Here is a 143464-nt window from a genome sequence, read left to right as displayed (position 1 = left end):
CTAAAAACATGAGCTCCCCCTTCTGATCAAATGAGGTTCTGAACATGTTTGGTGACATTTCCTGAACAGTCAGACACACTGTAGTAAGGAATAGAATGAGTCCTGTCTCCTTTACCATCATTACTCTCCTTGGGACCAATGGGGAATATAAACATAAGATTTATTGTCCTGTATGTCTCAGAATATTATCAACAGTTTTGGCTCTCTTCTCCCATTTTCTTTCATACAGAATCATTTTATTATTTTAAGCAGCTTAGACACCTGGATCTGGGAAAGGTGTTTGTGTATATAGGTTCCCATATAGGGCAACCAGCAATGTGCTCTTTTCTCTCTGGGCCCTGGGAGGAGAGTGAGGCCCTCACCTCAGCCATATGCTATATGTGGGGTGGGGTGGGTAGGACTGAAAATATGATAATCAAGATAACATTTTATGCAATATTTTTTTAAAAATTGAAATTAATTAAAAATATCCATAATAAAATATCAACACTTTAAGGAAAGGCAATATCGGTAGACTGATTTTTCTTTTTGCTTCAGTTTCCAATTGGCTCAACATGGCACTGCTTTCTCTTTGCCCCAGATGAGTTTTGTTACAGAAGCATGATCTTGGAGTGGTTAAGGGCCCAGCCTCAGTAGCTGAAATGCCTGGGTTTCAAACCAGATGATCCTATTTACTAGGAGCCTGACACTGGACAAAGTTCAGCACATGAGACCTTGAAAGTGGAAGAATTTACTGGCGGGGTCAGAGGAGTTGGAAGAAGAAATAGAGATTCAAAGGGGGAGAGGATCTGACCCAACCTTGGGCAGAGACAGACACTGGGATCTAAGGAATGGGAACGGCCCCCATATGATACCCAGCAAAGAAACAGTGACCTTGGTCCTATAACTACAAGAATTGAATTTGCCTACATTCCAAATGAGCAGGGCCTCAGCAATCAGACAACAAAAATAAATAAAGGGCACCCAAATTGACAAGGAAGAAATCAAACTTTCACTACTTGCAGACAACATGATACTCTGTGTAGAAACCTGAAAGACTCCACCCAAGAATCGCTAGAACTGGTACATGAATTTGTCGCAGACTTTGAGTCTGGAGTTCTCTCTTACCCAGCAAGAGAGTGGACACAGAATTGAATATGAGAGAGGCTAATGTCCGGGAGGAGACAAGTGTCCCAAGAAAGGGTCCTTGCTCTGTATTTATTAGGATCAGAAGGCTTATAAACGTGATGGATATGCAGAAAGAGACAACAAAACAGTGATCATTAACTCATGTGTGTGAGAGAAAGGGGGTTTTGAAGGTATGCAGTGTTAGGGGTTAGGGTCAAGACAAATCTAAGTCACGGCACCAAGCAGACGGCTGTTTACTGCAGGCACCAGGTACCGTGTCTGTTTACCCTAACTTTTCTAGTGGCTAAGACAGATAGAGCATGCTACTTCAGGGTTAACGAGGCATTTTTCTTGCAGAATAGCTCTGGATGCTTTCGCCCTGCTGCAGGGGCTTTCTGTTTCTACCTGTTCTCCCACGCTTTCCTCCTGTGGAAGTGGATTTCCGCTCTGTGCTTTGTTCTGTGCTGGGAGCGCTTTCGCCCCGTGGCGGCTTTCTGCCCTAAGCCTTGTTAACCCACTGGTGCAAGCTGAGGGAATTCTTAAACTTATTCCCCACACGAATTCAGTAAAGTCACAGCATACAAAATCAACATACAGAAATCTGTTGAATTTCTCTACACCAATAATGAAGCAGCAGAAAGAGAAATCAAGGAGTTGATCCCATTTACAACTACACCCCAAACCATAAGATACTTGGGAATAAACCTAACCAGAGAGGTAAAAGATCTGTACTCTGAAAACTGTAGAAGACTTATGAAAGAAATTGAAGACAGTACCAAAAAATGGAAAAACATTCCACGTTCATGGATTGGAAAGAATAAATATTGTTAAAATGTCTGTAAAAAGCAATCTACACATTTAATGCAATCCCTAGCAAATGATCAGGGAAACACATTGCCCCTTAGAGTCTATAGACAAGATTGCAGCGTGGCTGACACCTTCGTTTTAACCTGGTGAGACCCATGTTGGGCTAATAATGTACACAGAGCCGTGTACTATCTAAGATAATAGTACTGCGTATTATCTAAGGTAATAGATTCGTGTTATTTTAAGCCACTAAACTTGTGGTGATTTGTTACGACAGCCATAGAAAACAAATGTGGTTACCACATGGCAGAAACTAGGGCAGTGCTCAGAAACTGTCACCTGTGGTTTGCCAACATCTGCAGGTGCTGGCAGTTAATACCAGGTAATGGCACTAATTGGGTGGGAGTGAGGGGATATGGGTGGGCACCACTATCGTCTGCCAGTGTTGTCGATGAAAATGAGTACACACACTCACAAATGCACATACAAAACCAGGAGGGACATGTCAGCAGCAATCAGACACCATCTTGATTTTGGAATCCAAGTAGGTTTGATTTCAAAACTCACTAGAGAGTAACAGTAAATGGACTTACTGTCCAGACTCCAGGACGTGTCATGAGGGCTGTTTCAGTAGCAGATGGAAAATGGGTCGTCGTCTCATAGACAGAGTCTTACATTTTGAATCAAATTTCCAATAGTCACTGATAAAGGACATGTGTAGTGATGCTAAATAATTTCATCCTGATTTCTTCCTTTCTGTCTGGAGTCGGGGAGTTGTAAAGAGTTAAATGTAACTGATAACATAGAAATGAGAGCAAAACTTCCAGCAGACGTGAGACAGGTGGTGCCAGACTGTCGACTTGGAACCACGGGCAGCCCAAGCAGGTGTTTCTTGAATCCAGAAAGGTGCTTTGAGTAGATAAGTATCTCGTTCTCTTTCTTTGCAGGACCTCCTCCTCCTTTTCTTTTTGATTGTTTTTCTCTTTTCATTCTACCATTTCCCTTGGTAGCCTCAGCTACTCCCATGAATTTAATATTTATTTGCCATTTTCAAATCTTTACCCAATCTACATATTATTCTCTTTTAAATGTTTGTTTATTGAGAGAGAGAGAGAGAGAGAGAGAGAGAGAGAGAGAGAGGATGAGTGAGCATGAGCGAGGAAAGGACAGAGAGAGAGAGACAGAGAGAATCCCAAGCAGGCTCTGTTCTGTCAGCACAGAGCCCTACAAGGGGCTCCATCTCATGAATTGTGAGATCATGACCCAAGCTGAAACCAAGAGTTGGACTCTTAACCGACTGAGCCACCCAGGTGCCCCTATATATTGTTCGTTATTCAATATCTCATGGTTATCTCAAAACCTGAACATCCAAAATAGCACTCATTATCCCCCTCTCAGAAATCCTGTTAGACTTAGCTCTCATTCTCTCTGTCTCTCTCGGACAATCTCTGTCTCTTTTCTTTCTGTCCTGTGATGAAGGACTTCAGTTTATAAAAATACATGACTATATCAAAGGTCAAAAATAAACACTTGAATGTGGTCTGGCCAAAGGAGAAATATTAAAAGCCAGTAGGTGAGATTGGCCCGGAAACAAATGTTAATTGGTCCTTTAAAATGGTAAGTGGGTCTCAGATTTAGTTCTAAGCTTCCTAGTGGCCAAAGAGAACCTGGAACCACATTCAGCCGTAAGATCCATTGGATGCAACAAACTCCGTTTCCAACACGGTTTCCTGCTGCAACCTGAGTGAAATTTTACCCCACCGAGGGAAGCCTTCTAATAATGTGGCTAATGCTGTTCTTGACTTTCATTCACTAAACCACTCGGTTTCCTAGACCCTTTTGCATCCAGAGTGACCGTCTGACAGTGGTTAATGTGTTATAGGCAGATATAGGTTAACGAGATACAGGCAGAAGGCCTGTTGAAGGCGTCGCTTTACAAGTAAGACCATGTTTTTTAAGGAGAAGGCACCGGCTGCATTCCCCCTGCTCGGGGTCATGTGGTGCCTCATGGTCAAGATGGCAGAGCAGGCAGATAGAAGCATCCTAGGTCCACAAAGGCACCTAGAAACGCTGTGACTGTCCCTGATTGTTGACTTTAAACCTCCTTATTACACGTGAGAATAACCTTGTTTAAGCCACACTAAAAATTTTTTGTTTTACTGTTTATTATGTTTTGAGAGAGAGAGAGAGAGACAGAGCATGAGCAGGGGAGGGGCAGAGAGAGAGGGAGGCACAGAATCCAAAGCAGGCTCCAGGCTCCGAGCTGTCAGCACAGAGCCCGACGCGGGGCTCGAACCCACGGACCGCGAGATCATGGCCTGAGGTGAAGTCAGACGCCCGCCCAGGCGCCCCTTAAGCCACATTTCTAAGCGTTTCTGGTACTTGAAGCTGAATACAGTTTTAATTTATAAAATATCCCTGCCATAAATATCGTATAGTTTCAGGGCTACCATAACAAACTGCCACAAACTCGGTGGCTTTAAACAGCAGATAATTGCTCTCTCGCCGCGCTGGAGGCACAAAGTCCGAGGCCGAGGTGCTGGCACAGCCATGCTTCCTCTAGGGGAGAATCCTTCCTCGCCCCGTCCAGCTTCTGGTCGTTCCCTGGCTCCTAGCTCCTTAACTCTGCTCCCTGCGTTCATGTTCACGTGGCTGTTTCTCTGTGTGTCACCGAGTCCTCTCCCCTTCTTACAAGGACACCAGTCATATTTCATTCAGGACCCGCCGTAATCCAGTATGACCTCATCTTAACTTAATCAATTATACGTGCAGAAACCTAATTTCCGACTAAGATCACATGCTGAGGCTCTGGGAGGACATGAATTTTTGGAGGACATTTTGGAGGATACCGCATCAAACTTTGTGTGGTTCTCACACTTTTTAAAAAAAAAAAATTAATGTTTGTTTTTAACAGAGAGAGAGCAGAGCATGAGTGGGGGAGGGGCAGAGAGAGAGAGGGAGACACAGAATCCGAAGCAGGCTCCAGGCTCTGAGCCGTCAGCACAGAGCCTGATGCGGGGCTCGAACTCACACTGTGAGATAATGAGCCGAGGTCGGACACTCAACCGACTGAGCCACCCAGGACCCCGGCTCTCACAGTTTTTTATCGTTGCCCTCATGAGCAGGAGAAAAGACTGTTGATTCTGCATACTGCTCGATTGCCAATATTCAGTCCAAAAATAACTAGGGGAGGAAATTGGCGAAGTGTGGTTGCCTCAGTGACATCCACTGCCCCCTCGCCATGACTTAGTAACCATGCTGTTTGAATTCATACAGACCCAAACCCAGTTGTGAGCACTAATCACACAGGGACTTGGTTCAGGAAGCAATAGAATCTCCTCCCAGACCATTCAGTGCCTGCCTCACCTGAGCCACAGGGATTCAGGGGAGTGAGTGATCGGAACGGGGCTGTGGGAATGAAGCTTTGGTGGCCGGGGAAAGAGATGCTCTTTATCCCTCTGTATGTCAATGAGGAGTCAGGTGTCCGTGGTACTGTTGACAGACGTCTTTCAGGCTGGAGAAGATCAGACGTGGGAGCGGATGTGGGATCCCCTTTGGGAGGCCAAGGGGAGAGACTGGAAAACACTGGGTCACTGTCGAAGTTGGACTCTTGGATTCCACCCCACCTACAGCCTGATCTACCCCTGGCTCTTCTGTTGTATGAGCCAAGAATTTCCCTTTATTAAGCCAGTTTGATTGGGACTTTAAGTTACTCACCATAAAAGAATCCTGGCAGACATATGGCCCAAACACATTTGGGGGGTCCTTTAAGGTCCCAAAGCTGGGACCCTGTGGTCCATGACAGACTAGATTTCCCACTTTGAGGACCAGTGACCTCCCTAAACTAAATTTAATCATGCATTTCCTCTGCTAACAAGTCATCGATTTCCCAGAAGACAAAATGTAACCCTTACCCTGGTGGCTAAGGACATTCACCGAGTGTCTTCAGTGCATGCCCTGTCCTGCTGGGCTTTACCCCTCCTTTCTAGAATCTGCCTCATGGAATGTCTCCCTGCCCTCAGAGCCTCTGGGGACTGTCAAGCGGGATGGCTGTGTCCCTGGAACAGAGCTTTCATTCTAGCTGCACGGGACTCTGTCTCTGCCTGTTCTGTTCCGAATCCGCTACCATGTGGATCCCTGCCTTACTGGACTGGGAGGTATTTCTCGGAAAAACAATATTCTTGAGAACGGTCTCCCTCTTTTTCTCTTATTTCCCATTCTTTGTATGTGCGTGTGTGTGTGTGTGTGTGTGTGTGTGTGTGTGTGTGTGTGTGTCTGCTCTCTGTGTCTCTGTGTCTGGTTTGGGTCCCACTTTAGTCTGACTTGGGGGAAGGGTCACGGCCTTCACTCCATTTTGTCCCCTAGAAAATAGCTTCCAGGTCACACACCAGCCAACAATCCCTCACTACTGGGCAGGAGCTTCCCAGCTGAGACAGATATCTCTTCCCCTGCAGGAAAGGCAGATACTCCCAAGAGCCACGAAAAGGTCTCCTTAAGGAATTATTCCTTTATATTTGGAAGAACATTATTATTTCTTCTTATTTTCTTAAATCTAAAAATACTTGATTTTAGATTGGAGGCTTTCAACTGTGGGAGGAGGCAGAGAGTGTAGATCGTCTACCCAGAGATTCTCAGTCATCAGATGGCAAAAGAGAGGACAGTCGTGTCTCCTCTTGACAAATTCCTTGTTTGGTATTAAGGGGGTGCGCTGGGTGGTCAGTGGTGCTGAAGGGCCAGGACTTGGAGGAAGTAGCTACTTCTGGGTAGGGTCAAGAGGAGACGCTGGCACAATGAACAGCCTCACCTTTTGGAGAGAAATCAAAGCTAAGGCGACCATTGAAGCTCTGCTGGGACAGCAAAAGGCCGGCGAGTACCCCTGATGGGACCAGCATACGCACACATTGAACTCTGCAGACAGAGGCCTCTCGTGCAGCTGGTGAGTCGCAGGAAAGAGCCTCCTGTACTCACGTGCGACCATCACCAGGAGCAGTCAAGAGAAACGAGTAAGGGCAAAACGGTGGGCGCGCTGAAGACAGAAAGAATACAAGTGTGCTTGCATTTGTAGAGAAGGCTTCGCGGAAGATAGAAAACGCGGGATGGGGGTTGGGGGTGGAGAGCTGAAGCCGTTCCCGATAGCGAGTGTCCTGTGACCTTGAGCTTTTGTGCCATCTGCCTTGCTCTGTTCCCACCCCCATCCCCAAGCCCAGTTTGGGGGTCCTTGCCCACCACCTTCATATAACCTTTTACATTCTACCAAGGCAGCAGGAGATCCAAAGTTGCTGAAAATTTAAAAGCTTTTTAAACGCCATTCTCTGCTTTCTTCATTTTTATTGCATACACATTGGCATAAAATGCCGTGCCCGATGCGGATATGTAATATTCACTTAATGAACAGCTGTTGCTTTTTCTTTTGCCATCCCATGTGTTAAGTTTTTTTTTTCTTTTTGTGAAGAGCTAAAGAAAATAAAGCCTTCAGTTGATTTCATTTGCCTGTTAAAAGCTAAATTAAGAGTTGTTTGCACACTTAAGAAATCTGTGACGGTCTCAGCTTGCTCACTTCCAGGGCCCCCAGGGCCCCGTGTTTCAGCCCCAGGCCGCCCCCAGTCCACAAAGCATGTTCATGAGAGTTAGGAAAAAAGACCATTCTCCAATTAAAAAGGTGTAATTTGGAATACTACATTTTCTCAACAGGAACGATTAAAAACATGAAATCATTCCACACTAGTGATATAAATCAAATTGTTGAACCTAATTAAAAGTTTAAAAAAATAATCAAAATAATTAGGAACTCAAAGTCACCAGGATATAATAATTAACCTGATGCATTTTCATCTGGTTTTTCTTTTCCAACATTTCATACAATTTGTACATTACAGCGGATGAGGAAGTAGCCGATGGTAAATTCTACCTCATGCCTGCTGGGATAACATGATGTGCGCTTTCCCCAACATTTCATTTGTTATCTCCAAATGCTTATTCAATAGCATTGCTTCATTTTCTTCTCTAATGGCTTTCAGTTTTCCATTTTCTGATCCTGAGTTCTGTTTCCTGACACCTGACAAGTATTTTATCTTAGTACTCGCGACAGTGTAAAAGTATGCAACACGCTTCTAAATCTTAACAGCACTTAATTATCACTTTGATGAAGTTTCCATAACAATAAATAGTTTCCATATTTAGTGTATCATTATCATAATATAGCTAACTTGTATGTGATCCTCGCGTGTAGGTAATCATGGCAAACAGGGCTGCTATTGCAGAGGAACATGGGTCACAAGGAAAGTGATAGAAGACTTCATTTTGCATCTCAGTGATGCCATTCTGAGAAATACTCATGGGAAGTGCAATGTGCAACGTGACATCTATCCATCCATCTCATACCAATAGGACGTGCTTTTTAATCTTAAAATGTTCACCAGTGTATCAGCTAGAATGCAGTTCTTGTTTAGCAGTAGAATTTTTTGATGATCAGATGTAGTTCTCTTTTGTAAATTGAAGCAAACATATATATATATATATTATAATATTATTATATATATGATATATAATATAGTGTTAGGATATATAACACTTTGTATAGCATATTATATATAATATAATATATTATATATATATAGTATTAGAATAATATACTTTATTTCCAGCCTCAGAGAGCTGCCATAATGCATTAATTTTTGTTAGAACAAGACAGTTTGCTGCTATCTGCCAGAAAATAGTTAGAAACATAAGACATATCCAATTCGGATTGACAAAATTATACTAAAGATGTAAGAAATTTCAGATAATGAAGAGGTCCAGGATGGGAGTGGCTGATGGCCCCTGGTGTGGCGGGTTGCAGAGTGCATGGCGGGACTCCTGTGCCCTGCAGCCCCGGCAGCCGCCCTGGGCTGTTCGCACCAAGTTCTCCTCCTCTGGGACCTTTGCACAGGCTGCACCTGTACCTCCCATCTCCAGTGCTGTCTTCCCACTCACCCTGCATAGCCCCATTATTCTTTTGTCCTCGGCTTACCTAACAGTGCCCTTAAGGCTGATACTTCCCTGCCCTGACGGAAGCAATTTTTATAGTCCGGTGATGGCCACTTTCTGGAATGTCTTCCCCATCGGAATGTGCAGTTTCCTCCTGGACAGACATGGATTCCTTCTCATGTCTCTGTTGCCTGGGGTCTGCCTAAAATGCGGCACGAAGTCGGTACTCAATGTGGAATAAATGAAAGGGGGAGATTTTAGTCTGCCTCTTCACTAGGAAAGTCTTCACTTCCTTATCGATAATGGCTCTTATTATCAGTTATTTTCACCGTTTGTTTTGGACATTGGGGTTTAGCCTCTTAGGCGTCTCGGATTTTTGAGGTGTTTTCCATAGTTTTGATCGTTCCAATAGAAGCTGTAGTTTTTTTAAAAAGTCACATGAGCAAGATGAATTGAACAATGAGGTATTTTTACTATCCACTCTGTGGATATACTTTTTTTTTTTTTTTAATTTAAAGCCATACGCAGTGCATGAGACAGAGCACGGGATGTGGGGAGCCAGTACCTGGGGTGCCAGCTGAGACCTGGAGCCTCCCCTGTAAAATGGAGACATTGCTAACACCGTGTCGTGGGGTCACCGTGGTGACAACGACACTCTAAATTACTGTGGAAACGCTAGTTTTTAGTCCCTTTGTCGCTTCTCCCACTACCATGGTGATAAGTTTAATAACATGGAAGGATTGCTTACTAATTGTTGCCACGTTACAAATCTGGTGATCTTGGAAGTAGAAGTGTGTGTTTCCCTCAGTTTCGTGTGATTTATGATTCACTCTTCGTGGTAGTGTTTGTTTCAGATCTTAGAGATTTGCGTGAGTGTGTGTGTGTGTGTGTGTGTGTGTGTGTGTGTGTGTGTGAGAGAGAGAGAGAGAGAGAGAGAGAGAGAGAGAGAGAGAGAGAGGAAATTCTCGCAAGCGTGTGTGCTAAAATTCTTGCTGGAGTGACTAGAACATTCCTACCAGGAGGGATCAAGCAGGGAAGGCACTTTTTAAAACAAAGACTTGAAAATTGGAGAATGGCCTCTATTTTTATTTATTTATTTATTTATTTATTTATTTATTTAATTTATCTATTTTGAAAGAGAGAGAGCAAGCAGTGGAGGGACAGAGGAAGAGAGAGAGAGAGAGAGAGCAAGAGAATCCCCAGCAGACAGCTGTCAGCACAGAGACTGATGCGGGGCTCGAACTCACAGAGTGGGAGACCATGACCTGAACCAACTGAGCCACCCAGCAACCCGAGAGTGACTTTTATTTTTAAAATGCAGAGAAGGTGGTCAGCGTGCTGGAGTTGTGGTACGGTGCGTGAGAAGACGGCATTCTGTGAAGGGAGAGAGACAGGCGTGGATGTAGCAGTTTGAGTGTGGCTGACTTGGGGACAGTGGACATTCTGAAAGTGGACATTCAGTGGGAAGAAGTTAGAGACTCTTACAAGCATGAGCTAAATGTTTGATATTGGACTTTGAGGGGCAGTTTGGAACGATAGCGTATTTCTGAGCAGAGTAATGACAGACTCAGAAGGAAAATAAGCACATTTTTATATATTTTGGAAACTACTGGAAAATGCTTAAACAATTTCCTAGATTCAAGTCTAACCATACGGAAAATCTTCAACTCCTTAGGCTCAATAAAAAAATGACTGTGGCTTAGTCGGTTAAACATTGATTTCGGCTCAGGTCATGATCTCATGGTTTGTGAGTTTGAGTCCTGCATCGGGCTTTGTGCTGACAGCCAGGCACCTGCCTGGGATTCTCTCTCTCTTCCTCTCTCTGCTCCTCCCCCCACTGGTACTCATTCTCTCTCGAAATAAATAATTAAACTTAAAAAAAAAATGACTGTTTGAACCCAAGAATATATTTTTCAAGGAAATCTCTATGTACAGGAAAGACTCTGTTTTGTCAGATAGACATGAACTCAGGAGGGGGTCTAACCCTGGGAAATCATATATTACAGAGAAGTTACAGGACCCACCGGTGAATGTTTGACTTGCCAGCGGCTGAACTGGGAATGAGGGCTGTGCCAACTTAATTTTTACTCAATAAAAACCCATTAGGGACTCCTCATAAAGATAAGGGCACAAAGTGTAAATTTGGAAGAAGACCCTTGGGCAGATAGCTGGAGTGGCAGTTAGGACATGTGGGTGTTACCCCGAGTCATCACCCAAGGGTTCTGTCCAAGGATTTAAAATTCTCACCAGCGGGGCATACAGACTGTGACAGCTTTAGTTTCTTCTGTCTTATTCCCGGATTTTAAGTGGGGTGGGTGGCAATGACCCGATTTGCACTTTAAAATTTCCCTTCTCGGGGCACCTGGGTGGCTCAGTGGGTTAAGCGTCCGACTTCAGCTCAGGTCACGATCTCGCAGTCTGTGAGTTCGAGCCCCACGTCGAGCTCTGTGCTGACAGCTCAGACCTGGAACCTGCCTCAGATTCTGTGTCTCCCTCTCTCTCTGCCCCTCCCCCCACTCATGCTCTGTGTCTCTGTCTCTCAAAAAATGAATAAATGTTACAAAGAAAACTTTTAAAGAATAACAAGAAAATAAAGGCTCCCTTCTCCGTGTTGGGTAGAGACCAGATGCAGGGTGTGGATCAGAGAGGATGCACGGGAGGTGGGGGGAAGGAAAGTTACATGGGGTATTTGGAAGGGACACCGGGTAACATTTATTGAAAAGTTAGGTGGAGGTACAAGCAAGGGAGGTCGTGATGCTCTTACCAAGATGGAGAAGGCTGGAGAAGATGTTTTGAGCCGTGGCAGTTCGGTGCTTTTTTTGGACGTGTTCAGTTCAAGATGCCAATTAGCTATCCGGGGGAAGATGTCACAGAATCGGTTGCCAGTTGCATCCCCAGTGCAGAAGACAAACAAGATTTGTGTACCAATGCTATTTTGTTTTATTTTATTTTTTGAGAGAGCAAGAGTGAGCATGCACAAGTGGGAAGGGGCGGGTGGGGGGTGGGGCGGGAAAGGGAGGCGGAGAATCTCAAGCAGGCTCCATGCCATCACCCTGGGATCACGACCCGAAATCAAAAGTTGGACGCTTGAACAACTGAGCCACCCAAGCGCCCCAATGTATGTCAGTATTATTAAAAGCCGCGGGACCAGAGGCAAACAACTGAGGAGAGAGTGTGCAGAAGAGACGAGGTGGGGGCTGTGGAGCAAAGCATGGGCTTTTTCACCCTTAAGGTCGAAGAGAAGAGAATAAACCAGTAGGAGGGATGCAGAGCGATAGCAGAGGGGTTGAAGGGAAGCCCACGAGAACAGCGCTGTGGAGGACAAGAGAAATTGTCCCTGGCCACCGTCACTGCAGGCAGATCACATATAATGAAGGCAGATGGGGAATGACTGGATTAGCCACAGGGAGGGTGTTGGTGACCTTAACAAGAGCAGTTTGGGGACTGAGGAGGAAAGAAAACTGAATGGAGTAGCTCAAGGGGAGAAGGAGCTGAGGAATCATTTTATTTCTTGTGCCAGATGATGGGCACACAACTGTCTTTATAACATTCTCTCGTGGGCCTGAAGAATTTCATAATGAAATCGTTTGAAGGCAATGTGTTGCTTTTTCAAAAGCTTTTTTTCCCCCTTAATTTGCACACCATTCTAAGAGTTAAAAGTAATTTAAAAGTTACAGCAATGTGTACTGTAAGCTTTGCCAGTGGGATGTCAAGGCGATTTGCAAAGGGCAAGAGGCGGGAGGGGTAGGTGGGCAGGGGGAGCACAGAGCAGGTGAAGATCCTCCAAGGTCATCATGAGAAATTAAATGGTGATGTTCCCTAATAGCCTTACTACAATAACAGCAGTTATTGTCAACTCTGGGGGCAGAAAAATAAGTCTGGGGTCTAGCCTTGAACCTATACATTACTTTTTTGGAACATCAATGTGCAGAGGTAGAACAGCTGGACTGAGGACCGCTATCTTATTAAGGATTTTGACATGTATAACCAGGTTTTCTTTCTCGAAGCTGTGTCAGTTGTGATTCTCACCTGCAGAGATTCTTAAAAAAAAAAAAAAATCAAAATAATCCCAGAGAAGCGGAAAAGGAGAAGCATGGGGATGGAAGGCAGACACGACAAAGAAGGTCGGCGTGGTCGTATTAGTATGATAAAGTAAATGTCAAAGCAAAATGTACTCCTAGGGATAAGGAAGGGCGCCGCACAAGGGCAAAAGGGTCAACTCAGCAGGAAGACATTCCACTCATAAACGTGCACATTCTCAATAACAGAGCTTCAAAATCCGTGAGGGGAAAGACAGTGGACGGGGTTTAAAGGAGGGGACGGTCCCTTAATATAATCTGAGGCGTCACCACTTCTCTGTCAGGCAGTTGTTGGAACAGCTAGACAGCAGTCCGGCGAAGATGTGTGTAGAAAACCTGAGCAACGCTGCCGTGGACTTGTTATTTATTTCACTGTTAGAGCTACAAGGACGCGTCCCAGTCTCCGTGCCTCCGCCTTTGGAGATCCCGGGCACAAACCTATAGTTGCCGTCCCTGTGACTTCCTGCAGGTACTTTATGGCTCTGTGCCTCAGTTTCTTTTGTGCAAAGTGAGGATGGCACCCGCATCCCTTGTGTTTTAGGTATTCTATGAGATCATGAATAAAAGGCAAGTTAGCGTCATGCCTGGCGTGCGGGAAGTGTTCGTTGTATGCCAGTGATTGACTGTCAGCTCACGCCGTGTGGCTGCCTGACAGAATCGTAGGGGATTTGTCTTGTTCTGTTCTGTTTCATTACCATTATCTGGAAATCTGCCTGCGGCAGGAGCTGTCCTGGTTGAGGCGTCACCAGAGTCGTTCCGAAACTGTTCCTGTGCCCTCCTCTCAGCTCCCCTTCCCGAGCCCTGGTGAGCCTGCCGGCATTTAAATATTTCAAAGAGTTGGGGACACCTGGGCGGCTCAGTCGCTTAAGTGTCCGACTCTTGGTCTCGGCTCAGGTCACGATCTCACGGTTCATGGGTTCAAGCCCTGCGTTGGACTCTGGGCTGAGAGCTTGGAACCTGCTTGGGATTCTCTCTCTCTCTCTCTCTCTCTCTCCCCCTCTCTCTTTCTCTCTCTCTCTGGCCCTGCCCCACTCTCTCTCTCTCTCAAAATAAATAAATATTAAAAAAAATATTACAAAGAATCCCTAGATGCCCCATGCAAACCTCGAAACTTCCAAATTGCCTCCATTTAACGTGCCACATAGGAAGGCACTCATTTTCATTTTTCCCACGTCACCCTGTTCTCATGGGCCTGAAACTCACCCTAAGCAACCATGAAAGACCCTTCTAGAATGTTCTGATGCATGTGGTAGGAGGTGGAGCACCAGCCCCACGTGGGATGACATCGGCTAGCGGAAGGGTCACACCTGCATTCTCCCCCTTTTTGTGCTATTAGGCCTTTAATGTTGCACTCCTGCCTGGTTATTAATCACATCCGTGGTATAGAAACCATCTCTAAATTTAGTCCAGAGTCTTGGTTTTTAAAAGGAACTAAGCTGAAATGTTTGGTAAACAGAGGAGTCCTTCTGTGTTGCACACCATCCTTCTCTAATTGGCAATTTGTATTTCTTCAGAGAAGAACAGGCAATCAAGGAAGTAAATAAAATAAAGCAAATTGTCCCTTTCAAGTCTGCCAGCTGTCACACCTCGAGAAGAGCGTTTTCCTCTTGTTCTTCTAAGAATCAAGGCTCATTTATTTATAGGTATGTGTTAAAGAGTAATGAGGCAAGCTGAAAAAGATCTTCCAAAATACTCTTAGTGAAATAGAAGGCGTTATCGTTACCGAGGACTTGTAAAAATTTAAAGCCATTTCCATCTTCATTAAAACATATGAGCAGTGACACCCCCTAAACTGACTTTGCGGAAACCAAAGGGAAGAGCGTGGTTCTGCTGCGTTTCGGTGAGACAGAAAATACCCTGTGGAGTGGCCTCATGGAGTTGGGGTGGCCCAAGGCGTTCTCAAAATGGCAGCTTTAGAGGGATCGTCCTTGAGCCTTCTGGGGTAGAGGGACTTAGGAAACTGGGAAGGGCCATTTCTCCCACCAAAAGCTCCCTCCACGCTGGCTTCTGCTGTAGGTTCTAGTTTGTCTCCTGTACTTGGTTTTAGATGTTAGTTCCACAAACGCAAGAGCAACGGGCTTCTTGAATGAACTGTCAATATACTACACTTGATCTTAGCCAAAAGGCCGAGAAACGATGAAATGAACTGTCGATAATAGTATGCTAAATGGCGTTAAGGAGCAGCACAGAGCTCTGGAAAGGGAAGGAGGTTTACATAGCTCCGGAGAGAGGTTTTGAAATGAAAATGGATAGGGTTTAGAAGAAATAAAGTAGATGGGGCGCCTGGGTGGCGCAGTCGGTTAAGCGTCCGACTTCAGCCAGGTCACGATCTCGCGGTCCGTGAGTTCGAGCCCCGCGTCAGGCTCTGGGCTGATGGCTCAGAGCCTGGAGCCTGTTTCCGATTCTGTGTCTTCCTCTCTCTCTGCCCCTCCCCCGTTCATGCTCTGTCTCTCTCTGTCCCAAAAAAAATAAATAAACGTTGAAAAAAAAAATTAAAAAAAAAAAAAGAAGAAATAAAGTAGAAACAGAAATTTCTTTAAGTGTGAAATATTTAATTAAGTTATTTAAACTCCCTTAACTTTGGGCACCTGGGTGGCTCAGTCGGTTAAACATCCGACTTCGGCTCAGGTCACGATCTCACCGTGCATGAGTTCGAGCCTGTCATCGGGCTCTGTGCTGACAGCTCAGAGCCTGGAGCCTGCTTCGGATTCTGTGTCTCCCTCTCTCTCTCTGCCCCTCCCTGGCTCATGCTCTGTCTCTCTCTCTCTCAAAAATAAATAAACATAAAAAAATTAAATTATAAAGATGACAATATTGTTATTGGGCCAGAGGGACCTGAAGAAAGTAAGGGGGTAGGTTTTAGTGTGAGGGCTGCTGGCAATCTCTAGAAGAACAAAGGTGAGTGACGTAGGTGGTGATATTTTAGATGGACCCCTCTTCATTTATGTCCTGTCTTGTGGAGGCGAGAGATTCTTGATGGCTTGACAGAGCGTTCCTGCTCGGTGGCCCTGCGGAATGATAACATTAGGGTGCAGTCAGGCATTGCCGTGTGTGATAACACATCTTCCGGGCACACGGGGGAGATTTATGTAAAATTAAGAGGACTAACTGGTGGAATCGGACGGACTGAAACAGCAAGGCTAGTTCAAGTTCTTTATCTCAAGAACATAGAGACACTTGCTCCCCACGGGGACCGGTCTCTCTCTGCTGGGCTTCGTGCTCCAATTCCTGCCTTCTAATGTTTCCGTCTTTATTGCCCTCCACCATCTGTTCCCAGAAGCCAAAGAGCATTTGTGTACAGATGAGAATGTTCCTCAAGTGAGGAGAGCAGACAGCAGGCTGTAAATATTTTATACTTTCCAGGATCATTTTCTTTCAGACTCTCAAGAATTCACGCCAACGTTCGATGATGGGTTACCTGAAGAATGTTCTGCTTTAGTCAAACATTTGTCTCGATAACGGATAGGAAGAAAGCCTGAATAAACGCAGAGCTGAGAGTTCAAGATGCTGTGACATCCCTACCCAGTAACGGAACTTTAAATGCCCCCCGTGAGTGACTGTTTTTAATACTGTTTTGAAACAGTCTCCAACTTACAGGGAAGTTGCAAGTAAGTGCCGCACAAAGAAGGCTTTTTTTTTTTTTTTTTTTTTTTACATTCTCTGAGAAAAAACTGCTGTCCAGATGTCACCTTATTTCCAGATTCTTCAGTGTCTATTTCCTACTACCAAGGACATTCTCCTACCTTTATGGGCTGAGTTGTGTCCTCTCACAATTCATGTATTGAAGTCCCAACCCCCAGAACCTCACAAGGTGACTTTCTTTGAAGACAGCGTCCTCGGAGAGGTAATTTAGTTAAAACGAGGTCATGTGCGTGGGCCTTGATCCAACGTGACCGGTGTCCCTAAAAGAAAAGGAGAACAGGTCGCAGACACACACGGAAGGCCGCACACGTGAAGGCAGAGGGGACGAGGGCCATCAGTGTGTTAGGAGGGAGGCCTCAGAAGGAACCATCCCCACTGACACCTTGATCTTGGACTTCCAGCCTCAAGGACCGTGACAAAAATCAACGTCTGTTGTGTAAGCCACTCAGGGGTACTCGGTTCTGGCAGCCCTGGCCGCGGCTCGCACCCGCAAGCCCAGTGGGGCCGCCAGGAGCAGAGGGCCAGCGCGGATTCCCAGCCACCGTGTGGCTCTCTGTTGTGATGGGGGCACCAGTTTGGGTGTGCAGGCTGCACGCGGCCCTCTCCTCTCTTCTGGGTCTTTCTGGTGGGAACAGTTTCCCAGAGTTTGGGTTTCCCTGGCTCTCATGACCTTGATCCTCTTGAACATCACAGGCCGGGTAAGTAGTGGGATGTCCCTCAGTCTGGGCGTGTCTGATGCCTTGCATCGGTGGCAGGAGCATCACAGGAGAGGCGCTATGTTCTCACGCCTCTTCCTGGGGCCTCGGGATTTGCTGTCCCCTGCGGCTGTGAAGGTGGCATCGGCCTGGCTTCTCCCCCCCGGAAGTTACTCCTTCCTCTGCACAGTTAATAATACTGAATTGTGTGTGTGTGTGTGGGGGGGGGGGGTGCTTTGGATCATGTAAATGTTCCATTTCTCAGGAAACTGTCAAGTTCTTCATTTAGTTGTTTGTTATCAGTGTGGACCCAGAGCGCCCTGTTTACTCCGTGGATCAGACTCCACTGCTGTTCACTTCGATGCGCAATTCTTCCCGGATTTGGCCAGGGGGACGCCCTTCAAGTTGCTCCTGTGTTCTTTTGACTTGTCCCCATCAGCCTGTGAGCGCTTTCTCATGTTTTGGCATAAGACGTTTTAGCTTTGGGGCGCCCGGGTAGCTCAGTCGGTTAAGTGTCCAACACTTGATTTCAGCCCGGATCACGATCTCACAGTTTGTGAGACTGAGCCCCGAGTTGGGCTCTGAGTTGACAATGCGGAGCCTGCCTGGGATTTTCTCTCCCCCTCTCTCTGCCCTCCCCAACTCGTGTGAGCTCTCTCTCTCTCTCAAAATAAATAAACATTTATATATATATATAAAAGATGTTTTAGGTTTATTGCAGGCCTCACCTGGCCCAGTGCTGGAATCACCCATTTCTCCAGAGAATATTGTAGTGGGATTTGGGCACCTGCGGTATGAGTTAGGTAATACATGTCTGTGCTTATATTTGTATTTATTTCTATATCCGCCCATGTGAATTAGCAGCCATGGTTTGTGACCAGTCGCCCGCAGCCTCCTCCAGCAACCCCTCCGGACCCACCTGAGCCCCGACACCTCTCCCGACAGGCCGGTCCACGTGGTGGCCTCCTGCCTCCCTGTCCGGGCTCTGACACCCACAGACGCTCTTCTCACTGTGCTCGGGGCCTGGCCGCCCGCACCAGGCCACAGCCCCACTTGCAGGCATCGTGTTTGCCCGTCACCCTGCCCTGGGCCCCCCATTGCCGTCCCTCACCCCCACTTAGGGGGACGCCTCCTGTGTTTGCTCGCAAGCAATGGCAGTTCTTCTCTACCTTAACCTCTCTTTCCTGGCCCCACGACACTTCTGTGTTCCGTTCGTTGGTGTTCCTCCTTTTCGTTGCCTTACGTGTCGGGCCTGTGGTCGTCCATCAGTGCATTTGAGCTTCCTGCCCACTGTCCCCTTTCATTGCTCCCTCTGCTCTTTCAAGTGCTTCCTTGAAGGTCTCCAGTAACGTTCCCCTGCGTTCTTCTCTTCTTGACCCCCTGAAGCTTCTGCCACTGCTCCCCATTCACTTCCTGAAGAGCAGGCTGCCCCCCGTTTGGCTTCCAGCTTAATTTCCTGGGGCTGCCAGCAAATGACCACAAAGCGGGGGGCTGAGCACATCGAGAGTATTCTCTCAACAGAAGTCCAAATCCAAGATGTTGGCAAGGCCGCACTCCCCCCAGACGTCCGGGGGATGGTCCTTCCTTGCCCCTTGCAGTTTCTGGTGGCCCCAGGCATGCCTTGGTTTGCCTTTTCATCCCTCCAGTCTCTGCCTTTGTCCTCACATGGCCTTCCTTCTTCCGTGTGCCGCGTTCTGTCTCTTATAAGGACGCTCTCCTTGGATCAGGGCCCACCCACCCTAATCCAGTATGAGAGCATCTCAATCCTTACCTTAATTATATCTGCACAGACCCTATTTCCAACGAAAGTCACATTCTGATGCTCCATTCCTGCGAACAGGAATTTTGGAGGACACTCTCTAACTCACTACGGGGTCGGTATCGAGGCTTGTCTGTGCTTCCCAATATCCATCCCGATCACGGTGTCTATCAGACCATTGTCCTCCACCGCAGTCCCACCCTCAGGAGGATGGCTGTGTTCATTCTACTCTCGTGGCTCGTCAGATACTTGGAGTGTGCATATGGCTGGCCTACAGTTCTAGTCTCCAGTCCTGAGTGGTGCAAAAGACCGGCAGGTTCGGCTGCCTGACCTAGATCCCAGCACGACTGACTCTTAAGTGCAGCATGTCTGGTGTGAACTCATTCTTACTCTGTCCCTCTGCCCACCCCTGCCATGTATGTGCACTTTCCAGTGTGTCAGAGGCATCTCACTCTTGTATTGTCCGGGCTAAAATTCTTAGGGTCGTCTGTGGTATAGCAACTCTGAGAATTTATGGCAATGAAAGGGAAGCCACATGCCTATTATAGGCTGATTGAGGACAGAAATTACGGGGGAGAGTTTCCTTTGAAGGTATATTCCTTTTGGGTAAATTATGAAGTTAGCTCAGAGTAGGTAAATAGATTATTGTCAATTATTATATTGTACAAGGCTTCAGTTAGACAAGATTATAATTTTTCTACTTTCCAGGTCTTTAAAACCCAGGACTAATGGCTACCACTAACAGGGGGAAGGTCGTCTATAGAGGGTAAATCATAAGAAAACAAGATAGCTTTCAAAATTTTAATTTAATCTAATTTTATTATTTTATTTTTTATTTTAGAGAGAGAGAGTGAGAGAGAGAGCACATGAGCTGGGGAGAGGGGCAGAGGGAGAAAGAGAAAGAATCCCGAGTAGATGCCACACTCAGCATGGGCCCCATGCGGGACTTGATCCCATGACCCTGGGATCATGACCTGAGCCGAAATCAAAAGTTGGGTGCATAACCAACTGAGCCACCCGGGCGCCCCAAGGTAGCTTTTTAAAAAAATGCTATTTGATCAAGTAGGAGGGGGGTGAGGGGCCCACTTTTTCTTTAAGAACAGTCACACAGCGTTGTGGCAGTGTTGAGATTGTTCCCATTTTCTCATTTCCACCGTATTCTTTTTATTCTTTTGCATTTTCACATTGCATACGTGGGTTACATGCATTACACTGTCCTTGGAAAACAAAGTGGAATTCCTATTCTCACACATCTCCACTGTATCGAAAAATGTGACGTTGGTTTTAAAACATCTAGTCGTCGTCAGTGTGAATCGTTATTTTTGAGGAAAGGCAAGCCCCTGGCTGTGGAAACTGCAGGTCGCGTTTGAGTTATGAGCTTCCCGTATTCCAGACCCCATGCTCAGCTGCACACATGTGTGCGCCTCTGACCCTCTGTGTCCCTCATGCTTCTTGATCTCCGGGCCACCTGGAGGTACGCTGAGACTCAGAGAGATTAAGTGACATTACCCGTGGCGCTCAGCCAAGTGAGGGGCAGAGCAACGGTTTCATCGCTGGGTCTGGCTCGCTGTAATGCCATACCCCTCACGACTGGACCATGATTCACCGAATGATGTCCGAATCATAGTTTCATTCTATCTTGATTTTTCCAGTACTGTCAAGATTTCTCTGAAGACTGCTTTCCCTGAAGAGGGGGAGTGGAGGTTGATTGGTAATTGATTGCTACCGTGTCCCTGCAGCTATTTGTAGAAGGAAAGCCACACGTGGGAGCTTCTTTCTCCTATCGGCTGGATGGCCCCGTGCTCCTGGCCTCGTCTTGCACCGAGTGGGGCGTGAGATCCGGACGCTGTGACCCCGGCTCCTTGTGCTCCTGGGTGGAGCTCTTGTCTTCTCACACGTGCAGACAATCACAGGGCAGGAAAACCAGGTTTGCCAGGACTTCGATCATAATCACGCACAAGAGTCGTGGGAGAAGAGAATAATGGCGAGAGAAAATGTTATATTCAGAGTGCGGTGGGTGAGGAAAGATTCATAGCAGAAAGGAACCATTCCTCTGTTTCAGGCCGTAAGTTTTGGAACGTGGTTGAACCCTATGACAAGGCTTTAAAACAGACATACAAAACAGCTTTAGTACTTCTCCAAAGTTCTGCTCAATATAATCTCAAACAAGGGCTTTGAATGGCGTATTAAAAATGCTGCAGAGCTAAGGACTTATTTCCTTTCTGCTATGTAAATTATTTTGGCCGGAAAACAGGATCTAATTAAGCTAAAGCCTTTACGTACAGTAATTATTTAGTCTTCCTCCTCGTTCTGCAAATACACTCACAGCCGAAGGCTGGTCCCCCATGAACTGTGACATACTGTTGGTTTCTATGGCTATCACTTCATAATGCCGCAATTTCCATAAAGAGCCACGGGTGTTTCTGAAATCCATTACAGGTAAGCAGACAACTCGCATGTGGGATTTCCCTCTGGCAATCATGTCACGAAGACTTCTTGGTAACATCTGTGAAAGGCATTAAGGGGCACGAAGGCCTGAATTGTGCCTCTGGACTCAAGAATTGCGCTGCGGCGTTAACCTTGAGCAGATGGGTGACCGTGGCCCCGATCCGCTGTTGGATCCCTGTGGTTCTTTCTGACTCTGGGTCCCTACGTGGGATCAGCCAAGGTACCGGCACCGCGATTGTGGAGTGATACCATCTGTGGTTTGATGGTTTTCAGGGGAGAAAAGACGCCGCTCTATTAAAGTTGAGGTTTCTTGCGGCGACTTGTGAGTTACATGGTTCATTACACGCCATCACTTTCTGCCGCTTGGCTCCCAGTGGCTCCTCCAGCGCCTGGGGCACAGGAAGGCTCGGCTGGAGGAAAAGTGGTTCTGGAAATTCTCCCGGCCCGCAGCAGGCTGCTTCCCTTGGGCTGCCCCAGGAGCCCAAGGGAAGCTGCGTTCACGGTCGACCTCTTTGGCTCGCACCAGGGAGAGCGAAATAGTTGACCTCTGCGGCAGGTTACGTGTCCTTGCGAAACTGAGATACCTTCTGGTGCGGTTCTTCTGAAATCACTGCAGACGTCGTGTGAGCAGATGGGGGCGGGCCTCTGAGCAGCGTGGCCGCGGGGAGGGGGCCCCCCGCGCATTTGCGTTCCGGAGAGGGAGCTGCCTCGGTGCGGCCTATGCTTTGAGACATGCGGCCTGCACGTCTCACACACGGGCCACGTCCAGACGGTGTGTTGGCGCGGCCCCTGCCCAGGCCCCTGGCCCCAGGAGGAAGACACCAGTAGGTGCTAGAAGAGGTGCTAGTCCACAACCTGCAGGGAAACTGAAAGATCGTGAGCTTGCAAAGCACTGAGGGCCAATGGTGGGCATTCCCTTGGCCAGTTGTTTCTGATTCATCCATATTAGGAAATCCATTCAAAGTTACGGACTCTTGGGGCGCCTGGGTGGCTTAGTTGGTTGAGCATCCGACTTCGGCCCAGGTCGTGATCTCACAGTTTGTGAGTTTGAGCCCCACGTGGGGCTCTGTGCTGACAGCTCACAGCCTGGAGCCTGCTTCAGATTCCGTGTCCATTCTCTCTCTGCCCCTCCCCTGCTTGCGCTCTGTCCCTGTCTCTCAAAAATAAATACATATTTTAAAAAATTAAAAAAAAATTACAGATTCTTAGCCCTGTGGCAGATGAAATGGTGGCCCCTCAAAAAAGATGTCTGTGTTCTAATATCTGGACCTCATGATGGCGACTTTATTTGGGAAGACTCTTTTACAGATATAATTAAGTATCTTGAGGGAGGTGGGCCCATCCGAGGTGATAGAGAGGAGCTCTAAATCCACAGAAGGGAAGGGGACAGACACACGGAGCGAGGCCATGTGACAAGGGAGGCAGAGACCCGAGAGAGGCAGCCAGAAGCCAAGGACACCAGCCACCACGAGCGGCGGAAAGAGGCAAGGTACGGTTTTCCCTGTAGAGCCTGCCAGGCGTGTCCCTGCCTTGGCCTTGGTCCCAGATTTCTGGCCTCCATTTCTGTTTTGACAAGCCACCTTGCGGTCATTCGATTCAGCGGCTGTAGGAGACTCGTGCGGGCCCCACCCAGGACCACCGGGGGGAGACACCCTGTTGTGCTGAGATCCATCTATTCTGATGATGAGATAATTTTGAGAGGTACCATCGGAGTCCTTGGTCAGACTCAGAGATTCTCGTCACCTGTTATACACTGAATCACCTGGAGGGTTTAAAAGCAGGGATGCCCAGGCCACACCTCGGATGCTGATTCGGGGGGCCTGACGTGGACCTGAGCCCTGCCACCCCCTCCCCAGCCCCCCGCCATGACACGATGTGCAGTAAGGTGTGAGCCTCTCGCTGCGGGGACGCTAAAGGTATACAGATGTCATTAAGAGCTGCGGGTTCCTGTTGGGGCTTTCACCCGATCCCTTGCAGCCTGGGTCTTCCCCGCTCTGGCCAGGTTACTTACCCACTTTTTGCTGCCCTCTCTCCCTCTGCCTGCCCCTTTCTGTTTAAATGGAAGTGTTATGTGTATACGGAACCCATAGAGGTAAGACTTCTTCAGTTGCATGTGTCTGTGCAACCATTACCCTATTCCGTCCATCCCAGAATGTTCTGAATCCCCGTTCCAGTCGTTTCTCCCAGCCCACAGAAGTAAAGACTGCCATGACTTCTGTCAACACACATTAGCTTTGTCCCCTCACGTAACGTGTCTTCTTTTCTCTGCCTATTTTATTTTATTTTTCTCAACGTTTATTTATTTATTTATTTTTGGGACAGAGAGAGACAGAGCATGAACGGGGGAGGGGCAGAGAGAGAGGGAGACACAGAATCGGAAACAGGCTCCAGGCTCTGAGCCATCAGCCCAGAGCCTGACGCAGGGCTCGAACTCACGGACCGCGAGATCGTGACCTGGCTGAAGTCGGACGCTTAACCGACTGCGCCACCCAGGCTCCCCTCTCTGCCTATTTTAAATGGTTCCCTTTACTTGGTTTCCATTGATTCGAACCCAACATACCCCATGTGGTTTTCTTGGTCTTTCTCTCTCCCTGAGCCTCTTGGATTTGTGGGCTCATGCTTTTCACTACATTCAGAATTGTTTTTGGCCATTGTGTCTTCAGGTATTTTTATTCCTTCCCCTTTTCGGTCTCTCCTTTCCCGCTGGGTCTTTACTTTCCCATCTTTTTTTTTTTTTTTTTTTTTTTTTAAGTATCTTTGTTTTTTGACAGACAGAGAGAGAGTGCAAGCAGGGGAGGGGCAGAGAGAGGAGGGACAGAAGATCTGAAGGGGGCTCTGTGCTGATAGCAGAGAGCCTGATGCAGGGTTCAAACTCACGAACCGGGAGATCTTGACCTGAGCCGAAGCCAGTTGCTTAACTGAGCCACACAGGCACCCCTTAATTTCCCATCTTTAAAGAATCTTCTCTATGCTGATGAGTACCAATGCTGTGTTTCTATCCCCAACCTTTCTTCCGAGGTCTGAATTTGCAGCTGCGTGTTGGACATCTATGTATTGGTGGCATTTCAATTTCCCAAACTGAACTTATAATTTGACTCCCCAAACCTTTTATCGCTTCTGTGTTACAACTTTTGTATCCACCTTGAATTCTCCTCCTCGTCAAATATAAGATTAGACACTTTAAGGTTACACTTTCCAGGCTGTGTTCTATGACTGTCCCTTGAAGTGTAAACATGTATATATTATGGATGTGTGTCTGTCGGGGGAGGTTCCATCATCAAATAAATTTGTCAGTCTTCATTCTAACTTTCCCTTAGATGCTGACCAGTATAAGTTTCCACATAAACGCCCTTAGAAGTCCTGCAGTCAAGAAGTCATTGTAACCTTATGTTTAAAAATTAAAATATATTCAGCATTTTTCAAAATTACTTGACCATAAAACTCTTTTTTAAAATAAAGTAGAAAATCTAATGAAAATCCACAGAGCTAATTTTGAGAAATATTACCATAGGACCATCTTTGGCTAATCTCTGTGTATGTTTCCAATCCTTATAAATGCTACTTCCTAATATCTCCCCAGTCTCTTTCTGCCTTGGTTTCCCCATTTCTATCGCCTCTCATGACTCTGGTATTGTGTCTGAGCAAGGGCCTCCCTCCTTTTCATGTCTTCCCTCTTTATTCCAGTCTTTACTTTGCTGTCAGAATAATCTTCTTCAACACAAGTCTCTTTCTTAAAAACTTTCAATGGCTACCCTTTACTTGGAGAAGGACATCCATTCTCCATAGCCAGGGAGCAGATACTTTGCCTCACCGGCAGCCTTCCTTCCCGCCTTTTTTCCGTGCTTCACCCCCAGGCCTTTGTGGGCTGAGCGGGAGGCTTCTGAGGGAATGCAAGTAGGGCTGCAGGCTTCCAGGTAGGGGTGAAGTGGGCGGGACAATGGGGGTGGGGGTTGCACCTGGGAGAGCAGACTTGGGAGCACAAGGCTGAGGGGAGAAAGGACAGGACAGCCCGAGGCCAGAAGGAGGGCCAGGTGCAGAGAGAACAGGAAGATTAAGGCCGTGGAAGGAAAGGATAGGAAGGAGGGAGGAGATGGGCAGAGAGGTGGCCTTGGAAGGGATGAGACAAGGCAGTGACTGAAGATGAGCTGGGTGCTGCTGGACATTCCTTTGTGCAGACTGTGACCCTCTCTCGAGACCAGGAAGACATCCCTGTGCCCACCTTCAGCTGCTTCCCTCCATGGGCCTTGTGGTCCAGCCCACTGATGGTGCAAAGCCCTTGTCTGTTCTTTCCATCCCCTGGTCCCACCTATGGGAACATGAAGCCTTCCTCAAGCCCACCCTCCCCTGAAATACTTGATGGCAAAGCTGTATTGCTTCTCTTTAAGAGAAGTAGACGAGTCCCTGGATCTCCTCACTGCAAACAGGAAATAAACATTTGAGGAGCTGGTCTGCAAGTGGGATGGGGTCGTGGTGTTAGCCTTCAAGGATCGATGGGATGCTCTGGACCCCTCAGTTGACTTCATGAAGTGGCTCCGTTCTAGTTCTGTGCTTCTTCCAACCGGCCAGATGCGTCCTCACCTCTCCCGATCCAGTGAGACCCGCTAGATTGATCTTGCCTGGTTTAAGTCAACAAGAAGGAACATAAACGTGTGTCAAGAGGGCATGTGGGTAGACACAAGTCTTTATCATAGTCTGTTTGGGAGCGACTAGGGAAAAGACAAGGAGGCAGAGGAAGGAGAGGAGGAGGTAGGAGATGAGAGAGAAGAGATGGAGAGTCAGGTAGTGATGGAGAGAAGGGGACACACGGGGGGGAAAATGGACGAACTGGGGCTTGATGGATTTTAAACGGGAGCGATCACATCCTGCTATTTCCCTGGGGTGGGAGATCCGTTTGGAGTCAACCTGGATACTGAGGGATTTGGCTCCTGTTTAACTACTGTTCAGAGCTCCCCACACGCTGGGATCCCGAATCCCTCGTCGAGACTCAAGAAGGTATGCAGGTGCCCTTTGCACAGGAGGCATGCCCACGGCCACTGGAGAGGGGGCCTCAGGCTTGCGGCCACAGGAACCACGTCAAGAACACTTCAAAGACGGATGCAATCAAGCCACACTCTGCACTGGCTCCCTAGGCCACACTCTCTAACCCTCCACACAGCCTCCAGGTGGGACAATTAACGAGAAGCTTCTGCACAAGTCCTTGGCCGACGCACTGGCATTCCTGGATTAAGTAAATCAGAAATAGAGTCAATATTAATACACAAATAATGATGCAATTGCATTTGATAAGGACAGAAATGAACATTTTTATAATGCTTCGAAATGAACAATGAGCCTATTACTGTCTGTATATTATTTGAAAAGGAAATGACATACATTGTTTTTACGTATCCAGTCCATTTCATGTATCTATAGGCTAAATCTCAATTTATATCAATGACTGTGACCTGTAGCTTAAAAAGCTTATCATTTTTATCTGCACTGTGGCTAACGGACTGGTGGTCCGTTACAACAGCAGCCGGCAGCTTCCAGGAAAAACAGTTGATTTTCATCATCTGTGCCGAAGACAAGAGTCCTGCTTGGTTCATGGAGAAATCAATATATTCTTTGAGAGTCTCCTCTATAGACAGAAAGCCCTGCGCCTCGCTCAGCGTTTACTTGTTGGTAGCATTTCCTCCTCTCCAAGACGAGACTGACAATTTTGCCTAAAAACATGAACATTCCACGGCCGCAGTCTCATGTCGCGGGAACAGTAAGTGAACACAAACAATGAGTTCTCATCCATGAGACCCCTCTTGGGACTGGAGCATCCTTATTGACAAAAATGATTTTGATCCTTCTCTTCACTCATCGTGCGGCCCCTCCCGCGACTCGATGTCACAACACACGCCAAATAACAGTGTGCAGTCGAGGCGGGGAGGGATGCCCAGGGCGAGGAAGGAAGTCTGGGTTCTCTAGTTGATGAATGTGGCCTTTTTGGCTTTTTTATTTTTTAATCCCTCAGATCTCAAAGTATTAAATAAAATCAATACATGTTAAACAGTGTATGAGTTATTTGCATTTCTTTTACCTGTTTTTTTTTTTTTTTTTTTTTTTTTTTTTTTTTAATAAAAGCTCACCACAGATTCTGGGAATAAGGGGAGAGGAAAGTTTATCAAAGATCTTGGTATTATGATTACCAACCAGAGAAGTGCTGACTAATATTTTTCTAGGTTGGGTGGGGAATCCAGACACAGGATATTGATGGAAAGGGGACACGGGGCCTCAGCAAAGACAGAACCTTCCCTAGCAGCTACACATAAATGACTGAGAGCTGGTAGCATAAATGGCACACGGGGAAACCCCAGGCGGGGTCAGGAAGCCGCCCTGGACGGTCAGTGGACACCCGCACACTATCCACCGCAACTGATGAAGGCAAGTGTTTGTTTGGAGCCGCACACGCGGGAGTTTCCAACTAAATGGTCACAGCGTTTGCAGCCAAAGAAATGTTTTATCGTGAAAATACTCTTGCCTAAAAGAACGGAGCTGTCTCCAGTCAAATCAATAGATATGCTTGCGGCCACCTACTGTGATTCTAGTAACTATTTAACCAGAATGCTACTTGCTTTTCTTTGCATTTTTGTTCTGTCATGTTACGACGTGGTCTTGCCAGTTGGTTGCTCCATAAACCATTTTTTGCTGCCACATGTGTGTGTGTGTGTGTGTGCGCACAACCCTGAAGAGCGGTGTGTTTTCCGTCCGCCGACCCTGCTCCTGGAGGTATGTCAACCTTCCAGAGGCATCTAGGTGAATGTTATTTCAGTTGTTATTTTGTTTCACTGACGCAGGGCTGCTTTGGGACACGAGGGGGCTACACCCGCAGATTCTGTTTCTTATCGTTGTCGTACCAGAAATTCTGCAGCTTTTTCAGTCACCTTCTAAATGATGTGCTGCCTATGCATTAGAACTACATGTTTCTGAGGCTTGGATTTAACACACATTTTTCGAGAACCTACTCTTTCCAAACAGTCCAAGAACTGGACATCCAAAAATGGAAACGGTGCCTTCTGTAACTGCAGTCTGAAGGGAAGACCGGCGACACACCGGTGTTATGCCCAGAATTCGTGATCCCCAAAGACCGCCAGGGAGCCGAGTCCGATGCAAAAGCAAAAGAGCCTTTATTCGAGCTAGCTCGAGCTCAATCCCCTACCTGCACCGACGCAGCAGTGAGATGGTGGGGAGAGAGCGAGTTTCAAAAGCACAAAGGTTTTATAGGGATCATGGCCTTAGCTGATTGGCTGGGGAAGGGTCGTGGCCTCAGCCGATTGGCTGGGGAAGGGTCGTGGCCTCAGCCGATTGGCTGGGGAAGGGTCGTGGCCTCAGCCGATTGGCTGGGGAAGGGTCGTGGCCTCAGCCGATTGGCTGGGGAAGGGTCGTGGCCTCAGCCGATTGGCTGGGGAAGGATAGAACAATGGCTGCCAACATGTGGTCCCAGATCAGCAATTATCAGCATCACCTGGATCTTGTTAAAGATGCAAATGTTGGGCCTGGTGGTCACAGACCCACTGAATCAGAAACTCTGGGGGTGGGGCTCAGCAATCTGTGTTTGAACAAGTCTTCCAGGAGATTCTGATGCACCTGAAGTTTCAAAACCACTGTGTCTGAGGATCTCTAACATGTTTGGCCTCAGTATATACAGAACGTTTCTCACTGGTCACCTATTAACCATTGGCTGTGAGCCTTGCTGTGCTATATGAATACCTAGCACCAAACACCATCCCCAGAGACTCTGATTAATTGGATTGGGGAGGGGTAAAATGCTCCCAGGTCATTCTAATCCTGGACAGGGTTGAGGGCTCCTGCCTCTGGCCCCTACCTGAGAGAAGCCCTCCCTCTTCTACTCACACTTTCCACGCCTCTCACACTCCCCTTCCTCCCACCTCAGACTTCGGAAGAATGCATCAATCGGTAAGTTACTTAAGGGGAGGAGGCGTGTTCTGAGGTTTGAGCAGGAACTTCTTTCTGCGGCCAAGTTGGGGACATAGTCACTAGTCAGCCGGCCTAGGTCTGCTCTTTCACCGGTAGCTGCAATATTGTTGAAACACCTTCCACACCGCCTCACAGAATCCCTACAAAAACCGTAGGTAGTAGCATTGCCCTAATTTGAGAGAGGAGCAAACAAAGCTGTAGCGAGGTGAAGACGCACGAAAGGCAACGTGAAGTAATAAACACCCAGGGTTCACTTCCCTGGCTGTGAGGTCACACAAAACAGATGGCTTTAGCCGACGCTTTTGGTTGCCCCCAGAATGGTGGGTCCCAAAAGCTATGTCCGCGGTCAGATCTCAAGTGCATATCATCTTATAAGGCAAAAGATGTGATTAAGTTAAGGATCTTGGGTTGCTCGGTTCAGCCTTGAACGTGTGGTGTTGAGGACTCAGCCGCCCTGGGTGTCCGTGGGAGGGAGCACGGTGGCCCCGGGCTTCAGGCCCCTGCCGCCGAGGCTTTGTCATGACGTCTCACACTCGAGGGGCCCAGGGTTGACCGGTTTCATGGTGATCACCTCGAGCAGGAAGGAAAGCGTTATTTCCTTAGTGGTTCTCCCTCAGTCTGCCACTGACTCCTGTTTTCTGGCCTCTAGTCTCTGTCGCATCTGTGCTATGGCGAGCGCTGGGAGGTGAACCCAGTGGGAATCACAGGACGTGGCTTCCATACCCCTCATGGGTAGCAGCCCCTCACCCTTGCGCCACACAGGTGCACCCAGGAGGCGCTAAAAGACTGAACGCCTGAGTGAGAATTCCTGTTTCTGGTTCCTGGGACTAATGAGGCCTCACATCGCCCATCAATTAAATGGGAGCTCCTGGTCAGCCCACGTGGCTGTGCCGCCCCAGTGAGATCATGCAGGTAAGGGGTACTTTCGGCTACGCAAACATACGGCCTGTGAATGTGGGGGGTTTGGCTTTTTTGGCACTAAGGAGTGGACATAAAATATGCATTGTGTCCCCAAGGTTTGTGTGGAACTTTATGGAATTTTGTAGATGGTGTCTGAAAACGCTACTGAGGGAAGAAGATATCTTACCCAGTTAAAGTGTAGCCTCCGTAACTGCTTTGGTTAAGAGAGGAATGTGCACGTGGCCCAGTGTTAAGAAAATTCCAAGTAGCTGACAATGTTTACCAGCAAAATACACACGTCTTAACCCATCAGTGATATGTTTGAACATGAGGATATAAAGAAGTGAGCCCGTGGAGGGGGGCCTGAACAGGGTGGCTGGACCCACGCTGGGGGCGGGGGAACCCATGTAGGGAGCTGGGGAGACTCGGGCACAGCACGGGGGCCAGATTTCATCATGAGGGCTTTGCAAAGGAGACTCAGCCTGATCCACAGCTGAGGGTCCCTGAAGGGTGTGGGCAGGGTCAGAGCGCAATCAGATCTGGTTTTAGAAAGCCTCACTGCTTGAGCAGCGAGGAAGGGAGATGGGCAGAGACGGTGACTTAGGAGAGGATGCTGACAGCCCCTCGGAGCACCTACCATGGGCAGGGGGTAGGGATGGATTAAACACTAAGGAGGAAAAACAGATGTGTAGCCAAAATTGTAAAATTAGATACAGCTTAGGATATGGAGAGAGTAAGTGAAGGAAACAAACAGAAAGGTATTACGGGCTTGGGTGTATCTGTTAGCACAGGGAGTCTGGAGAGACCCCAGCATTCGGTGTAACAAGGGAAGTCAAATCTGAGACAAGGCTGAAGGACCCACTTCGGCCTGGAACACGAGCCTGGTGGGGGAAGTGCTCTCACGTTTCCATCCTGAAACGCTGGACACATCATTTCAGGTAGGGGTGAGTCCGAAACCTGAGGGCCCCAAGTCCTTGGCAGTTTTCGGAGTTTTCTGTAAGAAAGGGGATAATACCCAGTGCAGCACTGGGCTTTGGGGTCTGTGGCAGTGAGGGACTCTGCACTTAATTAAGCTTTGCTGACTTCCGCATACATTTGCCCATGTGTGGTGGCAGGTGGCCAGCCCTGTCCCCGTCCCCGGCCTGAGATCGTGTCCTCGACCAAGCCCACGTAGCTCCCCTCCTGCCCGAGTTACCATTTCCCCAGAAGTGGGCTGGTCTTCCCCTGCACTCCTTCACGGAGTCTGCCGCAGAGGTACGCATCTCCAAGCAGTATTTTATTCACTTTTGTGTGTTTCTGGGCTTCCTAAACATGGTGTCACAAGCACGTATTACTTTGCAACTCACCTTCTTTGCACAAAGTATTTGTGAGATTTCAGCGTGCTGACGTATGTGGCTGGCATTGGTTCCTTTTCCTCATCGTCTCCGCTTCGCACGGCACCGCGACCTGTGCTCACGTGGGCACCGTGTCCTCCGCTCACACGGTGCGGAGTTGTCAGTCCGTCCGGGCTGCTCTAACAAAAGGCCACAGACGGACAGGTTTACTGCTCACCTTCCTGCAGGCTGGAGGTCTGGAGGTGCGAGATCAGGGGGCCTGTGGGGCCCAGGGAGGGGCAGACTTCTCTCTGTCCTCACGTGGTGGACGGTGGACGGGTCTAGGAAGCTGTCTGGGGTCTCTTATAAGAGGGGTCTAATCCCATTCCTGGGGACCACACCCTCACGGCCTAATTGCCTCCAAAGGCCCACAGGCTGCCCAGCAAGTGCTGTTGGATCCCGTCCCAGCAGCGAAGAGCTCCCTGGCTCCATTCGCCTTCTTTCACCAATCTGGCAGATGGAAACCAGTAATCCACACCGCGCGTTCTTCAGTGAGGCCGGAATATTCTCAGAATTTCATTAGCTTGATGTGTTCTCCTTTGTGCTGAGAACCTTCCTGGGCTTCTGCCTGCTTTGGCACTCGCTTGCTGCTTTTCGCTTGCTCACTGGCTGGCTGGGAGAGCTTAGTATGTTCTGAAAAGTAACGCTTTCTTTGCTATGTGTGCCGGAACGTTTTCTCATTAGTGGCTTACTTTTTTTCTGATTAAGTTCTTCATCTTAAAATCACCCTTTTCCATCATGGTTTCTAATTTTGTGTCTTGCGAAATCCTGTCCAAAAATGTCACAAGGACCATCTAAGTGGCAAGGTGTTAACCTACCCAATCGGATGCCTGTGTGGTGTGAGGCAGAGATCCCACTCCGTCTTCCCACCTGGGTACCAGGCACCCCAGAGCTGTTGGATGAACACGGATCCTTCCTGGTGGAGGACCGGCTTCCACATGTGTGGTCCATCTGGGTCCGTGGCTGCACAGAAGCCACATGAAGTCACTCACTGCAGCTTTCCGGTGAGAGCTGCCATCTGGGCGGACAAGGCCTCCCTGATGGCCTGTGAGGCTCACACTCGTCGGGTGGCCCAGCGGCCTCATACTAGTGCATCCAGCTCTCGGCCTTGTCTGTTCCCGAGCTGGCGGATCGCACGTGTGTGCAGGGGACCATCTTACACACTTTCTGGGTCTGGTCTCACCTTGGCCACCACCCCCTGCTCAGTCCCCTCCTGTCCTCCGGTTGCTATTCCAGACCTTCACCCCCTACTCCACTCTGAGCATTTTGACAACTGCTGGCAGACTTGGGCTGACCAGCTGGGGACACTCCATCTTTTCCCCCCACACAGACTTCCCTGCCTGGGCTGCCGTCCTGCCTCCCTCCTTTTCTGCTCCGAATCCAGCCCCAGGGAACTTGCTCTATCCTTGTCCCTTTTCTTCCCTGCACTTCAGTTTCCTTGCTGGCTTCCTTTTCTAGGTCCCCAGATTTTTTTCATCTTCAACGGTGCAAGAAAAATAGGATGAAACAAGTTCAAAATTCCAAGCAGAAACAGAAATCCTTTCGGCAGTGTGTGTCAAGAATTCTAGGGAACCAGGGGTGTGGGGTGACGCACCCTCCCCTCTGCCCCCGCGTGCCCCCGTACACAGCCCCCTCACCCCATCGGCCTCAGCTGCTTCCTCCCTGCGGGGCTTTCGAGTTCCTTCTGTAGGCGGGACAGTATCCTGAGCATCAGACCTAAATGTTCCGTTGCTTCCAGACCTGCCACCTGGCTGCCTCAGGTGCTCATCAGGCTCGATGTGGAACTTCCTATCGTGCACCCCCTCCCCGAATTCTTCCCGCGCTCACTCCAGGCAGACCTGAGGGCTACTCTGGACGACGCCCTCTTCACCCACTTGCTGGCAAAGTCCTGTCCTCCTTCCCCCTAAGTATGTCTCCAGATTGCCTGTATATATACTGCAGAAAAAACAGAACCGTCATCACCCAGAAAGGCATTCCACACACGCTTGCTCATTGGTCTCCACGCTCCTCAGGCATTTAAGAGGTGTGCATGTCCTGAAGGGCGTGGGGACACTCCATGATGCCATCTGTTGTCGGGTGCCTGCACCTGCCTCTCCTTCGGTCGTCCTACCAGCTAGGAAGGTGGGATCTGACGTGGCTGTGCCATCTGTACAGGCCCACGCACCTGGTGAGGGACAGTCCCCCAGGTCTGCGGGCGTGGGCTCCTCCCACTGCATACACCGTGTTCCAGCTCGCTGAGGAAGCACAGCATGTACTAGGTTACTACAAGCCATGCCGCGTGTGCAGCCTTTCCACAGCAATCCTGGAGAGGGTACCTTGTGCATCTGTGAGCTGAACTTCCTTCAGTCCTCAAATGCTTTCACGTGTTCAAGATTCCAAAGTATATGGAAGGAAGCTACTTCTGACATCTTTTTGTTACTTTTCGCAGATTTTATATAGTTACGCAACATAAAAGCATAAAATACTGAACTCGTTTTCCTCATTTACATGGTATAAAGCGTTTAATAACAAAAATCTCTTATCGTGAAAGATGATGTTCACTAGAGCAGAAACACTGTCCACGATCGATTCAGAGAGAACGTAAAATACATTCCATTTCATGATTTTGCCGTCTACAGGAAAATCGCCACTTCAGTGCGTCTAAATGCAATTACTACCCTTACACTCACTTTTATGAGCCATGTGTTCTTTCCTGTCTTACTCTGCAGACTCGGGAGGAGAGTGGGGAGACCAGCCTGCGGGTGTGCGGGGTTCCACATATCCCCCCCAGAAGCCGCGCGTGCCTGAGTCCCGCGATCGCCTCAGGATCGATTGTCTTCGATGACAATAGTTCTTCCAGGGAAGGACTCAAGTTCAACAAATATGTATCGAAATTCATATTCGCCACTTTCTGGGTTCTGAAAAACAAACATATTTCCAGGTGTTACTTCTCTCCCCAGCGCCTACGTCCCGCTGCATCCGAGCCCTGAGTCCCCACACAGTCCCCGCCGTGGTCCCCACACCTCTTTCACTTCGAGATGCACTGTTCCTTGCTTCCCAGGCTCGGAGCCCTGGATGTAGAACTTCACACGCATGTGTTTCAGCCCATCCTTGACGTACTCAATGAAACTGCCGGGAAAATGAAAGAGCTCGGCCTGAATGGCCTGCATCTGGAACTCACCCGAGCTCTGCCCATACGAGCGACCCGCGGTACCTGACGTGCTGCCTTCGCCCGCGGCGGGTCGCCTCCCCGTAGCCCTTCACCGGCTCACCAAAGACACTGATCACCTGTGGGACACACCGGCTCTGTAAGGGCGCCTTCTTGTAAGCTTCCCAGGGAAAGTTTTTGACAAATCAAGTCAGTTTTGAGAAAAAAAAAAAATCATTAAACCTGCGACCATTTCAAAATGACAACTCCAACGAGAACACGGGAAAAAATGAAATTATGCAAAACCCTCCCACAAAGAGAGGGAAACGGGACTTCACCGTGTGACCTGTAGTTGCAGAGCAGTGGAGGCCGAAGCCACATTGTTCTTTCTTCCCGCAGAAAATCCAAACACCACGAAGTGTTCAAATGGTTGGACGTTTTTAGTGAAATTCATCTAACGGGGTCTAATACTAAAAGCTCCAAGAACAAAACATTTCTTGAGTCACTAAACACAGTGAAATAAAACAAGTACAGGTTTCGGCAGCTACGTGGACGTTCGCTTCACCACTTTGCTTTTGACAAAGACCTACGTGAACAGCTGTTCTGAGAAAAATCCAAAGGATTCTGGTGTTTACGAAATGGTAGCTGCCTCCTCACTTGAGGAGAGCAGGGGAAACCTTAACAACGATCTGTTTACAACAAACCAGACCCAGAGGCATGAAAGTGATTCCGAAGGGAAAACTCACAATCACATGGAAACGTAGTTTTTACTGAATTTAAGGTGCGAATACTTTGGAGCCTTTCCAAAAAAAGAACTAGAACTGGAACCTTCTGTACTCCCTGCTGCTTTGCCACTTACTCAGCGCTGGGTCTCCCTGCCTCCTCCTCCACCGTTCTCACAGGCCCAGAGTCCAACTACAAGAAATCCACAGATTTAAGAGAAACGTGCCAGAGACCGTTAGCCTGAGGTCTGCTCCCTGACAGGACTGGAAAACCGGTGCAGCGAGCGGAGTGGGGGCCCCAGGGAAACCGGTCAGGGTGGCTTCACATGTGTCCCCTCACCGGGCAGTGCGTGGTCTATCTCGGGCATCACTCCCGGTCTGTGCACAAAACCGCCCCGGTGGTTATGGTGCCATCTGCCATCTCCCTTCCCAGGACGAGGACTAAGATTTCAGTGAGCAGTAGTTTTCAATGCTGAAGCTTTCCATCCAGGGCGGTAGGAAATCGGGCACTTCACAGGCTTTCTATCTGTGACTGGAAAGCACCACAGAAAGCCCTTTCTGGACAGGACCCGTAACAGAATCGAGGCGACTTTTCCACATGTCGGCCGCCTCCGGGAACGCTTTACAGGCTGTGCTTAAGTGCACAGGCTTTGGAGTCAGATAAACTTGGGCTCAGGTCCTGACCGACCCACTTCCCGCTCAGTGATCTCAAGTGGGGCTACCTGATCTCCGAAGTGTGGGTCTCCCCTTCTGCAAACAGCAGAATACTATCTAACACACCTGGTTTTTGTGAGATCCAAGAAAGACGCGCTGAGCCTAGTGCCTGGTGTCTCATGTGCCCAAGGGTCGATAATTCTTAGGATCAGGAGGTCGTGAATCAGGGTTTTTAAAAGACTAGAAACGTCACATGAGTTTAAAGGTCTAAGCACTTAATGTCTACAGCAACTAGAAAAGTGCCTCTCTTGCATAATTAGGATGAAATCACCCCTACAGACCTTTGGGCGACGGGGGTCTTGAAGCATGTCAAGTATGGAACAGAGAGCTAAAAACAATCACAATCCAACCCTTATGCCTTTGTTATCACACAACCACCACTAGCCTCAGAACCAAAGTGGGTTCCGCCCACTTCCACCCACCGACGTTTTCTCAGCATCCTCAGAGCATGTGTAACTCGATCCCGAGGACTCACCTCTGGATGTGATCTGCATTTTTCTAAGGCTTTCCCATAGATCTTATTAGGACTGGACGAAGAAAACAGTTCTCTGAAAATCGTGTAAAACAGGCCACCTGAAAATTGTAGAGAAAGGAGATCAGGCAAAGCAAGAGCAAGACAATGGAGGAGTCATAACGATTTTGGGGGTGTTTTACTTGCCGTGTCTGACCTGTGATGCCGATTCCAATAAGAACCACCACCAGGTAGGTAAAATCTCTCCCAGCTTCCTTCACTGTAACGAGAAAGCACCGCCCAGTTACGCATGCGCCCTGCGAGCTCCTGCTCCAGCGCTTTCGGGGGGTGAGCCGACACGCGGGACCCCTGCGCGTGTTCTGGGGCGCAGGATCCTGGTTCTGGGCCCAGGAATCCGTACTTTTATTGCATTTGTTGCATTATAAAATTTAATACCTCCTTACTTTCCGGGATGAAAACACTTTCCCAAGGGATCCAGGCCCTCGGCTGGAACAGGTTAGGCAACCCTGGACACGTTGTGCTGTTCGCACACCAAGGCAAGTGTCCGCTTTGTGGGCCTCGGTCCAAGGGCTCAAACTTGGTGGCGGGCCACCTCCTCCCCTGGCCGCGTACGATAAACACAGAACGGGATTTGCAACAGGAACTCGCCCGGACACACAGATTTGTGAATCAAATGACTTAGAAAATGGGGAATCTGCACAGATACTGCACTTTGTGTTTTCAACGCTGATAAAGATGAGTGTGTGGACTAAACGGAAGCTCTGAGAGCGAAATGAATCCAAGGTGTCACCATGGGACGCGGCACACACGTGCACGTATTTGCATGCGCTGATGGAAGGATCTACACGTTTGAGCTGTTTTACCATTACAGTCACAAATGCACCTTCTTCACTGGTGCTGAAAACGTGACTCACGGCCGATGTTCTATCTATAGGTTAATTTATTGGCTGCAGTAAGAACACAGATTTCTGGAATATAAATTTATAGACTTTTCAGAAAAACAAAATGTTAACAGTGGTTGTTGCTATTGTTTTCTCCAAGTTCCCCTTCTGTACACTGAGCTTCTATTACTTCCACAAAATGAAACTTATTTAAAAGCACTCTAGCAAAGAGTAATCCTCAACTCCTCCAGTACAGGTTCCTAACCACAAAGAGGGGATTCAAAAAACAAAAAGACTACATCGGCCCAAACCTAAGTCATGGCTTGATCCCCACAATCGCTGTCAGCCCACAGTCCACGTCCTCGGGTGTAGAGAGGCCAACAGTGAGAACTTCTCATTTTATTAAGGTCACAAAAGATACTTAACAAATATTAACTGCCAGGTGTGTGCCAGCCCCAAGTTGAGGACACACTAATGGCTATACTGTAAGTTGTCGTTATTAGTCCCTGTTCCCAGATCAGGCCTCTGGCCCCAACGCCTGAATCCTGACTGCCCATCCAACACTCACACCAGTCTTGCTCCGGGCACCTGGAAGGCCATCTTCTCTATTAATGCAGCCACAAACATCTGTTGTGGATCTACCGTGTGCAAAGCTATTATCCACAGTCTACACATTTTCCAAGTCTGTTTCAGCATCATTTCACAGTTGTCTTCAATACAAGCTGTTCCTTGCCCACCTTCCTGCGATTCTCTACCCCTCCTACCACAGGGTGCTGTGGTGAGCCACCCTGATCCTCCCCTCAGGACTGAGCCTCCTGATTCCCTCAGCCGAGCTCCCCACTAGGCAATTCCTTCATCTGGAGGGCGCCCCCTCACCAGGGTCAGGGCTGTTCTCACACCCGATGCTTGGCTGGTGCTGAAGTAAAAGGTGCAGCCCCCACGCCTGAAGAGGGAAGGACTGTGATGTGCCAGTCCAGTCCCAGGGCTCCCCGGGGAATAGGCAAATATGTGACCCAACTTGTCCCTCTGGGTCATCCTGCTTCTCATACCTTCACAGTTGTGTTCTCAGAGCACTCCCAACAAGCCTCCTGTATGCAAATCCCACCTACAGCACCTGCTACCAGGAGCGGTCCCAGAAAGTAGCTCTGAACTGGGACTTCGGAGCTGGACCAGTGGCTGCTGGCCGCATCGAGGCCCCCGTCCCTGGTGGCAGAGCACAGCCGACAGGACCGCATGCGCTGCTGGTGTGCTTGCAGCTGTCCCCAACGGTGACCTGGGATGTGGTACTGGTAGAAGAGAATGCAGATTGGTGCCATATTTTGGGAACAAGCAATCTTATGAACTCAGACTGGATGGCTGTCGTCGGGGGACCACCAATGCACTGGATGAAGAGAGAAGATGAGAATAATTACCGATGAAGATGAAGTGCCAAAAAGGCAGAGGCCTCCTGGGGAGCAAAACGATGCCCCTCTGTTGTACCCAGAGGGCAGAGAAGCTGGGAGGCCCAGGGCATAAAGGGAAGCAGAGGGGTTGGACTCTCAACCCCAACAGGTCTTCATGCCGAGTCCCGGGTCCTGATGTGGGAGGAAAGAGGAGCTGAGGCTTGGTGTGGGGACATCTAGGCTGATGCACGTAAAAATCCTGAGTCCTCAGGATCTCCTGAACCCTTTGGCCTTGAAGCATCAGCTCTTTCTCCTCCTTTAAGAGTAGGTGGGGGCTTCCATTTAGCAAGACATGTGCTCTGGCCAGGTTACAGCATAACTGGGAGGAAGGAGGAAAGGACCACGACCAGAGGGAGCTGGAGGCCCCACCGGCAGGTGCTAAGAGAGCACACAGGTGACGGGGTCCTGAGGCCAGGATGAAGGGATACAGAACAGACTAGTGAGAGTTGGTCAACACGGGAACACTCTCCTGTGGTCACGAACTGAAGTTTGGCAAGCACCCCGGAAGCTGATGCAGTTAGGTTCTACGCTCTTGGAAGCATGGAGAGAGGATGGTCCACATTAAGTGAGGTGAAATGGCAAATTGTGGAGGAAAGGATGAAAAGGCTCAGAGAACGGGCATGCTAGGATGGGTATAGTAAAGGCTGAAACCCACCAGCCGACTGTCCTGTCAGAGGACCTGGGGACACAGAACAGGGTATCCTGGTGGTCGGCCGTGACACTTGAACCATCAGAAGCCAGGTGGGTGCCACCACCACAATGAATGGCAAGGGTGGGGTGGCAGCCAGGGGTGTCCGACCTGGTGATGCCACTGCAACGTGGTGTTTGTTCCCAAGGGCAAGACTGACGGGCAGCTGACAAGCACATCAATCAATCTGCACAATCCTAAGGAATTAATTATGGGTGACCAGGAAGCTGAAGGCAGATGCCCCAACGCAGAGTCATGAGGACTGGCTCAGTTTCTGGACCTGAGCACCTGAAACTTACCCAGACTCCCACTAGGAGGGACCTGACCACATACATAGGATTCCCTGGGCCTTCACCAAAGAGCCCTATAGTCGTCAACTTGGTAAGCATACACTGGAAGAAGGGGAACACCCAAACATTTCAGGGTCTGTTGGACAGAGTCTGAGATGACAGTGACACCCCTGGACCCAAAGTCACATGGCGCCTCTTTTAGGTTTACATAGTGGCCATGTAATATGGAGTGTGACTTGTAATAGGCTCACAGCTGGGTCCACAGATTTGGTTATCATTTATTTAGTTCCAGTGTGTAAACTGAATGGATATACTCGTAACTGACAACAACAATTCCTACTTTGGTTCCTCTGGGGGTGGGTTGAAAGCTACCATAATGGGAAAAGCTGAATGGGAGCCTCTGAAACTGCACTCCCCCTGCCCCTCCCCAGACGGAGACAGTAAATCCAAAACAGTATTACATCCATGGGGGAGCGTCAGCCATAGTGCTACCTTAAGAAGACCCAAACATACAAAGGCGGTGGTCACCAACATATTCCCATGTAACTTACCAGTCTGCCCTTATAAAAATCAGGCAGAACCTGGAGTAGGACAGTGACCCACTAGAAATTCAACCACGTAGTCGTCCCAATACAGATGCAATGCCAGATATGGTAACCTTACAGAAGCACGTTAACAGACTCATGGCTTTGGCCACTGATCTGGAGAAGGCCTTCGTTTCCAACTCTACTGAGAGGAAGCAGCGGTAGCAGTCTGCAATAACACGAAACAGGTAATAACATGTATATGTACGGTCTTGCCTAGGATTTGTTAGGTCTCTTACTCTGTTACAGTATAGTTTTAAGGGACCTGGACCTTCTGGATTTTGGCTGTCCTGTACAGTAACCACACACCACACATGGCTATTTGAGTTTAATTTTAAAATCAAGTTAACTTAAAATTAAATAAACATTCAGTTCTTCAATCACACTAACGACATTTTTTTTTTTTTTTTAAATTTTTTTTTTCAACCTTTATTTATTTTTGGGACAGAGGGAGACAGAGCATGAACGGGGGAGGGGCAGAGAGAGAGGGAGACACAGGATCGGAAACAGGCTCCAGGCTCCGGGCCATCAGCCCAGAGCCCGACGCGGGGCTTGAACTCACGGACCGCGAGATCGTGACCTGGCTGAAGTCGGACGCTTAACCGACTGCGCCACCCAGGCGCCCCAAACACTAACGACATTTTAAGTGCTGAATAGCCACGTGTGGCTGGTGGCCACCATACTGAGACAGCATACATCTGGAATATTTCCATCACTGCATAAAGTTTTATTTGGACAATGCTGTTTGGACATTCTGCAAAACATCACATTTATCCATTCTACCTATGCCATTATATTAGAGACGAAAGTAATGGGGGACGTGTGTTGCGAAGCTTGAAAACACATGTACTATGTGTGTGTGTTTGGGGGGGGATTAGCCTCAAAAATAGATCCAGGGCTCACCAACCACACAAACAAAAGTCTTAGGGGTTCACTCTATGGGGCATGTTGAGACCCCCTATCCCAAATAAACCACTGCATCCCGTATGTCCTGCCACAACGTGTGACAGGTCCCTTTGGACTCTAGATGCAGCACATTCCGCGTTTGGGAACGCTGCTCCCACCCATTCACTGAGTCATCAGGAAGACTGTCACCTTTGAATGGGGTCCAGATCAGGACCGGACTCTGCAGCAGGACCCAACTGCAGTGTAAGCAGTACTGTCGCTGGAGCCAGACGACCTGACACATGCTGTTGGAACAGTTCTATGCCTTTGTCCTCTGCATGCGGGCTGTTCCTTCATGCTCAACTTTTAATCACCCCTCACAACCCTGTTCAGGCTACTATGAAGGAATGATTACCTGTTTTACATATTCAGCAGACTGCAAAACAACGGGTAGGATCCAGTTAAGTTTTTCTGTTAATGTTGTTAAAAAGTATATGCATCGAAATGACATAAATATTAACAGTAGTCATGCTTGCATGGTATGATCATGGGCGTCTGAAGGACATCGATTGATCAGCCTTCCTACTTCCTCTTTGCTTCCTACTTATTTTTTCTACAAATTACTTGTAAAATGGAGAAATAAAAATTAAATTCATTACCTCATCTGTGAAAACTTCTCTGACTTTCCCTGACAGAATTACATTTCGCCTTTCCTATTAAATACGTCCTATTACTTCCCATGTCACCTGCTGGTAAATGATGTTTTGAACATGTTTAACTCTGTAGCAGAAAGAGTCTAACTCAGTGTCTGGGCACAGCAGGCATTCAAGAGCAGTGTTGAGTTGACCTACGTGAGCTAAGCCCTAGGATTATGACTCGGTAGTAGCTCCTTTATTTATTCTACCCAATTCCTCTGTATCATATACTCCCAGGTACTCTCTGTGGCACAATTACTGTTTTCACTGTTTTTATCCATTCTCTTCCTCATTAAGTGCTAACCTATTTGTGTAGAGGAGTTCCTGGCACACCCGTGAGCATCCACTCAAGTGTTAAGCATGGAAAACGGAAGCTCAGGAAATACTTGTGAATGGCTTTTCTAAAGAGCACGGACCTGGGTATCACACAATTAAGATGAGGAAACTTCGGTTTTAACTTTCAGTCGTGGAAACTGAGAAGTGTGCCTCATACATGAAGAGCTAATGTTTGTCTGAAGGAGCGAATAGGACACTCAAGTGAGATGAAACGACATCTGTGAAATCTACTTACTTACACCCAACCATGGTTAAGTTTTACAGCTCCACACTAAAACTAATAAAAGCTGAAAACTTTTAGCCATAATTCAACAAAGTTATGTCAAAATCAACTTGCAAATATGAGTTCAAGTCTGTGAAGAAAACTGTAGACCTATATTCTCAAATTCTCAACTGTGTTGAAGGCTCTAGCCTTTAATTCGTGTGAACTGTTCTTCTAGCTTTGGCACCGAATTCGTGCAAAAAGACACTCCTGGCTCTCGGCTCGTTAGTTGAAAGACCGACCATTGCTGTTACCTTTCTGTGACGTTGAGACGATGGTCTCCCCGGTCTCTCTGTGCACAGACACCTGCTTGCTGCTGTCCTCTTTCGCTCTCGGGGGGCTCTGCCCCTGCGTCCAGATGGTTTTCTGGGTGACGTCAGGGGCACATTTAGGGCGCACCGTTTTCTTTGGCTCTCGCAGACCCCAGCTCAAAGTGGGCGCAGTCTTCAAGCAAGCTTTGTTAAGCACTAAGTGTGGCAGAAACAGCCGCTTCCCGGAGGACCTGCGCAGCTTCTCCGCACACTGTACAGCTCGTAAAAATGTACAAATCATGTTCACAGAAAACCGCTCCGCTCTGGAAAGGTGACAACTACGAACAGCAAAGTTTCACCGCACAATACACACCCCGCCGGAGTGTACTCAGGTCTACACATTCACACCGCTAATTCTGCATGGCGTGTTCGGCAAAAACGTTAGCTCCCAAAAGAAGTTGCGTCCACCTCCTCTTCTCGTCGGTGCTCTTTTTGCTGGAATTAAAACACTTTAATTACCTTCCATACTGACAGTCACACTCTACCCGCCATGCCTTTGCAAAGTAAGCTGGGGAACTTCGGGGAGTCCTGGGAATAGTAGTCCGAAGACCTCACTCCTCACCGAGTTACCGCAAGAGGGAAAGGCGCCAGGACTACAACTCCCACAGTGCAAGGCGGCCAGAGCCAGTGCCGGCCTTTTCACCTCCTCCCAGAGTTCCTGCGCATGCGCTGCTCGTATTTGGGACGGTAGGGGTGGGCGGGGCGGTTCGTACAAGTGCCAAGAAAGAAATTAGCGATTACAAACTGGGTGTTCTTGCAACTCTCTAGAGAGAACCGTGTAAACTGGTAAATTCTCAGTCTGACCGTGGCCTTGCCGTTCCTTAGCCTTTGCGTTTGAGTTTCTAACCAAGGAAACCAGACAGGAAGCACAAATTTCCCCAGACCCAGCAGGTGGGGAGGGACCCGGCCGCCGCAGTGCCCAACGCCTGTGCCCGAAACTCAAAGACCTTTTGCCGCGCAGCCTCCTCACCATCAGGCCATCGGGTGTGGGAAGAAGCAGGGCCCCATAAATTTCTAGAACGGCTCCGGGAGCCGGCGTAAAGGCCGTACCGCCAACCGTCCTTGCGCACGCGCGGCGGAGAGCGTGCCGGCGTCGAGTGGGCGTGGCGCGGGGCGGTGCGTTCCTCCCTCCAGCTGCCACTCCGCCTCTGGCGTGTCTGTGGAGTCTCCATGGCGACGGGACGCGGCCGGCTACTGCAACAGCACTGGCGCGGCCTCCAGGCGCTGCGTTTGCCGCCTGGCGGCGTCGGTGCGGCCCCGGGGCCCGCCGGGTTCAGGTGACTCTCGCGGGGCCGTGGGTCGGGTCACTGCTCTGCCACCCTTTCCCCCTGTTTTCATTCGTTCGGCTGCGGCGCGTCGCGCGGCTCTTTTTAGTGCGGGAAAGGTCTGAAAAACCGCGGGAGGAAATCTCTTCAACTTGGAAACGTGGGGTTACCCTAAGTCCTGATACAAGTAGACCAGTTTCCCCTGGAGACGTTATTCCTCCTTCACTGAATTCTAGCCAGTGTGAGGAACAGGGAACCCTTGAGCGGCGCTTGGCGCGGATGCGTTCCGCCTGGGAGGGCAGGTGCACTTCGCTGGTCCGCACCTGCAAGCCGCCGAGAGGGCAGCGTTCCCTCTGCACCTGCGGGCCGCCTAGACGGCAGCCTTCCAGAACGCTCCCCCAAAGTCGCTCGCATCTTCCGTGGCCGGAAATCACCTAGAGTCCTTTTTAGGAGTTTGTAAGTTAGAGAGGTAGAGTCTACTGAGCAAAACGCTACCCATTTTCTGTCCCGTCCCCAATTCGTGAGTGGAGGGCACAACCCCTAAGCAGATAGTTCTGGCGGGCGGGTTGGTCCAGACGCATCTTTTCCTGGGGCAGAAGTTTGTGCACTGCAGACTTCAAGGCCAAATCTGCGTTTCTAAGCCAACCCTGAAGGGATGCCAATAGATAGCCACCCCTGGGTGCTCAGCTCCTAATCCCGTTTTCCTTAAGTGCTGGGCTTGTGCTATTCTTGTTCCAGTGTCTAGGGACCTGTCTCTCCTCCATGCCTCTTGGGTACCCTGGATCTGAAGGGTGGTCTTCTTCCACCACGACAGATGGCAGGAGAGGGGGCAGGAAGCAGGGGGTGGAGCTACCTTGCATGGGGAGCTTTAGCTTAATTCCAAGGGCAATGCTTCATCACAGTGAATGCTCCGGTATGTCACAGGTACCAACATGCTCTCATGGTACCTTATTAGATCCTTTGTATTTTATGGTGAGTGGTTCCTTCCTAGCTTTGTGCCCATCATCCCAGTTAGTTTGCCAGGCGGAGGGACAATACAAAGAACGATTTGCATTCTTGAGAATTCTCTTTGCTTGCAAGTCTTCATGATTTGTAAAATATAAAAATTCATCCATATTATGCTTCTAATAAACCAAATGTCTATGTTTAAGCATAAAAAATGATTCTTTTCCTTCACACTTCAACAAGTTAAGTTACTTTTTTGTTTCCCTAAATCTCCGAGACTATGTCCCATTTTCCTCCTAGGGTCCATTACCCACTCACCCTGGTTTCTGAAGTGGTGCTCTGAATCTTAGTATTATGGTGATGGTTGGTTCTTGAGAATAGCTGCGATGCTAGGCGTACCCCAAGCCTGGTGACAATTAAAGTGGTGACAGTGCCTTCAAAACTTCTGTTATGCAGGAGAGGAAAACTGACGTTTAAGTAGGAAGCTTGAACTTTAAATCAATTTGCCACTATTACAAAAATTAGTCTTTATATATAGAGCTCTGCTGGTGGGCAGCCGAATGATTTTTATGTGATGAATCTTCTGTTACTTTGTAAGTTGAATGAACTTCCTGGTGAAATGATGTAATTAGAGTGCCTGGCATGGGAGCCTGCATGTCAGCCTGTGATTTGGTGAGGTACACATTCTTTATGGAAAAGAAAAAGTCAGAATGATTGTGGATGGTCTAAGTAGGTGGTTATTTTTATTGTATCAATGCAGAAAAGTTAGATTTTATAAGAAATCCGTGCTTCCCTTTTAAAGAGTTTTTTTTAATGTTTATTTATTTTGGGGGCAGGGAGGGGCAGAGAGGGAAAGAGAGAAGCCCAAGCAGGTTCTGTGCTGTCAGTGTGGAGCCTGATGCAGGGCTCGATCTAATGAACCACAAGATCATGACCTGAGCTGAAATCAAGAGTCCGACACTTAATTGACTGAGCCACCCAGGTGCCCCTCAGTGGTTCCCTTTTTAACACAAAATGTGAACGTTTGTAAATGTCATAGACTGTAAGAAATGTAGCAGAAAGCATATCAGGTTGGCTTAATTTCTATTTGATCTAATTTGTTTTGGTTTATCAAGTATCACAGTGAGGCTCAGAGGTTAATTTTCTTCCTTTTTTTTTAGAGGGTAAAATTTTCAAATGTATTACTTGAAAACTTTTTAAACTAAATGTCATCTTACTAATTATATCAGCTCAGTGTGCACTTAATTTTGTAGACCTATAGGTCTTCCTGAGGACATGCATGGAACTTACAGATTTGTTAATTGCGCGAGCCTTAAAAATGTGCGGTTGGTTTATTTTATGGAGAAATGGAGATGCACTTTCAGTAATGCCAAAAGCCATACTGATAAGATGTAGAATGTAATATGGTAGGATGAGCTCTGTAAGGACAGCCAGGGGATGAGGGCCTCTAGCTTGGGACCGTAAATGAGTCACTGTGATTGCCTCGTTAGGACCATAGTCTTCTGATTTGTGAAATAGGGACTCTTGAGATCTCTTTTAATTATGGAAAAGCAAAACAGCAACAGACAGACTGTCCTTCTCAGACAGGTGTCAGTGGGCAGGGGATGCATTTGGGGGAAAATGTTAAGTAATGTAACTGGTAAGTACCATAATGCATTTGTATAATTAGATGACAACAGATAAGTTATCCAATGGAATGCAACATTTGCATTAATTTTTGAGATCAAGTAAGAGACTTCAAAGCATTTGTGAGCTCTCTGTAGGCTGTGCCCCCTGGATTTCAGGGCAGCTGGTACTCCAGAGTGGTATGAATGCCTGTGAGAACCACTGCTTCTGCCTAAAAGGTTGTGCTGTGATTCCAAACCTCCTTCTTATGGGATTCTCAGTTTTGAAATTAAAAAAACAAAAATCCCATAATTTATTGCATATTCAATACATTAAGAAATACTGATACACAGAGTTCTAGTCTTTCAATTCTCTAGCCCCCATTTAAAAACAACCACCACCAGAGGCACCTGGGTGGCTCAGTCTGTTAAGCTTCTGACTGATGTTGGATCAGGTCATGATCCTAGGGTCATGGGATCGAGCCCTTCATTGAGCTCCACATCCAGCTCTGCATTGACAGCCAGGAGCCTGCTTGGGATTCTCTCTCTCCTCTGTCTGCCCCCCGCCCCACTCATGATCTCTCTTTCTCTCCGAATAAATAAACGTAAGAAAAAATCAACCACCACCTCAAAACATTGTAATCCTTGAGTCATACTTATTACTGGTTAATGCCATTTTGTCTTTCCTTCCAGACCTTTTTTCTTTGTGTGTGTTTACTTTTAAGAGAGAAATATGAAAAATATGATTATGTAGTGTATCTTGATGTAACCTGATTTTTTAAAATTGATATGTTGTTAATTTAGCAGGTAGATACCTTCTGTATGCCAGGCATGTTGTGGGAGCTGAAGCATCGGTAGTGAACAAAACTTATACAAAAGACCTGCCAATATGGAGCTTACAATTCCAGTGATAATGAGCAGAGTGGATAAGTAAAATGCGTAGTGCTGGGTGGTGTTATGTGCCAAGGGAAAAAAATCAGGAGGGGGCCTGAAGTGTATGTGTGTGTGTAGTATGGATTGGAGTTTTTTATTTTGTTTTTTTGAGAGGGAGAGACACAGTGGGGGAGAGACACGGGCAGAGAGGGGCAGAGGGAGACCGAGAATAACTCAAGCAGACCCGCAGTCTCCAGGATGTGGGGCTCGATCCCATGACCTTGGGATCCTGACCTGAGCCGAAATCAAGAGTCCAGACACTCAACCAACCGAGCCACCCAGGCACCCCTGGATTGGGATTTTAGACAGCATGGCCAAAGGAGTTCTCAGGGAAATGGTGACGTGTGTGTGAATACTGGAAGGGGCTGAGGGGACAGGCCATGCAGACGTCTGGAAGGCACTGTGAGCCTATTTCTATCTCAGACACTTTCACCTGTGTTGAAACTGTCCATTTTAATTGTCTGGAAATTGTTAACTGTATGGAGGCCCTGCTATTTAACCAATCTCTGTACTGTTTCTGGAAGTATTTCAGTGCAGACAACTCTGAGATGAGCTTTGTTGAGTAGCATTTTTGGGCTCATTTACTTGCTTTGGGATGTATTCGTACAAGTGAAATTCCTGGCTTAAAAAAATACATGTGCCTTTTAAAGATCTTAATGAACACTACCAGATTTGGCTTTTCATACTGTTTGTGCCAATTTATGCTTCCAGCAGTGAATGAGATGTTCTCATTTATTTGGTCCTTGCCAATTTGCTAGATTGAAATGGATCGATACAGCATATTAATTTACTTTTCTTCAATTCCCTTGGAAAGGACCTAGGGTAATAGATTTTATTTTATTTTTTTGACATTTTTTGATTGAAGACATATGTATGGCAAAAAGCTGTTATCAATTTACTAATGCTTTTAAACAAATTCGTATTTGAGTGGCCCCAGCAGTATTCATTGAAGGTAAAGAAGCATTTCTCAGTCTTCACACAGTGTGTGTAAATAGGCCTTCAGACTTCTTGGCGTGACTTTTCATACTGGCAGAGGTCTGAGGGTCACCGGCTGGTAAATCCAGGCAGATAGTACTATTTGATGGCGGGGTAATAGAAATTCCTTTTACTTAAAGCTGTTGTGTTGGAAACTTCTGTCCACTAAAGATATTCGATCTTTGAGTATGTAATGCAGGTTGGTGTAGAATCATAAGAAGTTAACCACTTAAAATAAGGAGTGCTTTTAAATCATTTTGAAATGTGTATGTTTAAAAATTGTGTATTATGTTGAGTGGTGCCCTCCAAATTCATGTCCGCCCAGAACTCAGGATCTGATTTTATTTGGAAATAGGGTCTTTACAGATGTAATTAGATGAGGACATAGTAGGTTAGGGTGAATCCTAAGTCAAATGTGACTGACGTCCTTATGAGATACACACACCCTGGGGAGGTGGCTGGGTAAAGACGGAAGAAAGGTTAGAGTTAGTCATCTTAGTTGCCACAAGCTAAGGGACACTGAGGATTGTCAGCAGCCACCAGAAGCTGGAAGACGCAAGGAAGTGTTCTTCCCTAGAGACTTTGGACGGAGCATGGCCCTCCCAGCACCTTGATTTTGGACTCTCGGCCTCTAGGACTTTAAGACAACAAGTCTGTTGTTTTAAGACACCTATTTGGAGGTAGTTTGTTAAGACAGCCCTAGGAAACTAACACAATTAGGAGATCGTGTTTCACCTCTTATTACTACGTGAGAGCTGGGTCAGTGGAGCTGAAGCTTTTCCGTCGTGGAGATCTTTGCTTAAATAGTACTTTCAACAGAAGTACCAACATGTATTGCACAGGCAGAATTCTCTGATTAAAGGGGGAGGGAGTTGCAGAGTTTTCCAAACTAGGACCTCTTCTGCCCCTCTCTCTCCCTCTTGTGCAGAGCACAGAGTGGATACCACCGGTCTGCCTAACTTGTTGCGCTCCCAAGAACTCACGGGCTAGAAGTCAGATAAGACAGAAGGCACATTGAATGTGCTTTGCTGAAGCTGGAGTGGGGAGGCTGGAGTGGGGAGGCTGGGTAGCCAGCATTTTTTCACCTCGGGGAATTTGTCACCGTCCGGGATCTGAAAAGGTTCACAGCATCCACCTCTCCTAGGTTGAGGTGCAGGCATGCGGATGCTAGCCCATGTTTGCTGAGGGCTTATCATGTGCCAGCCGTTATGCTGTTTCTGAGGAGAAAAACCTATAAAGGGAAGACAGATGGATTCTTTGGCTGCTCAGAAATGTACGGGGAGCCATCGGGCAGTTTGATGTGCAGGTGTTGACGCGCCAGCTCCACGGTGGTTCCATCCGAGCGGGCGAGCTGTGGGCAATCCGCCCCCTGTGCCTCCTGGAGCAGGCTGTGCTTGTGGTCTAGAACCCTCCTTTGTTCAGGTCCTTCCATGGGGCTTTCATTCTTCCACTTCCAGAGAGATTATTGGCTTCCCTTCTAAGTTCTGGTGACCCTCATTTTGCCCCCAGTTGTTGCCCATATCCTTTTTGATCTTTAATCCACATGTATCCAGGGAACCAGTTGGTAGAAAAATGGGGGTGTTCAAGTCTTGGTGAACAAAGTATGTACTGAGAGCAGTGGCATTAGTGAACTGAGCATATGGAACGTACACTCTAGACTTGAGTCACATGCTGGGTGGGAGGTGGGCCAATAATTGTGTGTGTGTGTGTGTGTGTGTGTGTGTGTGTGTGGTAAAGAAGCAGCTTCCAGACCTTTCCAAGAGAAATAGCAGATCCACCAGTAACTCTGTCTGTGGGCTGCTGCCTGGAAGCTGAAGGCTCTGGGCTCCATACCTTTCTGGGTGTTTCAGATCCCTACCAGGCTGCTGTTGAGTAGTGCTCATTTTGAGGGCTGATTTTTTTTTAATGTTTTTTTTTTAAATTTAATTTTTTGAGGTACAGAGACAGAGTGCTAGTTGGGGAGGGGGAGAGAGGGAGGGGGTTACAGAATCCGAAGCAGGCTCCAGGCTCTGAGCTGTCAGCACAGAGCCTGATGTGGGGCTCAAACCCACAAACCGCGAGATTATGACCTGAGCCGAAGTCGGACGCTCAACCGACTGAGCCACCCAGGTGCCCCTGGAAGGCTGACTTTAATAAAAATTTACATTAGTAACTTCTGAAAAGAACTGTGTGAAATATACCTTATTTCATTGAGTCTTAAAAGCTATTGATTATATTATTTACTATTTTTCATACCACTAAGACAGAAAGATGGCCAGTTAAAATATATTTCACTGGATGTGGGATATTTAAAATGTGGAAAAAATTATGTGCATGAGTATTTGGTGTTTCTGTGGCCGTGGTCGCCAGAGCAAGGGTTGCGGCCAGTCATTGTCCCTCCAAGACCAGCCAAGTTGTAGATGTCTGGGTAACTTGTGGTTCACAAACCTAAAGTGTTTCTTAACCTGTTGGTGCTATTGTATGGTTGAAACTGGCCTGTTGATACGTTTTATTTTTATCCTTTTATTACATTCAATAAGTCTTACAGCCCCTCTTTGATAGGCTGGCAGCCTATAAGAGCAAGTACTGAGTCTTATGTTTAAAACACATTGGAGTAAGTCCGGTTTCCAGGTTCACTCAGGACACTGAATGTTTCACTGCCCTCTCTCCATCCGTGTAGTTGTACAGTGAGTTTGTGTACAAAGTTTATGAATCCCTTACAGTTTTGTAGAGAGCACTGCGCTGTTCACCTCTCATTAGAATTTGACTTTTCCATGCTCTCTCTCGCATGTGCTAGCCTGCGGCAGTGCGCCGGGCGGGGAAGGCTCCGAGCCGAGTCCACGGCTGAGCGGTCTGTGTCCCTGGACAGGTGAGTCGCGGCACGTGGCCGCTTCCCCGGGGCGGGCTCTCGGGGCGGGGCCGTCGGAGACAGTTTCGGTGCATGTGTACCAAGCGGCTGTTCTGAGCTGAGAATAGAATTGCGGAGGACGGAAGCACAACGTGGAGCGTTTGCTGTGAGTCATCAGCCTGTCACCACTGTCATCATTAGGCTGGTTTTATGAAGTGAACTTCTAACAAGTGACAAGGAAATGTTCCTTTTTAAAAAATGTTCTTCAAAATTACTCACTGCTAGTCGGTAAAGACCCTTGGAAAGGGGGAAAGAGGATTAAAGCGTGTTCTTCTAAAAGCTCCAGGGGCCTGGGCTCTGGGGTTCTTCGCCCTCAGTGCTCTGGGAACCCAGCCTGGCAAGGTTCTGCCCGCTCACTTCCGCAAGGAGATCCGTACAGTCTCTGTTTGGAGCTAATTGTTTGAAATTGCTGCTGAGGTGTCCGTGGATTTGTACTACTGACATAGGCCACCAACTCTGTGCTAAGCATTGCGGGGGGACCGAGGGCGTCACTGTAGATGTTGACAGTGGAGGAGGTAGGGCTGGCATAGTGTACATATTGCCAAATTCACGTTCAAAGCTAAGTTACATGATTGCAAACTTTGGGCTTTTAAGTTTATTTGTTTTCAGAGAGAGAGAGAAAGCTAGAGAGAGTGAGAGAGTGAGCACGGGGGAGGGCCCGAGAGAAAGAGAATCCCAAGCAGGCTCTGCACTGTCAGCTCGGAGCCTGATGCGAGGCCTGAACTCATGAACTGAGAGGTCATGACCTGAGCGGAAACCAAGAGTTGGACGCTCACCGGACTGAGCCACCCAGGTGCCCCCCAAGTTTTGGGCTTTCAGTAGTATATTACAACTCAGCTAACAGGGAACATACTTTTAGTGTGTTTTAAAATGAAGTGAAAACCAAAAAGGATAGTTAATTACGGAAGGCAATTTAAGCTTTAAAGCCTGTACTCTGAGAACACAGTCTGTCATACAATAATCTGATACGGAAACAGAACAAATATTCATTCGGTTCATGCATCCATCAAATATTTGAGGACCTTCTCAGTACCAGATACTGTGCTCTGACACTTTGAGCTTCTTTTCCGCTCACCTTCCTCGTCTCCTTCCCCATCCCCCCGCACCTCTGCCCCTGCAGTGTGAAATGATTAGAATCCAGCAGAAAGTGACCCAGTATGGGCATGGACAGTGACTGTACCAGCTTTGAGGAAACCTTATGAACAATAATTGAGAATGGCTTTGATCCCAACTGTGCTAGCTGTAAAGTGGAGGTTTTCTGATTTCTGGAAGGTACGGGGAGAGCACCCCTTCATTAAGTTTGTCTGCCGGGTAGGAGAGTGAGTAGGGTTTTAGTTCAGTTGAATAATTTTTCCTGGATAAGATTTGCTGGGTGCCTCTCTGAGATGTTTTCTTTAAGCCCAAATCTACATTCTTTGAATTATAATTATTTAAAAAATAATAACCATGAATTTTTGTGAAATCACGGAGTCAAAATGTGAAAACTCTGTGCAGTGGGTAACCCAGATGGTCACAAAACGTGTTTTCCTGCAGCTTTGCCCTCTCTAGCATTAGCAACTTTTGGTCGCTAAAAGTGTCTAATTTACTGACTCTGAATAGAAGGAGTTTCATTTGGGGGGAGGGATTTAATGAACCCCTGAGCAAAACTGCTTGCTTAAACTCTCAGGGAGTCTCTGAAGCTTCTGAGTAGGGATAGCTCCGGTTAGTGACACGGGCCAGTTATGTCTCGTGCCTGTCCTCTTGCCTCTGAGTACCACCCCCCCCCCCAATCCATTCTCAGTATTATCAGGATTTTAGGACTATTTCCCTATGAAACATTTGATAACGATTTTCATCACAATCTAAAAATTTAAAATAGTTAAGATGACAAGTGCAGAGTATGGGCAGCCATTCTAAATTGGCCAAAGGGTTTACTGCCTCAGTTCTTTATCCTGAGGTCCCCACCCCTCACCCCAACAGCGTTCACTAGCTTTCTTTTTGTTTTTGTTGTTGTTTTTTCTGCCTGAGGTCCATACGTGCCCATTCCTGACTTCGTAATATCGGTAAGGCTTTGTAGATAATTTCTGGTTCTCTCAGTGTTTTGTAACAGTGTAAGATCATAGAAATATTGAGAATGGGATATTGAGAATGCACCTCAATGTAATTTATTTAGGCAATAAATGAGAAAAAAGGAAGAGAGAATTCAGAAAATCTTATGGGGCTTGAACTCTCTGGAAAGCCCCAGAGGAAGGTCTGGAGCATGAGGATATGAAGGAAGAGGGTGGGTGAGGGTGGTATGGGCTAGGTAGAAAAGAAGCTGGCATTTCCTATTCGAGTCTCTTCTTTGAGGGGGAGGATTCTGTGTTATTTCTTCTTAATAGCTAAGAGTGCATTCTTTTTTCTTGTTTCCTTCTATCTCACCAAGGGATGATGCATACTTTCACGAAGGAGGTAGGGAAACCTGCGTGTTGATTCACAGCGTGTGAATATGGTTAACATGCCAAGGAAGTTAGGTTCCTGTACCCTTGGGTCTCTGGATTCGTTTATGTCACGAGGACTGTGGTAGCCAGAACATTTCAGTTGAGAAAACGGGAAGGTAGGGGGTGCAGTTAGCCTCTTGTACGGGACAGGTGCCAGTCACCTTCTGTCTGGAGATGAACAGCCAGTTTTGTGGGTAACTTCTAGTTTATGTGTTTGCCCACCTCTCCGATCTCCTCCCCTCTCTCAGCATGCCTTCAGAAGTGTTGCTGAAGATCTTTTCCAACTTGGATGCTGTGACCCTGCTGTGTACGGGATGTGTGAATAGGCGCTTTTACCATCTGGCCAATGACAAGTAAGGAGAACACCAAATCTCTCTATCATCTTTTGATGGCGTGTTGATGGAAGTCATGAAAACTAGTAAGACCTTTTAAACCATTTTTTGAAATTTAAAGTAATTTCAAAAGTGTGTTTAGACATAGATGGAACATGTCTAATACTGTAAGTGGTCAAATGATATTTGATAAATGATAAATGAGATTTGCATTTATTTGCTTAAAAAAAAGAGTGTCTTTGCATGAACTGAAAGTGATCAAACTTGCTATTGGGGTAGCTGTTGTCTCCTCTGTGGAAGAATCTCTCTGTCTGTGTCCATACCCACACAAGTGGGTTCAAGGCAAATAAGCATGTTTTTGACAGTAGTTCTAGAATGGACGTAGAGTGATTTTTGTGTCTCTTTCTTAATGACTCTTTATACGAGGTGAAGACATTTCACCAAAGCAAAGTGCAGTAAGGCATTTTTCATGAGAGAGATCAAGTATCCCAAACTGTAGCTTTTTGGAGGGTTCTTACTTTATTTAAGGATAGAACTTCAATCGCTTGGATAAGGTGATCGATTACAAATTGCTTAGTATCTCTAAATATCCCCTTTTCCCACTGAACTTCATAGGCCCAGAAGGTACAGGCTCTGGGCGTTCCAGTGGATTTGGGCCACACCTCTAGTAATATTCCTTGCATACTTTTGTTATTAATTACATGCCTGTCCCACTTTCTTGGGGGGTTGTCCTTTAAAAATCTGGGCTTCTGATGGAATTACCCTCATGTTTGTTTTCTTTTTAAAGGAAGTACCTTAATTGAGTACATTGAATTTTATTTTTAAGAGTCATAGTCTGATTTTATAGTGAGACTTCAAAAAGGGCATGTTGACGATTGAACTGGTAAACAAGTGTTTGTCAACAGTATTTGACAAACATGGTATTGTCAATGCGGTATTGTCAATGGTATTTTCTAAGCGTTACTTCTGGAGAGGGCAGGAGTGCCTACAGTAGCCAGTTACACTGATGACTTATGGCGAGACCTGTTTGGAGGGTTGGGGTCTCCCCGATGCCCCCCTTACATGGGGGGAGGTTGCTCCCTCCCTGCGGGTATTGCCTCCCTCAACCTGAGCTCCAGGCTCCGCCTGCGTGGGGGTAGGGGGGAAACTTGTTCAGGCTGGATTGGGATCATCACGTGGGGCTTTTATTTTCCAGCACTCTGCGAAACACTTTATCAGAACGTTAAATTGGCCCCATTTTGTCAACAACTTGTCTGATTGAAGTTGTTCTGTGCCTGACTGGTAGTCAGAATAGCTAAATATGCTCTTGTCCTCAAATCCACCTTAGTTTCTTTCTTTCTTTCTTTTTTTTTTTTTTTAACAGGACGGGGCATTGGGTGATCAAGAAATGAATGTGTCTGGATTTTGAGTACTTGTTAAAAGCGTCTTAGGCCTGACATTTTTGCTTTATAAATGAGTAAGCAGAACAGTCTCCACAGTATTTTAATTCTATGGGGTGTTCTTTTTGGACTTCGCTACGGTAACTGCAGTGAGATAATGGTGTGTCAGTGGCTCTTCGCACAGATGTCAGGTGCAGCTGTACCTGAAGGTGTGTGGGGCTCCCGCTCTGTGTCCTCTCCAGGCACCGTGTTTTGTAGTTTGCGAATGCGGGCCCACAGACAAGAATAGAGTCAGCTGCAGTTCATGTGGTGCTGATGTGAGAGATTTGGGACCACTTATGTGGAGTAAAATGATGAGTAAAATAAATTTTGAAGAAAATATGAACAAGTTTTTACGTAAAGGGAGTTTTAAAAATGGCCTACGCAAGGGATTTTGGCAAAACGGTTTCAGATTTACCTAAGATGTACTCAAAGAATCGTCATTTTGCAACTCTTAGCTCACGTACGAAAACTCAGAAATTTCCGAACTGAGAAATACCTTAAGGCAGAAAGCTTGGTGTGAAATGATTTTGTGGGGTGAGAAATGATTTGAAAATGCATACTAGAGAGTGATGTCAGTAGGGATCTGATTATGTGTTTGATAGAAAATGAGTTTGATGGAAAGTCCACGTCCGACCTGGATCAAGGGGACACGTCTGCAGGTCGAATGTCTGAGAAGTGCCCCTTGCCGCTGTGGTTACTGCTGGGTGACCCGAGCACTTAGGAACCTCCAGAGTGCCCTGGCATCTCGTCTGGACCTCCTCTGCAGGGGCATTGCCTTCTCCCAGCTGCCTCTTGGCCATTGGCCATTCCGTCCCACTGCACTAAATAGAAATGTGGAGACATGAATTAGCAAGTAATTACACTTACTTATACACAGCTCACCTTTTATAGTAGGAAATTGATTTGAGCCCCTGTCTCAGTTTCCCCTAAGAGAAGTTTGTTTCTTCCCCTGAAGGAGAGCCCCGAGAGAGGTGCCTTAGGCTCACTTTGGCCCCTGCTAACCGCCACTGCTCCTGTGACGTCTCGTCTGGGTGTGATGAGCGGGAGGGACACAGGCTGTGGGTCAGGGCTGAATTTGAATTCAGCCTTGTGGCTGATTGGCTCTCGAATTTGGATAAATTACTTGGTTTCCTTGAGTTCATTTCTCTGTGACTGAGGAGGCCGGGAAGCACAGGGCGTGAGTGCGTGAGCTCTGGTTGAGGCTGCGTCGGTGCAACCCTGGGTCTCCGTCTCCTCGGCACACACAGGCTGGCCTGGCCCAGATCACTTCCCACTGGGCCTCATGACATTATCTGCCGAGGGGGGGACCATAATGGTAGCTACTTCATGGGTTTGTTGACAATTAAAGTAGTTAATGTTTACGAAGTGCCCCAGTGATGCTTAACACTGCACAAACAATATTAACTGGTTTTCTTCATTTTCTGCATTATGCAGGGAATTTTTTCATTTTCTTCTCTTTGTGCAAACGTTGCATGTTCATTGTAGAAAAATTAAAACGTGGGAAAGGAACATACAGTTCCGTTGCTGTTGGCATTTCTCTGTGTGTGTATGTACATATACTTCCTTTCCAACCTTTTAAGAAGTGTACGTATTTAACATAACACAATAGGAGTCACTTTGTTACTTTTCTGTAATCCCTTATTCAGTGATTACTGTAGGAAGGCAGTGGTTTGGATGATGTCAAATGTCAAATGACAGGAGGTCACTCATTTTAACTTGACCGGGGGCAACAAGCTTTTCCTTTTTGTACAGATTTCTGGGGTCAGTGGATCTGGGACACTCCCCTCAAACCACGGTTCACTCTAACACGTGAATGACTGTCAGTGTTCAGTTTGCTTTGTTCATGGAATCGGACTAGTTACAAACGATTGTGCATCTCTGATTTAACGTGTCACTTCTGCAGGCACATGACTGTGTCTTTTAGTTAACGACGTTCCTCTTCTCCCCCAGTTTTCTTTGGATCAGGATCTATTCAGCGGCCTTTTCACCTAAAAGATCTAATTGGAAAGTTAATTCAGTGGAGAAGACCGCTGGATCTGTGAACGTGCTGTCGGTTAAGGATAAAGAAGCTGGGTACTGGAAGAAAGAGTATATTGCAAAGCAGAGAGCACGTGTGAGAGCGGCGCTCGCCCAGGTGCTCAAGCCTGTGAACCCTTACACGGGCCTGCCGGTGAAGACCAAGGAGGCCGTCAGGTACACAGCTTCCTCCCGAGCTATGGGCACGCCGGGTGCTCGAGGGAGCTGTTAACATCTGCACGTGTGTTGCTTTAGAAACAGTGATGGTGTGAGCTCAGAGTATTGCACATTTAAGGACATACGTGCAGTTTATACTGTGCGGGGACTGTCTCTTGGTATTTTCCTGTGTTTCTGTGCATCCATAAGTTATATAGTGTTTTCCTATTTCACATAAATGGTCTGATGTGTTCATGAAAAGCAGAAATCACCTAGTCATCTGCTGCAGTAAAGCAAGAGCATCCAATGCGTCCTTCCTTCGGGGAAGAACTTTGTCTCATGTATGTATTGCCAGTTCCGAGAACACAGTAAATGTTCAATGAGTGTTTGTTAGGTGAGGAGAAAAAGTCTAAAGAGAGGACCATTGACGGAATGAAAATTTATGTCAGGCACTTTCTGAGGACTTTGGCTTTGGCTTTTCAGGAACTAGATACTTTAGAGATGATACATGAAATTGACTTTAGCATTTTTTCTTTCTGCAATGAGGCCAACATTGTTAGCTTTTCTTTCTCCAGAATATCTGGTTTAGGTTGGGTAATTATACTGAAAGAAAAAAATGGAAAAGAATACATCATGGAGCACATTGACCTTTCCATAAATGACTCATCAGTGACGATTATGTGGTATGGCAAAACTTGGCCACGGCTGGCCACATTGTCAACCCTAGATTTGTGTGGTGTGACGCCAGTTTTTATGGACCAGTCTAAAACCCCCTCCAAAAATGGGTAAGTATTAATTCTACAGAAGCTTTGGGTGAGAACATCTTATATGTAAATACTAGTTGTTATTATTCTTTTTTAAAAAAAATGTTTATTCATTAGAGCACGTGTGTATGCGCAGGAGGGGCAGACTGGGGCCGAGAGGGAGGGACAATCCCAAGCAGGCTCTGTGCTGTCACCACAGAGGTCACTGCTGGTGTCCAACTCATGAATTGTGACATCATGACCTGAGCTGAAATCAAGAGTCAGATGCCCAACCATCTGAGGCACCCGGCTGTCTCAGTTGTTACTATTCTTGCAATTTAAAGATACCGCCAGTGTATTTTAATTTGATTGCATCTTCAAGACTTCTCTTGCATTCTGGATCACTATAGAAGAGAAAAAGAATGGATTCATCACATTTATGATTAGATCTAAATTTAAGTTCCTCATATCTTGGTTGTCTGTAACAGAGAATAATATTCTAGTTAACAAAGAGAATAATGTTCTAGTTAACAGAATTCCTAGGTGATTGATAGCTAACCTTTTGAGCTTTTTAGTTTTAACCATTTTGAATCAAAGGTATATAAAACTATTATATCTGGGGCGCCTGGGTGGCTCAGTCGGATGAGCGTCCAACTTCGGCTCAGGTCATGGTCTCGCGGTGTGTGAGTTCAAGCCCCACGTCGGGCTCTGTGCTGACAGCTCAGAGCCTGGAGCCTGCTTCAGATTCTGTGTCTCCCTCTCTCTCTGCTCCTCTCCCACTCATGCTCTGTCTGTCTCTGTCTCTCTCTCTTTCAAAAATAAATCAACGTTAAAAAAATAAAAAAAAACTATTATATCTTTCTTTTAGTAAATGGTACAGTAACCATAGTTTAAACATTAGGACATACAGTACTGCTTAGTTATTTTTATGTGCCTCTCTGTTGAACTGACCAGATGTGTGAACTTGTGCAAGTGGCTCAGCCTTTCTGTGCCTCAGTTTTCTCATGTGTGGAATGGGGTGATGATGACGATGGCGACGAGTATTTAGCACATGTGGCTGCTGTGAAGACCAGAAGGGGCATCAGTCAGATTTGTGTGTCCTTATGTTCTGTCCTGAGGGGTTCTGTGCTGCGTCCACATGTATTCGAAGTCTGTCCTGCTCACTCTTCTCGCCATTAGTCACTTTCTCCTAAGAGCTAGATGCTGCCGGCTGCGGTGTCTTCACTTCCCAAGCGAGCAGGCGCAGCTTTACATCGAACGCATGGAAAACACGGGTTGTAGCTGCCTTCTCCAGGCTTGGTTTCCTGCCCTCAGCGGCCCTCTCCACGGCCCTCCATCCTCGGACATTGCAGTGCATTTACCACGTCACTGTTCCTGCCAGCCCGTGCGCTGTGGCTCTACCTGTGGCTTCTCTCACCCGTGTCCTTGTGATGGCAGGTGTCGTCCATGGCAGGACAGCTTTCCTTAATGGCTTCCCTGGACTCTGGACTCATTTTTGCAGCTTGGTAACCAGGACCTTGTTTTTCTTCTGCAATCTGGGGCTGGTCCTTTGAGGATCGTGTCAGTGATCGTGCTTCTGCTTGTCATGCTGGGAGTGTGAGGGCGTTTCACTTCTTAGTGTTGGTGAAGCCAGGTTTTATCATATTCTGAAAATAGCCTTAATGCTACGAAGGATAACATGTGAATTATCTTCCCTGATTATATTACTGATTATATTATATTTTAGAAGCATGTTTACTTAAAAAAATTTTTTTATGTTTGTTTATTTTTAAGAGAGAGGTGGAGAAAGAGACAGAGTGTGAGTGGGGGAGGGGCTGAGAGAGAGGGAGACACAGAATCAGAAGCAGGCTCCAGGCTCCGAGCCATCAGCACAGAGCCTGATGCGGGGCTCGAACACACAAACTGCGAGATCATGCTCTGAGCTGAAGTTGGACGCTTAAACAACTGAGCCACCCTGCCGCCCTGGAAGCTTGTTTACTTTTTTAAATGGGACCTCTATTTGGATAAATCTCTGAAATTTCATATGGTATCATGATGGACACTAGATTTTTCTAATGCAGTATTTAGGTTTTATGCACTATGAAGTTATATTTGGAGAATCCGTCTATAATCTCTGTACTAATTTCACTGAACAATATGTTACTTGGCATATCATGAAGTATTGTTTATATGCATTAGGACAACATTGTTAACGTCAATTAAGATGGTCACGGAAGACGCAGTGGGTAGTGTTGAACAGTGAGGCTCGGTTACAGATGCTGTGCTCCTGACAACTGCCATCCAGGTCGGGAATACTGGATTCTGTGCGGTGACAAATGCTAGAATTCATTGGGAAAATTGATTTCATGTAATTTATTTCCATTAAAACTCAGTGGACTTCAGCCAGCATTTGATAAACTGTGGAGAAGAGACACTAGAAGTGTTTTTTAGGAATTTGTTTTGATGGGCTCTTTTATTGCAAGTTTGAAAGCAAATGTGTTTATCATGCAGAAGTACAAATCGTCTTGTGCATCTGTGTGACAGCAAAGGAAAAACTTGGTTATTTGGGTCTGTTTTGTTTCCTCCATGAGGATTTTTTCAAGAACAGTGAAAGCCTTATTTGTGTAATTTGCAGTTTGAATTTCCCTGTAATTTATACCTTTCTAGTCAGCTTATTAAATTTTCTCTTCTGGAAGTGTTCTCCGTTCTGTGGTTTATGCTATACCTCCCCAAATTCGGGAGGAATGTTGAGTAGGTATCAGCCTTAGTTTCTCTCTCTTTAGCCTGTGAGGCCAAGGCATGTGGGGACTTAGCCTGCTCTCTGTGGAGTTGGCTTGAACGGCTCTTGAGCCATGGCGACGACTGTCCCTACTTAGGACACATTGAAGAGTGTAAGAGGAGGGTTTTCACACCTCCGCCCGACCTCGTCTGTCTGCACTGACAATCATGGTGGCAAGGCTACCATTTCTGAGCACCTTAGGGTTGGCTTTAAGGTTTCAACTGCAGTTTCCCTGAGGCCATACTCATGTTCCTAACCGTGTGGCTTCCTCCCAGTGTATTCTGTCTATACGGAGTATACTTTGAGATCGTATGTCACACGCATGTTCACTGACCACATCCCCCAGCCAGTGCAGTTTTCTGTGCCAAAAGTCCTTTGAAAATTGAGGGAGGAACCAAGGTAGTCTGGAAGCTTCAGGTCTTCCTCCCACCCCCATGCCTCCACTTTGAAACAGCTGAAGTCCTTCTTTTTCTGATTCTTTTACTTAATGAACATTTGAATACCTGTCTCCTGCCAGCGTGTGTCTTAGGTGCTGGAGGAGAACGCTTGGATGACACGTGGCCGCAGCTCCTTAGGGACTTTCCTCAATGCTGAGCTATGCTAATTGACCATTAAGATCTCATCTCCTTTATAATTTCCTGAACTATCTCTAGGTCCTCGGAAAGGACATCTATGTTTACCATTATAGTGCTTCTAGAATGTTTCATTCGTTTTTTTTTTTTTTAATCTCATGATGAATAGCAGAGTTGTGTTTCCTTACACATCTGAGTTATTACTTACTCTCAGATAGTAATTCTAATATAGAGTTCACAGTGGATCTCCTCCATGAAAATCCTCAGGGTTTTGGACTAAATTCGTTTTCCAATATTAAAATTTTCACTCTCTCTGAGTTATCCTTGATAATAGCTTTAAAAGGTATATATATCTGCTTCTAAGAGCCTACTGAGACCACCTGCTCTTTTTTGTCACTTAAAAAATATTTCATCTTTGCTTATGCCTTAGTTTCCTTAATTAGGGATACATACAGTTACAATACATATGAGAATCTACTTTTTAAAAAAATTTTTTTTTAATGTTTATTTATTTTTGAGACAGAGACTGAGCATGAACGGGGGAGGGTCAGAGAGAGAGGGAGACACAGAATCTGAAACAGGCTCCAGGCTCTGAGCAGTCAGCACAGAGCCCGACACAGGGCTCGAACTCATGGACTGCAAGATCATGACCTGAGCAGAAGTCGGACGCTTAACCAACTGAGCCACCCAGGTGCCCCGAGAATCTACTTTTGACTGTAGCATTGTGCTGGGCTCTGAGGGGAGGAGAGCAGAAGATGATTGTTCCTCACCCTCATGGTTCTTCCACTTCTGACTGGGCCATTGAGTTGACACTAAGAGTGAGGAGGAGGGGAAAGAAACATAGTTGGGTGAGAAATTTGGGTGTATCCATTTTCCTTTTATTTACATGAATGGTTTGCATCCCCTGACCCTCAACACACCGTTCATTAGCAAGGTGCACGTTATTAGCATGCTCTTCAAAAGTACTTTTAAATACACTCAAGAGAATTGATAACCGCAGGTGTGAAAGCTCATTTCTCTCCTTCCTTTCTTTGGCATGGATGTTCAAAGACCTCGGTGGCATTCTTTAATTGCAAAGTACAATCTGAGTAACTTAACCGAATCCACCATGATTGGCGGGGACAGACTCCTTCGGATCTTCTGCCTCTGCCCAGGCCTGCTGGTGGGGCTGTGGAAGGTAAGACTTGGGTCCCTGCCTGTGTGATGCCACCTCCCTGCCCATTCCACATTTACTCACTGCTGTGCGTGACACCAGATGTGAGGTCCTGAAGACTCTTCACTAACGGCATTAATTCTCTCTTAGCAGTTTTGCTTTTCTAACTAAATGGCCCCTTGTTGTGTGGAGGCGACTCTGTTCTCCTGTTGTAGATGACATGCTACCTGTTCCTGCCTGGATGCTTTTGTTCACATTAGACCGTTCATATCCTGAAAAATCTCACCCCTTCTCCTTCCAGTCAATCCGTGCTCCTTCCTTCCTCTTTCCCAGCCTGTGTCTGCCCAAGTCTCTCATCCTGCGTGTTTAACCCAGTCTCCCCTGTGTTTCTGATCCTGTAGATGTGGCCTTGAGTGTAACCTGCCTATCCTTTCCCAATTCCTCTGGAGTTACTTTCTGGGAAGTCGCTTCAGTGAAAAGCAAACCAGTGTGATGTTTATCTGTACACCACACATGTGTTGAAATCTGTGGCTTTGGCCTGTGGGTGTTGTAAGACAGAAGCTCACAAATGTGATTTTGAGGATAACAGCATGCGTGTATAAACAATGACTAGATGGAACCACGATCAACGGCATCATTCTCTTGACCTAACTTTGTCTTTCTCAACCTGCTGAGGCAGTCACTGTCCCTGTGCTCGCCGCACGAGGGTGACTTGTGGCCTAGGTGCCAGTTCGCTTGCTGGCTGTTTCCTTGACTGGGATTCATCAGTCTGTGCTGGCCTGCATTGTTACAAGGACCCTGGTCCGTCCGATTGTCCTGGCTGCCTACTGCTGGGTGGTGCCTCAGGTCGACCTTTCTGGGGCACTTACACCAGTCAGCGTCGGCTGTGAGCTTGGAGAGAAATGGATGTCTGTTCCTCTACAGTCACGTTTTCTGCTGCTCAGCCTGGTGGGTGAATGTTTTCATTCCCACTGGCTTTGTCAAGTCAACAGGTTCTCAAGAGAGGAATGTATCCTCATGGAATGCCACTCATGTTACATATCTGTGGCATTACCCTTGTATGTTTGAGGGTCTTACCAGTATCGTCCCTCTGTAGTTCCAGAACCTGGAACTAACAATGTATATTGTCACAATCATCCTGGCAGAGTGTTTTGATGTTTCACAAGTGCTGGGTTGTTAATCCTTTTGGTACCGCAAGCACTGCACGTTTGGGTGAACTGTGGCCCTGCTGTCAGTTGACAAAGAAGTCTTATTGGATAGTAATAACGTATTAGCAGCAAGAATGCGTTGGTACTGGGGTAATCTTAACAGTTACAAGAAACTGTCTATCTGTAAGATGAATGTGCTGCGATCTTCACAACGACCTGGTGAAAAATTAAAATATTTCTGTTGAAAAATGTCTTCTTTCTAATTAACTTTTCAGAGGGAGGAAGAACTGGCTTTTGTTATGGCAAATCTTCATTTCCATCAGCTTGTGGAGAAGAGCACGTTAGGCTCCGCCACCGTGTATGTATTTCCACGTGGGTCTATTCACGTTTTGTACAATGTGAAGGATTAGAAGTTGATATCATCTGAACATCCTGAGAATAGCTACAAAGATACTCTGTTTTTAATCAGTAGACACAAGCCAACGGGCATAATTACTTAGCTGTGGCTAAAATAATTGGATTATTCGTGAGTACATATTTGCTTTCTTTGTTCGGGGTTAAGGATTTTGTGCCGAGTGGGGGCAGGATGGGTCCATCACTGCAAGGTTCCGGTGCATCAAGGTGCTTGCCGTGCGTGGCACTCTTGTGCCTTTTCGTATCTTGCAAGGCCTGCAGTTGTGGTTTGCTTAGCCCGGCACTGTGTGTGTCTCTCCATGAATTTGCAGGTCTTCAGGTGGGGAATATGCTTTTCATTTCAGTACAGCTCTCAGACTCTTTTTTTTTTTTTTTTTTTTTTTACCTGAAAAGGTAAAGCTCTGAATGCTTTTGAGTTTGTTACCTTATGTAGTAAGGTTTTTCTTATTGAATAAAACTTGGTTCGTCATAGCATTGGGTCTTCTGCCCGACTTCCTGACCTGTAGGTCTGTTCTTTGGTGCATTTTCCTGCTGAGCAGCTCTGTCCTCTGGTGACCTCTGTCCTCCAGTGACTGAGACCGCTGAGGAGCAGGGGCGCCTCCTAGAGCCGCAGCGCTGGGCAGATCCCAGAAACACTTCTTCCGCCCGTGGGTACCTATGGAACTCATGCCTTTGCCTGTTTTTAGAGACGTTTTAGAGAAGTTGGTGAAAGGAGCCCAAAGTGTTTCTTTTGAGCTCCTGGTGTAGAGGATGACTGGGAGGAACCTTTTTGAGGATTGACAGGAACTGGTGTTTAAATGGATGCCGATATTTTTAGAGTATTTTCAGTTCAAGCATTTTGTCTCTGGTGTTGACAAACCTGTGTGTATGTTTTGTTTTGCTTTTTAGCCCCTACGAGCTACCTCCTCATACCCCCCTTTTGGATGACAACCCAGAGTATGGACTGCATGGCTACCAACTCCATATTGATATGCACAGCGGTGGAATTTTCTACCTGTGTGGTACATTTCGCAATCTCTTTACCAAGAAAGGTGAAATAATTGAGTTTTTGCTTCAGTCTTAAGTTAAAAGATTAGAGACAGTAGGGGACCAATTTTTATATCTGAGTTAAGAATAGTTTCTTAACTGATTATCTGTTGGCTCTCTGTCTTCCTAGACCCATACCTCATTCTAGGACTTGTGAAATACCGTGGCTGGATCTAGTCTCTTTAGCTTCTGGCTCCTCATCCCCATCTCTCTACCTTCTGGAATATTCTCTACTCATCTTTTCTGCTGATACTTCCCTTACTGTTTTGCCCTGCCATGCCTCTTCCCCTGCCCGAAACTTCTTCCCTTCTTTCTCCGAGGAACTTGGTAAACTTGCCCACAGAGCCAGTGTATCTCCTGCCCAGGATAAGAATAAAGAGAAACCACCCTTCTGCATGTACTGCATCCATGATTATCATGCTTACCAACGCTGAGACAGAGACTAGAGTAGGCAGTGAAGGGAGGGGACCTCAGCCAAGTTAAAGGGAAGAAGGAAGTTTGGTGTAAAGACTGTATGGATTCAAGTTTCACATTTTTGGTGATAAATTTCATAGGGGAAATTTTATACTCCTTTTCTGAATACCCTGTTCCCCAAAATTGTTTCATCTAATAGATTTGGCATCCATTACTAATCCCCTGCCTACGTCAATTTCTTTTAGAGTTTAGAAAATGGTGATTTTCTAATTATGTCAGTATTTCCACGTTTATTAGCTGAGGTTTTGTAAAATACTTCCCCGCATCAACTAGTGAACTCCTGGAGTGGCAGGGTAAATGCTTTAATCCTGTCTCTTTTGGCCACCAATGTTCAGATTAAGAAATTGAGGTGATCTTTACCTCCTGTGGGTGGAAATTATTTTGGGTGTGCTCCCTCTCTTTCTGTCTTTGTTGTTTAGTGTCATTGTGGATTTTTTTTTTATTAAATAACTTTTTAAAATGTTTGTTTATTTTTGAGAGAGACAGACAGGCAGACAGACAGAGTGGGAGCCAGAGAGGTCCAGAGAGAGAGGCAGACAGAATCTGAAGCAGGCTCCAGGCACCGAGCTGTCAGCACAGAGCCCAGTGTGGCGCTCGAACCCGCAAACCACGGGATCATGACCTGAGCTAAAGTCGGATACTTAACCAACCAAGCCACTCAGATGTCCCTTTATTTAATAATTTATAGACAATTATAGACATTATTCTTTTTGAGGCTAAAATTGTCCTTCGTTTGATCAGTGGGATTTCATCCAAGCTGGCTGCTGTGTGCTTTTGATACAGCTCCATTAGTCTGAGTCTTTGCTTTTTGACCCAGGGTATCTAGGTTTTTCTATGCTATTAGCATTTTTATTAGAAATATGTCACATCTATATATTGACCTGAGGTGAATTGACAACCTTTATTGTTGAATTGTCGTATCCAAGAATGTGGTATGTTTTTCGTTTTGTTCAGAGATACTTTTATGTCTTTTAGGGTGTTTCAGAATTTTCTTCATACTAGTTTTGCTTATTTTTTATTTAGGTCTTTAGTACTTCATTTTGTTACTTCTTTCCCATTGTATCTTCCAGTTGGTGTGTAATATTTGGTGTGGGTTTGGTCTCAGTCACTCCTGATCTCATAGAATAAGTTGAGAAGTACTCCTGCCTCTTGAATTTTTTGGAGGATTTTGCGTAGAATTGGTAGCATTTCCTCCTTAAATGGTTGGTGGAATTTACTCGGGAAGCCATTAAGGCTTGGAGTTTTCTTTGTGGGAATGTTTTTAACTACAGTTTCAGTTTCTCTTATAGACATAGGGGTTACTTAGGTTATCTGTTTCTTCTTGTGTGAGCTTCGGTATTTTGTGTCTTTTAAGAAATTTGTCTAAATGTTAACTATGTTAAGATGGCCCAGTGGGTTAAGCAGGTTTTTTTGGCCTGCTCCTTCTATTACAAATTTCTCCGTGAATGTTGACCGAATGATGGATACCTATATCCATGATCTTATTAGAGATTGCAAAAATAATGTTTCCCTAGTCCTATTATTCCTTCTATGTCTATTATCTGGAATTCTTCTATAAAGAAGAGTTTTCTCTTATCAACTATTTACTTAGCTGAAGTACAATTAGTACAGATAAGACAGGGTCCATGTTTGAGCCTTTCTCTTTATTTATAGAATAGTGATTAATGCTCTAACAGTCTTCAAAGGTGACTTAGAGGTTTTTGTGGGAGGGGGTAGTGTTACTGTGAACTCATGGGTGGAAAAACGTAGTCTATTTTCAGTCATTATTCCTTTTATAGTTATTGTGCTGTGCAAATTGTCCTGTCATGAGTCATCCTCTTCTGTGTTCTTTTGACGTGACTCTAGTCATCTCTGGTGGCTGCTTGCGTCCTAACACGAGAAGAGACCTCAAGCTCATTTTACCCATTTGTTGCACAGATCTGGAATGATCCATTTTTCCTAGGAGCTCTGGCTCCTTTTAGTTCCCACCACACTATGGTATTTAGAAGCCAAAATCTGGATCCTGGAGATGCACCTTGCTCTCGGGTTTTTATTCCTTTTAGGGTTTTCAGCAGGCAGGGCTAAGAAGTTTGTAGATTTTTGTAATGTGAAGAAGCATATCATGGATATGTTTAAATGAAATATTTTAAGGTTTTTAATTAGCTTCTTTGATTATACTTGTATCTCTTTTCTCACACCAAAAGTCTTTGTTGCAAACAACATCAAAATATATAATAATTTAAAAATAACGATATTGTTACTAGTAATGAACCCATTGAATGTTCTTTTAATTAAGATTTTTTTTTTATGGTTCTTTATGGGTTTAAGTTACATCATGCCAGAGGGTTCAATCTCCTAAAATAATTATTCTCTGTGTGGCTGTAATGCCACTATGACATAAAACCAAAATGATTTTTTTCAGTTGATTCTTTATTTTTCAGGATTGCTATGCTTCTATTTTTACATTAAAAAATTTACATCCCACATTTACATGGTTTATAGTTGAAACTATAAAACAAGGAAGTTCAGAGGTTTACTTCTATCCTTATCTTTCATCCCTGCTCTCTCCCTTCCCCCAAAGGTGACCCTTCATATTAGCCTATAGCATATCCTTTAAGTGCTCTTTTCTGAATATATAATGCTATACACCAATGTATTTATATTTCTTCCAGTTTTTTTTTTTAAAGAGGCATATCATATAAGTTCCTTGCTTTTTTCCCACTAGTAATATATTCTGGAGATTACTCATTAGAATGACAGAGAAATTTTTCTCATTGTCTTTTTAAACCAGCTATAGGTAGGTAGCTTGGTAGTTTGTTAACAGTTTCTTGCTGTGGTTTCTAGTCTCTGCTCTTACAGACAGTGGTATAGTAAATTGCCTTGTTCACACATCCTTTTATATTTTGCCAGCTTGTCTTTGGAGTACTTTCTTAGGAATAGGACTGCTAGATCAACGGGCGAATGTACATCTAATTTTGAAAGACACCATCACATTCCCCTTGATGAGGGCTTATTTCTAACTTAATAGGGATAGGCAGTTAATAAAATGTTTTATTACTAGGGATGTTTGTTCTAGGTTTGATTATGTGTTCATTCAAGGCATTTGGTTAAGGAACTTTCTATTCCTAAATTAGTTGGATTTTTTTTTTTAATTGGGAATGGTGGTTAAAAGTTGTCAAATCCATCTGTGAGCAACTATCGATGATCATATGGTTCTTCCTCCTTTATGCTGTTAATGTAGCAAATTCCGTCAGTGTATCTTCTAATGGTAAACGCCCTGGAGCCCCTGTGATAAGCTTCTCATGTTGTATGTATACTTATTTTTAAGCTACTGGTTTCACTTATTTGGTATTTAGTGTTTTTCCATTTACACTCACAGATTAGAGTACTTATAGTTTCCTTTTTTTAAACATGCTTCTGATGTGGTTATAATGAGGTTTTCTACTTTTCATTGAATCATTTTTTAGTATTTATATGATTTCCTAGAAAATCACCTGTTTTCTTTAGGTTTGTTTTGATCTTTTTCAAGCTTTTTGAGTTGGCTGCTTGGGTGGTTTAATTTTCAGAGTTTCTTTTTTTTTCTTTGGTGCCCTTTCTGCCATGCCCAGAATCTTGGAGTCTCTGAATCAGGGAGGAACTAAAAGGTGATCACGAGCTTGACTTTGCCCTGCAACCTCTGATCTGGGCCCTGCCCCAGGAACAGCCCTCCCAATTTTATGAAGGTGTGAGAGTTCTGCCTCTCTTCTCTCTACTTCAGCCCTTTTAACTGTATTCTGTTATTTGAAATAGAGAATAAAATCTCCTCCCTCTTTCTGGTATGTTCTTTTGAGGGTGCTACTAATGGGCCGCAGTCTGTACCCAGGGGACAGCATATGCCCTCTGGGTGGTGTTAGTGGGGAACTTGGTCTCTCTCCCTCCCATGGCTCCACCCTTATGTCCTCAAGCGCCCTCTCACTTCCAGCCTTTCTTATCTAATACAATGTACACTCTCCTTGAGCGCCTATTGTAACCCCCAGGGATTAGGTCTGTTAGGTCCCATCCGTCTTAGGGGAGAACTTCAGAGAGAGGACTCGCCCTCTCCTAGTTCTAAACAGCATAACCTTGATTAAGCTTTGTATGCATTCTTTATACCTAAGCTGTGCCCTCAGTAAGGATGATGGTGTGCAGAGAACACTTGTGAGTGCTCGTTATGGGTTCTTTCTGCGTGTTTTATATTTATATTATTCAACTTGATCTTCATAGCGAGCTTGGGAATTGGGTACTGGTTCCGCTCCCGTGTTATTGGTGAGGTGGCTGGAGCTGGTCGTGTAGGTCCATCCTCTAAGTCTGTGTAGCTCACGCACAGGCCGGTCTCCACAGCATGGGTCTCAAGCACAGGGCTGTGCCGGCTTCTGTGTATTTGTGCTTTTCAGTGACATGCTTCTAGAATCCGCGTTCCTATGTGTGTGACTCGTGTGTCTTTTCGAAGTGTTGGCATCACAGGGGTGGTCAGGAAGGGCCCTCTGTGCAGGCTTGCGGGAGCAGCCTTGAACCACTTCCCGTTCATGACAATAACTCGCTGGGGAGGCCGGACAATTAGTACAAGACGCAAGAGACTGAGTAAAACGAAGGAGGGTGGGGAGCTGAGCTTTCATCTGTTTTCACAGTAAGAAGACAAATTTCCTCCTGAAGGAGACCACTCAACGGGGATGCATTTCCTCTGCGTGTGGTTCGGTGACTAGGAACCAGCAGAGGGCGCTGTTGCCATCGGCGTCAGCTTGCAGTTTAGCAAAGTGCAAGCTGGAATGTCCTCTAAGGTTTTTGAGAAACTCTCTTGTGGTACCATGTGGTATATTTAGTAAATTCTGGCTGTGTCATTGCAGTTGGGGATGACAGCACTTTGCCCCTGTTTTTTTAAGAACACTGGCTCTCCCTATCAAGGATAAAATAAAATGTTTGATCATCGCGTCCCTACCCTTGAGGTGCCTCTGTCCACTGTTTGCCGTCGGTGAGATAGGAGACCTGGCCTGATTTTAACGAGGCCATCTGTAGGAGGTGGCGGGAAGTAAAGGGGACAAGGCCAATTTGTTTATGTGATTCATTCATTGACAAAGAGTTGTTGAAGCAGGAGACGTGCCGGGGCACAGGGCGTAGGCGTGTCGGACACGGTGCCTGCCCTTCCCCCAGTTCGGTACAGAGAAGTCTGCTGGGCCAGGTGACAGGCACGTGCGGGGGACTAGGGAGTCCTGGAGGTTTCTGAGGAAGGGCAGACCACGGGGAGCTGGGGTTGGAGTACAGGGACCAGTGCAGCGTGGAGACAGATTAGTGGAGATGGTCTAGACCAGTTAGCGGGAGTCATGGGGCAGTGGGAAGGGCTGTCCTCGAATACAACACAGCTTTACAAACAGAGCCTGAATTTGGTCATTTGGTAGGGCGCTTGCCAGAATTCCATCTTTAAATAAGATTTCTGAGGATGTGCCACTTTAGTCCACAAATTCACCGCAGTTTTATTAAAAAATCCCAGTGGGAATTTATTCAGCTTACAAGGTTGAGTCTAAAATCCATCTAAATACACATATGTGCATGGGGGTTGGGTGACAAAATTTTTGTGTTAAAATCTTAATTGTGAGATAATCTGTTCTTCTCTACACATGCTGCATTGTACAGGCTGTGGAAAAACCATAAAACCCCTGCAGCCACCCCACAGTTTAAGAAATCGACCATTCCCAGCGACTTTGGAGCCACCTGCGCGTCCCTTCCTGCTGGTTCTGTGTGTTGTGTTAACCACCGTTCTGCATATTAACTCTTTCTTTCTTTTCTTTCTTTTCTTTCTTTCTTTCTTTCTTTCTTTCTTTCTTTCTTTCTGCAATTGAACTTCTTCGTATTGTGAACTGACACAGAGAAATGCATAAAACAGATTCTCATAAAGCAAACACCTGTGTGATTGCCATCCAGGTCTTGATTAGGTTTTGAAAATGGATAGTTAAAGGGACCGGCCTTTCCTGATGTTAAACACTCTAACCAAGAATGTACAGCGTCACGGAATGGATCTTCTTTTGTGGTTCCACAGTCTTTTGTCAGAGGATTCTCATACATGTGGGACTTACAGCAAAGCAATTACTAGCTTTCCATGATACCCCTTTGTATCTGAGTATATCTTCATCCTTCAGAGGATGTGTTGTATCACTTTGCAATATTGGTATAGAATGAGTTGTATGGAATCATTTGCCTAAGAGGCTTTCTGGAATTGACTCTTTAGGGACTACGGACAATCAAAGGTTTCATACCATGTTTATATTCAGATGGCACAAGCCCAGCGAAGTATCAGACTGGGTAGTGGCCAGTTGAGACGTTCTTCATCTCTGTCAACTGTATTTTCTCTGAGCAAGATACCCCTGTGTTCTGTTTTCTTAACTTTGTCTCATGGACTTTGCTACGGGGTCCTTTGGATTTTTTAAAAATTTTTATTTATTGTCATTATTTTTACAATACATGGTGCTAACCACAGAGCAGAAGACCCTGGTTAGTTCTTGGCGCCTGAAGTGACACCCCTGACACACACAGGTGGGAAGACCAGGCCGGAGCTGGCTCAGCGGAGACGTGGGTGGGGGGAGTGGGGGGGGACAAGCACTGCCTCCGTGGCCCACCAGCAAGGCCCCTGTGCTGGGCGCGATGTCCTCATCACCCAAGGTGGCAGCTGATGTCTCTTGACTTTGAATCCCAAACGTTTGTCTGGGTGGGGCGTGGGGGCTGAGTTCCCAGGCTGGTGATGTACAAGCCCTGCTGTATCCTTCACCCTTCTTTGCCCCTTCAGGTCAGAGCAGGCTCTACTCCCGTGTGCTCAGGGGGAGCCAGGGACGCCATTTTATAAGGCATTGCTCAAGCTTCTAGACGTTATTTTCTCTCAGACGCTGTATGGAGAGGGAGGAGTTTCTGCCTCTCCGCACCACCATGTAGTGAGTAAAAGGATCTGTGTCCTTTCTTGTCTCCCTAAAGGTTTGACCCCTTCCCCTTGGCACTTTGTCCATTCCTCCCCCACGGAACTGAGACGTTTTCTCTTTGTATTTTTATGTGTTCAGCCACTTTGACAAGTCATGGCTGCGACAAGAGTGTTCTTGAAAGGATCCGTATCCTCTCTGTTCAAAGAAAAGTTTATGATTCCTGAGCCTGCACACATTTGCTACCTGCTTCTTTGTGTGTTGTCAGTAAAATCCAGCTAATAGGCGGTTTAGGAGAAGAAACATTTTGTCACCTGAATTGGATATATGAGAGGCAGGGGTGGGAGGGATAAACAGTGAAGGAAATACTGGAGGAGGAGTTCGTGAATGAAAATGTGAGTCAAGCGTATAGAAGTGCCTCACGTGTTTTTCTGTCTTTCTGTGCTCCGTTCTGGATACGTGGGTGCACTGTTGGTGCTGGGTCCCCAGGACCAACCCCGGGTTGAGCAGTTTGCTAGGAGGACTCACAGGACTCAGGATGTGTATTATTAATGACCCACATTTGGTGGAGTGGAAGGAAGGGTACAGAGCAAAATCATCAAAGGGCAAAGGCGGGGGTGGGGGGTGGGGAAGCACCAAGGACAGCCGGGGAGTCACCCGGATGGGCTTGTTTTCTCCTGCAATGAGTTGTGAAAACACAAGTTGTGAAATGTTGTCTACCTAAGGAGAAGCTCATTTAAAGACTAGTACCTGGGGTTGTGCTTGGGGGCTGGTGAGGCAGACACCCTCTGCCTGGAGCTACCCCGATTCCAGACCCCCAGAGGGAAGGATGTTCCGCACAAACCACGTTGCTGATAAAAACTGTTCGGACGCAGTGAGCCGCTTGTATGGGTTAGGAAAGACGAGGTGGGGAAGCTTCCAGAATCGGAGTGCCCAGCAGCCGTGGGCCGGCTGGCCAGCAGGCCTTCTCAAGAGTAGACATCCCCGGGCTGCTGTGTTAACTCTGCCCTGCACCACTGTCAGTGAGCCCTGTGATGGGAGTGTGGGCAGCCCAGAGAAGGAGCCGGCAGCAAATAGTCCCACTGCACTTTTGCAGTGTAACTAGAGCTTGAAAAAGGGCATGTCAGCAATGCAAAGCAGCAAGGAGTGTGTATTTTTTGATCTTTGTATCAAGCTAATTATTGCCAATTTGCAGAAGCTGAAGTAAAAGCGTTTTGCCCAGGACAGTGCGTTGTAACCTTTTTATTGGGATTGAGAGGGAAAGCAAGACAGAAGAAGCAAAGGGACAGGATTCTTCAAGTAGGCTGCTCCTGGCATCTGCCTTGTTGAATTGTTCTGAAGATGCATTTAAAAACTAGTGTCTTTTTATGATAGGATTTGAAGGTTCTGAATAGTAAAAGTTTATAAAGAAGCAAATAGAAATCACCCAGGACAACTGTTGTTTCTATTTTAGTCCATTTTCAAATATACAGCTATATTTATATCTGTGGACCACATTACGTGAGCAATGCCACAGTCTGCTCTTTCTCCTTACTGTCACATTGTGGGCATTTTCCCATGGCACTAAACTGTTTTAGCAGGTTCATTCTTGAAAAGTTGTATGACCTCCCACTGTTTGGTTTTATCATGATTTATTGACCCAGTCTCCTAACGTTGGGCATTTAGGTCTCCGGTGTTCATGATTGTAGCACCATCGTGACGAGCGTTATTTTGAAGAATATTTGATGATTTGAGAACTGAAAGTGACATCCGATTGTTTTAAATTAACCTGTGCCTTTGAATGTTAGCTTGACTCTTTAAACAAGCTGTTGAATACAGCAGAGGGTGGTGGCTATTGTAGTGGCCGCTGGGTGGGCTGTGTGAAGGGAGCTACCTTGGCGCTGCGTGTGGCCATGGACGGTTATCAATGTCCTCTCTTGTAGGGGGCGGCCACGTCAGAACCTGCCTTCCAAGGCTCCTCGAGGCTCAGGGAGGTAATAATGGTCGCCTCCAGGATGCCCGGCCATATACAAATATGTTTGTATATTTCTCTTCTGATTGAATTTCCATGGGTCTGTTCAGTTTGATTGGTTCCATAGTTTCGGTGACTTACAGGAGTTTCATTCATTGAAAATATTTTCTCCATTTTGTCTTTTGCCTTTTCATTGAGTGTATGTTGCTTTTGGATCTCTCAAAGGTTTTTGATTGTATGTAAACCCATGCTTCCTTTTGATTAACATGAAATGTATAAAGTCTATAGATTCCCAAGCCCTTCCCTCTAAGGACTCTCTCTCTCTCTGTTGAGAATCACCATACCCCTTCTTCTTGTATCCCCAGCAGGCAAGAAGATGTTTCAAGCTTTACTTGTGTATTTTCCTTTTAAGTTTTTTTATTTATCTAAGTAATCTCTACCTCCAACATGGGGCTCAAACTCAGGACCCCGAGGTGAAGAGTCGCATGCTCTTCACATGGAGCCAGCCAGGGGCCCCTCTTGTGTCGTTTGTTATGAAAGTATGTGTCCCTCCCCCCCCCATACAAAATTTCTTACTGATGATTTTTTATCTAGGTTTTCTTCATTACTTTAATCCATTTATTCTATTAGGTGTATTTTAAAATTTTTTTTTTCAACATTTTAAATTTTTTTATTTTTGGGACAGAGAGAGACAGAGCATGAACGGGGGAGGGGCAAAGAGAGAAGGAGACACAGAATCGGAAACAGGCTCCAGGCTCTGAGCCATCAGCCCAGAGCCCAACGCAGGGCTCGAACTCACGGACCGCGAGATCGTGACCTGGCTGAAGTCGGACGCTTAACCAACTGCGCCACCCAGGCGCCCCATCTATTAGGTGTATTTAATAATCACTTGGCCAGATTTTTAAAATATCTCATTTGGATTTTGATGAGATTTTCAATAAATGTGTGTGTTAATTTGGAAGGCATCGATCTCTTCTAGTTAGGGTTTCAGACTCTCTTTCTCCTTAAGTCTCTGTCACTGCCCTTGGGAGGAGTGTTCTCTGTGTGGACCCTGCACGTTTCTCCACTCACTGATGCTTCCTTTTTGTGTTGCCCTAGTAAATTCTTTTAGGTTATGTTTCCATGATCTGTTAGATTCAGGCTCTTTCCTACAGAGTTTCTTCAATATGGTCTTCGTTAAAATACTGATTAAATAATACACGTTCAGTCCTTACTCTGTAAGACACAGTAGAAAATGTTGAGGGGGTAAAAAGAAGGTATGGGTTTCAGAAACTTCTTTTTTTCTTCCAGAAGAGTGGGTTTCAGCTCTTCAGCAGCAGAACCTGATAAAGCCCAGATAACCTGTCTTTAAAAGAGCTCTACTTTTAAATTTTTAATAGTTTGTTTCAGATATTTTTCATATGTAGCATGTTAATCTCATTTTTATTGTTATGATTCCAAAAATAAATGACTTGTTTTGTTCTGTGTTCCTTGATGCTAATTACTTTCTATGTTTCTAGGCCAGATTATTCTCTCTAAGCATTTATCATAACTGGAAGGCATTAGAAATAGTACAGTCCTGTCTGGATGGCGATTACCTATGAAAATTAGAACAGATAATTCTTTACAGCATCTTCCTCATTGGTTGTTAGTACATTTTTCCTATTTTGTCCATCCGGTGATCCCTTATGAAAAATCAGCATTACAGATTACTGTTCACACAACAGGAGAACCCAGATCTTTATATCTATTATGTCAGAGCTCATCAAGAGTAGGTGCCACTCTACCTGGAAGCGAGACAGGCCACATGGTTTGTGGGACCCAGTGCAAAATGAAGCCACCGGGCTCTTCCTTGGAAATGTAAAGATGTCACAATGGTGGCAGCAGAGCCCAGGGAGGGCCCTTCTCATCTTTTCTTGCTGTTCTGGACTGTGACTTCTGTTTGAGATTTGACCTCCGATTTTGATTTGTTCTTTCTCTCTGGCGATTTGAATTTTTAAAATCATTTAAAGGGAAGGTAATGAGGTCTTTGTTTATATTTTCATCTTCAAGGATATTGTTTAGATAATACATTGTGCTTTTTTCCCTAGATATTTATTAAGGCAATTGTGAAAAGTAGAATCTCTTACTTAAAACAAGCCGTTTGAGGAAGGGAAGTCTAATAAGAAACATAAATAATGGGTTTTGTAGTTTTTCCGTTGGTATGAATTTAGTTGTTGGTAAAACTTAGATCTTCAGGATTTGAGCTTAGAGTCACTTCTCAGATCACAAACATGTTACCATCCATGATTCCTGGGTTTTTTACAGACCTCTGGGAGTTTCTCCTGATTTCTTCTGGCTCTCTGTTCCCTTTCTGGCGTCATTTTTCGGGGCACACAGACTGGGTTTTACAGATGCAGTCAGATTACTTGGAGACCTTTTCCTTGTTGCCCTGTGGCCTCCCTGCCTCAATAGCTAAAGTACTTCTTCTCACCTTGACGTTGCTTTCCTCACTTGAAGGCTCCCCGGTTCCTTGGTCCCCAGTGCACGTTCGTTGGCGCTCTCAGACTCGACTTACCCCTTTTTGCTACTCAGACATCTTCTAATCAGCTCATAAGTCCCCTTTATATTTCATGTAAGACTCTTTAAGTATGATCACCGTCACCGTCCTGCTCTGTTCCTGGTTCTTGGGCTCACTACCTGCTGTGCTAAGAAAAATCGTCACCTTTGTGCTTCCTCCTGATCTTCCTCTCTCTTCTGCCACCACATTGTCACTGTATTACGGTCTCTTTGTATTCTTGTTTTTTTTTTTCCTGTTTCAGAGAAAAAGATGTCCCACTTCTTTCCAAAAAGTACATCCCAATTTCTCTTCCTAAATATATCTGCTCTTACCTGCTCTGGGCCCTGTGTTTAGCCTTTTGTCTCTTAGCATTGTCTCAAATCTGTTTTCCCATCATCTTCTTCTTTTTCACTCATTAATATATTCATATTTTCTGACTCAAAAATTATTTTAAAAGAACCAAAACACTTCTGTACAAATAAAGCAAATTTTGGTTTCAAGCTATGGAAAACCTAACCTAAAACTGGCTTAGCAGAAAGGATTCATGTTGTTGAAAAACCCAAGGGGATGTTTTATTTCAGACAGTTTGATGCAAGGGCTTGTTGCCTGTCAGGGGGACAGGATGTGTCTAGACAGCTTGTCTGTCCATCTTGGTCTGTCCATTCTCCATCTTCTTACTTCCCTACATCTGAATTCTGCTTCCTCCTTTCCAGGCAGCTCTGGCTAGCTCGAGAGCTCACGTCCAAGTCTGAGGTTCTCCTCCTGAGCACTCCTCCCTAAGAGTCTCATTGCATCTTCTTGACTCTGTTCGGGTTCTGAACTCACCCCTGACTCCGCCAGGTGCCAGGTGAATGGGATGCTCCCTATCTGGGTCTGGCTGCTACCGCCGGAGATACTGGGACTGAGCTGGAAGCGCGTCTCAGAGGAATATTAGAACATGCTTAGTGAGAGAAGCAGAACAGTTGCCGGAGAGCCCAACACAAATATCCATGTACCGTCCCCTTAAACGTGCGGAAGGACTACCCTAGAAAAAATAGCGTATTTTCAGATCAACTGGACTGACAGAAAATTGGTCCAATGGTACGGAAAGTAGAACCAGGTCTTGTGAAAACAGCGGTCTGAATCTTTATGCACGTCGATGGGAAAAGCTATTTTCAAACGTTATTGAATTAACGAGCAGGGAGCTTTTAAAGAGTCTGAGTGCACACTTTATCCTGTTTTTAATCAAGTTTCTTGTCACCAGTACCGGGGACAATACTCGCAGCAAATGTAGACTGTGAGGGTTCTTGCTGGCGTGAAAGAAATAGAGACTCTGTGGCTCAAAAGACTTAGGAGCTTTTACTAAACTCATCACACTCACCAACTCTGGACTCGGGAGGGAAATGGTCCTACAGATTTGAAAGTTTTCCTCCTCTGTCACCTTCCAGCACAGCTCTTCTTCCTGTCACTCGTGTGGCCACTACAGCCAGTGAAACGGAGGGGAAACTTCTGATCCTCAGCACGTTCGGAGACCTCTCCTTTCATAGTCCACTGATCTATGTCTGCGTTCAGCTACGTGAAATTAGTTTAATTTCACGTGCATCAGGGGTTTGGAAAACAGAGGTATCTGGAAACAGCCGAGAAAAGAGAGAAGCTGGGTGTTTGCCATGAGATTTGTGTTCCATACCTAACAAGGAAAAGGGGGAAATACTAAAGATTCTCTCACCCCAAGAGCATAGTGCCTATTCTATTTGATAGAGTCTAATGACATTTTTTTGTCGTTATTAATTATTCCTTTGTAGCGTTGGTGTCTGTGCAGCTTTCCATTGTTACTACTCGGTGGCGAATGTTTTTGAGATTGTAGGGTCTTCCTTCCTCTTTACCCGAGATTTATCTCCGCACCCCGAGAGTTGCTCCCCAATGTCCAGATGTCTGGTCCATTTATTCATGTTACCACGTCGGCGCCTCAGATGGCGCTCTAGGGCCTGTCTTACTCGATTTCCGCTCATCCAGTTATGTGTTTAGCTAGCCTGTGTTGCTGTTCTAGCTGTAGGCAGTTTTAATCCAATTTAACCCCCTTACCTCTTCTTCCTGTTTGCCATAGGAAGACCATGCAGTCAGACCAATTGGTCAGTCAATCTCTCTTCCCAACATTCTTTACTCTCCCTGCCTTTTCTGTGTTCTATTTATGGGCCAAAAAATGAATTCTAATCATAGCTGAAAAATGAGAAATGTTATTAGTAGTGCCATTAATCATGCCATAGGAGACATGACCTTTATTCCCAAAGACTGCAGGTTATTTTAGGAAATATCTAACATGCAAAAACAATCCACTATAATTAAATCTTCAGGTATATGTGCAGCAGGGTTAGAAAAGGAAGAGATTAGTGTAGGCTGAAAGGTGCTATAATCCATAGGGGTGAATGGTGAAGTTTTGAGGGACTAAATCCCTCAAAGGAAGAAGATCTGAGGACACAGATTTGGTTGGCATCCCCAGAGTTACCGGTTGGGTAGGCAAAGCATAGCTAGTTGCAGTAAGCAGAGGAAGGTTGATATAGCTGCTGATTGTTGACCTTTGTTGAGTGTGGTTTTTTTGTAACTTTTTATTTTGATGTAATTTCCAAGCTAGAAAAAATTACAAGAATACTACAGGTACTTACTTAGGGCTGATTTTGTTTCCCAATATATGGTCTTTTCGGAGGATGAAATGTTCTGAATATATCTGTGAAGTCCATCCGGTCCAGTGTGTCATTCAAAGCCATTGTTTCCTTGTTGATATTTTGAGTAGATGATCTGTCCATTGCTGTGAGTGGGGTGTTGAAGTCTCCTACTATTATGGTATTACTATCGATGAGTTTCTTTATGTTTGTGATTAATTGATTTATATATTTGGGTGCTGTCATATTTGGCGCATAAATGTTTACGATTGTTAGGTCTTCTTGGTGGATAGACCCCTTAATTATGATATAGCATCCATCTTCATCTCTTGAGACAGTGTTTATTTTAAAGTCTAGATTGTCTGATATAAGTATGGCCATTCTGGCTCTTTTGTTGACCATTAGCATGATAGATGGTTCTCCATCCCCTTACTTTCAATCTGAAGGTGTCTTTAGGTCTAAAGTGGGTCTCGTAAACACCGTATAGATGGATCTTGTTTTCTTATCCATTCTGTTACCCTATGTCTTTTGATTGGAGCATTGAGTCCATTGATGTTTAGAGTGAGTACTGAAAGATAGGAATTTATTGCCGTTATGATGCTTGTAGAGTTGGAGTTTCTGGTGGTGTTCTCTGGTCCTTTCTAATCTTTGTTGCTTTATTTATTTATTATTAATTAATTTATGTTTTCATCTTTTCTCCCCTCAGAGTCCCCCTTAAAATTTCTTGCAGGGCTGGCTTAGTGGTCACAAATTCCTTTAATTTTTGTTTGTCTGGGAAACATTTTATCTCTCCTTCTACTTTGAATGACAGCCTTGCTGGATAAAGAATTCTTGGCTGCATATTTTTCTGATTCAGCACACTGAATATATCCTGCCACTCCTTTCTGGCCTGCCAAGTTTCTGTGGGTAGGTCTGCTGCAAACCTGATCTGTCTTCCCTTGCAGGTTAAGGACTTTTTTCCCTTGATGCTTTCATGATTCTCTCCTTGCCTGAGTATTTTGTGAATTTGACTATGATATGCCTTGTTGATGGTCGGTTTTTGTTGAATCTAATGGGGGTCCTGTGTGCTTCCTGGATTTTGATGTCTGTGTCTTTCCCCAGGTTAGGGAAGTTTTCCACTATGATTTGCTCACCTAACCCTTCTACCCCTATTTCTCTCTCTTCCTCTTCTGGGACCCCTATGATTCTGATGTTATTCCTTTTTAATGAGTCACTGATTTCTCTAATTCTTAAATTGTGCTCTTTGCCTTAATCTCCCTCTTTTTTTCTGCTTCATCATTCTCTATAAGTTTGTCCTCTACATCGCTGATTCTCTGTTCTGCCTCCTCCATCCTTGCCACTGCGGCATCCATCCATGATTGCAGCTCATTTATAGCATTTTTAATTTAATTCTGGCTATTTTTTGCTTCTTTTATCTCTGCAGAAAGGGATTCTAATCTATTTTTGACTCCAGCTAGTATTCTTGTTATCGTGACTCTAAATTCTGGTTCAGACATCTTGTTTATATCTGTGTTGGTTAAATCCATGGCTGTCGTTTCTTTGTGCTCTTTCTTTTGGGTTGAATTCCTTCGTTTTGTCATTTTGAAGGGAGAAAAGGAATTAATGAGGTAGAAAAATTAAAATAAAAAAACTAAAATTAAAAAAATATTAGAATTAAAGAATTAAACACACACACACACACACACACACACACACACACACACACACACAAATTGAATAAATGATGCTAGATCCTAGGTGTGTTTTGGTCTGGGTGTTGAAAGTGGTTTGACAGATTAGAGAAAAAGGGGGGGGGGAGAAGAAAAAAAAGGGAAATTGAGAATTTGAAAAAATGAATACACTGAAGTAGACTAAAATGAGATGATGGAGGTAAAATAGAATTTGAAAAAATATACACAGAAGTAAATAGAAAAAATATAAAGAAAAATATTTTTATTAAAAATTAAAAATAAAAATGAATCTTTTCTATGTTCAAGAAATAGAAAAGAAATGAAAAAGAGAAAAAAGAAAAAAGGAAAGAAGGAAATCGTTTGAAAATTTGAAGAAGTGAATACACTGTAGTAGACTGAAATAAAATTATGAAAGTAAAATAGAATTTGAGAAAATTTACACAAAAGCAAAAAATATAGTAAAAAAGCTAATGAAAAATATTTTTAATAGAAATTGAAGGTAAAAATGAAGTTTTTCTCTTTCTGCATTAAAGAAAAAGAAAAGAAATGGAAAAGAGAAAAAAAGGAAAAAAAGGAGATCGTTTGAAAATTTGAAAAGGTGAATACATGGAAGTAGACTAAAATAAAATGACGGAAGTAAAATAGAATTTGAAAAAATTTACACAAAAGTAAAAAATATAGTAATTAAAGAAAATATTTTTAATAAAAATTGAAAATAAAAATGAATTTTTTCTTTTTCTGTATTCAAGAAGAAGTGTAAAAGAGAAAAAAAAAGGAAAGTAAGAAAATTGAAAAGATGAACCTACTAACAGATTGAAGTAGGACTGAAATTGCTTCGTTTTCCCCTAGAGGTCGGTCCATGTAGCTCTTTATAGTCCATAGATGAAGCCAGCGGTGAGGTTTGTGTTCTTGAAGAGGGAAGTTGGCCCAGTTGGGTGGGGCTCGGTGTAACGGCTCCGCTCTCCCCTAGATGGCGCTGCCAGCCTCCTGGGGTGGATTCTTGCCCTGCTCGTAGGTGCGCGTGCGTGCGCATGTGCGGGAGTGGTGAAAAATGGCGCCGGCCAGCCACCCAGTCCGTTCCCCCGGATCAGCAGTCGCGCACCAGTCCTCCGTCTTCAGCTCTCATCCACTCCCCTCTTTTCCACTCTCCGTGACCAGGCCCCAGGCAGTACCTCTCTCCTGAGGTTTGTCTCAGATGCAGCTGTTTTCCCCGGCCCCTTGCTTCCAAAGGACTGAGGCTTTGACCCGTTCCGCCCCTCTGCGGGAGGGTCTCTCCGAGCAGTGGCCGAATGAGCAATGGCCGAATGTCGGCTGCACCCAGGAACGCCCGCTGGACCCTGCTGCTGCCGGTGCCCCGAGACTGCGGTCAGGTGCCAGCCCGCCCCAGAAAAAAGTTCATGAGACGGTGTAGCAGCAGCGTTTCAGGGATTATGGAAAATCACAACACACGCCTGGCACCAGGCTTCACCCTCCATGACCTTGTTCCAGCACCAGAGAATGTGGCCATCTTCTGGGGTCTGCCGGGTCCAGGTGGCTTCAACAGTCTCTATCAAATGCCCTTTCAGCTCTGGAACCGCTTTTCCCCGTGTGGCCCGAAAACCTCCCGGACCCCACTCTGTTCCTGGGGATTCGCCCTTCCCACCAGAGCACCGCCAGGTAGGGAGCTGCGGAGTCGCAGCCTTTGCGCTCCCCTTGTTACAGTCTTAATGGAATCGAAACCCTCTCCTTTCTCCTTTCTCCCTTTTTAGTTTAGTGCCTGAGGCCGTTTCCAATTTTCTACTTTATCTCCAGCTGCTTTTGGGGAGGGGTGCTTTGCCCGTATTCTCCCCTTCCCCCCCTCCCATCTCTCTCCTCTCTCCGCTTGCAAAAGCACCTCCCTTCCTGCGCCTTCTTGCTCCCCAAGTTCACTTCTCTGCACCGCGTACCTGCTGAATTCTGTGGTTCAGGTTGTGCAGATTGTTGTGTTAGTCCTCCAGTCAGTTTTCTAGGTGTGTAGGATGGTTTAGTGTTGGTCTGGCTGTGTTCCATGGATGCGAGACACACAGAAAATTTCCATGTTGTTCTGCCATCTTGGCTCCTCCTCTCCAGAGAGAGTTTATGTATTAAAAATTGCCAGACATTTTTCTATGTATAAGAAAATTTTATGTATGAGAAATTACCAAATATTTTTTACAGTGTTTGTACCATTTTATACCCCCTCCCCCCCAGCAGCGTACAGTATGGTTATATGGTTGTTCCATATCCCACCAACATTTGATGTTATTAGTCTTTTAAATTTTAGTCATTCCAGCCTGTGGGAGTAGGATCAGGACTTCGTGGCTTTGATTTGCGTCTCCCTGATGGCCAGTAGTGGTGAACACCTTTTTGTGTGCCTCTTGGCCATTTTCATATCTTTTTGAAGTGTGTGTTAATCCTTTTGCCTTTTTAAAACAGTTAACTCTTTATTTGTGAATTACATGATTTTTTTGTGTTTTCTGAATGCCAGTCCCTTGGCGGATAAATGTTCTGCAAGTATCTTTTCACAGTTTGTGGCTGGCTTACTCATTGCCTTCAAGGTATCTTAAAAATTTTGTTCAGTAAGGTATAATTGACATATTACATGACTTTCTGGTGTACAGTATAACGACTGGATATTCACACAGTCTGAAATGATCACTATCATAAGTCTAGTTACCATCTGTCACCATATAGAAAATTGTAGGATTTACTCTTCTGGCAACTTTCAAGTATGCTCGACCAATATTTGACTATAGTCCCCGTGCTGTACTCACTTATTTTATAACCATTAAGTTTGTGTCTCTTCACCTGCTTCACTCATTTCATCCACTCCTCCCCTCTGGCAGCAATCATTCTGTTCTCTGTATTTATTTCTTTTGTTTTTCAGATTACACATATAAGTGAAATCCACATATTTGTCTTTCTGTGTCTGGCTTGTGTCACTTAGCATAATGTTCTTTGGGTCCATCCATGTCATTGCAAATAAAGGATTTCCTTCTTTTTTATGGCCGAATATTCCATTTAGTGTGTGTGTGTGTGTGTGTGTGTGTGTGTGTGTGTGTGTGTATTACAGATTTTTATCCATTCGTCTGTTGATGGACACTTAGGTTGTTTTCATGCCTAGGCTGTTATAAATCATGCTTTAGTGAATAATGCAATGCTAAGATTTGTTTTTTGAGCTAGTGATTATATTTCCTTTGGACAAATATCCAGAAGTGGAATTTCTAGATTACACAGTAATTTTTTAAAAACAATTTTGAGGAACATCTATACTGTTTTCCATGGTGGAGAGGATGAATTAATGTAGCTAATTACCACCAACAGTGCACGAGGGTTCTCCTTTCTCCACCTCCTCACCAGTACTTGTTATTTCCTTTTTTTTTTTTTTTTTTTTTTTTTTTTTTAATAATTGCCATTCTGACAGGTGTGAGGAGATACCTCATAGTGGTTTTGATTTGATTCTCTGGTGATGAGTGATGTTGAGAATCTTTCCATGTGTCTGTTGGACATCTGGATGTCTTCTTTGGGAAAATGTCTACCCAGATTCTCTTCCCATTTTTAAATTGGATTTTCTTTTGACATTGAGTTTTATGAGTTCTTTTTTTTTTTTTTTAATTTTTTTTTCAACGTTTATTTATTTTTGGGACAGAGAGAGACAGAGCATGAATGGGGGAGGGGCAGAGAGAGAGGGAGACACAGAATCGGAAACAGGCTCCAGGCTCCGAGCCATCAGCCCAGAGCCTGACGCGGGGCTCGAACTCATGGACCGCAAGATCGTGACCTGGCTGAAGCCGGACGCTTAACCGACTGCGCCACCCAGGCGCCCCATATGAGTTCTTTATATATTTCGCATGTTAACCCCTTGTTGCCCATATTATTTGCAGATATCTTCTTCCATTCGGTAGGTAGTCTTTTCACTTTGTTGATGGTTTCCTATGCTGTGCGGAAGCTTTTTAGTTCGATGGAGTCCCATTTGTTTATGTTTTGCTTTTGTTGCCTTTGCTTTTGGAGTCAGATCCCAAAATGTATCACCAAGACCTATGTCAAGGAGCTTATTATTTTTTTTCTAGGAGTTTTATGGTTTCTGGTATGGTTTCTTACATTCAAGTCTGAATCCATTTTGAGTTAATTTTGTATATGGTGTAAGATAAGGGATCCAGTTTTATTTTATTTTTTTTTTTGCGTGTGGCTATCCAGTTTTCCCAACTCCATTCATTGAAGAGACCATCCTTTCCCCATTGTATGTTCTTAACTCTTAATGATATGCTTTAATGACCAGAAGTTTCACATTTGGATGAAATCTAATTTATCAAGTTTTTAAAATTTTGTCTTTTTTTTTTTTTTTTTTTGGTCTTAAAAACTTTTTCTACCCCAGGTTATAGAGGTATGCTTTCTTCCTTCAAGTTGTATTATGGTTTTGACTTTTATATTTAGGTCTGTTATCCAACCCTAATTAATTTTTGTGTAAAGTATAAGGTAAGGGATGAGGTTCATTCTGTTTTTCCATATTGATAAGAAGTTATTTGCACCATTTGTGAAAAGATTTTCTCATTAAATTATCTTGATGTCTTTGTCAGAGGTCAACTTCCAGTAAGAGTATTGTTCTATTTTTGGACCCATCTGTTCTGTTCTTGTGTGTCTTCATTGCTGTACATCTATAGTAAGTCTAGAAGTCAACTTTTTTTTTCTTCTTAAGATTGTGTGGCTATTTTAGGTCCTTAGTATTTCCATGTGAATTTTAGAAGCAGCTTGTTAATTTTTATTTTTTATTTTTCTATGTTTAATATTTATAAATTATTAATTAAAATGTCTCCTGGGTTTACGATTAGGATTGCATTGAACCTGTAGATCATTTGGGTGAATGGATGTCTCAATAATTATTGAGTCTTGCAATCCACGTACATGGTACACATCTTTTGTCTCCTCTGCTGTAGGTTTGACTCTTTAGATAGAGTATTATTGTTGATATAGTGCATCTAAGGTGCTTAGCACATTTAGTCTGGGATATATAATAATCTACCCTTTAATGTTAATATATATTATTAGTTACATTAGTTCACAAAGCCTTATAAAGTACCTTCTGTGTGTGTTCTTATTTTACTCAGCTTAGAGCTTGACCATGGTTACACAGCTAATAAATGGCTGGGCAGGGTTTGGAATGAGGCCTTTATGACTCTAAAAGCCATGCCTGTAACTGAATGTCACTGGAAGCCAAGGGCAGTGAGCCTCGAATTTAATTTGTCTGCATTTTGGGGATGGTCTTATGTTTTGGTAGGTTAAAGTTGGAATTTCCAACAACAGAATTTATTCTGAATGATTTAAACAACACAGGAACTCGCTAAGGGTACATTATCTCACAGAGAAGGAACCCTGGCCACTTATGGCCTTGTTATAGGAAGGTTGGGGAGGGGAGGAGATACGTGAGCATTGGACTCCCAGCTGGAGGGATTACCACAAATTTGGAGGAGGAGCCATAAGTGATTCCCCAGCATATGTTGTCTGCTAATTTATAGGTTTTCCTCTACTGGCAGTAATACGAAAGCAAGATTTCATGAGAATTTAAATCTATATTGTAAATTCGCAGCTAGTGTTTAAGCAAATAGGTGATTATGTTCCCCCTTTTGTATATGTGTTAATCTGTTATAAGAAAGACTCTAGACACATAACAGCGTTTGAGTCGTGTCTCTGCACTTACGACTGGCATGACCTTGCCCGAGGTACTGTTAACCTGTGTGTAGTTCTCTCACCTGTGAATTCAGAACATACAATGCCTCATTCATAGTAGTATCTTAAGATGTCTTGAGCTACCGTGCATAAAGCGCTTAATATAATGCTTGATGTACAGTAAGAACTCAAAAATATTACCTATTTTATAGATACACGTTTTCGCATACGTTCTGTGTGCGGATTGTTTAACTGTGGGGAGGGCCTAACCTTTTTCTCCTATAGATACAGGCACTTACAGAGTGCGTAGAAAGAGCCTTGACCTTTCAAGATACGGCAAATGTTAAAGTTGTTCTAAAGTGGGAGAATATTTGGTGATAAAATACCAGCAGCCCTTGCTTCCACAGAGGTTTCATGTTTATTAGCTTAGACAATTGCCACTGAGCTGTTATGCGCTGCTGTACTTCGGAGTCCATTTTCTGCAGTGTCCTGAGGACAAGCCACATGGAAAATGAACTCGCGGTTTTCTGTGTGGCGTCGTCTGGCTGCCAGGACACATGCCAGCCGGTCGGAGGTCTCTCTCGATTTTGCACATGGCTGTGCAGTAATACAGAGCAGAGCAGAGCCGCATCTGGTCCATTCTGAATGTCATTACCGCGTCTCCTCTGAGGCCCCACTTCTCGCAGCTCCCCCCCCCCCCCCCCCCCCGCTTGCATGGAGCCCTGCCGAGGTGACAGCAGAGCGTTGCCTGGGAAGGGACAGTGTCCTGTGGCGTGCACTCCTGCACCTGGGGAGAAGGGGGGGGGACAACGCACGGTTCTTGCTAGTCGCTCAGTGGAGGAGGGGACTGGGGGGGCTGTGGGCTGCCTCTGTCCTTGCTGCAGAAGGGCTCCCGGCGCCCTGCTGCAGGACTGGGAGCTCTGCTCCGAGGGGATGTGTTGCCTGGAACGCATCACCGTGTCGCCCAGGGGGCCGCTGGCGAAGCAGCGCTCAAGCTCCACTCGGTGACCACATGGTCCAGGATGTCTAGGGCAGCGCTTGGGCTCCGCAGACAGCTTCCGTGGGCTTCCTTCTGTCCCCCGCAGTCACCCACCTTGGGCCAAAGAGCGTCCGCTCCCCTCTGTTCTTCCGTCTGCTCTGCCCCAGGACTCACCTCTTACCCCGTGCAGGTGTCTCAGAAAGCTTGTGGCCTGCGAAGGAGCGGCACGTTCGGCAGTCACTTTCCGGGTGCGGGCAGTGACGTGCCAAGCTGCTTGTCACGGGACACCCAGTGGTACCGGGAGTCCCGAGCACAGAGCACAGGGCCTGGGAGAGTGGGACATGGCAGCGGGGTCGTGCGGGGCTCTTGACCGTGACCAGGCTGCTCTTAGCGCCTCGCTGGTCACGGGGCCGGGTGTCCGCCTTCCGGCTGCTGTGTGTGCAAGGATGCTCACCCACCAGGAAGCGTGTGCGCGCGGCTCTGAATCTCGTCCGTGCGCCCCAGCTCTCAAAACTCCTCAGTCCGGCCCATTGCCCTCCTTGACCCCCCACGTTCAGTGTCCTTTCTGGACCACTTTGGCATCTGCTATCCTAAGCTGCACAGTTCTCCTTTACCGTTTTTAGCACCGTAGGTATAGTCAAATCAGAAGGACCCCTGCCTCCTTAGCAATCTCCCTCTGGGTGACAGGTAGGAATCCAGGTGCACCCCAGGTGTCTCCCTGACTCACCTTTTAGATCGTGTCTCCAGCGTACGGGCCACTGGCCTCAGGCCACATGTCCGAACCTGGGCCTCAGCGCCATGAGGCCTTCTTTATGAAGCAGCCCTCCTGAAGAGTCCTGACTTGTCCTGCATGGGCATGTCGTAATTGTAAAACTCTTAAATCTTTTCAGGGTACATTGAAGATGGCTATGTGAAGATTGTTGTTATAAGTTTTAAAAATAACACAGAACACCTACCTCTTATTGGAAAAGTTGGCCTCTCTTGGAGAACTGATATTTTTGATGGCTGTATAAAGGTAATTTGTTGTTTAATTTTCTTAATGTAACCTGGTTTCTGTGTGATAAAAGAAGTCTGTTGATGTATATCTGTGATCCTGCTTTTGAAGTCCTAGTTTGACTGTTCTAATGTCTGAAGATATGTGCACTTTCTCTTGGGCACAGACAGTCGATGCATTCAACAGGTGCCTGTTGCGTGCCTTCTGTTTTTCGTTGAGTGTGGGGAGGGGGGCAAGCTTGCAGCACATTCTTGTACCCTTGCCCCCCTGAAGCCCCTCTGTCTGTCTGTCTTGTGGAAAAAGAGTGGTGCTCTTGGTCGGACCAGGCAAGTAGCATTTATTCAACATCTTAAATGCTCATACACCACGTTAAAAGTCAGGATACGGATACTTCCGTGAATACCCTTCCTTGAACAGTGACATTAATTGGTGTCTCATCAGAAGTTAGCCACATGGACGGGAGAGTTTATTTAGTGGTTGGGGGTTGGCAGGGATGGAGGGAGTTGGCAGGAGGAGGAGGAGGTGGAGGAGGGTGAGAGCCCTTGTAACTTAGTTTTGTTCTCTTCTGTGATCTTGTGCCCATGGCCGCCCCTGGTTCTCCCTGTTCGCCATCTTTATTTTGTGGGATGAATAGCATTCTTATATTCCAGGTGAGCCGGTGGGATCTGTCTCCAGTAACATGGCTTTTTTTCTGCCGTACAAGTTAGAACAATTACTGATGATGACTGAGACCAAGCATTCAAAGCAGTTAATTATCAGGTGTGCCTGGTGGCTCAGTGGGTTAAGCTTCTTACTTCGGCTCAGGTTATGGTCTCACGGTGGTGAGTTCAGAGCCCCGCGTCGGGCTCTGTGCTGACCGCTCAGAGCCTGGAACCTGCTTCGGATACTGTGTCTCCCTCTCTCTCTGCCCCTCCCCCGTTCACACTCTGTCTCTTTCTTTGTCTCTCTCTCTCTCTCTCTCTCTCTATGTATATTTATTTATTTTGAGAGAGAAAGAGAGCATGAGCATGGGAGAGGCAGAGAGAGAGGGAGAAAGAAAATCCCAACAGGCTCCGGCTGACAGCCCCATGTGGGGCTTGATCCCATGAACCCTGGGATTGTGACCTGAGCTGAAATCAAGAGTCAGACGCTCTTTTTCTTTATTAGAGTCAGATTATGGTCTCAAATACATTTTAGAGACGCCTGCAGTGGTTGATGTCAGTCCTGAGTCCCCACCCGACAGCTGCTCGGTAACTGGCCGCCATACTGTTTTACAGACCGTTCTGACAGCCAGGGTGGGAGCCCTGCTTCAGTCTTCGGTCTGATTCAGTGACGCTCGGAACGAAACCTGTCCCGCTCTGCCTTCTCTCCGTTCCTCTCAGACGTGCCGGCTGACGGGGTGTCCTTTGCTAAGGCTTTTCTTCTGTCTGTTCCTTTACTTTAGCCTTTCATTGCCTTGGCGTTTTTAATGTTTATCTGAACTCACTTCTAAATCCATTTTAATTCAAGCTAGAGATTTGAGTATAACCGTGGTTGATGGGTGCGTCACAGGCTCATGTGTGGTGATGGCTGTGCCCCCCGCCCTGTCCCCCACAAGATGCGTTGGCCAGTTTACAGACCGTGCTGCAGCGGCCTGGGTGATTGAGGGGGTCGGGCACCTTGGGAGAACCCAACACCCCACGTCTGACCTCAGCCTTTGACACGGCAGAGTTCTTGGGCAAAGGGGGTGCAGGTGGGGAGAACGGACTTGCCCTGCAGGGAAGGTGGGTTCTGCCTACTGCTTGGATGTGTACATTCTAGAAGTTCATGTTGAGAGAGACAGATTTGGGAAGGGGTAATTGGAAACAGTTCTCTTGAGGAGAAAGGCAGAAGGTAGGTAGAGGAAGATTTGAGGGAGGTTATAAAACACCTCTCCCCCTCCCCCTCCCCCCCCCCAGGACAGAAGTGATTTGTTATGGAGAAGGAACCAAATGGGAAAGGAGCCCCGCTTCCTGGGACTGGATGGGGAGTCAAGTGCAGAGGAGAGGAGGAGGGGGCCTCTGTGTCTGTGAAGCGGGGTCTGGGTCTCATCCGCTGAGTCTGGGAAGGGGAGGACCGGCGGAGGCTGTCTGTCCATCTCGAACCTCCCCCGTGTGACCCGGCTGCCTGCAGGGAGTGAACTGGTGCCGGAGGAGGGAAGGAGTAGCGGGGGGGGGCGTGTAAGGACCACCAACATCCCCGTGCTGCGTCACCGCTGCCACCCCCATTTACTGCTCTGTTGTGCAGCGGACACGCGTGGTGGAGGTGATGAGGGCGAGCTGGCCCGCCGCCCTCGTGACCCCGACCCCTGGTGCCCCTCGCCCCACCCGCTGCTCGTCCTTCTCGCGCTCGGTGTGCATCTGCCTCCGCCTGCCGTTCTGCTCTCTTTCCTCGTCTCCCTCCCCTCCCACTCCATCCTTCACGACATGGCTTCGTCTGTCCCTCCAGGCACACATCAATCAGACCTGGAAAGCAGGTCTAATTGGCCGTTTTTCCCTGACACTTATGAATGTTTGTGTTTATTTTGTAGAGTTGTTCTATAATGGACATAACTCTTTTGGATGAATATGGGAAACCGTTTTGGTGTTTCAGTTCTCCGGTTTGCATGAGGGCTTTGGGGCCCTCTGACGGTCCCAGCTTCTTGGGACAGACTTCCTGTGTTGACTATGTGGACTCGGAAGGAAAAGTGCACGTGGAGCTGGTGTGGATCAAGGAGACCGAAGAGTACTTCATCGTCAGCCTGGTCCTGTACCTGAGGATAGCGAAAATAAACCGCTGGTTTGGGACGGCATACTGAGTGCTGGCAGCGGGTGGCAGATCAGTGTCGCTGTTTGTTTACCTTGGACTCATCGTTCTGTTCTTGGTGTTGGGAGTTAAAATAAAGTAGTAGTCTGTCTGGTGCCTTTTTCTTTCACATTAGAAGTTGTGATTCCTGGGTCATTTTCAAGCTAATGTGTAGAGGACTAAGTTAAAATTTAAAAACGTCCCAATGAAAATTCATACAAAATAAGAAACAAGATATCTGCTTCTCTTCTGCCATGCAACTTAAAAAGCAAGGAATTCTTCTGACGCATATGATTGTGTGGTCACTGTGTGTGTGTAGGTGTGTGTGATCACTCTGTGTGTGTGTGTATGTGCATGTGTGATCACTGTGCATATGTGTGATTACTGTGTATGCATGTGTGTGATCACTGCACGTGTGTATGTGTATGTATGTGTGATCACTGTGCGTGTGTGTATGTGCAAGTGTGTGATCACTGTGCGTGTGTGTATGTGTGCATGTGTGATCACTGTGTGTGTGTATACATGTGTGATTGCCCTGTGTATATATGTGTGTGTGATCACTCTGTGTGCACGTGTATATGTGCATGTGTGATCACTCTGTGTGTGTGTGTATGTGCAAGTGTGTGATCACTGTGCATGTGTGCATGTGTGTGCATGTGTGATCACTGCGTGTGTGTATACATGTGTGATTGCCCTGTGTATATATGTGTGTGTGATCACTGCGTGTGTGTATGTGTATGTTTGATCACTCTGTGCGTGTGTATATGTGCAAGTGTGTGATCACTGTGTGTGCATGTTTATGTTGTATAGATAGGGTTTTTTTTCCCCTTATTGGGTAGAACCTCAAATAAGAAAATGTATATAAATATGAACCTCATTAAACTTAGAAAGTGCTGTGTTCCTGGCATTCAGCAACCACGTTAGTATTTGATGAAACAAAGTAAAATACCTAGTGCACAGGGGAAGATGTATCTGAAATCATCAGGACAAACTGTTGCTGCTTAAGAGCAAAGTGTGATACAAACGCAGTAATGCCCCCCCCCCCCCATGTTAGTGGAGGCGCTAAGTTAGTAGTGAGCACATCCTATGCAGAGATGTCTTCAGAGAACTGACAGGTACTTGGGCTTTAAATAGAGGTAACATGTATCTAAGCATATGTAGCTTTTTTAGGGATTTGGCTCTAAATTAGTTTAAGATTGTATAGATGATTTTTGATCATGTTTTTATCACCCACTTAAGGTTCCTCAGCAGTGACTTTTGAAATGCTTTGTTAGTCCTGCTGGGGGGAGCTCCCCCTCCTGTCTGTTTTCTGTTTTTCTCCTCCTGAGCAATCTGATCAGCTCTTTTGAAGTACGTGCCTGTGTGCGTGTGCAATAAAAGATCCGGGACAGATATCAGGTTCTTGGGCAAAGAAATGCGACAGTACAGAAGACTCCTGTCCTGACTCCGTCCCTGCCGTCCCGACCTCAGGGGCCCTGGGAAGGGAGAAACCTGAAATCTGTGTCAGAGCTGAGAGCGAGGGATGGTGTCATTTCGTGGCACCACCAGCAGGGTGTGGAGCACCTGCCTCACCTGGGTGAGCGTTGGGGGGTCGGTGGAGGGGCAGTGGCTTGGACAGTGCGGAGGACCAGATGTCACGAGAGGCAGGTGGCAGGAGTCACGTGTCACCCGCAGGATGGAACTGGGAAACGAGCACAGAACGGTGTGTGGTGACTCGTGGAACTCACTGGGTTCAATGGTAGAGGGTCCGGGTGTCCTGGAAACACAGGAAGCGAGGCGGAGCCAGAGGAAGGGCACACTGTTCCCTTTACCCACAGTGGAACAGTATTGGGATGGGATGGGAAGCCGGGTACTTCTGGGATGGCAGTGCTGCGGGGAAACTCCTAGGCTGGAGCATCTCGTTATAACTCTTGGCCATGTTGAATCGAATGTGTGCGCAGTGTCTGTCTTCCCGCCAGGCTGCTCGCCTCGTAAGCAGGACTGTGCTGTCTGGTTTGCAACTCTTATCTCTAGCACCTAACAGGATGCCAGGCTCATAATACTATTTGTTGAATCAACAGAAATTATTATAGGAAACATAGCAGCAGCTATGGGAGCATGAAGGAGGCAGGGATGAATTCTGACTGGATGAGCCTGGGCGCCCTTCACTCTGAGCTAACTTTGGGCAGTGCCAAGCAAGGAGAAGTGAGGCGGAGGAGGGACGTTCACAGGGCGACTGTGAGTGTCTCATCAGAGCAACGTGTGCGTGCCACGGGTCACCAGATGTTGCTAGAAGACTCCTCCCTGACCCCACCTGCCCTTTCATGGGTCTGAGATAATGTTCAGCAAATTTTTAAAGCCATTTCTTCTGAGATTTGTCTACATTTTTCTAAATAATATTCTTCTCTGGCAGTTTCTGGATTTGTCTGTTGTAGACACCTATTGACCTAAGGTAGATAAAATGAGCCCTTTTACTCCAGCCACGTCCCCTCTTGCATCATACCAAATACAGCAGGTTTATAACCGTTGTTATGGTTTGTTGATTATGGCTGTGTTACCGTTCTCTGCAGAGTCACATAGAGCCACACGCGTCTTTCTTTTACAACTTTGTATTTTTCTTGGAAGAATAACTGCCCTCCCATTTTGCTTACATGGTTTTAGTGAACCTAAAATTTTCTTAAAAGTTCTGTTCAGTCTTTCCTATGTTGGTCAGTTTTTTCAGTGGTTTTTCTTTTCTCTAAATCAATCGTATCAAATAATCTATGAATTCTGTTTTTTTTCCCCAGGCTGTTTCATTTTCAGAGTTCTGCCTCTGTTTGTTTTAAACTTCTTTCTAGCCTTGCTAGATGGCTCTCGTCCTGGGAAGTTTCCTGTGAGAATCTTGTTTTATGGAGTCTTATCTTCCTCTTTCTTGATTTCTGCCTCTTTTTCAGTGGTACACATTCTCACGCAGCTAAGAAGAGAGACATGGGAGACACATTTTAAATCTACAAACTCCTGAAAATGTCTACTGGATAGTTTAATGGGGTACAAATGGTAGGATAACAAATATTTTCTCTTAGAATGTGAAGACATTTTTTTCATGGCTTTTTATCTTAATGTTATTGTTGGAGACGATGCCATTTTGATTGTCCTTCTTTCGTGCATGACCCTTTTTTCTTCCGTCTCTGGAAGTTTTTAGAATTCACTTTTCTTAATTGGTATTTTAAAATTTCAAGAGAATGTGCCTTGGAGTAAATCTTTTTCATTCATTATGGGTCACTTTAAGAATTTTTGTACTTTAATTCTGGATTAAAAAATTTTGTTATTTTCTGTCTCATCTTTTTCTGTAACTTTTATTAGTCATCATCCTTTTTGGATCCTCTCATCTTTCCAACCTTCTGTCTTAGTCTTGTGTTCTGCTTCTGTAATATTGTCTCCATTTGGCTTTTTAATGTTTCCGTTGAATTTTCTTTTTTATTTTGATGATCTCAGGTCTTTATAAGAATCATTTTTCTAGTTGTCAAACCTTCTTTATCTGTCTCACAAACGCAGTATTTTCCTAAAAACAAGGGTTGGCAAACCTTTTCCCGCAAAGGGCCCAATAATAGTCTAGCCTTTGCGAGACATACGGCGACCGTTGCCTCCACTCGGCTGAGTCACTGCAGCGTGAAATCAGCTACAGACGGTGCACACGTGAGTGGGCCTGGTATGTTCCAGAAACCTTTATTTACTAGAACAGGCAGCGGGCTGACCTTGGCCCCGCGGCTTTAGTTTTCAAGTCCTGCACAAAAGTCTCTGAGGTTATTTTTAGTTTTCAAAAAGCTTTTCATCCTCACCATTTGGCAAAACTGTGGTAGATTCTTCGAGGCAAAGAATCGTCAATGGATGCTGAAATGTGTGGGTGAAGGTAGGAGGAGGAACAAGTTAGGGACGTGGTCTCAGAGCGTCTTGCCACAAGGGACTTGCTGTTGCAGAGGACAGAACAGTGCATTCACAGTGGAGGAACCTGGGAAGACAGCACTTTATTTTTTTTAAATGTTCATTTATTTTTGAGAGAGAGCGAGGGAGAGAGCACAGAGCCCTGACGCAGGGCTCGAACCCATGAACTGTGAGATCATGTCCTGAGCCGAAATCAAGAGTCACACACTTAGCTGACTGAGCCCCCCACCCCGCCCCCCGGCGCCCCTGGAATGACTGCACTTGAGCCCATTCTCCGTTGCTGCCCTCTGGCCAGATGCCTCCTTCTCACACTGACTGCATGCTCTGCCAGGCCCCGACACGCCGTGCCTCGGCGGCCCCCTCTCCCCACGTGGGTCCAGAGGCATCACGGTATGGCCACCAGTTGATACGATTTCAGGGTCTCTTGATTCTGGGACACAGCATAGTGATGCTCAGATAGGTAAAAGGCCACTCGACCTGAGGGAGGGCTGCCGGGCAGGGCCCTGCGGGGAGCTGTACCTGGGGACAGGATGACAACAAGCTGGAGCCGGAAGGGCATCTTTTGAATGAAAAGCAGGGTAGGGATAGCTAGGTTTGGAAGGCTCCTCGTGGACTGGCACATTCGAATAATCATCTGACACAGGGGCAGTCCCTGCTTATCTGGTTCCTGGACCGGGGCCACTCGGGCAGGTGCATTGTGGCACCGGAGGGTGAGAGCCCTTCTGGTAAAGGAAGTGGGTGGGATGTGGACTTAACCAGTCGCTCAGGAAGGGGACCGATCCGCCTCCAGGCTCAAGACCGGCTCACCACAGCATTAAGAAAAGCCCCAGACCACGGCAAAACCAACCGCTTACAGCCTCTCCTCGGCGTGGATGTCCTCACCACCCTCCGTGCATGCTTCCTCCCTTACCAGGAGCCCTCCCCACCCGCCCTGCTGCAGGTGCCCACTTTGTTCAATCTGACTTCATGGCTGTAGGAATCAACAATGGGCGAAGTGGAGACATTTCTCAAGACTTAAGACATACTAGTATGTGTCATAAATCTCCCACATCGTGCCCAACATAAGTAATAAACCTTTTCAGGGACTGGCCATCTTAGTATTATATGTAGTGACATTAAATTGTCAGACACATAAGATAAAAGCATTTAGTGATCATACGCCTTTGTCTGAGAGGAAGCCTTTTGTCTGAAAAGCAAGAGGAATTAGGCTGGATGTCTTAAATACCACGAGAGGATCGAGGCTCACGGAGCTAAATCAATTCAAGAAAAGTAACAGGTGCAAACTTAATTATGCCTACCACTAGTGTAGAAGAAGGGGGGACATATTTTTATTTGAAATGTACTCCAGATGTAAAATCGTGCCTGATTTAAAATCAGACCAGAGATCTGACCAGCCTTCGTAAAGGTGATTTTTATGTGTGGCTTGACTGCCATGTCCTTGTCATTCAGCTCTTACAAGTCCAATGACAGTAACCCCTGCAGAAAGAAAATGTTCACATGAGAAAATCATCCAAAGCTGGATGTGGAAGTGTGGGTCCCGCACACCAGGGTACGTCGTATGTGGGATGTTCCATCATCCAGCTTCAACGTGGTTGAATTGTTTTGTAGCGTCCAGCGGCTTCAAGGAATAACAAACATCTGGAATTTCTCTGCACTTCCATTACACAAGACCTGGGCTGCAGAAGCCACGGGGGCTGAAAGCCACCTGCACTGAGCACAGCTTGGGAGGATCACACACAGGGAGAGGAAGGGGACAGCAGGATGCCTCTCCCAGGCTCACCCCTTCAGAGTCCGCCGGTCCCCCCGGGAAGGTCCTGGAGGAAAGGGCTGGTGTGGGCACAGCTATAAACAGCGATGGGCCCTGCAGAACAGGAGAAACAAAGGTACTTAGGCCGGCACTCGGGCTCACACATCCATCATTTCAGGTGCACGCGAAATTGTGTTTTCTTCCTGAACACGATGCACAGGGATGAACGTGTGCTGTGAGAAATGTGCAGCGGTCAGGTTTACCTGTACGTGTGTCTTACCGAACTGCTTCAGCCCTAGCTTGGACAGCTGGCCTTGGGTACCCCTCTCACTTTACCTTCTGGCCTCTGGGGGGTCACGAAATGAACTCTGGGAATTGCCCCAAAGGCAAATGTTTGTTCCCTGGTTGACATATAGTCATATGATTGAGTCACACTGAAATGGGTATAAAAAATATATTCCTTTCTATGTGTCTAACTCAGAAAAGTGCCCATCCACTTGAGATGAAACACCTTTGATCTCTACTGGCTTGCTGTTGGCTGGAGAGAAAGTGAGAAATTCACCATGAAGCAATAACTTTCATTTTTAAAAACTGAGAGCTGATTGTGTGCTGGGCACTGTGTAACAGGCTTTACCTGTATCTTTAAAATCTTTAAAAACCCCATGGGGTAGGTGGTGTGCTAACAACATTTTACAATGAGGAGCTGAGGTTCAGAGAGGTTAAATGCCCTGAGATTCACACCTGGTAACAGAGCTAGGGTTCCCCGGTCTTTAAAGCCCATGCCTAACTGTGCTGCATATGGTCACATGTTCTGTGGTCCCCCAGGTGGGAGGACCTTCATGAACATTTAACACTTGAGAAAAAGAATGTTAAGTGAGTATTTAGCATAACATAAATAAACATGTGTACAAAGCCAATTCTGCCTAATAGGGAAGAAAACTTTAAAAGAATTCTGCTTTAAATCACAGAAACGGATATGTATTAATGTAAACAACCGAGAGTAACCAGTCACTTTAAAGAAGCACCAGGAGGCAGGGCCTGCTCTACTGCATAAGAAGACTTGGTAGGAGCCACAGAAGGCACGTGAGTGCTCCTTGGTGCAAGACAAGAAGAGACTTTGGAGCAGAATGCAGAACTCAGAAACAGACACAGACACGTGTTGTATGATATCAGGGCAGTGACATGGGGGCAGTGGGGAGAAGGGTGGGTTTTAACGGATGATGTTGCACAATTAGATTGCTGTCTGGAAGAAAGACACCACTCCCAGAAAACACATTCCAGGGAGATTATAGACCTCGGTGTCTAAAGCAACGTAAGAAGGCTTCTGGGAGACCATAGGCCATCCTACAACTCAATAGCAAAAATAACATGATTTGAGAAATGGGCAAAAGACTTGATAGACGTATGGCCAGCAGGTGTATGAAAAGGGAGTCGATAGCACCAATCACTAGGGAAATGCAAATCAAAGCCACAGGGAGGTCTTATCTCACACCTGCAAGGATGGCTAAAATGAAAAAAACAGAAGATAGCAAGTGTTGGCGAAGATGTGGAGAAAGCAGCAGTCTTGGGTACTGTTGGTAGGAATATAAAATGGTGCAGCCACTGTGGAAAACAGTATAGAGGGTCCTCAAAAAATTAAAAATAGAACCTCCATATGCTCCAGAGCTATCATAATCCCACTTCGGGTAGACATGCAAAGGAATTGACATCAGGATCTCGAAGAGGTTTGGACCCCCTCCATGTTCGTTACTCATAACACCCAAGGTATGGACATAACCTAAATATCCACAGACAGATGAATGGAAAGAGAAAATGTGGTGTATACATAAAGTGGAATATTTTTCAGTCTTAAAACAGGAGGAAATCCTGCTGTACATGGATGAACGTTGGAGACACTATGCTAAGTGAAGTAAGCCAGTCATAAAAGGACAAATCCTGATGATTCCACTAATAGGAAGTGTCTAAAACAGTCAAGCTCATGGGACTAGAGATGGAACAGTGGCCTCCAGGGGCTGGGGCGATGGCAGAGGGGAGTTGTTCAGTGGGTATAAAATTCCAGTTATACAAGATGAATAAACTGGAGAGATCTGTACAACACAGTGTCTATAGTTAATGGTGTCATACACTTAAACATTTGTTAAGAGGGTAGATCTAAGTGTTCTCACCACAATTAAAAGACAAGACAACATGGGTAGTACTTCCACTTGGTAGCATTTCCAGTGAGGACTCAATTCAAGTTCTTTTCTTTTATTCTTTTAGAAATAGGACCTTCACTTGTTAGGAAGCACACTCCTTCCTTTGATAACTCTAGCCGAGTATTCCTCTCCATGTTGTGCCAACACGTGCCTCTAAATACTGTCAAAAAAAAAAAAAGGTGACTTTGGGCCATAGTGCCTCAGACTGGAGGCACACAGTGTGTGTCTGATCCTAGTTGGCTCCACCTCTGTTCTTTTTTTTTTTGAAGTTTATTTATTTATTTTGAGACAGACACCTGGGAGGTGTAGAGAGAGGGACAGACAGAATCTAAAGCAGGATCTGCACTATCAGTGCAGAGCCCAAGGCAGGGCTCAAACTCATGAACCGTGAGATCATGTCCTGAGATGAAACCGAGAGTCAGATGCTTAACCGACTGAGCGCCCTGGGTGCCCCTCACCTCTGTGGTTTTCAGAGCGAAGCTGAGGCAGGTCCTAAAACATCCACTGAGGAACCTGGTGTAGGAATCTCTGTTAACATCCATTTGGGGGATTTTAGTCCATCCTGGATGATTATAGCTGTGAAAAACGAAAGTCTTATTATGTAATGTACGTATAAATAACGTAGATGTTTGGACCCTACTATCTTAGCTTCAGTGATGTTTTGGTTGCATACATTCTCAGGAAAATTTAGACTTGGTGCGAATAGTAAGCACAAAACAAGACCGATGGTAGCTGAAACTTCACGTAAAAGCATTAGACCTGGAAGAAATAATGAGCAGTTAAGAAAATGCTTAGTGGCAAAAATGTTAATTTGTAAAATTTGATAGGGACCAAAAAATCAATGAATCAGATCTGTGTTGTGAAATTTACGTGGAAAGGGATTGGTGCTATGAAAAAGGAAACACTGTGCACAGTTCACTTAGGTATCCAGAGAACCCATCAGAGGTTTGCGTTGCTTTAATGGCATTTAATGTTGCTGTAATTCTGAGGAAAATGTTTTTATTGATAAATAGAGACTACACATCCTCAGGGTCAAAATGGTGGGGTTAAAAACATTCTGAATTGATTTAAAAAGCACACTACAGTGTGCTTTAAGCTAAGCAAAAATTATCTATTTTTTTTGTAACAGGGACTAGAGGGAAACATGGACGAACGTATGCAATTTGATTTGGTGAAGTCGCGAAATTATGAGTACATTTTATGTGCAATCCTATTAATGTCGCTATAATGTAATAAAATATTTAAAAATCTGAAATTTAGTTTGGGGCTGCATGAGCTCTGTAAAATTCTGATGTAACTAGACTCTGGAGCCTGCAATACAAATTATTTGATCTTTTATTCACATCCGGCCCACACCCCAGTAGTCTCTGTTGCCCCTGGTTCCTGTACTTTTCCAACACGTACTGATTTCTTGCCTTTGATTAGGGCACGAGAAATCGCAGATGTCATGGAATGAGATACTAAGTGGTATCCCTTACAGATTTGTAAACCCTGGGTACCCATCTTCCCAGAACACGATACTTTCTTTCTGTAATAAGATTCTGTTGGCTACTGTTCCACAACTAAATTGCTAATTTGCCCTATTATTTGTTCTGCTCAAGTGGAATGAGTGGTCACGCAAGAGAAATTTGTTTCTGAAGCAGCCCTCTAAAACGGCTATGCTGATGTTTCTCTTTACTACGCGCTGTGTGTGCAGCTAAAATAGGGCCGCGTGATGCCCGCCCATAAATTGTAGGCTCTTCTCTCTTTTCACAAGGAGATAATTATGGTACATTTATAACTTTTTTTTTTTTTTACAGAGATCCTCAAAACTCTCCATAGAAAAAGTCCCCAGATGGCAGAACTTTGTTTCATTGGGGGAGTTGGGGCAGGGGAGCAAAATTGGAAACCTTCCACATGGTAATAGGAAAAGGTTACGAGTTTCATTCTGGAGGCAGAGCGCGTAATGTAATCTCATGGATTTATGTTACCATTTACATTTATTCCTCAAGGGTATTATTAAATTAGGAAGTATAGCCATGCATTTTAATCACTATGATTTATGTTAAAAACCTAACAGCAACAGAGAGCATTACTTCTGTGTACAGCATCATCCCCGCCAATCTGTAGATGCTGGGCTAGGTGAGGAAGTTGTTCCCTTCATATTCTGTGTGGGCTTGAAACCTGGACAGAAAACTGAGGATTGCCTTCAAGGGCTTGAAATATGTTGGATTCCGTGAAAGGGGTGAGATTACTGTGTAGCCGATGAAAGTGAACTCTGTGTTTCAGACTTCAGTGTGAGCTCGGAGGTGTTTAGCCATGTCCTTTCTCCTTGAGCTCCAGCAAATACTTTACATTCAAGTTCAGGTTCTTGCTCGTACCTTATGGCACTCATTCTAAACCACAGCGAGGAAACCTTTTTCCTCCTTAACAATGACCAGTGATCCTAAGAATGAAATTCAGCAAACACTGATTGTGCACCTGTTCAGCCCAGAGCCCTGAACTGGGTACTGCGGTTTCTGAGATGACAAGATATGCTCACCACCTGAGAAAGCCGATCGCCCAGCTCACCCAGGCCTGGCTCTGTGCCATGAAAGGGTGGGCGATGAGGTCTGGCTACTGATGGAAAAGGTGCCTAATTTTGTGTCTTTAGTAGCTGTTCAATAACTGTTTGTTGACCTCAATTACACGTGTGGGCAGCAAAATCGATCTATCTGACATTACCCTCTAGCTGTGTGATCTCTGGGCTGAGCTCTCAACGCTGAAACTGCAGGTTTTCTGCGTCGGCTGGGACTTTGGTCCCCTGGGAATTGCAGTCTTAGATTGCACTGTCTTATCCGATCCCGGTCCTCAGAAAATCTCACTGCGAGTGAGGTCTGTCTCTGGTGTCTGTGATGGGTAGTCTTACATGTCATGTGGGCCAGGCTGCGTACTAACTGAGGTGCTGCTATGAAGGTCTTTCGTAGAGGTGGGTAACACCTACAGTCTGTTGAGATTAACCTCTGTTATCTTTGTGGGGCTCATCTATCACTGAAAAGTAAAAACTAAGGTTTCCCGCAGGAGAAGGAATTCGGCCTCAAGACTGCACATCACCCCCTACCTGACTTTCTGGTCTGTGGGCCTGCCCTGTGGATTTTGGACTTACTAGCCCTCACAATGGAGTGAGCCGTTTCCTAAAGTTAATCATAAGTATGCCTATCTCCTTTTGGTTCTGTTTCTCTGGGGAATCCTGACTGACCCAGTGTCCCCACTGTCCGCTGATTGGACCCTTTCCTTTCTCTGTCATCACTCTTGCTGCTCAGTGACCTTTTCATGTCCCCCACCCCAGCCCCCCACTGGGAGACACAGCCTCCGGAGGGCTTGTCCTGTGCTCCGGGGTTGTCCTTCTTGTCCAGAGCCACGTTGCTCACCTAGGAGGGTCTCAGGAGGGTGTTGGGGGATTAGATGAGAGTGGGGGTTCACACAGTGTTGGCTAATGTCTGAATCAGGGGCCTTGCTCCCAGAGTTTCTGACTCACAACACCTGGAGTGGGGCCATGAATCTGCATTTCTGATTGGCTCCTGGATGAAGACCCCACTTGGAGAAGTCCTGGCCAGTCTCCAGGCAGCCATGCATAGCTGACCATGTCACTAGAGCCTCAGGAACCAAAGGAGAGGACAGGAAAGAACCCTTTCTTTTTCTTTTTTTAAAGTTCATTTTTATTTATTTATTAACAAAATTTTTTTTAGTCTTTATTTTTAAGAGAGAGAGAGACGGAGCATGAGTGGGGGAGGAACAGAGAGAGAGGGAGACACAGAATCTGAAGCAGGCTCGAGGCTCTGAGCTGTCAGCACAGAGCCCGACACAGGGCATGAACTCACAGACCGTGAGATCATGACCTGAGCTGAAGTTGGACGCTCAACCTACTGAGCCACCTAGGCTCCCCAAGTTTGTTTATATTTATTTTGAGAGAGAGAGAGAGAGAGAGAGAGAGAGAGAGAGAGAGAGAGAGCGTGAGCGCACAGGCGGGAAAGGGGCAGAGAGAGAGCGAGAGAGAGAATCCCAATCAGGCTCCTTGCTCTGATTGAAGAGCCCAAAGTGGAGCTTGAACTCACAAACTATGAGATCATGACCTGAGCTGAAATCAAGAGTTGGATGCTTAACCAACTGAGCTACCTGGGCGTCCCAGGAAATAACTTTCTTAATTCAAGGATAGGGTGAGGGCAGGTGGAGAGGGTAATGGTCAAGAAGATTAGGGGTGAGGGAGCACTGGGGAGACCCAGCATGGGACAGTCCTAAGAAGGCCCAAGAAAAGAGAAGTAGAGGCTTGGAACAGATTATTTGCACTTGGAGGCATGGCCAGTGCGTCTTTTTGTTCATTGTTCTGACTCATGAGACTCAGCAAGTGCTCACTGAATAGAAATATAAAGTCCCTCTTGAAAGTCATAACCAGATGTCAGAGTTCTATGTACTAATATTTGGTTAGGACAGGAAGACTTTTCCTTCTCGTATCTGCCTCGAATCCATCAGGTAATATTTGTACATTTCCCCCTGAGAAACTGCTGTTAGCAGAAGGACTCTAAGACGTATTCATTCATTAATCCATTCACTCATTCACTCACTCACAAAACCTTCACTCACTCAGCTAATAGTACATGGGAGACATTGTTCTGTATACACAGGGGATATTCCTGTCCTTCCTTGTCTTCCAAACATGCACAGCCTAGCCAGGGGATCTCTTAGGATCTGTCTGAGCCAAGGAGTCTACTGACCTGTTCGCAGCCTGATGGAGGGGCACTGGCTGCCCCGGTGGGCCACCCTGGGCTGGGGCATATGCTGCCTCGTTGGGTGGAGAAGGCTGGAAGTAAACATTCCAGGTGCCTGATGCCAAAACGTAAATGCTCACTCAGTCATTCCATAATGAATATACGCCGCTCTCTCAGTGGGCAGTCGGGCGCTTTCTGGATGGTGGGAATCTGCATGCTGTGTGTAACCCAGAATGGAGTTCCCCGAAGAAATAAATGAGTGATGCGAGTAAAAGCCTGTGGTGTAGTACAAGCACAGTGCGACATGGCAGAGGTCATCTCTGTGTAGATTTGATGGGAGGTAGAGGAAACTGCGGACTGAGTAACTTGGAATGACAAACACATAACGCAGCTCTCACTGCACAAACATATATTGTGTCTGGACACTCCCTCTCCCCTCTCCTACCACCAGCCACATTAACAGTGTTCATTTTCCGGGAAAATATTCCCTGAGAGTTCTGAATCATAAATCAAGGCCACCAGGAATTCAGCCTCAGGTAGATAACTGTGTTCTTACTGTCCCATTGGTGCAATATGACAAATCGCGTGGTAACAAGAGTAGAAATTCCTTGTGGAGCTGATGTATGCCCTTAGAAAGTCTGTAGAGGACGGGGTCCGATTCTGAGAAATACAGGAGAAGCCACAGCCGTGATGGAGTGAAGAGAGCTGCCTTTATTCAGGCTCCTTCTCAGGTTATTAAATCCAGGACGACAAATATTTACTGAGTACATAGCAGGTACAAATTATTACCTGTCTCTACCACATTTACTCTACTGCAGTCTGTCATAAAATTTGCCTGTGATTCAACAGTAATTGCCCTGTTTTCAACCTTCAATATCTATTTAACTTGAAGATATGCCTAAATTTTCAGAGCTCAAATTAAAGTTCCGGACAAGTGTCAGTGAGGAAATTGAAACTCCCTGTGAATTAAAAATGGGTTCATAACTCTGTTTTCCACTTGCCGTATTGGAATCTTAGAGAATTTGTTCCATATGAAAGGAAGTCAGTTGTGCCCATCCTGGGATCGGAAATCCGGTGTATATATATAGCAACCAGCTGCAGATGGTATTGAAAGCTGTGGCGTTATTCTCTCCCTCCTCCTCAGCAGCGACACCGTGAACGCATCTAGAGGAAGACATTAATGTGTGGATGAGGAAGGCAGGGTGCAGCTGAAAACGTTCAATTTTAGAAAGTTAAGAGCATTGTGATCGCACTGAGGTTACCGTGTTTACTCTAACCATCTGGGCATTGAGGGAGTGGAGGACGTCGTGTCCTGGTCCTAACTTTGCTGTTCACTTTCACAATGACCTCCAGGATGTCATTCAGAAGGGGATCTTGCTGACCGAGATCACATGCTAAAGAAAGCCCACAGAGCGGACATGTTGAACTGAGAAAGCTTCATTCTTCATTAACGTTTGCCAAAGGAAGAGATTCCAGTAATAAACCGATGTCATCCTTTGCATGTAGGCAGTCTCGACAAATGTCCAACCCCAGTGAGTTTGTGGAAGTGAATGCAATTACGCGTCTCTTCCTGGCTCGAATCAAACAATTAAATCACTAATATCCATCAGAGAAATGGTGCTTTGTTTATGTGATCAGGCAAGTTATTTTCAGAGGCAAATGAATACTGGAAATTGTGCCCAAGTCTCGCTCACAGCACATTTTACGGCTGTGTGTCCGAAGAAGTTAATAGCTTCAGTTTGGGGAATGAGCTGTCTCGAAATCCTCGGCCAGAGGCAGCCTCTGGGAGATGTATGTGACTGGGATGGAATTCACCTCAGAAACATTGGGATAAGTCCTCTTTGAGCAATCTGTGAACCTTACAAATGATACATCACTGCTCCCGTCATTTGCAGAATCACCTTGCAGTCTAGCAGCTCTGCGGACTGTGTGGCATGGGGGGGATGGGATTACGAGTTGGAGAGCCTGTCTGCCTTTGAGAAGTGGAAAAGAAACGGGTAGTTAAACACTGACCTATGAGGATGACGTTTTCACTTATTACACTCTATAGCTTAAAATACAAGGTAAAGCTAAATCGAGACGATGTGGTACTTCTATCTAAAATAAAAGCTTAAGATGCAGCTAAAAGGGCATGGCACATGTGAAGTCATAGTTGAGCCACAGATGACTCCTGCTTGAACAAACAGAGGGTTGATAGAGGGAGGAGGGTGGGGGATGGGCTAGGTGGTGATGGAGATTAAGGAGGGCATTTGTTGGGATGCGTACTGGGTGTCCTATGTAAGTGATGAATCACTGAGTTCTAATCCTGAAATCAATACCACACTGTATGTTAACTAATGAGAATTTAAATAAAAAACTGAAAATAAAAAAAAAGAAAATGAAATACTTTTCCTATATGATGCATTCCAACAATCCCTCAGAACATTAGGGTTTGGTGGAAATAGCTTAGTCTACTTTCTTCCATTGATGGAAGTGACCTTTCTAAGGCTGTTGCCAAAAATTTAATTCTAGTAGACAGTGGTCCCAGAGACAATGAAATACTCATTTGGGGGAGACCAAGAGAGTGAACACTTGAGGTAAACACACTTCTCGTCCTGGAGACAACACAAGGTTGGGGCTTCTCTAGGGCAAGATGCAAATGTGAAGGGGAATCCATTTGCTTTGGTAATCATTCCTAGACACGCATTGTTTGTATTTCCAAAAGTGCCATGTGACATCCATTTTCCTGTACCACGGGACACTTTCACAGACCCGACTTGTGACGTGCTGGATATTTAATTAGGACACTAGGGTGAAGTGGGTGCCTCATGAGATGCTGCTTCACGTTGTGAAAGAATGCCTGACTTTCCCCTCCCAAAGCTGAAGTAGGCTTCTTAGGCTGTTATGGATTATAAAAGCAATACGTGACTTTTTTGTAAGAAACTTAAACAGTACAAAATGAAGTACAAAGAGGAAAATAAAAATCACCTTCAAAGGGTGTAGAATAAATAATATTAGCAATGAAAAAAATGGACAAAAGTATGGATATGACAGATTGAAAATATGAGAAGATTATGAACTAATTTATTCAATGGAAAACAAAGCAAACTAATTTTTGTGAAAATATAACCAAGTGATTTAATAAGAAACGGAACATGTGAGTGAATTATAATCATTAAAGAAACTCAGAAATCAAAATCCCATGTATTGAAAAAAATCCACCAAGTTCGAAGAATTTACAACTGCTTTTTCACTCTGTTCTCCATAAGGACCAGATCATACCAACATTTGGCCAACTGTTCTGGAGTATGTGAAAACAAAATGGTATCCCATTCATTCTTAAACAATTTAAAAATATTTTAAAAATTTTAAAGTATAACACATATAGAAAAACTGCGTGACGGAAAGTGTAAGATTGATGAATTACTGTAATTTAAAACCTTGCATAACCCCCCACCCAGTATTCTTCTACCCCTACAAATCCCCAGCTGCCTTTCCAATGAAAACTCTCTCTTTTCCCTAAAGATAACCACCATTCCAACTTTTTGGTTAACACATCCTTACTTTTTGCCATAATTTAATAATCTGTGCATGCTTGCCTAAATGCTTTAATTTTTTTCCATTTGTGAACTTTGTGTAACTGTTTCGGATGGAAGTCTAAGGTATTGCAGTAAGGCTGAAAAAAGGGAAAAAAATGAATAATGATTGGAAAGAAGTTCTCAAAATGTTGTTTTCAGATGATATGATTTTTTTTACATCAAAATCCCAAACCCATTGGAAGAGTATTAAAATTAGAGACTTCAGCAAAGCTTCTGAATAAAATATCTATGTGTGAACATCAGTTTCTTTTAAAAACCAACAAAGTTTAATTAATGTATTATTTGTAGCTGCCAAAAATTCCACACAAAACAAAACAACTCTATGGTCCTTGGAAATAAACTCAACAAAGTATACATAAGATCTTCATGGAAAAATGTACATCTTTCTCAAAAGACATTAAAGAAAATGTAAATAAATAGAGTTACCATTTGTATAAATGGAAAGACTTACTCTAACAATGTCAGTTTCCAAGAAGTTAATCTACAAATGCAATCTAACTGCAAGCCAATTGCAAAAATGTTTTACACTTAAGATAATTAAGCCATTTGGAAAACTATATATCTAAGAATGGAGAAGACAATTTTGAAGAAGAAGGTAGCAGACATACTTTCAAGACTAATTTTGTAGCCATAGTAATTAAAGCAGTGTGAAATTAGCTCAAGGGCAAAACATTGATTTATAGACACACAAAGTTGGTAACCCAGAAACAAAATCATGCATAATGGAAACAATTTATGGCAAGGTTGCATTGTATGTCAAATGGGAAATGATGGACTCTTCAATAAATGGTGTGGGACAATTGGAGACTCATATGCAAGAAATTAAAATTAGCCTCCCTACTTCACACCATACATAAAAATGCATTCCAGGTAGACTAGTGGCATAAATTTTCAAATCTGAAATAAAAACATTGGAGAATATCTAACCTCAGTGTGGGTTGGGATTTTAAATAATAAGACATAAACAACAGAAACCATGGAAGAAAATGCACATCAAAATGACTACATGTGAAAGGAACTTCCATTCGTAAACAAATGAAAAGACAAACCATGGACTGAGAGGTTTTTGGAAAACATATAACCTGTGGATGATTAGTATCCAGAATACATTCAAACTCCTTGAAAGCAATAAGCTGAAGACTAGAAACTTGCTAGGAAAATGACACAGGATATGAGCAGACAAGTTGCAGGGTAGGAAGGATGGGTGGGCACTGAACATATGAAGAACAATCCATCTCACTAGTCATCAGAGAAGTTCAAAGTAAAACCTGAGATACCATTTCATACTCTTCAATTGGCAAAAATGTAAAGATCTGACAAGTTTTGGTCAGAATGTGGAGCCTCGAACTCATTTGCCTTACTGCTGGGGGTAAAATAGGTACAGCCACTTTGGAAAATAATTTTGTATCCTCCAATAAGTCAAAATTTTGCATGCTCTAGGGTATAGTAATTTTACTTCTAACTATGTATGTATCAGTAGAAGATTTGTGCTCATATGTACAAGGAGAGATACTACTATATAATACTACTAAAATACTATAGTGTTATAATACTACTTATATAAGTATAATATAATACTTATACTACTACTTATAACACTGTTGTTTATACTACTATAATACTACTTATAACACTGTTGTTTGTAATAGCAAGAAATTGGAAAAATCCTGTATGTTCATCAATAAGAAAAGCAATTTTAAAGTCGTGGAATATTGGGGCGCCTGGGTGGCGCAGTCGGTTAAGCGTCTGACTTCAGCCAGGTCACGATCTCGCGGTCCGGGAGTTCGAGCCCCGCGTCAGGCTCTGGGCTGATGGCTGGGAGCCTGGAGCCTGTTTCCGATTCTGTGTCTCCCTCTCTCTCTGCCCCTCCCCCGTTCATGCTCTGTCTCTCTCTGTCCCAAAAATAAAAACAAACAAACAAACAAAAAAAAACGTTGAAAAAAAAGAGTCGTGGAATATTTATAAAATGTAAATATTATACGGCAGTTTATAAGAATGAACAGAGTTCATGAATGCATGTGGATAAATCTCAAAAATGTATGATACAATTTATATAAGGTTTAACACCTTCAAAGCCAACTCTCATATATTTTATGGAAACAAGAATTTGTGGAAAATATATTTAAGACATTAAAGATATGCACGGGAATGATGAACTTCAAGTGAGTGATTATAGAGGGAGGGAAGGAAGGTCAAGAGACTAAGAATACTTAAAAAATTGATATGGGGCACCTGGGTGACTCACTGGGTTAAGTGTGTGACTTGGTTTCTGCTCAGGTCATGATCTCACAGGCATGAGAGTGAGCCCCATGTTGGGCTCTGTGGTAAGCATGGAGCCTGTTTAAGATTATCTATCTCTCTCCTTCTTCCCCTCTCTCCTGCTCCTATTCTCTCTCTCTCTCTGTCTCAAAAATTAAAACTGATATTAAGCCAATATTGGAAAAATATTGACTAAATGATATCTAAGGATATGTTCGAAATATTTTGTATGGAAGTTAAAACTATAATCAGTATGTATCTTATCTCTATCATTATATACATCCATCTACCCATCCACCCATCAACCCAACATCCATCCATCCATCCATCCATCCATCCATCCATCCATGTCTGTCTGTCTATATCTATCTATCATCTATCTATCTATCTATCTATTTATCTATCTATCTATCTATCTATCTGTTACATTTTAAGATCTTCAGTGTTCCTTAGTAAGGACATAACATATTCATAGACATATATTAAAAAGTGATTTCCTGATTGTACTTTAATGTATATAAAGTTTGTTTTTACTTAAAATTTTAGGAATCTTTGCAACATCTAAATATACATACACCTGTCTTCTCATTTACTGTATCAGTTGGCAATTCTCAAGAAGACTGTGAAAGAAAAAAAGTGGATGGAGGTCACTACCTCTGACTTTCATACAATCTCCTCCTAACCCAGTCCTTCCACGCCAATCCCTCATACCTGAATGTCTAAACAAAGGATTGTGAGCCTAAATGAACCCTCAAATATAAAGGCACACCTTGGAGATGTAGTTCAGTTCCAGACCACCTCGATAAGTCAAGCATCATGATAAAATAAGTCAAATGAATTTTTTGGCTTTCTGGTGCATAGGAAAGTTATGTTTACACTAGAGTCATTTGTAATAAGTGTGCAATAGCTTTATGTCTCAAAACACAACATACATACCTTAATTTCAAAATACTTTATTGCTAAAAAATGCTAACCATCATCTGAGCTTTCAGTGAGTTGTAATGTTTTTCTGTTGGAGGGTCTTGCCTCAATGTTGATGGCTGCTGACTGATCAGGGTGGTGGTTAACGAAAATTGGGTGACAGTGGCAGTTTCTTTAAATAAGGTAACAATTAAGTTTGCTGTGTTGACAATCTCTTCCTTTCATGAACAGTATCTCTATAGCATGTGATGCTGTTTGATTGCATTTTATCCACAGAACTTTCAGAATCGGAGTCAATGCTCTCAAACCCTGCTGCTGCTTTATCAACTACGTTTATGGGGAATATTCTAAATCCTTTGTTGTCATTTCTACAGTCTTCACAACATCTTCACCAGGAGTAGATTCCTTCTCAAGAAATCACTTTCTTTGCTCATCCACATGAAGCAACTCCTCACCCATTCAGGTTTTATCATGAGCTCATAGCATTCAGTCTCATCTTCAGGCTTCTCTCCTGATTCTTGTTCTCTTGCTGTTTCCACCACATCTGCAGTTACTTTCTTCACTCAAGTCTTAAACCTCTCAAGGTCATCCATGAAGGCTGGAATCAACTCCTTTCAAACTCCTGTTGATGTTGATGTTTTGATGAATCACAAATGTTCTTATTGGCATCTAGACTGGTGAATCCTCTCCAGTAATTTTTCAATTTACTTTGCCCTGAGGAATCACTATACCTCTGGCAGTTATACCTTATTAAATGTTTGATTTTTCAAATTTTTATTTCAACTCTAGTTAGTTAACATACAGTACAATATTGGTTTCAGGAGCAAAATTCAGTGATTCATCACTTACATGCAACACCCAGTGCTCATCATAACAAGTGCCCTCCTTAGCACCCATCACCCGTCTAGCCCATATCCCACCCAGCTTTCTCCATTAACCCTCAGTTTGTTCTCTAAGAGTCTTTCATGGTTTGTTTCTCTCTCTCTTTTTTCCTCCCTCCTCCCATATGTTCATGTGCTTTATTTCTTAAATTCCACATATGAATGATGTCATGTGGTGTTTGTCTTTCTCTGACTGACTTATTTCGCTTAGCGTAATACCCTGTAGTTTCATCCATGTTGTTGTAAATGGCAAGATTTTATTCTTTTTGATGGCTGAGTAATAATCCATCACACACACACACACACACACACACACACACACACATACACCACTTCTTATCTATTCATCATTCAGTGGACATTTGGGCTCTCTCCATAGCTTGGGTATTGTTGATAATGCTGCTATAAACATCAGGATGAATGTACCCCTGGGAATCTGTATTTTTGAATCCTGGATAAATCTCTAGTCGTGCAGTTGCTGGATTGTAGGGTAGTTCTACTTTTAACTTTTTGAGGAACCTCCATACTATTCTCCAGAGTGTCTGCACAAGTTTGCATTCCCACCAGCAATGCAAGAGGGCTCTCCTTTCTCTGAATCCTTGCCAATACTGTTGTTTTTTGTTTTGTTAATTTTAGCCATTCTGGCAGACATGAGGTAGTATCTCATCATGGCTCAGATTTGTATTTCTCTGATGATGAGTGATGTTTAGCATCTTTTGATGTGTCTATTAGTTATCTGTATGTCTTCTTTGGAAAAGTGTCTATTCATGTGATCTGCCCATTTCATTTTTTTAAAAGATATTTAAAAATGTTTTAAACGTTATTTTGAGAGAGAGAGAAAGAGAGAGAGGGGAAGTATGTTAGTGGGGGAGTGGCAGAGAGAGTGAGAGAGAGAATCCCAAAGAGGCTCCATGCTGTTAGTGCAGAGCCCAATGCATGGCTTGAACTCATAAACCATGAGATCATGACCTGAGCCAAAATCAGGAATCAGATGTTTAACTGACTGAGGTACCCAGGTGCCCCTCACCTGCCCATTCTTGACTGGGTTATTTATTTATTTTTTTGGTTGTTGACTTTGATAAGTTCTTTATAGATTTTGGATACAACCCCTTTATCAGATATGTAATTTGCAAATATCTTCTCCCATTCATAGGCTGCCTTTTTGTTTTGTTGATTGTTTCCTTTGCTGTGCAGAAGATTTTTATTTTGATGAAGTCCCAATAGTTATGTTTGCTTTAGTCTCCCTTGCCTCTGGTAATGTGTCTAGTAAGAGGTTGCTGCTTGTGGTCTCCTCTAGGATTTTGGTGGTTTCCTCTCACAGTTAGGTCTTTCATCCACTTTGAATTTACTTTTGTATATGGTATAAGAAAGTGGTCTAGTTTCATTCTTCTGCATGTTGCTGTCCAGTTTTCCCAACACCATTTGTTGAAGAGACTGTCTTTTTTTCTGTTGGATATTCTTTCCTGCTTTGTAAAAGGTTAGTTGACCATATAGTTGTGGGTCCATTTCTGGGTTTTCTATTCTGTTCCATTGATCTATGTGTCTTTGTGCCAGCACCATACTGTCTTGATGACTACAGGTTTATAATATAGCTTGAAATCTGGAATCGTGATGCCTCCAGTTTGTTTCTCTTTTTCAGGTTTGCTTTGCCTTTTGGGGGTCTTTTGTGGTCCCATACAGATTTTAGGATTGTTTGTTCTAGCTCTGGGAAAGATGCTGCTGGCATTTTGATGGGAATTGAACTAAATATGTAGATTGCCTTATGTAGTATAGACATTTTACATGTTCTTCCAATCCATGAGAATGGAATGTTTTTCCATTTTTTTTGTGTCCTCTTTAATTTCTTTCACAAGTGTTTTATAGTTTTCAGAATACAGATAATTTACCTCTTTGGTTAGGTTTATTCCTCAGTATTTTGTTGTTTTTGGTGCAATTGCAAATGAGATCAATTCCTTGACTTCTCTTTTTGCTGTCTCATTATTAGTGTATAGAAATGCAACCAATTTCTGTACATTGGCTTTACATCCTGCAACTTTACTGAATTCAGGTATTAGTTCTAGCAGTTTTTTGGTGGAGTCTTTCAGGTTTTCTACATAGAATATCCTGTCTGCAAATAGGGAAAGTTTGACTTCTTCCTTGCTGATTCTGATGCATTTTATTTCTTTTCGTTGTGTGATTGCTGAGGCTAAGACTTCCAGTACTATGTTAAATAGTAATGGTGAGAGTGGACATCCTTGTCTTGTTTTGTAAGGAAAAGCTCTCAGTTTTTCTTGATTGTGGATGATACTAGCTGTGGGTCTTTCGTATATGGCCTTCATGGTGTTGAAGTATGTTCCATCTATCCCTACTTTGTTGAGGGTTTTTATCAAAAACGGATGCTATATTTTGTCAAATTCTTTTTCTGTACCTGTTGAGAGGATCATATGGTTCTTATCATTTCTTTTATTAATGTGGTGTATTATGATGATTGATTTGCAAATATTGAACCAGCCCTGCAGCCCAAGGATAAATCCCACTTGGGTGAATAATTCTTTTAATATACTATTGAATTCTATTTGCTAGTATCTTATTGAGAATTTTTGCATCCATGTTCATCAGGGATATTGGCCTTTAATTCTCCTTTATATGAAGTAATGTAGGCCTTGTAGAATGAGTTTGGAAATTTTCCTTCTGTTTCTATTTTTTGGAACAGTTTGAGAAGACTAGGTATTAACTCTTCTTTAAATGTCTGGTAGAATTCCCCTGGGAAGCCATCTGGCCCTGTACTTCGTTTGTTGGGAGATTTTTGATTACCATTTCAATTTCTTTGCTGGTTATGGATCTGTTCAAATCTTATATTTCTTCCTGTTTCAGTTTTGGTAGTTTGTATGTTTCTAGTAATTCATCCATTTCTTTGAACTTGCCCTGTTTGTTGGCATATAATTTTTTATAATATTCTCATTTGAGTCCTTTATCTTTTCTTTATCAATTTTATTAATTCTTTCAAAGGAAGAGCTTTGATCTATTCTACTATTTTTTCCTTGTTGTTTGTTTGTTTCTATAGCATTTATTTCTGTCATAATCTTTATTATTTCCCCTCTTCTGCTGGCTTTAGGCTTTATTTGCTGTTCTTTTTCTAGCTCCTTTAGGTGTAAGGTCAGTTGTGTAGTTGAGACCTTTTTTGCTTCTTGAGATAAGCCTGTATGGCAATATACTTTCCTTTTAGGACTGCCTTTTCTGCATCCCAAGGATTTTGGACTGTCATGTTTTCATGTTCATTTGCTTCCATGTATTTTTTAATTTCCTCTTTAGTTTCCTGGTTAATACATTCATTCTTTAGTAGGATGTTCTTTAACCTCCAAGTATTTGTGGTCTTTCCAAATTTTTTCTTGTGGTTGTCTTCAAGTTTCATAGCATTGTGGTCTGAAAATATGCATGGTATGATCTTGATCCTTTTTTTACTTGTTGAGGGATGATTTATGATTCAATACATGATCTATTCTGGAGAATTTCCCATGTGCACTCAAAAAGAATGTGTATTCTGTTGCTTTAGGATAGAATGCTATGTATATATTTGTTAAGTCCATCTGGTCCAGTGTGTCCTTCAAAGCCATTGTTTCCTTGTTGATTTTCTGCTTAGATGATCTGTTCATTGCTGTAAGTGGGACATTAAAGTCCCATACTATTATTATATTATTATCAATGAGTTTCTTTTATTTATTTATTTATTTATTTATTTATTTTTAATTTTTTATTTTATTAAAAAAATTTTTTTTACATCTATTTATTTTTGAGAGACAGAGAGAGACAGAGCACAAGTGGGGGAGGGACAGAGATAGAAGGAGACAGAGAATCCGAAGCAGGCTCCAGGCTCTGAGCTGTCAGCACAGAGCCTGATGTGGGGCTCGAACCCACAAACTGTGAGATCATGACCTGAGCTGAAGTTGGACGCTTAACCAACTGAGCCACACAGGCACCCCTATCAATGAGTTTCTTTATGTTTGTTTTGTTACAATTGATTTATATGTTTGGGTGCTTCAAAGTTAGGGGCATAAATACTTAATAATTGTTAGATCTTCTTGGTGGATAGACCCCTTACTCTGATATAATACCCTCATCATCTCTCCTTTTACAATCTTTGGTTAAAATATAGTTTTTCTGCTATAAGTATGGCTACTCCAGCCTTATTTTGGAGTCCAAAAGCCTGATAGATGGTTTTCCTTCTCCTCACTTTCAATCTTCCTATGTCTTTTAGGTCTCTGTAGGCAGTAGATAGATGGGTCTTGGTTTTTTATCCATTTTGATACCCTCTTTCTTTTGATTGAAGCATTTTGTCTTTTACATTCAGGGTGATTATTGAAAGATACAAGTTTAGTGCCATTGTGTTACCTGTAGAGTCGGTGTTTCTGGTGATGTTCTCTTTTCCTTTCTAGTCTTTGTTGCTTTTGGTCCCCCCCCACCTCAAAGAGTCCCCCTTAATATTTCTTGCAGGGCTGGTTTAGTGGTCACAAACTCTTTTAGGTTTTATTTGTCTGGGAAACTCTTTATCTTTCTATTCAGAATTCCTGCCTTGCTGGATAGAATATTCTTGGCTTCATATTCTTCCCACTCAGCACTTTGAATATATCCTGCCACTCTCTTCTGGACTGCCAAGTTTCTGTGGACATATCTGCTGGGAACCTGATCTGTCTTCCTTGGAGGTTAAGTAATTTTTTCCCTTGCTGCTTTCAGAATTCTTTCCTTGTCTGTGTATTTTGTGAATTTGCCTTGGTGGTAGCTGGCTTTTATTGACCTCACTGGGAATTCTCTGTGCTTTTTGGATTTTGATGCCTGTGTCTTTCCCCAGATTAAGGAAGTTTTCAGCTATAATTTGTTCAGATAAACCTTCTGCCCTTTTTCCTCTCTCTTAATCTTATGGGACTCCTATGATATGAATGTTATTCCATCTTAATAAGTTGCTGGATTCCCTAAGTCTACGTTGTTACCCATTACTTTTGTTTCCCTCTTTTTCAGACTCACTATTTTCCATAATTATATCTTCTGTGTCACTAATTTGTTCCTCTGCTTTGTCCATCCTCACTGTTATGGCATCTATTCAGGTTTGCATCTCGGTTATAGCATTTTTAATTTTGGCCTGACTAGATTTTAGCTCTTTTATCTCTGTAGTGAAGGATTCTCTAATGTCTTCTATGCTTTTTTCAAGCCCAGCTAAAATCCTTATAATTGTTTTAAATTCTACTTCAGACATCTTACTTATATCTGTATTGATTAAATCCTTGGTCGTCATTTCTTCCTGTTTTTTTCTTTTGGGGTGAATTGCTTCATCTTGTCATTTTGGAGGAAGAAAAAAGTAACAGTATACAATAAAAATTTTAAAAATTAAAAAAAATCAAATATAGGAAGCTAGATCCTTGATATGTTTTTCTCTGCTTGTTAAGAGAATTTTGATAGAAAAAGGAAAAAGAGAAAAAGAGAAAAAAAATAAAAATTTAAAAAATGAAATTAAAAATTTGTACTTCCTGTATCCAAGGGAAAACAACAACAACAACAACAACAACAACAACAACAAAAGTAGAAGTATAAAAAAATGAACAAACAAACCAAAAACATCCAAATGAAGCTAGATCCTGTTTCCCCCTAGAGCCGAAGCTTTGCAGTACTCTATGATCCATAGGCTAAGTATGTGGAAAGCATCTGTGCTGATCTTCTGGGGGTGGAGCCTGCTGCTCTGATTCTCAGGTGGACTTGCCCTAGTGGAGATGTGCCTGGAAGGGAAAGATAGCCTGGGCTTGGTGTAATGGCTCTCTTCTCCACTTGGTGGCACTGCTTAGCTCATTGGTGTCATTTAGTGTGGGTGGGCTAGTGGCAAAAATGGCTTCTCCTCACTCCCTCGTCGTCAGAGCAGGAAGTTTGCACCCTCACACACATGTGATCATTTACCCCTTCTGTGTCCCTGGCTTCTATCAGCTCCCCGCCTTTCCCTGGTCAGTGTCTGAGCTGTGTGCCTGCCAGGGGGCTGCCCCCCTCCAGAGTTTTATCTCAGGCGTAGCTGTGTTTCAAAACCCCACACTTCAGAGACTCCTGGGGCTCAGACCTGCAGTGATCTTCTGGGGGAGGGTCTCGCTGCACTGTGACCAGTACAGTTTGTCCAGAAAATGTTTGCATGACTATGCAGTGGCAGCAGCTCAGAGTTTATGGTAAATCACCACACAGAGCTGGCGCCAGGGTTTGCTGTCCTCAGCTGGCATCTTTATTCCTACACCAGTGAGTGGAGCAGCCGTATGGCACCTGCTGGGTCCTTTGCCCTTGGGGAGGCATATTGCCTCTACCAAATGCACTCCAAACAGGGGAGCTGTTTCTCTTCATGTGACCAGGGGATCCTCAGACCGTAAGGTCCCCTCATGGGGCTCCATCCTGCTTCCACGCCAGAGCACTGCCAGGCACTGACCTCTGAGACTTCAGTCTCTGTGATCTGCTCTTTATAAAAAATAGGCAGTATTGAAACCCTCTCCTTTTTCCACCATCAGTGGTTTTGGAGGAACAGTTTTCTTGTTCAGTCCCCTGTATGTGTTTTCACACTCTCTTTCTCTCTAGCTACTTTGAGGAGGAGTGCTTTTCTTGTGCCATCGGAGCATGCTGCTGAATCTACCCCCCTCTCTCCCCTCTCCGCAAAAATGGTTACTTCCCCTCTGTGGCACCGCACAACTCTCCTTTCCCCTCACTCACCTCTCTGCATTGCATACTGCCATATTCTCTCCCTGAAATGATGCACATTGTTCTGTTCATCCCTGGATCGATTTCCTAGGTGTTCAAAGTGGTTTGATGTTGGTCTAGCTGTGTTCGAGGGCTGAGACAAGCCCAGGGTCCCCTTACTACTCTACCATCGTAACTACTCTCCCTGAAATGTATTCCTTAAATAAAAAGACTTGAAAGTTGAAATTACTCCTTGATCAATGGGCTACTGAATGGATGTTGTGTTAGTGAGCATGAAGACATTAATCTCGTTGTGCATCTCCATCAGAGCTCTTAGGTAACCAGGCACATGGTCAATGAGCAGTAAAATTTTGAAAGGAATCTTTTCTTCTGAGCAGTAGGTCTCAACAGTGGCCTTAAAATATTCAGTAAATCATGTTGTAAACAGATGTGCCATCATCCAGACTTTGTTGTTTTATTTATAGAGCACAGGCAGAGTAGATCTGGCATAATTCTTAGGGGCCCTAGGAATTTTGGAATGGTAAATGAGCATTGACTTTAAAGTCATAGCTGCATTGATCCCTGACAAGAGAGTCAGCCTGTCCTTTGAAGTTTGAAGCCAAGCAGTGACCTCTCCTCTCTGGCTGGGAAAGTCCTGGATGGCGTCTTCTTCCAATAGAAGGCTGTTTCATCTGCACTGAACATCTGTTGTTTAGCAAAGCCACCTTCATCCGTGATCTTAGCCAGATCTTCTGGATAACTTGCTGAAGCTTCTATATCAACACTTGCTGCTTCACCTTGTCCTTTTTAATGTTACGGAGATGGCTTCTTAGGCCTCAGGAACCAACCTCTGCTAGCTTCCAGATGTTCTCCTGCAGTTTCCTCACCTCTCTCAGCCTTCACAGAAGTGAGGAGCCAAAGCTTCTCTCTGGATTAGGCTTCGACTTACGGGACTGCCGTGGCTGCTTTCGTCTTCTATCCAGACCACGAAAACTTTCTCCATGTCAGCAGTAAGGGCTTTTTGCTTTCTTATCGTCAGTGTGTTTGCCGGAGGAACCCTTTTGATTTCCTTCAAGAACTTTTCCTTTGCATTCACAACTCCTGCTTTTGGCACAAGAGGCCTACCTTTCAGCCTGTCTCAGCCTGTCTCAGCCTTCCTCACTGAGCTTAGTCATTTCTAGCTTTGGATTTAAAGTGAGAGATGCTTGGGGCGCCTGGGTGGCTCAGTCAGTTGAGCGTCATGGGTCATGGCTCGGGTCATGATCTCACAGCTCGTGAGTTCGATCCCCGCGTCGGGCTCTGTGCTGGCAGCTCAGAGCCTGGAGCCTCTTCAGATTCTGTGTCTCCCTCTCTCTCTGCCCCTAACCACTCGCATTCTGTCTCTGTCTCTCTCAAAAAAATAAATAAACATTAAAGTGAGAGATGCTTGACTCTTCCTTTCACGTGAACACTTAGAAGCCATTGTAGGGTTATTCATTGTCCTAATTTCCGTACTGCGGCGTCTCAGGGAACAGGGAGGCCTGAACAGAGGGAGAGAGACAGGGGAAAGACCGGTTGGTGGGACAGTCAGAACACACACCATACTTATTAAGTTCTCATTTATGTGGGTATGGTTCACGGTGCCCCCAAGCACTTACAATAGCAACATCAGCGGTCACTGATCACAGGTCACCATAACAAATATAACAATAACAAACGGATTTGAAATATTGTGAGAATGACTAAACTGTGACACAGAGACACCAAGGGAGCAAATGCTGTTGGAAAGATGGCACCAATAGCGTTTACTGACGTGGGACCGCCACAGACACTTAGTTTGTATCTGTGAGACGCAAGAAAGCCAAGCGTGGTAAAACAAGGCAAAAACTGGACTGAGGAAGTATCTCTGATTTGAGTTTTAAGATGCAAATTTATCAGGCCAACAAGAGCACAACATGATTGTAAACCTTTCCATCACATGCTATGATGTCTTTTTCTTCGTACATTAGATTACCACACATTAGGCTACACTAGAAGTCACTTATTCAGTCCCCTGACTCCTTGATTTGAACAGAACTGCTCTGTGTAGCTTTAGAACTGATGCAAAATGAGGAGTAATCTCTGCTAGGAGCAAGGAACTGTGATGCACAGCTGAGTCCTTAGTTCTCGTAATCAGAGCTCTGCTGTCGCTTCCAGATTTGACTAGGAGGAACTACAAAATCTCATTAAGACAACGATGGCCCTTGAGTCACCTTGGGGCCGATTGTGACTATGTACCAATTTGCAAAGTCGTTTTAGGTGATGGGCAAGTCAAGTGGGCTTGTTGTGAACGCTACACCGTGGCTTACCTCCTGCTGCTCTCTTGTTAGAAATGTACTTCAAGGGCATTAGCATCAACTTTGGACTCTCAGAAAGAAGCCTGAAAAGAGAACTGTGCTATCTTGCAGCAGAAAGATGGAAATTGAGGTGAAAATACTAGAACATCTGCTATTAGCTTTTGAAAGCTTCCGAAGATCCTTCTCTTAGTCACCTGTGCATGGAGAGAGCTGCAGTTACAGCACAGGCTGATTCCTGCACCGGGGTGTTCAACCACTCAGAGAGAGGTGTCCACTGCATCTGTTTCTGGGTACAGCTGGGCGGTTCGGTCCTCTTGGATGGAGGGCGATGCTGATGAGTGTTGGCACACAGGATGTTTGGGCTTCTTTTCCTCCCAGAACGCTGATCAACCACAGTGCCTGGCACACAGTCAATACCCAATAAAAATGTAATTTACTTAATGAAAAAATGAATGAAAATCCATCATTTGTCTGCCATCATAGTCTGACTTGGTGCAGGGACATGTTAGTGACTTTTAGTTCTGAACACATGCGGCCCGTTTTACCAAGCTTGGCAAGTTCTTTCACACTCTTGTACTTTATGTAGGTCAAGGAGATAATTGCTACTTAATATTTGAAAAGCAAATAGATGTCATGGATAGTGAAGGACAGTCTGACGCTTTGCATTTATAGCCTTATTATCCTACGTCCCCATTTTATTCTTTGACTTGTCCTTTTGGTTCTGACCATGTTTTGCTCAGTGTCAATCAGAAGGCCCTAAAGAGCCTGGAGAGAACCCTACAATGATGTCTCTAATAGGCAGGTGCTTTAAAGATAAAAACATTTTATAAATAAAAGGTTTTGGCCTTCTAATTTTGATCACGTATTTTATTAGGAGCCGTACGAAAGGGAGAATCGCCATCATTTGCTTTTGGTTGCCAAGACCTACAAGATGGCGGGCATGAGGATAAGAAGGGGCTTCCACTGGGGCCAGGCATGGACACAGGTCAACTGGAAGCTGGGGCAGAGTAGGATCTGCTAAGGGAAAGATTCTAACTTAGGGTCCAAAATGAGGAGCTGTAGACATCAGAGGAAAGCGTCTTTACCCAACCTTCTGGCCTTCACATTTTAGCTACGTCTGTTGGGTATATTGAAATAAGTCACTTCATTATAATTTTTTTTGTTTCATTATTTACTTTGAGAAGAGGGGGGAAAGGCAGAGAGAGAGGGAGAAAGAATCCGAAGCAGGCTCCATGCTGTTAGCTAACGTGCGGCTTGAACTCATGAACTGTGAGATGACCTGAGCTGAGAGCAACAGTTGGACACTCAACCAACTGAGCCCCCCAGGCGCCCTGAAATAAGTCACTCTAAAAACCTGAATTTCTTAGAGAAGCTGCGCTTTATAAACCCGTAAAATTAGGAGGCTGAAGTGGAAAGTGCAAGCGCTTTGGAGTTCAACAAATTCAGATTCACATCATAACCTTGTCAGTTACCAGGATGCAATCTGAGCCACATCCTTCGCTTCTCCCATTCCCTGTGTGTCATCTACCAAATGGACATACCGCCTGCTGCTCAGTAGTGGGTCGCTGTCACCGCCATCACGTGGGAGGTTGCCTCTGGGAGGTGCCTGCTCTCTGTTCATTCCTCTCCTCTTCCCCAGGGAGCGTAGGACATCTGAATGGATGTGAGGCCTAAAAGTGAGCTAAAGTGGGAAACAAAGACTTGTGTGTGTGACCTGCTGACTACTCAGTGTTTGGGCTTCATGTTCCGATGAGTTGCGTGTGTTTCTGTGGTGGGAGAGTGGAGGGGGGCACCTTTGCACTTTGACTTTGGCTTTGTCGCTTATATTCAAACAGAGGCTGATGGCGTTGTGTTTTTGTTATATGTGCGGGACTTCTAGGTGCTGTGTTGTGTGATATGGACGTGAGGAGCCAGCCTGCCTGGGCCCTCAGGTGCAGGAGAAAATGGTGATCCCTTTGTGCCCCCAGGTTCCAGGGACACTGAGGACAACGCTGCATCGATGTGACTGAATCACGCAACTGTCTGGTTCAGCCGAGCTCTGTAATTAGCACCCTGAGAATTTTAGGAGGCATATTTTCATGAGACTACATTTCTTAAAATATATTTTATGACTGCTGTTTGTATGGGGGTGTTTGGAGCGGTCTGTCATTGTTTGATGCAGTGAGCTTCTTGTTTCTTCTTAGGAGACAAGGAAGTGAAAATATGGAGACGTCTACTGGGCTGATGAAGGAAAAGAGAAAAAAGGAAGACAAGTAGGAAGGATAGGTCTGTGTGCATGTGCTTGTGTGTATGTGAAGGTGTGTGTACACGTGTATGTACGTACGTGTGCGTGTAATAGAAAACACACAGACACCTTTGGAGAACAGAAGGAGATAGAGAAATAAGGGAAAAGAGAGGGGTGCCTGGGTGACTCAGTTGGTTAAGCGTCCAACTCTTGATTTCAGCTCAGGTCATGATCTCATGGTTCATGAGTCCAAGCCCTGCATCGGGCTCCATGCAAACAGTGCAGAGCCTATTTGGGATTCTCTGCCTCCCCCTCTCTCTGTTCCTCCACTGCTCATGCTCTCTCTCTGTCTCAAAATAAATAAACTTAAAAAAGAGAGAGAGAAAAGACAGCACGATAAAATCCAAAGGGTTGTCCAGTTTTCTCACCAAACATTTTCTCCCTGAGTTTTTAGAAAACATTTTTTTTATTATTTTTTTGAGATAACTGTTCATTTTGAGGTCTTGATGTAATGATCCAAGTAGGAAAGACTGGAGAAGAAATTGTGATAGAGATGAGATCCTTTTTAAAGTTGAAGAGTATTTATCACGTTTGGGAGAAATCACCAGTAATCTTTCAAGTGTGGTTTTCCCTGTATGTGACCTTCGGCTCGGAGGCAGGCTGGTAGAAGGGCCAAAGCATTGATTTTGGCATCCTGCTCTTCCGCACCTTAACTGAGGAACCTGGTGTATATGATTTAAGTGAGTCTCACTTTTGTCACTTGTAAGATGTCATCTTATAACAACAGTGGATTCTTCACAGGATTGCTGTATTAAATGGGATGGGAGGAACCTGGCCCATAATAAACGTCCAACTAATACAGTTATTCTGTGTGTTTCGCCGGGCAGCTTATCAAAATGAATTGTGTCTGTGCATCAGGACTTAGCAGCAACATGGGCTAATGCAAACGGTGAGCAGAACTGGGGACATTTGGGTAACATAGGCTTGAGAAGCTGACAGAAACCTTATCCTAAAGTTTGGAAGCTGCTGGTGAAATATACGTAAAATACACGCTTTTCTCTTCCTTTGCATTCTTTCTGATTTAAAATATTGTCACTTAAAGATGTGTTTTCTTCATTTATTGGGTCATTTCAGCCAACGCTTTCTGCGGGCCGGGCGCTGTGCTGAATGCCAGTGGGCTGGAAACAGGGGAGGAGAAATATAAAGGGGAACCAGATGGAAGGGAGGTGCCTGGCTTCCCCCCAGACACTGGAGACCAGGGCCCGTCTCCTCGGTGGTCACATACCAAAGGGCTGGCTCCCAGGTCTTCAAGAAGGACATTCCTAGAACCGTACAGCTGGCAAGCAGCTGGGAGAAGATTGACATCTTGGAGGGGTGGATGAAGGGTTTACAATGACACGTCCTCTAAAGTAAACGCTCTAAGGAAAGGGAGGTCAGGGGCTGCAGTCAGGAGCAAGCCTGTCAGAATGTCACCGGGCTGAGGGTCTGTGGGTGGCGGGGGGGCGGGGAGGGTGGGGAAGGACAGCCATGAGAGGAACCGTAGAGCACAATGGCCCAGAGGAACTTAAAGCCACAGCTTCTGAAAGGGGCCAGTGGCTTCACTTTCTCCTCCACCATTTCCTAAATGTGTGACCTGGACCAAGTTACTTAAGCTCTGAGACTCATCTCTCTAGTGGGTCAAATGGGGATATTGTTTGAAGGATTCAAGAGTGATGCATGGAAATGCTCCATGGCAAGTGATCATGTGAAGGCTTCTTACCTGTGCAGAGAGAAAGCGAATGGTTCAGCCTTCTTAGCCACATGGCTGGCAGCCGGTTGTCTGCCCTGGGCCTGGTGGTGGAGGGCTGGGTGTGTCCTTCTAAGGAGTTCGGCCTCAGGGGCTGCCTGTGAGACCTTGGAGCAGGGAAGTGACATGGTGACAGGGAGGTACTTAGAACAGGCGGGCGTCCCTGAAGAGGGTACATAACATACACAAAGCAGGAAGTTAATTTTTTGCTTTTACTTTTGAGAATGACAATTTTTTAAATGTTTATTTATTTATTTTTTTGAGAGAGAGCATGAGGGGGAGGCGCAGAGAGGGAGGGAGAGAGAGAATCCCAAGCAGGCTCTGCACTGTCAGCACAGAGCCCCATGTGGGGCTGGATCCCTCGAACCATGAGACCATGACCTGAGCCAAAATCAAGAGTCAGATCTTAACCGACTGAGTCACCCAGGCGCCACTGATTTTTATTATTTTTTTTAATTTAAAAATGTTTATTTATTTTTGAGAGAGAGAGCGAGTGGGGTAGGGGCAGAGAGGGAGACACAGAATCTGAAGAGGCTCCAGGCTCTGAGCTGTCAGCACAGATCCTGACGCAGGGCTCAGACTCATGAGCCATGAGATCATGACCTGAGTCAAAGTCGGACGCTCAACCGACTGAGCCACCCAGGTGCCCCTAGTATTTTTAATTTCCCTACATGATGTTGATCTGTAAATCTCACTCTTTTTCTTCTTTTCCTCTCCACTTTTTTTTTTTGCCATCCATTCATACTGCTGAATATATACTTAGCTTGTTGCTTTTAACTAGAGTGTCATGATCCACAGTATGTATTTTCCCACATATTTCTTACTTATTCCCCTAGCGATAGACAGCACATCAGTTATCTCATGCTACATGAAAAGATGCCCCAAAGTTTGTGCCTTACAACAGCTGCTTTGCTTGCTTGTGATTCCGGGGGACAACAGTCAGAGGGCTCAGCAGTCTGGTCTTGCGGAGGGTTCCTCGTGTGGCCGCAGCCATCTGGTTGCTCCCGTGGGGCTGGATGGCCTATGACAGCCTCCCAACCACGTTGACAGTCCACTGGGCTACGTGTTCCAACAGGCTGGTCAAACCTGACGCTGCTGTAAGGGCCGTGGGTGTCTTATTGCCACAAAGTGTCATCATGATAATTGTGTAGTAGAATCACCAAACTCAAAAACTTAGAATTTTCTGTAAAAGAAAACTTAAACATTACTTATTTTTTAATTGTTGGAAATGGCTTGTACTTACACCCAGCACATAATTTTCTGAATTGTCGCCAAAATAGTCACTCTTGGCAAAAAGAAATTATTCTCACTTTCCGAACTTCTGTGGTGACTGCTTAAGTCCATGAGGAAAGATGAACGTATCTATAGGAGACTTACTCTGAGTATGACATTACTCTTTGAAGGAGAAAATATGAAGAATTTGAGCTTCTTCCTTCTTTACTTGCTGGGCCATTTGTTTACTCACCAAATTCTCCCTCTTGGCAAACATTTATCTAATGGTGTTTTCTACTGGACTATAGGAAAAATGTAGTTGAATGAAACAATGTGTTCTCCTGAGGAAATAATAATCCAGATGGAAGATGTGACATGTTCGTAAAAAAATACCATGTAGTGCCAGATGAGTGTCCTATGGGAGTTTTGGACCAGGAGCTATAAGACTTGGGGGAGCATTTTCCTCTAGCTGGGAAGGAAGGAACTAAAATGAATGAATGAATGAATTTATTTTAAGTTTATGTATTTTGAGTTGGAGGGAGGGTCAGAGAGAGGGAGAGAGAGAATCCCAAGCAGGCTGTGTGCTGTCAGTGCAGAACCTGATGCTGGGCTCGCACCCATGAACCATGAGATTGTGACCTGAGCCCAAATCAAGAGTCAAATACTTAATCGACTGAGCTACCCAGGTGCCCTAAGGAACTAATATTTATTAAGCAGAGAGCAGTTGTCACAACCCATTATCTGTGTAATGGATGACTCTGTGCCCACAGGAAGGTCAGAGCGAGTTAAGAGGGGACTTTTCTGGGGGATGGAGTGAATGAAGGCAGGGGTGCTCTGGAAATGGACAGTGGGCAGGCACATCCATGGATTAAGAGGATGGGAGGGTGTGCATGAGCTGAGAACAAACTTCAGAGACCTTGGACACTGGTAAGTCATTTGGACATTGCTTTGTAGGAAATGGGAAAACAACAACGCTTGTTAAGCAGGAGGATGTGATCAAAATTCTGTTTTAAGAAAATAAATTTGAGTGAATTCAGAGTTTGTTTAAAGCTCCTTCCTGAGATGGGAGAGACTGAAAATGAGCTAAGAATATACTGGAAAGACACACAAGTGGGGAGATCTCCTAGTGGGGAAGGTGGTGCTATTTCATATAGTCCCTGCTCCAAGATGACCCTGCTTGGTTTTCTTCCCAGTTCCCATCACTACTGGTGATCACCTTGCCTGTTTATGCATTTACGTGTTTAAAGTTTGCCCCACCCCTACTAGAATCTACATCATTTACCCTCAGGGCCAGGAACCCTTGCTTACATTTAGAGTTAATCAAAAATAGGTTAATGTTAATGGAAAACAGGTTAGAAACACTTAAGTCCCGGTTTGATTTGATTTTCTCCAGTAAGATTGGGTTTGGGCATGAATATGGAGAAATATTTAATTTCTGTATAGAGTTGCACAATTTTCAAGTACTCACACATTTTATTTTTATGCCTCCCAACACCCACAAAAGCCAATCTGAAAGGCAGACATTCATTCACTCAACGTTTATTGAGCACTTACTCTCTGCCTGATGTTGTATTGTGTTGTGCTTACAAAGATGCATTTGAGGTAGTTCTTGCAACTTTAGGTCTTATGTTGTGGTGAAGAAAACCAATACACTCAGAGAATTATAATGCAATACGTCTGTGTTAGCTAGGGCTCTCCAGAGAGACAGAACCAATAAGATGTGCATATATATAGAAAGAGATTTATTGTAAGGAATTGACTTACATGATTATGGAGGCTGAGATATCCCAAGATCTGCAGTCAGCAAGCTGGAGACCCAGGAGAGCTGATGATGTACTTCTGGTCTGAGTCCGACAGGCTTGAGACGCAGGGATAGCTGATGCTTCAGTTTGAGTCGGAAGGCAGGAAAAAACCAGTGTCCCAGTTTGAAGGCATTCAGGCAGGAGGAGTTTCCTTTTACTCCAAGGAGAATCCGTCTTTTTGTTCTTTTCAGACCTTCAACTGATTGGACGAGGCCCACCCACCTGGGAAGGGCAATCTGCTTTACTCACTGTATTGATTTAAATATTCATCTCATCTCACCTTTACAGACATAACCAGAATTATGTTTAACCACGTGTCTTTTCACCTCATGGCTCAGTCCAGTTGACACATAAAATTAGCTATCACAATGTCCATTGTTATTATAGAGATATAATCCAAGTTTCATTCAAACTAATTCCATCTTGGGCAATTAGAGAAGGCTTTATAAAGGAGGTACCATAGAAATAGTTGATGGATATTACTTTCATCTCTATTTTTTAAATATATATATATATATTTTAATGTTTATTTATTTTTGAAAGAGAGAGAGAGAGAGGGAGACAGAGAGAGACAGAGACAGCATGAGTGAGGGAGAGGCAGAGAAAGAGGGAGACATAGAATCCGAGGCAGGCTCCAGGCACAGAGCCTGATGTAGGGCTCGAACCCATAGACTGTGAGATCATGACCTGAGCCAAAGTCAGACACTTAACTGACTGAGCCATCCAGGCACCCAAATCATCTCTATTTTTCAAAGAAGGATATAGACATTTAGGGAGATTAAATAATTTCCCATCATACATGGACAGGAGGTAATAAGGCCAGGAGTTGAGCCCACGTGTTTCTGATTCCAGTTTTGTATTTTTGCATTAGGTAGAATAAGCAATTCGAAGGAAGAATTATATTTTAAGACAGTGAAAGAACATCCAATTTTAAAAAATTATTTTCAATTCAGGTCTTAGTTCAGTTATACCCTAAGCTGCCAGAAGGGCTTGTGAGGGTCATTTTAGGGTCATGGTAGAGAGTCTTCCTCCCCCTGTCCCCTGTGTTCCTCAGCATTCCCTGTGCTGGTTGTGGGATGGGCAGTGGTGGCCTTTGGCTTTGGTACTTGGGGTTTCCCAGTCATCGTCCTGGTTTTGGGGTAGGTGAGGGTCTCTCGTAATGGTAGAGCAGAGTCTTGTAGCTCCCAGTTGTGGGAGCCTTGGGGGTGTTGGAACATGTCCTGTGCATTCGTTCCCCCAGAAGTTCAGTTCTCGTGTGCACCTGCTTTGGACTGGTCTCCCTATGGGCTTTAACTCTTGCCCCCTCCTGACATCAATAAACAAGTGGCTTTTGAGTGTGAGGCATGTCCACAACTGGGTGTGAGCTTACGCGGTCAATGCCTGGCACGATCCAGTGCGGGTGGATTGTTTTTAACTTTGAATTCAAACTCTTCAGGGAGAAGTAAAATCCTGTTGGTCTCCCCTGGGTCAAGTGCCCACTCTGGCACGATGCTGGGTATCTCCTAGAGCCACCCCCTCGCACAGAATGCAGGTGGTATTTTAGAAGAGATGGGCTACACAGGCATCTCCGATGTATTTCTACAAAAGTCCCACCTCTGACTCCCACCTGGGACTCCAGTATGCTTATCGCAGCAGTGACTGATTGTGTCTGGGCATTCATCATTCTCCCCCTGGGAACACAGCAATTATGACTCGTCTTTCTGGCCACTCACAGGGTCCTCGAGAAACCACACTGGCTTACAGGTGGTTAAGTCCATCCTGCTTAACTACTGTTGAACTATGGAAGGAAAAACCTCCCCTCCCCTTAAATCTGGTCGAGTCACTTTCAAGGCTGTTCTTGCTGTGGATTTTCAACGGCCATCTGAAAGGGTGTTAGTCATCTTAATAACGTGAATTAATCATAACCCAGCCTGCCGGACAATATTGCAATCAAAACAACAGAGACTGAAATGTTCCAGCCAGAATGAGAACATATGAACATAGCTTAACTCAGAAATATTGCAGCTGCATTCAACAGGGTTCCAATCAAAAGAGACTTACAAGCCACATCTAAGATGTTTTGGCTGTTCAAAGTGCTTTTGTCACTAAAGGGATGTCAGCTCTGTAATTTCAGGCTGAAATAATGAAGAGAATGACAGTAATTATGGACATTTTGTGACCAGAACACTTCCCACCAAATGATACAGTTCCAGTTGTATCTTTCTGAAGCAGCTGAATTCTGTTGGTTCTCATATGTCAATTTCTGAAGAATGGGATTGTTATTAATAAGACATTAACAGGATATCATTTCCTTCAACGATAACTTGATCTCTCTGTAAAAGTGAGTTATTAGAACAATTAAGAACTGTATTAGAGTCTACGGTCCAGACATGATTCAGTGTTTTCTCCCATTGCTGGCATATTTGATGCTTTTGAAAAATGTGCCTTCTCTCTTTTTTCCCCCCCCTCCAATCTGCTTTAAATTGTATGGGAGTTAAAACTCCTTTGTTCTTTTGGAAGATTTTTACAAATTGCTTTTTGGAATGACTGAGTGACTTTAGAATTCTCTTTATTATCGACCCAATCGTAAAGCCTAGCAGAACAGAACAGAAGACACCGTGGATCGCACGTCAGGCACTGTGTAGACGCTTTCAGATCATTCAGTTTATCCTCACAGCACCCCCCGGAAAGTAGGTACTTCTCTTCCCACTTTTAAAAATGAGACTACTGAAGGTCACATGACTGGCCACGACACTGCGTAACACTCAGGTTATCTGACGGCAAGGACCAGCTTCTGCCTTCCAGAACATTCCTCTCCCTCTACCCCCTTCGCTAAGCCCCCTACACTAATCAGCTGAAGTCTGCCTTAGGTCCCCTTATGCTGCTGTGCCCAAACACAGAGCATGCTGGCTACAGACGGGGTGAGTGGCGTGGGCATCCTGCCCCTCTGATCCCAAACCCCCTCCTCTGTGGACTCAACCTGACCTGAGGTCTTTCAGTAACAAAGCAGCCTCTAGACATCAGCGGCCGGGAGAGCTCTTCGGGGACACTGCAGGATGCAGCAGAGCAGCGGGGTCCTTGGACACCAGGGTAGAGCCCAAGCCACACTAGCTGGCCAGTGCTCTCCCCTCCTCGTGTCTCAGCTGCGCTGTCTCTGAGGGAGACGTGCTGATGTGGGGACTCGGCCAGCAAGGGTCTGCGGAGATGGTTTCCTGGTGAGAACACAGGAAGGGCAGCTCCTATGCAGAAGGCGCTTCAGGAGAGTTGCCTGCGGGACTGGAATCCACCTTCCATCCCCTTATGGCTCACCCAGCAGGTTGCAGAGACAGGCCACGAACGCCAGTGCCACGGGCTGACATTGCACAGTGTCACAGGAGTTGGGAAGGGTCCTGGAGTGCACTCTCTCCCTGAGGAAACGGGTCACTGTGGGGTGGGGGTCTTTAAGCATTTGTGCAAAACTCTGTAGGCACGTGAGTTACGTCTGTGTGTGTGTGTGTGAGCATGTGTGTCCCGAAGAAGCCTTTATTCAGTGTCCCGTTTGTATGAGGACCAGTGTCACTTCTATGCTGTTTTTCCTTTGAAATTGCCTTTATCCTCACCCACAAGATCTGCCCCTTCCAGCCCAGTTAGGGACATCCATCCTGTGACGGGGGGCACACAGACGTGTTCTCACACCTCCTGACTCCCAGCCTCAAGCGGGGACTGACGTGAGCCTGTGGGGAGTCCTGGCCTCGGGTTCTAGGCGATGCATAAGCATATGAGAACACAGCCTCAACAGAAGCCTCAGGCAGTGGCGAGAGCCTGTTCTCCACCAGCCGGGAGATGGTGAGGCCAGCCCTTCTCCTATTGCCCCAGGGGCGGGAGAAGGAGAAAAGGAGAGTGCTGGCGAGCTCCGGGACGCCATGGGGGGCTGTGCGGAGCCGGGTGGCCAGCCAGGGAGCACCGTGGAGGGACGGCGACACTCCTCTCCTCCCTTTCATCTTCCGGCAGCCCAGCCGCTCTGTCTGGGGCAGGTTGTGTGTCTGAGTCCCCCCACCCAGACCCATGCTCATTCTTTCAGCCCTCTCAGGGCTCATCTGAGAGCCAGGGGACTTGTGTTCTTTTAGTTCTTGAAACACAGTGGGCTGCATTCGGGTCCCCTCTCCTGCACCCCGGTGCGTGCCCGCTCTTTCTCCCTTTCTGAATAAAGCCGAACACGGCCTAGACTGGCTGAGCTCGCAAGAAGCACAGGGTGTCTACCCAGAATTGTCCTGGGAAAGGGTAACCTGTCTGCCCTGCCATTCCTAGAGTGGACATGAGTACGTTCAAGTTTGTTTACAACGCACGCTCTTCTAGGCAGGAATTGAAAGCAGGTTAAATCTTCGTTCATTTAAAAACGCCTGCGTTATAATCAGTTTTTTTTTGTGATGGGGAAGGACTTACCTCTTGTTTCCTGGAACTGGCTGCCAGCCCCCGCTGTGGGTTCACCATCCAGCAGGGGGCGCTCACTGCAAAGGCAGGAGCCTGGCTGGGTGGGGGTGGGGGGTAGACCAGAGACCCGGTGACGCTTGTCTTTATTGTGCCCCCCCCGCAGTGGTCCTTCAGCCCCCCACGACAGCTCGACAGCTCGGAGGAGGATCCCTGGCTTCTTGGCTTGGAGGTTTCTTGACAGACTAGATTTGTAGGCGTATTCTTTTCTGAAATGGTGCCTGTGGAAATCACAAGTAATTAGAGAGAAGTGCACCCGGTAGGTAGGTAGATGAGTGGAAAGACAGTGGGACTCTGGGGGGGACCCTGAGGAAAACCCTAAGGGCAAGGAGGGGGGCACCCCACCGAGGAATGGGCTGGTGTGACCCTTCGCCTGGAGCAGCGGCCTGGCAGGAGGAGCTGAGCTGAGCTGGCAGCCATGGGGAGCCTCCAAAGGCTTTGAGCAGGGACTTGATCAGCTGTGTGGTTTTAGGAAAAGGACTCCTTCAGCAGTGTTGAGGGTGACTGAAGGAGAGAATGGAAGGGAGGAAGCAAGTCAGCAAGCTGTGCCCACACTCCAGACGGAGAGGAGACAGTAGCTTTGGAAGACACTTGGGAGGGAGAGTGGACAGAATTTTAAAATCTGGCTTCTGCTCCCTGGTTTCTGTCCACTGCTTCTTCCCTGCAGGCGGGCACTCTGTCAGCCTCTCTGCCCTTCCCTCCTGCTCATGCTGTTCCATCTACTCTGGCTTTACCCACCTTCCCTTTCCTGCCCCCTCGGACACCTCCTCTCCCCACCGCGCCCTGACCTGACCTCAGTCTGTGGCCTGCCCTGTCACTTTACACCATTTACTCTCATCGTAACGACTTTGGTTTCAACTCCACTGGGTTCGTCCATCTTCCCACCGGAATATGAGTGAGTGGCAGGGCCTCTGTGCACAGAGTCTTGTCTGCTGTTGAATCTTCAAGGTGCAGCAGTGACCGCGGGCACGAGTGAGCAGGAAGAGAGCTCGGAGGTCAGGGGGACTCCCGGGAGTGTCTAGTGATGCCCCACAGCACGAGCACGTGTGGCGTGAGCAGCAGGTTCAGGAGGAAAGACCACGGTCGCATATCAGTTGTGTCATTTTGGCAGTGCTGTCTGTGGGACGTGGAGGGAGCAGTGTTGATCACGTGGCTTGCTGTGTGGTGCCGGCTCTCAGAGAGAACTGGGGACCAAAGATACAGACCTGGGAGCTCTCTGGCCTCACGCTGGCATTCACATTAGCTAATGACACTGGGAGAATATTCTCAGGGAGAGCATAATTTTGTGACTCGGGCAAATCTCTTAACCTCTTTAACTTTGACTTTTCCCGTGTGTCAGCTAGGCTAATCCTACCCACCTCTAGCTCTCGTGATCATTAAAGACTGATGTCTACACGGAGCTCAACCCAATGACAAGCGCACAGCACGCAAGCAATGAACAGTAGCTAAAAGGAGGGAAAAAATGGAACTCAGGGGGAATACGTAGTGGGGCAGGGGAAGAGTTTACATGAAAAAACAGAAAGGTAAGAGCGAAGCTAGAAAAAGCTTAGTTGCTTTTCTTTTTAGTAATAATGTGAAAATTCAGCATAATTCTAGAGTTGTATTTGCAGCATTCTCCTCAACAATAGCTTAAGTCAAACTGAAGTATGTAAAGGTTTTCATTTTTTTGGTTCTGTATGATATTTCAAATAAGTAAAACTAAAGAAACATTTTCAATGAAGTCGTTTTGAAAAATTGTTTGTAGAGCACGTCACATTATAAATGACGTTTGTTCAGATCTGGTTTTTATTTGATTATATTTACTTATCTTTAGTGTCAAGACTAACGTTTCACCTAAAACTTCTCCTACATGGCTGCTGAAGGCTAGTCAGATTTTATTTAATTAAAGTTTAACTTGCGTAGAGGAGGAATTTCAGAATTAATTCCTATTGCCAAAAGTTAGGAGTATAAAATAATGGCTTTAGAAGTTTTATCAGGCTGAAATGTATTTTCTCAGTTAATGGCTTCCCGAGAAGTGATTTACGGTTCTCTACAAATGTAGGTAACAAGTGTAAGTGGCGAGTACAAATGCTTTAGAAACGTCAGCATCCATCCATGTGATTTTAAATCAATGGGTTGTGAAATTTTTCTGTCAGAACAATGGATTATGACTCTTTAGGCCCCACTACAAAATTATTCCTGTCATTCACGAATTAAAAGTAATCTTTCCGCCATGTCTTTTCCCAGTAGCCTTGTCCACTTCCCTTGAATGTCAGACATTGTGTTCGACGTCGTCACGCGGTTGAGGCAGCAGAGCGCGGTGGGCTTGGGCGTCTCACACTTGGGAAGAAAGGTCTCACCCTCTATTAATGAGAGACAAATTAGAATAGCAACGAGAGACCAACCGTCTTTCATGCACCAAGTTGGAAGCGGGTAATAAAAAGCATACCTGGTGGTGTTAGATTGTGGGCACAGAGGTGACCATCCTCTTTCACAGCTGGTATGAGTGGAATTAGGATGATTTTTGTTCAAGACAGTTTGACCAGAACCATAAAGAACATTTAGCCCCTGGAGGCTCTGATTACACATCCAGAATTCATCCAGAGAAAATGAAATATTTGGGCACAGATTTGTACACAGGACTGCTCACTATAGATGCCGTGTATCCTAGTGAAAATGTTCAAGCCACCTGCCTGCCCGTCACATACAAACCACGAGAGCCACACAAGGAGATCTATGTAGACATTAAAAAAGTCACATTATGGAAGAATGTGAATATTTAGTGAAAATGGAAAGAGTTTCTAAGTGACGAAAGCAGAGTACAACATAGGTTTAGAGTATGCGCATAAACATGTACTCATGCATACAAGAGAATATGAGGATGAAGTCTTAGTGATCTTTTGCTGTAAAACAGCAATAATTTACTACTTCTTGTGATTCTCTAGCTTGACTAGGCCTAGCTGGTGCTTGGGTTGGGGTTCCTTCCTCCTGGGTTTGGCTGGGGTCGCTCACATGACTCTACCTCGCTGGGGTTTGGACGTGGCTAGTGGGACCAAGGAGGCTTCTCTCCCAGGCCTGGGGCTTCAGCTTTCCTCCGCGCAGCTGATCCGCTGTGAGGCTTGCTCACAGCAAGGTGGTCTGGGGTAGTTGGGCTTTCTACCTGGTGGCCGGCTTCTCTTCAGATAAAAGGCAGAAACTGCCGGATCTTTAAAGGCTAGACCAAAAGCCAGCATTGCGTTGTCTCTGCCCAGTCCATTGGTCAAGATGCATCACGAGGCCAAGTTCAACGGGAGGGTGGAGTGTAGGAACCTTTAGGGAGAGAAGGAATAATGGCAGCCATCTTTGGGTCCTGTCCAATGCAATGTATCCCGAATTTTATTTATTTTTTATTTTTTCAAATTTTGTTTATTTTGATGTGGGGAGGGGTAGAGAGAGTGGGAGAGAGAGAGAGAATCCCCAGCAGGCTCTGCACTGTCAGCTCAGAGCCCAACGCATGGCTTGAACTCATGCACCATGAGATCATGACCTGAGCTAAAATCAAGAGTCCGATGCTTCACTGACTGAGCCACCCAGACACCCCTGTACACCTGAATTTTAAAAGCAGTTTTCTCCAGGTGATGTGATGATACGCTTACTAACATCTCTCTGTGTATTTATATCTATCTATCTGAATGTTATCTATATCTAATCTATCTGTCTATCTAGATACAGATCTGTTTCTGTGTACTTTCAGTTTTCTTCGTAATTACTTACGCTGAATTTCTACTTCATCATCATCAAAAACAAAAACCAAAAAGCAAAAATCCTGACTGCCCCAAATTGTAGTTGTGTGTATAGGGCATTATAATAGAGTTTGAAGTATAACTGTTATTTACTTTATTTGGGCCAGTTACTTACATCTGTGAAGCCACAGTTATGTCATATGTTAAGTGGGGATAATAACACCTTATGAGAACCAAGTAAGACAAAGTCTGTAAAGTGACCAGTACAGTGCCCACCTAGAAAGTACCCAATAAATAATATTTTTTCGCTATGTGACATCTTTTCTTAAAGTTTTTATATGCAACTGGTAGAGCATCACTATGTTCATATTTTTTTGTTCTTTTCCCCTTGAGCTTTGTGATTTTGTACATCATTTTATTTATATCAGTAATACAAACTCAGATTCCTTTCTCAAACAGAAAAAATAAAATTCTTTGGTCATGTAGTATTTCTTGCCTGGAGAGAAATCCCTGCATCTCCAATCTCCATCCTTAACTGCTATTCGTTCAGGTCTGTAGACGTGCCCAGAGAACCGAGGTTTTCTCTCACAGATGCTGACTGCAAAATGCTGGGCCTCTCAGGATACAGTGTGAATCGTCTGGGTGTCCTGTGGAAGGGGCTCAGTTCTGGGATGCAGAAAATCCAGGATTCTTAATTTTGTTTTATAGCTAAACAGGCGTGTGGTTTTAAGAATGTCATTTCCTCTGGTTTTTTTTTTTTGAAATGTTCAAGAGGGGAGAGATTGGGCGAGGGTGATTTCTAAAGCTCCTTTCAGCTTTAAAATATTGATTCTACTAGTTTAAGCTTATGTCAGGAAGACCAGATGAAGTGTCCAAAAGTTCTGCTTCTTCTGAGCAAGAACTGAAGGCCAATGCTTGCCAAGGGACTGGCATCGTTTAATGGATGGGGCAGCAATGGGGCATTGGACACTCAGTCTCTGTTTTAAATATTACCGCTGACCTGCAGGTTGGCACTTGGGAAATTAAATCCTATCCGCGTGCTTTACTCACTTATGGATCTAAGAGCAATTTTTCTTCTTACCTCTAGAGGTTGTTATGAGATGACTCTATCCAAGGAATGACATTTTCCCCCAAAAAAGATGAGATTTTTATGGCCAGGTGATGATATTTTACTATTAATGAAGACTCTATAGGAAAGTAACCAAAAATTACAGGCACTGACACAGACCTAGAAAGACACCAGCACAGCACTTGTTTCCCGGGGTCTCTCTCTAGTTCTTGTGTGCACATTGTCACTGAAACCGCTCTGAGCTTATAATTAGACGTGGAAACAAACATTTTGGGGGGAGGGGGTCACTGGGGGTGAACAGTGTTGGAAAGGCTGCCGATGAATTCTCTCATTAGGAACTCTGCTCCCGTCATAAACGGACTACTTTTGAGACGTAAGATATTAACATCAAATCACGTCTCATGGTTTTTTACAAGTTGAAAAATCAATTAATGCAAGACATAAGTAGTGATGCTGATAATAGTAAATGGAAATCAAGCAGTGAATCTAGCTACCTATCTCTGCAATACGATACAATTTCGCACCCAGCAGATAGGTAAAAATGAGTGATGATATCAAGCTCTGGCAGATTAGAGGAGCGGAAGGATCCCATTTTACACTGGTAATACGTATGGAAATTGGCACATACACTTTCCAAACCACCTCCACAGAAGAAACATGCAGTTTTTTTTTTTATTTAAAAATAAATTTTTTTTAATGTTTATTTATTTTTGAGACAGAGAGAGAGACAGAGCATGAACAGGGGAGGGGCAGAGAGAGAGGGAGACACAGAATCCGAAACAGGCTCCAGGCTCCAAGCTGCCAGCACAGAGCCTGACGCGAGGCTCGAACTCACGGACCGTGAGATCATGACCTAAGCCGAAGTCGGAAGCTTAACCGACCAAGCCACCCAGGTGCCCCAGAAACATGCAGCTTTTGATCTGGCGATTCTAGTTCTGGACTTTCTAGAGAAATCTTGTCCATGCACACTGAGAGGCATGTATTATCGTGTTTATAACAGCATCACTCCATGCTGGAAAACTTTGGAAACAGTCCACCAACAGATTGGATAAATAAATCCTGGTATGTTCAGACAGCAGTGACACGAACTATAGGTACACATGTCAACATGAAGGAATCTCATGAAATTATAGTATTAGTTTGCTAAGGCTACCCTAATAAAGTACCACTGGCTGTGTAGCTTAAACAAAAGAGTTTTATTGTCTCACACTTCTGGAAGCCAGAAGTCCAAAATCAAGGTTCTGGAGGACTGGTTCCTTTTGAGGCTGGGAGGGAAGACTCTGTCCCAGGCCCCTTTCCTTAGACGGTAGATGGCTGTCTTCTCCTGTGTCTCTTCTCATCATCTTTCCTGTTACGTATGTCTCTGTGTCCAAATTTACCTTTTCTATAAAGAAATTAGTCATATTGGATTGAGGTTCATCCTGATGTCCCCATTTTAGCTTGCTTACATCTGTGAAGACCCTCTCTCCAAATAAGGTCACATTCTGAGGTTCTGGGGATCAGCACCTGAGTTTTGAGAAGACACAATTCCGTTCTTTGAGAAGACACATATGTTACTCCTATCCACCTGAAGGGATGTCCCTGCTTTCAGAAGATTCTCAATAAGGTCTGTGACCTTCAAAAAGTTCAGAAACCCTTGCAAATTAAAAGGAACCTTCTACTATTATTACTTTTATTTACCGCTGCTCTATTAAAAGTAGAACCAGGAATTGGGCGCCTGGGTGGCTCAGTCAGGCGTCTGACTTCGGCTCAGGTCATGATCTCGCCGTTCGTGAGTTCAGGCCCTGTGTTGGGCTCTGTGCTGACAGTTCAGAGCCTGGAGCCTATTTTGGATTCTGTGTCTCCCTTTCTCTCTTCCCGTCCCCCACTCACACTCTGTCTCCTCTCTCTCTCTCTCTCTTTCTCAAAAATAAGTAAACATTAAAAAAAAAAAAAAGTAGAGCCTGGAAGGGTTGTTAAATGTTACAGAAGCTCATAAGAAAGGCATGTAGAAGCCTTTTCTGTAGGGCATCTGAAAATCAGAACACTGCTCTTTGAAATGGTTTATATACATTACTGTGGGAATTTACTTGGCTAAATAGTCACCTTCCTGTCTTTGAGAAGGATTAAATAGTTGTCCAGTTTTCCACGAGAAATCTCCTCGTATCTCTTCACTTATCACCTTACATATTTCCTTAGTGCGTACTTTTGGATGTAGGAAACGTTTAAGAGAATCCAAGGGAAATCACGTGGTTCACACACTTCCTACCAAATCCTCGCAGGCAGGAGTCTGTCTTCAGGGTCATGCTTTGCAGCTTTAATGACTCGCAAATCCAGGGAGAGTCACCCTGCCAAGTGCTGCTGCTCTTTCTCTGGGCCAGGGCTGAGTATCTCTGCTCTCACAGGCGGGAAGGGCCCTACTGGGTGCAGGCCTCCGCCGGTTAGCAGTACCGAGATGAAGGCTTTACACCGAGACTTTATAAAAAAGGCAACAAAGATTTGTCGAGAATGATTGAGTTCATATCCCAAAGTTGGAGCCATCTAAATTTGCTATATATTAGCTAAAGTATATAAAGCAAACACTAGAGAGATTTCCACTGTGTTCTGATGTACCTAGAGTATCATTGCCCTAAGTGCCATGAATTAGGGCTGATGACAATAGTGTGGAGTGGGGGTGGGTCACTGAATGTACAGCTCCAGGCGGCGGGGTGTGGAGAGCCCTGGAAAAGGAGGAAACGCAGTGGAGCATCCAAGGCCCTTGTGTCAGAGCTGAGTGTTCCCAAAGGTGCCCACGTGGCATCGTGGGTGCCACGTGTCTTATATAGACATCCCTACATGAACCGCACTTAGCAGTTAGGAGTTGTTTTAATTGACGCACAAAGACCTTTGGAGAATTCTGGCCTCTTTATTTCATATTTATCAAGTGGAAATGTACTCGATTCCATCGGGAAGGACTGAGAACCTACATTTGGAACTTTGCAGAGGTCAGCATCATCATCAGGAAAACTAAATCCTGTGGGGAGGCCTGGGCAAGATGTCGGGACTCCGAGGGGGGAGCCCACACAGGCAGCAGCCTCAGCCCTCGGTCACAGAGCATGATGTCGGCCCAGAGAAACACTGGGGAGTGAGAAGAAACCAGGAGGGGATAAAGGGGGAGCCCAGGAGGAAGGGGCATACCCCTCTCCTCTGGTTTGCCCTACATTTAATAATCTCTCAGCTTTATGCAGATGGCTCTTTAAATTCTTGTTAAATTCATGGAAAGTTCCAGTGCCCTTGCTGAATTCATGGAAAGTTGCTACTTTGAAAAATTGTGCACATTCTCATGCAATATAGTTAAAAAATAAATTTCCTTGTTTTATGGTTGCAGAAGCTGTATTTCAGACAAGGAAGCCCTTTCTCAGCTGTGGAGGGGAAGGAAAATTTAAGAAGTATTGTTGAAAAAATGAAGGAATTATATTCTTTGTTTTAAGCCAGAGGAGAAAACTGAATGTTTTAAACATATGCAGTACTGAAAAGCACTGTATTTTAAAATAGACCACAGTGTGACTTAATCATCACTAATCTAGAGTAGAATAAATTTTGAGCAGCTCCCTGCTGCTGACTGTGTTTAGTTTAGGATTTACTACCTTTTATTAAATCCTCGGAGAGTATGAAGTCGGAATAAATTACCTCTAGACCCTAGCCCTCTGCCTTCTAACTTGTTTTGCTTCCTTATAATTGCTCATAGAAGAAAGATAAATAAATTAGTCGGATGTTTCACGTTGCACGGAATGTGTGTCTCATTCACAGGAGGGAGGTACAGGATGGCATCTCACTGAGCTGCCTCACTGTGACCTTCAGTGGATTCCACGTTTGTGCTTGTCAAAAACCACGCCTGGCATCTTGGGCATCACAGAGTAGGTGGTCATTAAACGTTGCTGACCCAATGGTGGCTTTGGCTAAATAACCTTTTAGAGGTGATGTCACTGGGGCTCTATGTAAGCAAGGGTAACGATTCATGGCGTGAGTCTCCGTGCTGGTGACAACCTCTGATGGCAGAAGAGAAATGTTTTTATACGGTGTTTTGAGGAAAGCCAGGAAGCTACAAGCCGAAGCCTGAAATCCTGCTGTTACATTAGTCAAGAATCGTTTCTTAATATTTCTACAAATGCATTTAGGTGGTAAATCGCTTTGCCCTTACCAGCACTAGCACCTTTGTGTGAATTAGTTGTCAAATCCTTTATTTATTTATTTTTTAAATTTTACTTTGTTGTGATGAGAACCCAACATGGGATCTTGCCTCTTGAAAGGTTTTTGAGTGTGCAGTGCAGGACTGCTGATTATAGGCGCAGTGATGGTCAGCGGGCTTCTAGGGCTCATTCGTTGTGCTTAACTGAAACTATATGCCCATTGACTGGGACTCCCCAGTCCCCGCTCCCCCCAGCCCCTGGTGACCACCAATCTACGCTTTGATTCTACTTTAGATACCTCATATAAGTGGAATCATGCTTCCTCAAAAAATCAAAACCAGAACTACCATAGGATCCAATGATCCTGTGTCTGGCTATGTCTCCAAAGGAATTGAACTCAGGGTATTGAGGAGATGTTAGCATTCTCATGTTCACTGCAGCACTAATCACTACAGCTGAGATACAGAAACCACCTAAAGACCACTGATGGATGAATGGGTAAAGAAAATGGTGTACGTTCATACAGTGGAATACTACTCAGCCTTCAAGAAGAAGGAGTCCCCATGATCTATGACAGCACCCAGGGAGGTGAGTCCTGAGCACCCCATCCTGAGGGGTCCAACCCCACACCCATGACACTGTAAGGACCCCTCGCCTCGCTTAGCTGGTTGCTGGCTGGTGTGCGCTCGTGTTTTATTTGCTTTCACCTTCGTGAGCTACGTCTTTCCAGTGGGACGCAGCAGGAACTGCATGTCTGGCTTGTTTCTGGGTCTCTAGTGCCTGGCACAGGGCTGACCCCACGGCACCCACGTTGCCCGAAGGATTTGTTACTCCGTTAGCTGAGCCACAGAGCCTCCCAGGGTGACGGAGACGCCTGCCTGGTCTGCACTGATGAGACAAGATCAGGACACAGTGCATCCCAGGCCAGCATGCCCTGACCTTGGCCTTGAGTGTGACGATGGTTTCCCCTGCAAAGGGAGCAGATGGATGTCCCTCCACCTGCCCACCGGCTCCACTGTGGCTGCCTCACGTGACAGTTCGTGTCTTCATCCCAGAGAAATGATGCCTGCCTTCTCCTATTTCTTTTAATGGAAACTCCTTACGAGCTCTGAAATGAAGGGCTGTTTTGTGAGTAACCAGCTCGATGGGCTCTCTCTCTCTCTCTCTCTAAGAAAGAAACCCTAATGACTGAAAGAGGGAGCTGTGCCACTTACTGGCCCTGCAGTGAGGCGGGGGCTGTGTGGGGGATGTGCCACAAACCCAGAATAGGAAGCTCTGGGAGACGAAATCATTACACTCTTGGTCTGAGCATAACACCCACCAGTGAAGAAGAAAACCGTGACACGAGGAAATTTCGCAGTGAATCT

The 143464-nt window shown here is 45.2% G+C and overlaps 2 protein-coding genes and 2 long non-coding RNA genes across 8 annotated transcripts; 2 read left to right on the top strand and 2 right to left on the bottom strand.

Annotated features, from left to right (window-relative positions):
* Positions 1-26164: 26164 nt before the first annotated feature.
* LOC123381115 lies at positions 26165-31364 on the bottom strand. The gene is made up of 2 exons (XR_006587649.1): positions 31272-31364; positions 26165-26721 (listed from the first exon to the last, which is right to left on the bottom strand). It is a non-coding gene; the product is annotated as an uncharacterized LOC123381115 (long non-coding RNA).
* On the top strand, positions 29315-35146 carry LOC123381116. Its single transcript, XR_006587650.1, has 2 exons — positions 29315-29447; positions 30118-35146. It is a non-coding gene; the product is annotated as an uncharacterized LOC123381116 (long non-coding RNA).
* On the bottom strand, positions 34224-43391 carry TIMM21 (translocase of inner mitochondrial membrane 21). Its single transcript, XM_011288128.4, has 6 exons — positions 43094-43391; positions 36973-37035; positions 36780-36877; positions 34935-35008; positions 34744-34849; positions 34224-34638 (listed from the first exon to the last, which is right to left on the bottom strand). The coding sequence occupies exons 1-6, from the start codon at positions 43389-43391 to the stop codon at positions 34543-34545; spliced, it is 735 nt and encodes a 244-aa protein (XP_011286430.2). The 3' UTR covers positions 34224-34542.
* Positions 43392-43584: 193 nt separating this feature from the next.
* On the top strand, positions 43585-92647 carry FBXO15 (F-box protein 15). Of its 5 annotated transcripts, none has more exons than XM_045041211.1 (10): positions 43585-43936; positions 51649-51720; positions 54467-54571; positions 57922-58164; positions 58719-58928; positions 63267-63393; positions 64793-64875; positions 65820-65962; positions 89633-89757; positions 92264-92647. In XM_045041211.1, the coding sequence occupies exons 3-10, from the start codon at positions 54468-54470 to the stop codon at positions 92528-92530; spliced, it is 1302 nt and encodes a 433-aa protein (XP_044897146.1). In that variant the 5' UTR covers positions 43585-43936; positions 51649-51720; position 54467; the 3' UTR covers positions 92531-92647. The 5 variants fall into 5 exon arrangements, with proteins under 5 accessions (XP_044897146.1, XP_011286431.3, XP_011286432.3 ...); XM_011288129.4 differs by lacking the exon at positions 43585-43936 and adding an exon at positions 44297-44427; XM_011288130.4 differs by lacking the exon at positions 43585-43936 and adding an exon at positions 44297-44427 and having other exon boundaries at positions 92326-92508.
* The last annotated feature ends 50817 nt before the right edge of the window (positions 92648-143464 follow it).

The sequence above is a fragment of the Felis catus genome, chromosome D3 (assembly GCF_018350175.1).
Source record: "Felis catus isolate Fca126 chromosome D3, F.catus_Fca126_mat1.0, whole genome shotgun sequence".
Lineage (NCBI taxonomy): Eukaryota > Metazoa > Chordata > Mammalia > Carnivora > Felidae > Felis > Felis catus.
The sequence above is the reverse complement of the archived record's forward strand: the minus strand, read 5'-3'. Positions and strand labels throughout refer to the sequence as shown.

Coding starts and splice junctions, on each gene's coding strand:
- TIMM21 (XM_011288128.4), bottom strand. CDS start 43,391: ATGATTTGTACATTTTTACGAGCTGTACAGTGTGCGGAGAAGCTGCGC. Junction 37,036..43,093: donor CGTCTCAACGTCACAGAAAG/GTAACAGCAATG, acceptor TTCTCGTTACAG/TGAAGGAAGCTGGGAGAGAT. Junction 35,009..36,779: donor AATGCAGATCACATCCAGAG/GTGAGTCCTCGG, acceptor TGTGTCCCACAG/GTGATCAGTGTCTTTGGTGA.
- FBXO15 (XM_011288129.4), top strand. CDS start 44,321: ATGGCGACGGGACGCGGCCGGCTACTGCAACAGCACTGGCGCGGCCTC. Junction 54,572..57,921: donor TACCATCTGGCCAATGACAA/GTAAGGAGAACA, acceptor CTTCTCCCCCAG/TTTTCTTTGGATCAGGATCT. Junction 65,963..89,632: donor CAATCTCTTTACCAAGAAAG/GTGAAATAATTG, acceptor AAATCTTTTCAG/GGTACATTGAAGATGGCTAT.